The following is a 144,179-nucleotide window of genomic DNA, read 5'->3' as shown; positions in this document are numbered from 1 at the left end:
GGTTCGTAGGGACAATCTTACTTTCGCATGAGCCATAGTTAAGTCTGATAGTTTGTGAGGTGAGTTTTCTTACTATACTTTGTACTGTAGTATGTATTCTTTGCGTGTTAGGATATTGATATGATGTAGTGATTCGTTAGACTGGTAGACCCAAGAGAGTGGTCCAACTAGATGTTGAGCGGTCCATTTAATACTATAAGCTCAGGAGAGCAGTCCAACTATATACTATAGGCTCGGGAGGTTGTTCAACCCTATGCTATAGCCCAGGTGTGCATGCATTGTATGTATATTGTTTATGGGCTATTTTGGGGAACTTACTAAGCTTTGGCTTACAGTTGCATACTATAATGTTTTAGGTACTTTTAGGGATCAGGGCATGGAGAAGGCATGATGTAACGTGCCATTTTTATCAACCAAAATTTTTCATTTTTATTAAGGTAAAGCTTCCCAATTTATAAATCCATTATTAAGAAAAACCGTTTGCTCCAAATTACATTTATTAAAAATCAGAGTATCATAGAAAACACGAAATCCTCAATGCTTCTGATGAGTGTGTACAGTCCTGCCTTCTCCTTCCTATAGACATCGATGATACCTTAAATAATAAACAACTATATAAGCATAAAGCTTAATGAGTTTCCCAAAATACCACACATAACCAAACATATAAATGAGCAACGGGCCCAATCAGTTATCGTACTAGAATGGCCAATTATATTGGGTTTATTGGCCTTACCAACTCAACCCAACCGCTCAACCCGAGCCTCCGTGCCTACGACTTACAGTCAGCCTGCACCACATATCTTGACCTTTAGCACAAAGTAGGACCGCCTCAACCCAACCAACACAACATGTCAACATGTAAACAATCAAGGATCGAGTAGGCACGTAATACAGAGAAACATCAATCATACAACTCAGTACCGCCTACTAGTTCTCTCACAACATATAAGCCTATTGCTAGCTAAACTCCATGAAATGCATAACCATAAGTAACCAGAGGTAAGATAGCCACCTGAACAGATAATCCTAGTCTAGAGCCACAACCAAACAAGGAACATGAAAGAAAGCCTAGATCAAGAGTTCTCATGCTATCCTACATGACTATAGACAGTCCTTAGAGCACTCCACTAAATGATAACAACAAGTACAAATAACATACAGTTCTACATATCACTACAGCAAGGCAACATACTCGATACCAGGATACAGATCTAACAGATCACTACCACAAATCGACATACTCGATACCAGGCTACAGATCTAACAAACCACTATGGCAAAGGAACATACTAAATATCAACAATCCAAGGAATGCATGACCGTATATACTCAGAGGTGAGATAGACACCCATACATGTGATACTATTCTAGAACCATAACCAAACAAGGAACATGTAAGAGAGACTAGATCAAGAGTCCTTAGTCTATTCTACATGACTATATACAGTTCCTAAGGCATCTCCCTACTAACAGATAACCAAAAACTAGTGGGTCGACATTGATGCCTTCGACCCATGGGTATAGTGTTTGTTGCATAAAATGAATAGTTTTCACAAAAACTGACAACAGAAGCTTTAAAATTTTCTTATAAATTTTGAGTGTGACAACAAAAAAAAAAACCATCAAGGATCCTTTTAAAGTGCTTAGAACGACATTATAACAACCATAGGGTGTTTAGAAAATAAAACCTTTGTAGCCTTTGGACCCTCTTGGATTTTGGGTGCTAAAGTAGATGGCAAGAACAAGGAGCTGATCTTCTCTACAAGTAATCCACCAACAAGAATAGGGTACCAAAATTTCTAGATTTCTTCTTGTATAATCCTTTTGTATTTAAGCCTTAAGCACTTAACTAATAAGTTTAAAAGGAAGACACAAAATATGAACTCTAAAAACCCAAGAACTAACTTCAAGTGAGAGAGAGAGGGAGAAGGCAAGAGAACCTACTATTCTATGCATGAAAGAGTAAATGAATTTTTTCCATCTAGTCATTTAGTGATAAAACAACTAGCCTTATATAATATGATCATGTTGTGTATTACATGCAAGGTAATGAACAAACATGGGACATAATCTAAGCATGGGGGATAAGAATGTTGGAGGTTGACTTTCAACCTCCTAGCATTGATAACCCACGGTTTTAAGGACTAAAATGGTCAATTGGATTTTCTAGTTTGTTTTTTAGTCACTTAGTTAACTAGCTAGTTTGTCAATATTTGATGAAAGTGTACAAAACTTTGTACATGACTTATATATCATACCATATGATATATATATATATATATATATATATATATATATATATATATATATATAACAGCTAGTTAGCCTTCATTTATTATTATTTTCATAAAACAATAAATTTACTCTAATTAAATACAAGAGTTGATTTTTTTTATTAATTACCAAATACTTAATAAATATTAAATAAGTACTAACTTGATTAAGGTGTTACCCTAAAGGATCATATGTTATTAGCAACGCCACTCAGCAATGATTCTTGGGCATATAGATCTAACAATCTCCCACTTGCACAAGATTCAATTAAAGACTGACATAGACAATAACTGATGTTTAGCAATGGGCTACTGCCCCTAATAACATACGAAGGGGTGCCATCAATCAACATCTAATTCTAGGAGCTCACCAGCTACAATTGAAGTATAAGGTAAGTGTATCAATATTCTTTTTGTTATATGCATCATGTTGGATATGAGACATGGAACGTGATCATTCTCATTTGCCATTCAACATTAAAGAAATATGCCTTAAATGTCTAAATCTCAACACATAAGAGGAACAAATCTCATCTTGACTACAAACACACTCTCATATAGTTCATGTTATACCCAATGAAGGCTTTTATAACTGCACGGTTACGAACAGTGTTTAACCATGTCAAAGTATAATAATCCCCATACTTGAGTTCTTCAATATGCATCTCAGGTCGAAATACATAAATATATTTTCCTGTGATCAAGATTCAATTATGATATCGATCCATGAAGTAACTCTTGATGCAAGTCATTTCCAATAGTTGTTCTCAAACAAGTACATATGAATTTGGACGCAACACTTTGCTATTTCACCTCTTGAAATCAACCAAGCCGATTCATATTAGTCTTAATTCACAGTTGCTCTCGCAACAATGACTGGGTATGGACAAATTTTGAATAATTACATTATTCAAGGATTGAATAACATGCTAATATAGAACACAATAATATTCAACACAAAAGTGATGTCTCATATTCAGAGGAGATTACATATCATTGCTACATAGTTCTGAATATCCAAATATTAGTCAAGTACAGATTTAAATCCAATCGCTAGCTAATCGTAGACCGATTCCTTTTGCATGAATCTGAAACTTGATTTGAGGTAGAGCCTTTATGAACGGATCTGCTATATTATCATCTGTATGAATCTTTTCAATGCATACATTTCCCAATTCTAATTCCTAAAAAATGAAATTTAATTTTCATTGAATGTGTCTAGTCTTTTTACTAACCATCGAGTCTCTTGCGATAGCGATGGCACCATTGTTGTCACAAAGCATATCAATGGCACTTTTGATGCTTGGAACAACACCTAGATCACCGATGAATTTCTTCATTCATTTAACTTTTTGAGCCGCTTCACATGTAACTATGTACTCTGATTTTGTTGTGGAGAGAGCAACCACTTCTTGCTTTGAACTCTTCCTAGCAATGGCTCCTCCATTAAATGTGAACACATATCCCGACTGTGATCGTAAGTTATCTCGATCAGTGTTAAAACCGGCATCAGTGTAACATCTTATAGTGAGCTCCTTTTCAACTCCTCCATAGACTATAAACATATCTTTAGTTCTTCTTAAGTACTTAAGTATGTTCTTAACAGCCACCCAATGCTTTTCTCCAGGATTAACTTGATATCTACTAGTTATATTAATACCATAAGCTACATTTGGCCTTGTACATGTCATAGAATACATAATTGAACCCACTGTTCAAGCATACGGTATGTGCTTCATTATTTTGATCTCATCTTCAGTACTAAGGTTGTTAGCCTTAGAAAGAATGGTACCAGACAGTACGAGAATAATTCCTCGTTTCAAGTTATCCATTGAAAAACGTTTCAAGATTTTGTCAATGTAGGTACTCTAGCTCAAACCAATGAGTCTTTGGTATCTATCGCTATAGATTCTAATATCGAGTATGAATGCAGCATCCCCTAGATCTTTCATTTGAAAGGACTTACTAAGGTAGGCCTTAGTCTCCTTCAATGTCGGAAGATCTTTCCAGATCAGTAATATGTCATCAACATATAGAAGAGAAAAAGAATATGGCTCCCACTTGCTTTGATGTATATACATGGTTCATCGGGACTTTCTGAAAAACCAAACCTTTTGATGTTTTTGTTGGATTAGTGTCTAAGTCCATAAATATAATTGGTATATACTTGGCCCGACCCGACATGGTCCATTTGGGGTGCATGGCATCATGCATTTGGATAGACTAAAATGAGAGAAATAACACTTAAGGTTTATTAATATATTATAAGTTCTAATATATTAATAAGATTATTTAACTTGTATTGATCAAGAATTAATCTAGAATTAATTAAGTGATCAAAAGAAGACTAATTAAATATATGGGTTGATTGTGTAAATCATACATACTTGTATAGTGGGCTAAGACTCCAAGGATTGTTAAGTTGGGCTAAAACCCATAGGATACTCCATGGATGCTCTATGGTGTATTTGAACCCACGGATCCAAAATTAGGGTTTACTCTAATTGTAACAACTATATAAGCATCATATTCTTGTGCAAAATCGGCCACTATGTGTGTATGTGGAGGGCAAGCCGATTTCATGAAGTGATGATTTCTCTCTAAGTTATTTCAAGTGCATATGATGTTGTGTGAACCATTTGAGGTGTCACATTTTGTGACAATCCGAAAATTTTTCTGTCACAATATCCCGTTCCCGTCAGTAAAACCGTTTGTTTTGCCAATTTTTCCGTTAACATTTTGGATTAGGTAATTTAATTTAAGACTTTTATTATGACTTATGGGTGTCCAAACATGTTAAAAACACGTGAAAACACTTTCGATATTTAATTGGAAAATTTTAGTTTCGACCACGTCGGGTTACAAACACTTAATCGGGTACGACCAAAAGCCTCGTTTAACGTCAGTATCGTGTAGAATTCCAACGGGCCCCAAAATTAAACCATATATAAAGTTGAAAGAACTTCATTTGAAGCTTTTTCACCCTCTCTCTACTCTCTCTCAACAAATCCAAGCTTTTGATCCAAAAACCACCCAATTCAAGCTCCAAATTGGTAAGATATCCATCCTAGCTCATAGATTAACATGTTTAGCTTTCAAATTCATGTAAAAATCATGAAATAGGACCAAGAACATGTGTTTACGGCCCTGGAACACTCCAAAACTGTAAAAACACATAAATGGGGTTTTGGAGCCCCAAAACCCTCCCAAATCACTTCCAGAGCTTGGATATGACCTAAGGACTTACAAGATTGGAATTAGAACATCAAAACCTTAACATTTGAGGAGTAAACATGAGTTTACGGCCCAAGAACATGCTTGGACCGTAAACACCCTTTCATAGGTCGTAAACACCTTTTAAGGTGTTAAGATGCCCCTTAAACACCTCTTAAGCGTTGGAATAATGTCTAGAATCATCCACCAATGTGTTAAGGGCCTTAAACTTGAAAGAAACCATCCCCTTAGTAGTTCATAGCCGTAAACCCCCCAAGGAATGGTTCCTGGGCCGTAAACTCCTATAAGGTGGTCAAATGGTGCCCTAACTTCCTTCCATGGCTTGTATATTGAACTAGAATCACATGTGATTAACCTAGGACAATCAAAACACATAAGGAGAGAGTACTTGAGAGTTTACGTACGTAAACTCCTATTTTACTACCGTAAACTCCTTAAAGTGTTCCCCTTTGATGGTCAAACCCCCTTTCCAATGCCCTAGAACTAAACCTAGAATCATACCTCAAGTGTTATAAGACCATTTAGCAACCAAGAACCCACCACCCATGAGTTTATGGTCGTAAACTCATGGGGATATGGTCTTAGGTCCGTAATCTCCATTAGGAGTTTACTCTTGAAGAGCAAACTCCATGTCTAGGCCATACACCCCCCTTAGATGCTACCCGGATCACTCCTAACACTTAAAATGAAGTGTTTTCGTGCCTCGGAGTGTATATTCTATTCTAAATATTAGTTCAAAGTCTAATTAGATAGAATTATGTATCTCTTCATATTACATAGGATCCTCACGCGTTTTCAAGCCCTGAACTGACACTTAGCATCCTAGCCGACACATTTCTCGACTGGTGAGTTCATACCCCTACACCTTTTTCCGTGTGTTTCAATGTTTTCAGGGGGGAATACAATCAAAAGTACAAGGAAATCTTGTATTCAAACTTATTATTTCATTTTAAATGTTTTCATATTCCTTATGGTTTTAACACTGAAACCGTATTGACCAACCGTTTAACTTGCAGAGTTAGCTTTCAGATTGATTGTAGATCTCTTTATAAAACGTTATAATCTATGTTACATTTTATTATTTACGAAGGATTCATGCTAATAATAAATTAGGATTATTACTAATAAAATACGCCTTTGGATAGTACCAGAACTTCGAAAATGCAGCTAGTGCACGCCTTTGGATGGCACCAGAACTTCGAAAATACAGCTAGAGTACGTCTTTGAGTGTCACCAGAGTTTCAGAAATAATTCGAAACTACGCCTTTGGATACCGACAGAGTTTCGAAAATACGTCTAATATACGCCTTTAGATATCGACAGAGCTTCGGAAATACGTCTAAAACACGCCTTTGGATGTCACCAGAACTTCGAATATACAGCTAGTGTACGTCTCTGAGTGTCTCCAAAGATTCGAAATTTCAGATAGGTATAGTAGATATTCGACATTCGTGTATAGGATGACCAGGCTTTCAGAATACTTATCTAATACTACAAGTATGGTAGATTCTAGTACATTGCATTTCGAACCAAGAACTAACCACGACTTTTAGGAAAATAAGGGTTTTTCCTGGGAGAATATAACTGCTCTTAACGACACTGTGTAACAAACGGATAACGAAACTTTCCTTATAAGAAAATATGGGATTTTCTTGGATAACGACTTTTTCAGAAAACCAAAGGAAACTTGTTATTTTACGAAAACAAACCGTTTATGAACTCACCAGCTTTATGCTGATTTTCAAACTGCTTGTATTCTCAGGTCCACATTAGACAGGTACCCTGCGATCTTTTGGAGAAGACGGAGCGTATAGAAGACTCGTCTTAGTTTTTGTTCATATGATATATATATATATATATATATATATATATATATATATATGTATAACACTTGTAACACCTTGTTTTCAGACAATGTAAATATTTCTATGTGATGTAATGGTTGTGTTTACTACGCTTACTGTGTACATTGGTTGCGATACTACATGACGTAATCGGTTTCGGGGTGTGACAGATTGGTATCAGAGCCATTGTTTATAGTGAGCTAGTATACCAAACCTTACATGGTATAAGACTATAAACACTAAGGGGCCGAAATGCTCTAAACTAAAAGTATACTTTAAAATATAAGTATTTTCAAAAGTATACAAGTATACCTAACCACCGGAATCCGTAACCTCGAGTAGAACAAAACATAAGTAATTGGGTGTTGTGTGATGCGGTTAAACCTGGGTAGTTATGTAGTTGTGTCTAGAGTCAATATAGCCTGATCAACTATATTCATTTGAGACACGGCCAACATTTGCTTGGGAGTGACTGTGGTGTGCAGCATGCCTAAAACTTACCTAATATCCAGAAAATGAGTCATCGTCGCAGCGAAACGTAAAATACTATGGTAGTATTTTAGCCAAAGCCGAATACGTTGTAGAACTTCATTCCAAGTATTGCTACTCGTTCCTTCTTTAGCGATAGTTTATCTGCTTTGATAACTCTTTCCTGCTTATCGCTTATAGAACCATATGTCTGCCATAACGAGATAGCTCTTGTTCCATATCTCTTGATTCAATTCAGAGGACTTATGATCCTCTCTTTCCTGGCTATTTTAGATCAAGATGCCTCCAAGGAAAAGACCCATCTCAAAGAATAACAATCCTCCTCTGCCACCACCTCCACCTCAATTTGATCCCGGCATGTTCCAAGCAGCTGTTGCTGCAGCTATGGCAGCTATCATGTCGCAAATGAACCCCAGTGGTTCAGGCGGGCAAGGAGGTGGTACTCAGCCCCAAAACCAGGAAGGTAGCCAGGGACACCGGAAAGAGTGTTCCTATAAGGACTTTATGAACGCAAAACCCACATCTTTCGACGGCACTGGAGGTGTCATAACCCTAACTCGGTGGTTAGAGAAAATCGAATCTATTTTCGAAATCTGTGCCTGTTCAGAATCCGACAAGGTGAACTTCGCCGCCTGCACGTTCACCGATAAAGCTCTGACTTGGTGGAATGGCCGAGTCAAATCCATAACCCTACCTGTAGCCAATGCTATGGGTTGGGAGATCATGAAGGAACTCCTGCTTGCGGAGTACTGCCCTCGGGGCGAAATGTAAAAGTTGGAGCATAAACTCTGGAACCTAAAGATGAAGGGTTCCGATATCGCCACTTACACTTCCAGATTCGATGACTTGGCGCTTCTCTGCCCGGTTATGGTTACCCCGGAAAGAAAAAAGATTGAGAGGTTCATCTGGGGGTTGACCCAGCCAACCAAGGAAAATGTCTTGGCTGTGAAGCCAGACACCTACTACAGCACCAAATGCCTAGCGTAAACCCTGATTGACCATAGTGATGACCTAGAGGAAGCAGCCACCACTCCTGAACTGACAAAGAGAAGTGGTGAGAAAAGAAAATTTTGGAAGAAGAAGAAGAGTCAGCCTTCGCAGGAGTCCTCGAAGAACAGCAAACAGTGGCAGTTCACGCTGCTACTACCCCTGCTGCTGTTTCTGTCGTCGGTTCCTCAGCTCAAGCACCTGCCACTGGATATGCTAGTATTCTCCCGTGGTGCAACAGGTGCAGTTACCACCATCGTATCCCTGGCCCATGTCGTGAGAAGTTTTGTAAAAACTGTGGCCAGGAGGGTCACCTTCCGTGAAGCTGCAGAACACCAACCCAATCAACCAATCAAACTTCCTGAGCGGGTATCAGTCAGGCCTGCTACGGTTGTGGTGAAGTTAGGAATTTCTAGCGAAACTGCCCCAGGACATCAACAACTGGCAATACTGGAAGAGTCCTAGCTATGGGACGAGATGAGGCAGCCGCCGATCCCACTGTTGCCACAGGTATGATCCTCCTCGACAGCTCTTATGCTTTCAATTCTTTTTCTATTCTAGTGCTGAAAGAAAATCTATTATCCATTCATTCAAACAACTTTTAATCATAGTCCTCAATTAGTAACCGAATCATTTAACGTCGAGATAGCTAACGGTGAGAAAGAGAACATTAGCGATATATTCATAGGTTGTACCCTTACCCTCGGCGATCATTCTTCTCCCATCGATCTTATGCCGGTTTTCAATAAAGAGCTTTGTATCATTGGCATGGATTGGTTGAGCCTCAATTGTGCTAATATCCTTTTGATACGAGAAATCTATCCACCTCAACCTTTCCTCTGGTCAAACCCTCAAAATCTACGACGATAAGCTTAGTTTCAGCCTTCACATCATTTCGTGCTTCAAAACTCAAAAAGCTTCCCCGAAAGGAGTGCCATGAATTCCTAGCCTATGTGATCAACGAGAAACAGGTAGTTAAAGACCTCAAGAGCATCCCCGAAGTCTGCAATTTTCCTGATGTCTTTTCCGAAGAGCTCCCGGGAATCCCTCCCGAACGTCAAGCCGAGTTTCACATCGACCTAATCCCTGGAGCTACCCCTATAGCCAAGTCTCCGTATCGATTAGCGCCAGCAAAAATGCTGGAGTTATCTAGTCAGCTCAATGAACTGCTCGACAAAGGGTTCATCAGATCGAGTTCCTCACCCTGAGGAGCCCCGGTATTGTTTGTTCCTTTCGAATGTGTATCGACTACCGCGAGTTGAACAAATTGACCGTCAAGAACCGACATCCTCTTCCTCGAATAGATGACCTTTTCGATCAACTTCAGGGAGCCAAATACTTCGCGAAGATAGACCTTAGGTCAGAGTACCATCAGATACGAGTTCACAAGAATGATGTTTCCAAGACAGCATTCAGGACTCGATATGGTCACTACGAGATCGTAATGATGCGCTTCGGTCTAGCCACTTTCCTTGGTCAAGTGGTAAGTGAGGAAGGCATGATACACTTTGGAAAGTGCGTAAAAATTAACCCGAGGTACTTAGGACCTTTCGAAATCCTCGTTAGGATCAATCCCGTAGCCTACAAACTCCGACTACCTTCAGAACTTAGCAACATCCATCCTGTCTTCCACATCTCTAATCTTAAGAAGTACCTATCCGATGAAACCCTATTAATCCCTCTTAGTGAGATCGAAATCAACGAAAGTCAGAACCTCATGGAAGAACCAATCGAAATCATAGATCGATAGATTAAACGTACGAAACCAAGTCACATCCCGATAGTGAAGGTTCGCTGGAATGCCATGCGAGGACCCGAGTTCACTTGGGAGCACAAAGACTCGATAAAACAGAAATATCCACGTCTCTTTCCAAACCCATGATTATGTCTTAATTCTAAATTTTGGGACGAAATTCCCTCTAACGGGGGGATAATGTGACAATCCGAAAATTTTTCCGTCACGGTATCCCGTTCCCATCGGTAAAACTGTTTGTTTTGGCAATTTTTCCGTTAACATTTTGGATTAGGTCATTTAATTTAAAATTTTATTATGAATTATGGGTGTCCAAACATGTTAGAAACACGTGAAAATACTTTCAATATTTAATTGGTAAATTTTAGTTTCGACCACATCGGGTTACAAACACTTAATCGGGAACGACCAAAAGCCTCGTTTAACGTCAGTATCGGGTAGAATTCCACCGGGCCACAAACTTAAACCATATATAAAGTTGAAAGAACTTCATTTGAAGCTTTTTCACCCTCTCTCTACTCTCTCTCTACAAATCCAAGCTTTTGATCCAAAACCACCCAATTCAAGCTCCAAATCTGTAAGATATCCATCCTAGCTCATAGATTAACATGTTTAGCTTTCAAATTCGTGGCAAAATCATGAAATAGGACCAAGAACATGTGTTTACGGCCCTGGAACACTCCAAAACCGTAAACAAACATAAATGGGGTTTTGGAGCCTCAAAACCCTCCCAAATCACTTCTAGAGCTTAGATATGACCTAAGGACTTACAAGATTGGACTTAGAACATCAAAACCTTAACATTTGAGGGGTAAACATGATTTTACAGCCCAAGAACATGCTTGGACCGTACACACCCTTTCATAGGCCGTAAACACCTTTTAAGGTGTTAAGATGCCCCTTAAACACCTCTTAAGCCTTGGAATAATGTCTAGAACCATCCACCAATGTGTTAAGGGCCTTAAACTTGAAATAAAACATCCCCTTAGGAGTTCACGGCCGTAAACCCCCCAAGGAATGGTTCCTGGGCCGTAAACTCCTATAAGGTGGTCAAATGGTGCCCTAACTTCCTTCCATGGCTTGTATATTGAACTAGAATCACATGTGATTAACCTAGGACCATCAAAACACATAAGGATAGAGTACTTGAGAGTTTACGGACGTAAACTCCTAGTTTACTACCGTAAACTCCTTAAAGTGTTCCCTTTGATGGTCAAACCCCCTTCCAATGCCATAGAACTAAACCTAGCATCATCCCTCAAGTGTTATAAGACCACTTAGCAACCAAGAACCCACCAGCCATGATTTTATGGCCGTAAACTCATGGGGATATGGTCTTAGGGCTATAATCTCCATTAGGATTTTACTCTTGAAGAGCAAACTCCATGTCTAGGCCATATACCCCCTCTTAGATGCTACCCGGATCACTCCTAACACTTGAAATGAAGTGTTTTCGTGCCTCGGAGTGTATACTCTATTCTAAATAGTAGTTCAAAGTCTAATTAGATACAATTATGTATCTCTTCATATTACATAGAGGAACCTCGCGCGTTTTCAAGCCCCGAACTGACACTTAGCATCCTAGCCGACACATTTCTCGACTGGTGAGTTCATACCCCTACACCTTTTTCCGTGTGTTTCAATGTTTTCAGGGGGGAATACAATCAAAAGTACAAGGAAATCTTGTATTCAAACTTATTATTTCATTTGTGGCACTGGGATCTTGAGCTCCATGGAATCAAGCACCAACAAAGAGGTATGTATTTCTACTAGTTTCTATAATACTTGTACTTCATAATATGCTAGTTAGGATAAATACCTTGGAAATTGATATTTGCATGTATAATAGAGAAAACATAGGTCCAAGGTATTTAGGGTTGCATGTACACCATAGGAGTGGTAGAATGCTCAAAACCCAACAGTGGTATCAGAGACTGGTTTTGTTTTCTTGTTATACTTGCTTAAATTGCTGTAAAAACGAAGATTTGTGTTGTTTGGGCAGGGGATCGACTCGATGAGTCCGTAAAGGGAGTCGACGAGTCCAAGTGCAAACTCATCCAACTCGTCGATCTGGCTCATGCACTCGACGAGTTGTAACCCCAAACAACATATCTTCGAGTTTTGGTGTTGGAATTGGTCTAGAATCATTACCTTTGACTGTTTTGGACTTATAAAACCTATTTTTAAGTGGTAATGATTATGCTAAACCAATTTCAATGATGTAATCAAAGTTTCAAGTTTTATATGTGTTTATGTAATTCTTGAAAAATGTTGATTATGAATGTTCATGCTTATGAGTTTTGGTAGATCATAGGAATTATGTGCAAATTGTTTGTTAGTATAATTCTTGATCTCAATGAAATTGTATGGAGTCCATAACTTGTCCTCAAATTATGGATTACCAAGAGTTTTATGTTTCCTTGATTTATAAGTTAGTTTAGATTAATGAAAAAAAAAATGGTTTTAGTTGTTTCCAATCCAAAGGTCACGTTTATGTATCTTAAAACTCATAAATATGCTATAGGTTACAAAATGAAAGGTTTCTTTTCATAAATGTTTTCTTTATGGACTTCATAACTTCTCCTCAAGTTATGGATTTCCAAGAGACACTTCTTTAAAATTGTCATTAAAGAATGAGAGGTTACATAAAATGAAGAGTTTTCATTTTAATGAACCATTAAACTCATAAGTTATGAATTGAAGAGTCTTGAAATAGTTTCAAAACTTGCCCTCAATTTTTGGAATTTGTAAAGTCTTATACTCTAATACTTTAATTCCAAATTAAAACCTTAGAATTTTAAAAGTTTAAAATTCAACCCTTATAATATTATTATAATTTAATTATATAGATATGTATAAGATAAAGTCAATCTTAGCATTTGTAGGCCTCATTCACGGAACCGATCTATAAGGGGGGGTATAAGGTTACAACATATAAAATGGCAGTTAAATGGGTGTCCACTCTCACCCACCGCTTCCTTGACTGGTGGATGGTCGTTAGCTGAACAGGTAGGAAATGACTATAATTCTCCCTTCATTAAAAGTATAATGATAAATACTAAGTAACTAAACACTTATAAATTCCCAATCTTAGTTACTTAGGAAAATGTGAAATAAGTGTTAACCCTTGAAATTACACTTTGTACCTTACCAAGTCGTTAGTGGAGCGTGCGTGGTTAACCGGCACACTAATAAGGACTAGTAAGAGTAGCAAAGGGTAACTTGACTTTATTATAGATCGGTGGAGCATGTGTGGTTAACCGGCACATCGATTAGGTGATAAAGTTAAGGGTACCAAGTCAATTTTCATGGTTATTCACACCTTGTTTGTGATCCTCGGCATCCCAGTCACAAACTTGAGAGGGCACAATCGAGATTCAAACATGCCATTGAAAGTTCAATTTATCTCAAAGGATCTAGGAGTTTCAAATCCAATTAAAACTTAATTATATTTCGTTGTTCATGGTGGAAATTGGTAAATCGTCATTTACCTACATTCAACTATTTTATAATTTGGATTACGGCATCCCTCTTCCGGTTATAAATCGGTTGTTGGATCCTAGCCTTAATATTTCATATTGGGTGTTATGTTAAGGATTTTAAATCAACTAAACTTGAATTTCTCCCATTATAGATGTCTTTTTAAGACATATATGGTCTTCCCAAATCCTTAGGAACAAGATTTCCTAATGAAGATGATATCCCAAATGGCAATCAAGGTGAAAGATCAATCCCTTTGTTGTGCATTAATGGGACTGGAAAATCATGCTTCACTTCCTCCACCTCCTCTTATTATTCTCCTTATCCCACAAGTTTCAAGACTTGAAAAGTTCTAAGTCACTCAATCACATATTGACAAGCCGGGAGAGTTTGGTGTCGAAGTCTCGAGGTAGCTGGCTGTTGACTTGGTTCTTCAGTCACTCCCTAATGACAGATCACGACATGACCCTTAATGATCTTACCTATTTGCTTAATGATGTTGAATCAACAATGATTTGGAGCATTGGTAAAGCAAATTAGATTGGAAGATCTACTTCTCAAACCTATTTGGACATTTACAATTGTAACATTGGAAGTCCAGAAAACTTTCTCTTCCCAATTGAAAGGGATCGGTCATGGTCAAGTCGTTTGACCTAATGGTAAGGAGAAAGTATAAGTCTATGATAGTCCCGTATACCATTTTCAAAGAGTCCATATATTTCTTTTGCAAATAAAAGTGACATTGGTTGCCAAGCTGCTCAATTTACCTGAAATTTCATAAGGAAGGTAAAGTCAAAAGGTTTGACTTTGCTTCGGGTAAACTTCATTATCTAACTCTATTAAGTCTCTTTTTGAGATTCTTAATACATGATGTAATGTAATTACATTTTGATGTTTTGGAAGAATCAAAGGAAGCTTATAGTATGATTATGCTGATTCTGATCGCGAAGATGGATTTCGATCGCATGGTCCGATGATCAGAATTTTGTGCTACTGCATAAGAGTTATGATATATATTGCTTAGGAATAGACAACAAAATGTTTTTCATATGTATTTGCATTGTAAGTATATGTTTTTCCGCAAGTTTTTAAGATAAAAAAATTGTTTTATTTATTTTAAGTATCCTTACAATGGCATTTATGAAAAAAAAATTGTTATTTATATGTTTCCATTGATAAGCAATATTGGTAAATGGATTTGATTCTTTCATTTGTGGTAATGTCGTAATTTACCAAATAAGGAAAGATTCTCATCACCCAAGTTTCGATTGGATAGAAACTTGGAATCATGCAAGTTGTATTGTGTGATGAATGATTTCATCTTTGGGAAATTAAAACTAAGACCTTGTTCACATTTATGTGTGAGTCAAGTGAAGGACTAAAGGATTAGGTACACTTGGTTGTGTGCTGGTCAGGTCCACCACAAAGGTTGATAAGATTATTCGTTATGATTTACTAAAGTTTAGTAAATATGGTTATGCTTAGAAGTTTAAGTGTAATTCTGAAACATTAGAAAAGTTTCAATGTATGGCAGAACGGATAAGAAGAATCAAATAAGGCAGAAAGATAAAAGTTTCTCCAATCTAAAGAGATGGGAGAGTACTTGAGTATCTTTTTTTATGACTATCTTAGTGATTATGAAACCATATCACAATTGATTCTCTAAGGACACCTTAGTGCATTTGTTTGACTAAGGAGAGGAATCATGAATTGTTGAAATGGTTAAATCAAAAGATAAATCATACTCCGTTCCAAATCAAATCTTAGAGTCATACTCCAAGATAGAGCCTTGAGTGACGTAATCTTAAGAAAGGTTTAAAATACTTGTCAAATGTAGAGTAAAATGTTTTCTTACTCTGGTACATTTGAAATTGGTAAGTTGTGATGTTTTGGATAAAATAAAGACCAACTAAGGCCAATTGTGTGAAGTGTTTGTCTTGATAAGAATCCAACACTAACTATTGAATATTTGTTTTGTCAAGGAATGGTTCTTGACAAGAAAGTCTTATATGTCAAGAGGACAGTGGGAGTCTACAAGATCCTAAAATAATTTCAAGAACTAATCAAGAGTATTTTTAATCACTAGCCTACGACCTTCAGTCCATATGTGTTTAGATTTGCCACTAACCTTGTGTGACAACCCGATATTTAGAGACAATGTAATGTAAAACCAGTCAAATTTAGGTCAAAATATAACTTTCCTAAAATCTTATTTGGGTTAAATAAAGTAGTAGGAATCGTATCAAGGTTTTCGTACATATAAAGAACCCTAAAATCCGAGTTATAACGAAGAAGTTATGACCAACCGAAGATTCGCGGCAAAACCGGCAACACCGATTAAACGAAAAACACGAAGTTTCAATACAATAGTTTTTAGCCTTAAGTACCTAAATGAAAGTTGTATATAACATTAAACCGTGAGCGTACATAAAAAGAACGTCCAAATCTGACTTCGTATGAGGAAGTTATGATTTTTCCAAGATCCGGATATAGCAGTAGACAGCTAAAAACTCGAAATAGAGCTCGAGAGACTTTTGACCGAAACAACCTAAATGAGAATCGAAGGTCTCAAAAATAGTAGCGCAACGGCGAAAAGTCTGACGAAAACGGACATCGGATGAAGAAGTTATGGAATTTTAACGTAATTTTCGTGTCCCGGCCCGTTAAAAATAAATAATAAAAAATAAAGTCAAAATTAGCCAATAAAGTCTAAACGAGAGTTGTAGAGCTTATTTTCAGCTATGCGTTCATATAAAGAACGTCAAAAATGGAGCTCGTACGCAAAAGCTATGGGTTTTACAAATTCGACGTCCGAAATCCGAGGCTGTCAGGCTTGCCACGACGTGGCACAAGCTTGCCGCGACTCGACAAGTGACTGAGGGCGTCCAATCAATGGAAGAGGATAAGTTTGACTCCCCACAACGTGTCCATCCCTTTCCATGACGTGGCACACCTCAAAAATGCCCCTATAAATAGATTTCAAGGGCTCCGAGTTCTATTGCTCAGTTCCCTTCTTTCTCGTGCCGAAACTCTGCATTTAAGCCCCCGAGACCTCCCAAAGCCCCGGTTTTCACCTTCAAGTCCCGAAGGAAGGTTTTGTGTTCCCGAGATTCCCGAGTTTCCTGAGAATCCCGAGATTTCCCGCGTTTTCAACTCTTCCTATCGAAGTTCTGCTCGATTCTTTTCTCGACTACTTCAAATCAACCACTTCAATCAAGTGAGTTCATACCCCTACAAACAACACTTTCAAATGTTTTATAAATACATTTTATACACTTTAAAGGGTGGGGGGGGGGGGGAATACAAGTAAACACACGATTATCATCGTGTGAAAAACATAAATCTGTTGTTATACTCTTTGTTATATAATCAATCATATGTGATTTATAACTGTGTTTTCAAACAAGGGATTTCTTTTATTTTACACTGTCTTATCAAACAAACTACTTTTAAATCGTTGTATACACTTTTAAAGGGGGGGAATACAAGTAAACACACGGTTGTTATCGTGTGTAGCATAAAGTTTCACCATATACTCTTTTTATCGAGTGAATCATATGTGATTCATAACTACTTCATAGGAACTTTCGTATGATATATATATTCACGATAACATCTTGTCTTTTGGAAATAAAACATGTTTATATATATATATATATATATATATATATATATATATATATGTGAATCAAACCCTTTATTTATACTTTAAGTATATGTGATCATTTATGTCATTTTAGATGTTATACTTTACATAACAAGTGAACATTACACTAGGATTTGCTATACGAACGAAACACACACTTTGAATAACTATAATCGGTATAGTTTACGAGGAAATCATGAACATTTACATACTAGAAATACTATATCAAAGAGATACTTTCATATTCAAGAACAAATGGACATTTTCATACGTAAATATGTTTTATACTAAGTTTTGTGAGACATTTCACGTACTTTCGAGTATGCATTTTAAGTCCTGTATTACATACCATAATCCCTTGTAGGGGGAGCGTGATACTTGTGTATAGATCTATACGGGATTGACAATCCCGCACCTAAGTTGTTAGCTACAGCTAGGCCCGCAGGCTTGGGGTGACAAATGTCATAACATTTCAACGCCTGAAGAACGTTGTTACAGGCAGTCTGGGTCATTAGTATGGTTATAAAACTCACATGGAGTATTAGAAACACATTGGTTTATGGGGTTATCAAATGCCTTAGTGATTTTATATTTACACAAAACTATTATTTAGGCATGAAAAACATCATTTTGTTATAGTTTTGGAGTTTTTAAACTACACACACACTTATGAACAGATATTGGACTTCTAAAGGTAAACATACAAAATAGTCGAGTCTTGGTAGAAGACTACTTTTATACTAGTAGAAAATATCGGATTTTCTAGAAACTTTCAAACATGTACAAACTATTTTATTCAGTTTTATACAAATGTAGAACAATTTCAAACGTTTTCTTCAAACTTATACGAAAAATTACATTGATTAATTCCAAATGTTTTCTTCAAACTTATACGAACAATTACATTGATTAATTCCAAACGTTTTCTTCAAACTTATACGAACAATTACATTGATTAATTCCAAACGTTTTCTTCAAACTTATATGAAAAATTACATTGATTAATTCCAAACATTTTCTTCAAACTTATACAAACAATTACATTGAATAATTCCAAATGTTTTCTTCATACTTATACAAACGATGACATTAAATACTTATGAACTCATCAGCTTAAATGCTGACCTACACTTTCAAAATAACTTGTATTCTCAGGTTACCAGTAGACAGGTACGATGACCAGGTTTTGCGAAGACAGAGCAGTCAAGACTTGTCTTTTATTTTGATTACTTGTTGTAATGTCTTATTACTATGAAAGAACACACATGTATTAAACTTTTACTATTAATGCAATGGACGATGTTGTTGCTTGTTTACTACTTTACATTTATTGTGATACATTACATGACATCCTTTGCCCCAGAACGTTTCCGCCGTTCTCGGTTTTGGGGTGTGACAGATTGGTATCAGAGCATTGTTTATAGTGAATTGAGTATATCAACCCATAAAAGATATACTAACTATAAATACAATGGGATTAAAAATACTTTGATTTAGAGTTTATACTTTTAAATAATAAAATATTTAAGTGAGTATACGTGCTTGCATTCATACTAAAATCGGTGTCACAACGACAAGAACAAAAGTATTACGATTGTTGAATATCACAAGTAAGCTTGGGGATGTATAGTCAGTCTTGGGAGTGGCATAGCCTGATCAACTATGCTGGTCTGAGGAGTGATTAGCATATGCCCAAGAATGGTTGTGATATGAAAACAAGTCTAAAAACTTACCAGCATTACCACAATGAGAACATTATAACAGAACCTAAGTCTAAAATACCATTGGGGTGTTTTGGGTTACCATAATTACTTAATTGAGAACTAAAAAGGATCTTAATTTCTAAGTTGATAGTTGTTAAATGGATACACTAAGGCTATATGTAACTAGGATGTTATAGACTTAGAATCGGTGAAATTTTTGCTTTACCCCTATTCCTTGTGAATTTGGAGTTAAGGTCACTTATTCGAAAGCCTATCCTGTGTTGATTACATATGACTGGTATGCACTTTACAAATAGCGATGTAACTAATGAAGATTTTCTAATAATTATCTAGATAGTTCGTCTAATAATTATTTCCTTACCCCAATTCTCGCGTAGATAACATGGCTGGACTCCATCCCCATGCCAACCCGTAATTTCCGAACGAAGTCATTGCTGGATGGGTTGGAGAAGGACCAGAGAATGATCATCCAATCCCTTTGAATGATCACCATGCTGAAAACCTTTCAGATGTTGACAACTCCGAAACCGAGGTTGAGAACCTACCCCCGGTAGCTCCATTTCTAAATCCTAACCCTCGTCCCGCTTTTTATGGCCTGACGCCTCCTTGGGTAGAATGCGTGGAAACATGGAACGAAGAGCAAGATCAACCTATGCCATTTAATGGAGACCGAAGCTTCTACAACGTAAACGAAGGGAGCTCAGCAGACAAAGTTCTACCAATCCTAATCCGTAGAGTTGCCCGAAACGAAATTCAGGGCAGGACGGCTCTCTAACGTATCGAAGAGGTTAATACCAATGCGAGAATGCATACCCTCCGCACCATTCGTCTGGAAGATGCTCGTGAGAGCTCTGAGAGAGACCATGAAGCCCTACTTCAAGCACTGGCTGAATCACGAGCCGAAGTCATAGAACTCCAAGTACGCTAGAGGGTGTACGAAAGATACCTGCTGGATATGGAACGTCAACTAGCCGAACTAAGGGCTCACCATAGGGGTGACCATCGCCAGTGGGAGATACCTTACTTCCTTCTTTGTTTTATAGAACCATGTTCCTGCCTATGATATGTGTAGTACTTTCTATGTAATTACCTTGTACTGTAAGTACTTTTATTTAAGTCCTTATGTTGTCGAAGACTTTTCTTCCCCGAATATGATGTAAGACTTACAACAAGGTCAATTTCCCCAAACCTATTAAATCTTAAACATCAATGATATCGACAGTCGGCTAACTTCCGTGTCAATCTTTGTTCAAATGCTTTCATCATGATTTCATTGGAGTCTATCTGAAACCCCATCTAGTCAAGTTATTGGACTATGGTAGTTTAACTCCGGAATCATTTCCAAGTCTCTTTCAAAAGTTGGATCATGTTATTTACCAACCAATAATACCCTGGTTTGGACGATAAACGTCATGAGACCATTCTACGAGCTTACTTCTACTCCATACTAGGACGGCATCATAGGGATGTAGGTCAAACCTTAGAGAACATACTTCTATTCTTTACATGAACGATCGAACTACGTCTAGTTCAACCATACTCGCTCACAAATTCATTTTTCTTTCTGTGTAACAGAATCATGTCGCCGAAGAAAAACGATCAACCCATCAACCAAACACCAACTCTTCAGATTAATGCGACTACCTTTCAAGCTGCAGTCTCGGCTGCCGTGTCAGCTATTCTGATCCACCTTAATGCTAACAACGCGAATGTTAGCGGGATTGTTAACAATAATTCCAATCCAAGTAACGATCAAGTACCTCGACGAACAACAAACTACCACGACACCCCGAATCTCAAGCGCAAGAATAACAAACGAAAGTTCTGGGCTAAGGCTAAAGGCAAATCACCCCAAGGGGCAAGCAAAAGACAACAACATGTGGCAACCTTCACAACCACGACTTCTGTACCTCCTACTACCATCTCTTCTAGTATCCCAGTTATCCCCAACCCGGCCAGACAGTATGCTGGCAATCTCCCAAAGTGCAACAAATGCAACTACCACCATCATGGACTTTGTTGGAAAATGCAGTGCTTAAACTGCAATAAAAAGGGACACACCGTCCATTACTGCAAGACTCGGATCCAACACATTACTTCAACCACCAATGTCGAAATCTCTCGAATATGCCATCTATGTGGCGTAATGGGACACTTTAAGAGGGACTGTCCAATAGAGGAGAACGACGGCGAATCCGGAGGAGTTTGACCTCATAATGGAAAGAGGCAATGAAGGACCCTACTATAGTATAGGTTCACTTCCAATCGTCAGTATTATGTATGTTTTTAAAACATGTTTAGAACTAGTGCAACTCGAGTCTTATCTCTTGCGAGATCTCGTCAGTTAAGGGACCCTCGTGCTGCGTATACTTGCCTTTTATAGTATACTTCGTTTGCAGCAGTATTCCTGTAGTTACTCTAAAGTACTGTAACTCTATTAAAAAAGTTGCAATGTTGTGTTTTGTCTGTAACGCCTTTATGATCGAATCTAGTGTCTTTATTTCCAAGTGATTCCGATTTCATCATACGATCAGAGTCTATTTGATCCTCACAATACCAATTTCGTGCGTAAATCTCTTTCTCCAAAATCATCTTTCTAACGAAACTATCACTTCAGAACTCCTAAGTACTCATGCGTAGAGTATGTCATGTTTCTTACCCTTTCCAAAGAAACCTCAACAAACCTCCCAGAAGTACCACTCGTGCAGTACGTCAAGTTCAATCCGAGACCCACAGTTTCAATCTTAATTATATACGACTCGTATACCCAAGATTGTGATTAATGAACCAGGTATGAGTTCTACTATGAACTTCTGGACAGAGACTGCCCAAGACTGAGAGTGATCGTGCTTCCGTGAGAATAAACTTAGAAATACCTATCCTTTTCCCTAATTCATGAGTAGTCATACTTTCTTTTAGATCTTCACGACATCTAATCCACCCCAAGGTTTTGAAATCATAATCAGTAGGAGTTGGTTAAGTCTACATCGAGCCGAAATCAGGTGCTTTGATAAAGCAGTTCATCTTAACCTCCCTATCACAGAACCTCTTGTTATTTACGAAGACAAATCAGGTACGAACCTTCGCATCATTTCATGTATTTAATCTCAAAAGCGCTTACGAAGGGAATATCACACATTCCTTACACACATCGTCGATACGAGCCAAGAAGCGAAGGACATTCAGAACATCCCAAAAGTACGCGACTTTCCCAACACCTTTCCAGAAGAACTACCGGGATTACCACCACAACGTCAATTCGAGTTCAGAATCGACTTAGTTACAAGGGCTACCCCAGTAGCCAAGTCACCTTATCATCTAACTCCAACTAAGATACTGGAACTTCCCAGACAGCTTAACGAACTCCTCAGAAGAGGATTCCTTCGGCCAAGTTTCTCACTTGGAGGAGCACCAGACTTGTCTATAAACAAGAAAGAGCGTTCCAAACGCTAAAGTAAGCCTGACGCATCACACCAATATTATCCCTCCCAAAATGGATAGAATATTTCATGGTGTAATGCAATGCATCCAACCAACGGCTTGGTTGTGTTCTTATGCAAGAGGAAAGGTCACTGCATATACCTCAAGATAGCTTAAGACGCAAGAAGTTAACTATACAACACATGATCTTGAGTCAGGAGCAATGGTAATTGCTCTGAAGATCTGGAGACACTACTTGTAAGGTACAAGGTGTACTACTCTCACAGACGACAAAAACACTCAACACACGTTCGACAAAGAGGAGTTATCATACCAGGGAAGTCAAACGAAAGAAGCAAAGTTGTATCCCGATAGTGAAAGGTTCGCTGGAATGCCAAGCGAGGACCTGAGTTCACTTAAGAACACGAGGAGCAAATAAAACTTTTATCCGTAGCATATTTATCAATTCTGCTTAAAACTCTAATTTCGGGACGAAATAGTCTCTAACGGGGGGATGATGTGACAACCCGATATTTAGAGACAATGTAATGTAAAACCAGTCAAATTTAGGTCAAAATATAAATTTCCTAAAATCATATTTGGGTTAAATAAAGTAGTACAAATCGTATCAAGGTTTTCGTACATATAAAGAACCCTAAAATCCGAGTTATAACGAAGAAGTTATGACCAACCGAAAGTTCGCGGCAAAACCGGCAACACGGATTAAACGAAAAACATGAAGTTTCAATACAATAGTTTTTAGCCTTAAGTATCTAAATGAAAGTTGTAGATAACATTAAACCGTGAGCGTACATAAAAAGAACGTCCAAATCTGACTTCGTATGAGGAAGTTATGATTTTTCCAAGATCTGGATATAGCAGTAGACAACTAAAAACTCGAAATAGAGCTCGATAGACTTTTGACCGAAACAACCTAAATGAGAATCGAAGGTCTCAAAAATAGTAGCGCAACGGCGAAAAGTCTGACGAAAACGGACATCGGATGAAGAAGTTATGGAATTTTAACGGAATTTTCGTGTCCCGGCCCGTTAAAAATAAATAATTAAAAATAAAGTCAAAATTAGCCAATGAAGTCTAAACGAGAGTTGTAGAGCTTATTTTCAGCTATGCGTTCATATAAAGAACGTCAAAAATGGAGCTCGTACGCAAAAGCTATGGGTTTTACAAATTCGACATCCGAAATCCGAGGCTGTCAGGCTTGCCACGACGTGGCACAAGCTTGCCGCGACCCGACAAGTGACTGAGGGCGTCCAATCAATGGAAGAGGATAAGTTTGACTCCCCACGACGTGTCCATCCCTTGCCATGACGTGGCACACCTCAAAAATTCCCCTATAAATATATTTCAAGGGCTCCGAGTTCCATTGCTCAGTTCCCTTCTTTCTCGCGCCGAAACTCTGCGTTTAAGCCCCCGAGACCCTCCCAAAGCCCCGACTTTGACCTTCAAGTCCCGAAGGAAGGTTTTGTGTTCCCGAGATTCCCGAGTTTCCCTAGAATCCCGAGATTTCCCGCATTTTCAACTCTTCCTGTCGAAGTTCTGCTCGATTCTTTTCTCGACTACTTCAAATCAACCACTTCAATCAAGTGAGTTCATACCCCTACAAACAACACTTTCAAATGTTTTATAAATACATTTTATACACTTTAAAGGGTGGGGGGGGGGAATACAAGTAAACACACGATTATCATCGTGTGAAAAACATAAATCTGTTGTTATACTCTTTGTTATATAATCAATCATATGTGATTTATAACTGTGTTTTCAAACAAGGGATTTCTTTTACTTTACATTGTCTTATCAAACAAACTACTTTTAAATCGTTGTATACACTTTTAAAGGGGGGAATACAAGTAAACACATGGTTATTATCGTGTGTAACATAAAGTTTCACCATATACTGTTTTTTTATCGAGTGAATCATATGTGATTCATAACTCCTTCATAGGAACTTTCGTATGCAATATATATTCACGATAACATCTTGTCTTTTGGAAATAAAACATGTTTATATATATATATATATATATATATATATATATGTATATATATATGCGAATCAAACCCTTTATTTATACTTTAAGTATATGTGATCATTTATGTCATTTTAGATGTTATACTTTACATAACAAGTGAACATTACACTAGGATTTGCTATACGAACGAAACACACACTTTGAATAACTATAATCGGTATAGTTGATGAGGAAATCATGAACATTTACATACTAGAAATACTATATCAAAGAGATACTTTCATATTCAAGAACAAATGGACATTTTCATACGTAAATCTGTTTGATACTAAGTTTTGTGAGACATTTCACATACTTTCAAGTATGCATTTTAAGGCCTGTATTACATACCATAATCCCTTGTAGGGGGAGCTTGATACTTGTGTATAGATCTATACGGGATTGACAATCCCGCACCTAAGCTATTAGCTACAGCTAGGCCCGTAGGCCTGGGGTGACAAATGTCATAACATTTCAACGCCTGAAGAACATTGTTACAGGAAGTCTGGGTCATTAGTATGGTTATAAAACTCACATGGAGTATTAGAAACACACTGGTTTATGGGGTTATCAAATGCCTTAGTGATTTTATATTTACACAAATCTATTATTTAGGCATGAAAAACATCATTTTGTTATAGTTTTGGAAGTTTTAAACTACACACACACACTTATGAACAGATATTGGACTTCTAAAGGTAAACATACAAAATATTCGAGTCTTGGTAGAAGACTACTTTTATACTAGTAGAAAATATCGGATTTTCTAGAAACTTTCAAACATGTACAAACTATTTTATTCAGTTTTATACAAATGTAGAACAATTTTAAACATTTTCTTCAAACTTATACGAAAAATTACATTGATTAATTCCAAACGTTTTCTTCAAACATATACGAACAACTACATTGATTAATTCCAAACGTTTTCTTCAAACTTATACAAACAAATACATTGATTAATTCCAAACGTTTTCTTCAAATTTATACGAACAATTACATTGATTAATTCCAAACGTTTTCTTCAAACTTATACGAAAAATTACATTGATTAATTCCAAACGTTTTCTTCAAACTTATACAAACAATTACATTGAATAATTCCAAATGTTTTCTTCATACTTATACAAACGATGACATTAAATACTTATGAACACACCAGCTTAAATGCTGACCTACACTTTCAAAATAACTTGTATTCTCAGGTCACCAGTAGACAGGTACGATGACCAGGTTTTGCGAAGACAGAGCAGTCAAGACTCGTCTTTTATTTTGATTACTTGTTGTAATGTCTTATTACTATGAAAGAACACACATGTATTAAACTTTTACTATTAATGCAATGGACGATGTTGTTGCTTGTTTACTACTTTACATTTATTGTGATACATTACATGACGTCCTCCGCCCCAGAACGTTTCCGCCGTTCTCGGTTTTGGGGTGTGACACCTTGTCTTGTGATTATGGTTATGACAAATTCACATGGATAGGAACACTTACACCACATAATATCTTATATTCTTCAAACCTAGAGATATGAGTTGTTGACTACGAGTTGGTTATACATTGATTGCACGAAAACGCATTGGTAACTCGATGTTATAAACGTGAATTTATGTATGATTCAAATAGTAGTCAGTACAAGCATATGAGTTGGAGTTTATCCATTCCTTTTACCCTTAATGGGATAAAAGACATATCTGTGGGCCCCTAGATGATTTAGTGATGGCACCCCTAAGTGCTTGGCTAAGCCTGGACTGATTTGATTTGTTCAATTAGTCGATCATCTTAAATCAGACATCGGGAAATAACAAATGGCAGAGAGAATGATTATAATCCATGTCTCAGTACATATGATATCTAGAATGGAGGAATATATGATCATTTATCTAATGGACGCGTCATTGATTTGTTCAGAGATCGGCAACAACTTTTAAGAGCTATAATTGCTGGTCGGGTTGTGAAGCCGTACTTGCAATGATAGTTATTAGACTTATCCAAGTGGGAGATTGTTGGATTAGTGTCTAAGTCCATAACTATAATTGGTATATACTTGACCCGACCCGACACAGTCCATTTGGGTTGCATGGCATCATGCATTTGGATAGACTAAAATGAGAGAAATAACACTTAAGGTTTATTAATATATTATAAGTTATAATATATTAATAAGATTATTTAATTAGTATTGATCAAGAATTAATCTAGAATTAATTAAGTGATCAAAAGAAGACTAATTAAATATATGGGTTGATTGTGTATATCATACATACCTGTATAGTGGGCTAAGACTCCATGGATTGTTAAGTTGGGCTAAAACCCATAGGATACTCCATGGATGCTCCATGGTGTATTTGAACCCATGGATCTAAGGAAATGGAAAGCCATGACAATTAGGGTTTACCCTAATTGTAACAACTATATAAGCATCATATTCTTGTGAAAAATCGGCCACTATGTGTGTATATGGAGGGCAAGTCGATTTCATGAAGTGATGATTTCTCTCTAAGTTATTCCAAGTGCATATGATGTTGTGTGAACCATTTGAGGTGTCACATTTGGGGCACTAGGCTCTTGAGCTCCATGGAATCAAGCACCAACAAAGAGGTATGTATTTCTACTAGTTTCTATATTACTTGTACTTCACAATATGCTAGTTAGGATAAATACCTTGGAAATTGATATTTCATGTATAATAGAGAAAACATAGATCCAAGGTATTTAGGGTTGCATGTACACCATAGGAGTGTTAGAATGCTCAAAACCCAACACTTTTCATTAAAACGATGATACCACACCCCAGATGCTTGTTTTTAATCCATAAATGGACTTCTTTAGTTTACGCACCTTCTTTAGGTTATCCGGCTTGACAATACCTTCAGATTGTTCCATATAAACATCTTCCTCAAGATATCCATTAAGGAAAGTGGTTTTGACATCCATTTGCCAAATCTCATAGTCATAATATGCAGCTATTTACATGATAATTCTAATAGATTCAATCTTAGCAAATGGCGAGAATGTATCTTCATAGTCAACACCTTGAATTTGAGTACATTTCCGTCCATGTAGATCTTCTTCTTGAAGATCCACTTGCTTCCAACAGCTCTACTGTTAGGAGGTAAATCAACTAAGTCCCATACTTGATTGTCATTCATGGATTGGATTTCAGTTCTCATGGCTTCAAGCCATTTGTTAGACTTTGGGTCTGTAGTAGCATCCTTTTAGTTGATGGGCTCACATTGATCCATTAAGAAGACTTCCTATTCAGGAATGACAAATCCAAATCTGTCAGGTTCATGAGGAGTTCTACTGGAACATCGTACAATTGGTGTGGTTTCCGGCATCTGAATAATAAGTTCATGTTCAACAATGCTTTGTTGATTATCGTTTTCAACTAAAGGTTGTTTCTCTCGAATTTCTTCGAGGTCAATGGGGCTCCCACTTACTTTATGCGAGATAAAGTCAGTTACATGAAACATTGTTTTACGAGCTATGAACACCCGGTTTCTTTTGGGTATCCAACAAAGATACACTTATGAAATCTAGGGTCAAGCTTGTCAGAAGTTTCTCTTTTAACATATGCTTCACAACCCCATATATTTTAGAAAGACACTGATAGATCCTTTCCATGCCATAACATGTAGGGAGTCTTACTAACCTTTTTAGTTGGGACCATGTTTACAGTTCGAACTGTGGTTTCAAGGGCATAACCCCAAAATAAATGAGGAAGGGAAGTATCACTCATCATTGATCGCACCATATCAAGTAGAGTATGATTTCTTATTTCTGAGACACCATTATGCTGAGGTGTTCCCGGTGGAGTGAGTTGTGACACTATGTCGCAATTCTTCATATGTTCATCAAACTCATATCTCAGATATTCACCACCACGATCTGATCGTATGGGTTTAATATTTTTACCAAGTTGATTCTGTACTTCAGTTTGGAAAACCTTGAAGACATTGAATGTTCATATTTGTGTTTCATGAGATACATATATCCAAATCTACTATAATCATCAATAAGTGTAATGAAGTATCTTTCACCGCTTATGGTCATTGTTCTAAAAGGTCCACATAAATCAGTATGTATGAGTCCTAATAGATCCGAAGCTCTTTCACCAACACCGGTAAACAGAGCTTTGGTCATCTTTCCACATATACATGATTCACATACATCAAAAGACTTTGAGCCTGTTGACTCTAATATCCCATCCTTTTGGAGCTTAGTAATGCTAGTTTTACTTATGTGCCCAAGTCGACAATGCCAAAAAAAAGTTTTATTTGAGTCTAACTTTGTTTTCTTATTTAAGTTGAATATTGAATTATCCTTTGTGTATGAACCATTTAAATCGTTTTCGTATATTCCATTTGTGGGACTAGTCTCAAAATAGAACACATTATCTTTAAACACGAAAATGTTTTCAAAATCAAAGTCAAACTTATAACGAAAACCTTGTTCATACAAGCGAGAAGTAGATATAATATTCCTAGTTATACTAGGTACATAACAACAATTGTTAAAAATAAGATTAAGGACATTTGGAAGAAAAAGATGATATTGTCCTATGGCTTTGATAGCTACTCGATTGCCATTGCCAACATGAAGTTCCAAATCGCCATCTCTTAGTTCTATAACATTCCTTAGTCCCTGCAAATCATTCCAGATGTTAGTACCACTTCCACTATAGAATACCCAAGAATTAGTACGGAATGCATGTAATTCAATCACATATTACCTGAGGTGCCAAACTAGTTGGCTTTGATCTTCTTAAGTTCCTATAGGTATTTGGGACAGTTGCGCTTCCAATGTTCATTTTCATTACATTTAAAGCAATCAACATCAGCAGTAGGCTTGGGTTTAGGAGTTGGGTTAGTGGAAGGAGGCTTCCCTTTACCCTTTCCCTTGCCTTTGCCTTTCTTGGCAGCTTTTCCTTTCCCCTAACCGATATTAGTACTAGTTTTCTTCTTGGAGATTAGACCCTCATGAATCATCAGCACTTGATTGTTCCCAGACTTCTTGACGTTTTTCACAACAATTTTGAGCAAGTTATGAAGCTCATTAATGCTCATCTCCTAATCATTCATTGTGAAGTTCATCAAAAATTGGTTGAATGACTTAGGCAGTGAGGCCAGGATCACATCGGTCTCTAGCTCATCCCCAAATTAGAATCTGAGGCGGGCAAGTTGGTCAACATAAGCTTTTATTTTTAGTACATGTGACCTCACAAAAGATCCTTTGTCCATCTTGCAACCAATGAAAGCATTCAAGGTCTCAAACCTATCTTGCTTAGCCTGAACTTGAAACATGACTCAGTTGTTCAATCATTTCAAATGCTTCATGAAACTCAAAAGTTTTTTGAAGTTCAGGAGTCATAGTTGCAAGCATGATGCAAGCCACTTCGGTCGAATCATTAACATGATGCAAGCTAAAAAGAAATCCATGCTTGTTTCCCAAAAACCAAAGATTATCATAACATAAAAATCATTCTAACATTTAAAAGATGGTTTTGATACAACTGATGTACCATCCCGCTCCCATATATAACATTTAATAAAATTGCATTTATGATGTCAGAGCAACTCGACGAGTTGGATGCCCCAACTCGCCGAGTAGAGGAGTTAAAGGTTGCATGATTTTTAGAGTCTACTCGACGAGTTGGAGGACCCCAACTCGACGAGTAGGAGCAGAGTGAGAAAACCCTAATTTTCAGGGTTTGTGTCCTATTTAAAGGACCTTAAGCCTTCATTTCAGCCTCCCTTATCATCCTAAAACTCTGAGAGAAACCCTAATCGAGCTATATCTATGTGTGAGAGAAGGAGAGGATAATATTGTGTATTTTGGTGCATTTTTGGAGAAAGATTGAGGAACAAAAGGCTTGGGACGAGAGGGAGCTCTTGGATCCGGTGCTTATTCATTTCTAGCTTCTGTTTGAAGGTAAAAAGTTACCACCTTGATCATTATTTGGTTAGATCTCTTTTCTAAGGAGTTTTAGGGCCTTTTTCCATCCTTCTTTGAGTACTTGAGTTGTTTGAGCCTGCCATGAATTTGAGACTTCAGATATGGACAATATGAGGTCCCTTGAGCCCAAAGGTCCAAGCTTTATCAAGCTAGTGGCAAGATTTTATGCATTAAACCCTATATAGAGCTTGTTTTAGCATTTTGAGCCCTAGATTCCATGCATGGACGTAAAGCTTGCAGCTTTACGTGGTATTTCAGCCTTGGGAGGCTAGATCTAGAGTTTGGGACCTTATTCCTGCTTAGAATCGTCTAAATGAGAATTTGTATAGAGGGACTCGACGAGTGCATGAGACAACTCGACGAGTCAACTAGGGTTTTCCCCGATAGTCTAAACGCGTTACAACTCAACGAGTTGATGAGACAACTCGACGAGTTGAGTTGGATTTTCCCGATACTTCAGAGAAAACGACGGTACTCAACGAGTCGCATGGATGCATTCGACGAGTTTAGTCAACATGGACTGTTGACTTGAGCGTTGACTTACGTTGAGTTTTAGGGTTTGGTCAACTGTGGACCTTAGAGACCATGGAGGGGTAAAATGGTATTTTCACCATTTTTGAGATTTAGTGGGGGAGCTAGCTTAACATCTCGGAATGGTTATTACAAATTTCTTATTAGAGATAATTATATTATGTAGGTGGAGTCTAAACTGTTCATGGGGTACTAGATCTATTTGCTTACTTCCGAGACGAGTCTTATCATTATACTTACCTGAGTGGTAATACTATGTGACCAGAGGGTCTTATTTGAGTTATCGACCGGATGGTCCTATGTGCTTATACTGAGTTATGTGATATTATGCATTTTGTCTTTCTGATATATGCTATATTATTTTGTGCCTTACTGAGTTAGGACCGGAGGGTCCAAACCGAGTTGTGAGACCGGAGGGTCTTCACTGAGATACAGGACTGGAGGGTCCAACTCGAGCTGTGAAACCTGAGGGTCTTCACTGAGACACATGATCGGAGGGTCCACACCGAGCCGTGAGACCGGAGGGTCCTCACCGAGACGCATGACTAGAAGGTCCATGCCGAGCTATAGCTATGAGTGGCTTATTATTTGTGTATGTGGTATTTTGGGGAACTCACTAAGCTTTATTTTTACTATGTTGTGTGTTATGTGTTTCAGGTACTTCTCAGAATCGCGGTAAGGCGCCGACTTGATTGTACACACCTGTTCGAGATTATGTTTGAGGGTTCTGGGATATTCTTACAATTGATACATTTGTGATTTTTGAGAAATGTGATTTTAAGATTTGCGTGTTTTAAAAATGGAAATTTTGTTTGAAAAATTATAGTGTTACAACTGAAGGGGTTTGTTGCATAAAATAAATAGTTTTTCACAAAAACTGGCAACGGAAGCTTTAAAAATTTCTTATAAATTTGAAAACAAAACAAACCATCAAGGATCCTTTTAAAGTGCTTAGAATGATATTATAACAACCATAAGGTGTTTATAAAATACAACCTTCGTAGACTTTGGACCCTCTTTGATTTGGGGTGTTGAAGTAGATGGCAAGAACAACAAGTCTGATCTTCTCTACCAGTAATCCACCAACAAGAATAAGGTACCAAAATTGCTAGATTTCTTCTTGTATAATATTTTTCTCTTTAAGCCTTAAGCACTTAGATAATAAGTGTAAAAGGAAGACACAAAAGACGAACTCTAAAAAACCAAGAACTAACTTCAAGTGAGAGATAGGGAGAAGCCAAGAGAACCTACAATTCTATGGATGAAAGTGTAAATGATTTTTTTCTTCTAGTCATATAGTGATAAAACAACTAGCCTTATATAATATGATCATGGTGTGTATTACATGCAAGGTAATAAACAAACATGGGGGACAAGAATGTTGGAGGTTGACTTTCAACCTCCTCGCCTTGATAACCCATGGTTTTAAGGACTAAAATGGTCCATTGGATTTTCTAGTTTATTGTTTAGTCACTTAATTAACTAGCTAGTTTGTCAATATTTGGTGAAAGTGTCAAAAACTTTGTACATGACTTATATATATATATATATATATATATATATATATATATATATATATATATATATATATATATATATATATATATATATATATATGTAAGCTGGTTAGTCTTTCATTTATTATTATTTTCACAAAACAATAAATTTTCTTTAATTAAATACATGAGTTGAACTTTTATTATTAATTATAAAATACTTAATAAATATTCAATAAGTACCAACTTGATTAAAGTGTGACCTTATAGGATCATATGTTATTAGCAATGTCACTGAATAATGATTCTTGTGCATATAGATCTAACACAGTGAGGTGAAACTCAGCTCGATATGCTCGTAGGTAACCACCGTAGTAACGAAGAACTCTACCAGCTTCAACTCACTTCCAATCACCTACAGGAAGATACTTGATTCAATACTCGATCACAAGTCATCGTCAATTGCAGCAGTGACTACCTCACATGAAATAGCGATTAGGGTTCCACATAAAATGACGATTAGGGTTAAGTAAGGACACTTAACCCATTAAGGACTTAATCAAATAAAAGTAGGAGTGATTAAGGTTTGACATATTCATTCTCGGGTATAATAATAATCCAAGGAATATCCCAAATATGTGCTCTGATCATTGCCGAAAATAAGGCTTCTTGATTTTTAGGGTTTCCACATAAAATGATAACTAGGGTTAGTGCTCCACACATAACCCCTTAAGGACTTAATTCATTAAGTTCAATACTGCATTAAGTTAATCGTAGGGCCTTATCGAGTATAATTAAAGTTCAATTAACACTTCAACGCGGGTCCCGACAAAACTCCAAAACTAGGGTTTTCTTGACCTTAGGATTTTCTAAAGCCTAGTAAGGGTTTCCAACCCAAACATGTACCACTCGGTCTAAGGTTAGATGTTTAGGTTATTTAATGTTTAGTAAGTCAGACACCACCCACTGCCACCTCGGGCATTGGTGGTCGGCGGCGGTCCATGGCGGCAGGAGGCGACAGCCACCACTTTTTAATGGTGGTAGTTATAATTTTAGGCCAAAACACTATCAAAAGCATCCTGGTACAGAAGAAATGTCAATCCAACACACACATACACACACAGCCACCCAGGGTGGTGGCTAGTGGCTCCAGAACGATGAAAACCACCATGGTTGGTTGCCATGGTGATTCTCTTCGTTTTTCTGGCCAACAAAAGACACACACACCTCTCCAACTTGCCACAACAGCAACACACACACCTACACTCACAAAACACAAACACAACCACCCTCACATGGAGCGATGACGATGACAACGTAGCAACAAAAGGAAACGGAGAAGAGAAAGGTTGTGCGACCCCTAACCGAGAATAATAGCAATAACAACCACGAGCTTCCTTTCTTCCTACTTCCCCACTGTCACGGTGTCCAAACGTTGATCTTCGTTTTCATCGGCAGTGGCAGCAGCGGCAGTGGTGCTCAGTGGTTCATGACGGCGACACAGGTGATGGCAGCGACTGGAGATATGGAGGGATAAGGTGGCGGCTGAGAAGATATTAGGGTTAGGGTTTATATGGGTGCAACCGAGTAGCAAGAGGGTGGAGGGGGAATGGGTTTAAGTCATGCCTATCTCTTCAAACATTAGTCCCTTTCTTATATTTTCAGTCCCTCCATCTCAATTCCTTTACAAATTAAATCTGTAATTTACTCTATACCTGTTTCCAATAATCCTTTCAATTCAAGTCCAAATTACCAAACAATCCCCAGCTTCCACAAATCTATTCTTAACTAGTTCGAAATTTACATTTTAAACCCCTATTTCCAAAATTAATAACATTTAACTTATTATGCTAATACTCTGATAATTATTATGGATTTAAGGCTAACATAAAAATATAAAATTCATCTTGAGGTTTTAGGGTTTATTATTTATTTACTTATTTTATCTAATTTATTTACTTATTTTATTTTATTTATCTAATTTTAAACGGGATGTTACACGTGACTCAACACATCATCCATTGATTGTTATGGTTTAGAGAGATAATATGTTTTGAAACTCTCATTTTATGTTATGGTTACTATGGTTTTGAGATGTTATATATATATATATATATATATATATATATATATATATATATATATATATATATATATATATATAACTTATTACACAATCGTGTAATCGTCAAACATACACATTTAAACATTAAAATTTGTACTTCCAACTTATATTGACTGTAACTTCTTCATACAAATTTGAATTTTCATAGAATTTATATCCACACAAATATATCGAGGTGTAATGCGACTTTCCTACAGTATTATCTTTTGCTGAAATGTCCTATATTTTCGACTATAACATGATAAATGTAAGGATATACAATGAAATTTACTAACAAATTGATTATTGCATCATTAATGTTCATTTTTCAACAAAATGATACAAAGTAATTAAACACATAATTTAAGATTTTAGGGTCGTTACATTAAGGTTAACACAAGTTTCATCAACTTGACAATTTTAGTCCTTTTGTCCTAATTTTTTCCAATAAGGGTTTCTAACAACATTTCCAACTGAAAAACTCCCTCTTAAGCTTATAAGTATCATTTCGTTACATTTTTAACTCTTTACAAATAAACTGTCTAGTTAGATCTAAATTAAACAAGTTTTCCAAAGTTGCCACCACTGACCCTTCCTTATTTATTTCCTATTTTAAGTATAAATTCGCTATTTTCTTTAAACATTTTATCTAAACCTTTTATTAGCTCATGTATTCATTCATTCATTCTTTTTATTTTTATTTTTCCTTTTTTATTTTTTTATTAAAAAAAATTATTTTCACTATAAATGACCAAAATTTCTAAGCCTAAAAATAGGATGTTATATGTACCTTAAAAATATATATAAACCCATGGAGGCTGTTGTTATGACCAAAATTTCCCTGGCATACTCCATTGAGATATGTAGTGCCAAAACATCCATGAATTAGATCACATAAACTGTAATCGAAGATTAATAGAAATTAAATTAAATTCTAAATTACATGATATAAATATAAAAGTCGTAAGGATCGAGTACTAGAGAAAGAATATTATCATTGACAGCTAATGATGCTCTTTTCCTATTGAAACCGCTAACTAACATGTGTAGTGGGCACACTAGTACGACATGCTTGTTCGATAACTGATCATGTGAGTTTTTGAAAATTGCCTTTATGTCTTTGAACTTTATCAAGTTAGCCGCTCGTACAAACTGAAGCACCCATTTCAAGAACTTTACTTGTGTCAAACGAACATGAAAATATTCCTAAACCATATGTCCACGATCATATTTTTTTCCTCTTTCCGAAATTTATTAGTAATTCCTCTCAATAAAATGGGCATACCTAAAGTCGAGATCCTCCAAGCTCGACTGTAACCCCAAAAAATAATGACATAAAAAAATTGTTTTTAGATTAATAAATCATTAATATATTTCATTCTCATGTGGGATGATAATTGAATATTAACATTTAATCAATGCCAATGTTATTATATTAAAACGCATATTTAAACTCCCCTTATTGTGACGAAGAGTTTGCAAACAATTCGAACAAGAATTTTACAACGCGTGTCCGATCTTGATATTTTAATACTAAAAAAAAAAAAGGCATTCTGCACACTTAGGGGTAAATGGTGGATCCTCCCTACGGCTCTCGGCATAGCGGTAAATCGCGGATTATTAACTACTCCTGTTATAATTTTTTGTGTTAGTCTCTCGGTCACATTAACTTTTATAACCAAAAGTTTTGCCTGGTTAGTATATATTTGTAATAATAGGTCAGTTATAAACTTAGACGATTGGATGGTTACAAGCTTACAGCATATTATAAAAAACCACCACTAAGAGTAGTGAGTGAAAGCCAGTCATTGGCTCAATAAACCAGAGCCACGAATATCCTGCCCCTTCAAAATATCTCAGGGGGGCCAGAGAACTCACACCACAGATTACGGACCCACAAGAATCTCTGTAGCCAATCAAATTGAAGCTAAAGATTGTATCAAGATAAGCATTGATCACCTATCTGATCCAAAAACTACCCTATAAATCTACTTCCAGTTCTACCCATCTTCATAAGTATAACCATCACAACATCTTCAAAATAAATCTCACAAAAATGGCAACTTCCACCATGGCTCTATCTTCTTCTTTCGTCGGACAGGCAGTGAAAGCAGCACCATCTGGTTCAGAAATAATCGGAAATGGAAGGGTTTCCATGAGGAAGACAGCAGTCAAGAAAGTCGCACCATCAGGAAGCCCATGGTACGGCCCCGACCGTGTTAAGTACCTTGGCCCATTCTCCGGCGAAGCCCCATCTTACCTGACCGGTGAGTTCCCCGGTGACTATGGTTGGGACACTGCTGGGCTCTCTGCTGATCCTGAAACATTCGCCAAGAACCGTGAGCTTGAGGTCATCCACAGCAGATGGGCCATGCTCGGAGCTCTTGGGTGCGTCTTCCCCGAACTCTTGGCGCGTAATGGTGTCAAGTTTGGTGAGGCTGTATGGTTCAAGGCTGGATCCCAGATCTTTAGTGAGGGTGGTCTTGACTACTTGGGGAACCCAAGTTTGATCCATGCACAAAGCATTTTAGCCATCTGGGCTACCCAAGTGATCTTGATGGGTGCAGTTGAAGGTTACAGAATTGCTGGTGGACCTCTTGGTGAGGTAGTTGACCCACTTTACCCTGGTGGTAGCTTCGACCCATTGGGTCTGGCTGATGACCCAGAGGCATTTGCTGAGCTGAAAGTGAAGGAGCTCAAGAACGGTAGACTAGCCATGTTCTCTATGTTTGGCTTCTTTGTTCAAGCCATTGTTACCGGAAAGGGACCATTGGAGAACCTCGCTGACCACCTTGCTGACCCTGTTGCAAACAATGCATGGTCATATGCTACAAACTTTGTACCTGGAAAGTGAGTTTTATGAGTATGGGTTTGTGACATGAATTTTTTTTTTTTGATGGCGTATGTTTGTGAATTAATTTAGTAATATATGGTTTAAAGCTTTGGCATTAATTTGGTGTTGATTTTTAGTTTATTTTTTTAATTTATTAGTGGCATTTAATCTTTGAGAAATTAAATTGCATTCCTAACCCCAATCAAATTAAGTGAAGTGTACTCACAATATTTCAACCAACATTTGAGTTTGAACTCCTTTTATAGGGACTTCCATAAAAGAATTCTCAAACACACAAAAGATAATCTCAACAAATCAAACTATCAACCTCACGTAATACAATACCCGATGCATCAACCAGCAGCTTATATTTGATTTTGCTACACACCGTCTTCAACATGCCATTTACATTTAGGTTAGGCGGATTAACATCATTTTTTTAACATCAGTACTTTTTTTAGCAATTAATTTTTTAAAAACTAAATTTTATATTAAATCAAAATAAAAATTACACAACAAGAAACTAAACCATAACAACTCAAAAAATTAAAAACTTAAAACTTAAGAACATGATGGATCAAAAAAAAATTTGTTCCAAAATTGAGCTTCAAAATCATTAACCGTCCAAATATGTTCCGTTAAATCGCAACGAAGATCATAATGGATTTATACACCATTTGTTATCGCTCTTAATGCCATGAACTTGTCGCCACCAATTTCTAGTGGTTGGTGTGTTTAAATTGGTGTTTAGGTTTAACATTTATCACTACAACAATATAGGACTTCAGTGGCGAATCCTTTAGTTGCGACAACCACCATTACAAGCGATACCCAACATTTAGATTAGGTCTCTTTGTAATGGTGGTTGTCACCGCTAAAGGCGAAACTCATCAACCCCGATCCGCGTCAAAATCTGAGGTTAAACCCTATTCGTCGATTTTGTCATAATCCAACACTTGAAAAATGATTTCGTACATAACAATAACGACGAAACTAATACTAGGGGTGAGCATAATAACCGAAAAGCCGAACCAAAACCAAATTAACCGTTGGTTCGGTTTCTAATTTTTGTTAACCAATAACTAACGGTTCGGTTATGGTTTTATAGGTTAACCGAACCATTATTAACCGAACCGCTAACTTTATATTTTATATATATATATATATATATATATATATATATATATATATATATATATATATATATATAATATAATATAAATTATATATAAAATAATATAGTTAAACTTATTTAAGATCCATTAAAATTTTGAAAATATAATCTATTAATCTTCACTTACCAGGAGACGAACGAGCAATCAAATCATCAAAGACTGATCACTCAGACACACATAATCTTCCAATCATACATTGAGTTAGATTATTAATTAATGTTGTAATTCATAATCGGCTAATTCTACAATTTGTAAACATTATTCACAATTAGTTTAATCTTCACACTCATAATCTTAATCGAAGGCTTCTCACACCGTTAATCATAATCAAAGATTGTTTGGACTTTATAGTCCTATTCGAAGGATTTTTTGACTTTATAATCAAGACTTCTAGGTAAGTTAAGTTTTTGGTTCTTTTTAACTATGTGATATATTAAGAATGTATTTTTTTTTTTAATTTTTTGAATTTTTTTAGTGTTTTTTACTTAATCACATTGAATGTAGATGAGTGATTGACTTTTTTTTTATATCTAATAACACAGAATATGAATGTTTGGCTTTTTTATTTAATAGTTTTAATTTAATTGTATTGAACGTGTATGAATGTTTGACTTTATTTTAATATTAATATCAATTATCAATATATGAAATTATTAATGTCAATTTTTTTAATGTTTTATATTTTTATTAAATATTTTTGATTTTAAATGTGACTATGTGTTATCTCACTCTAAGTATTACAGATACACATTTTATTATATTACTATAAGTTAGGTTACAAACATCGGCGTCGAGGACTTTTTGCTATTTTATTTTCATTTTTCATGCCAAAATACTTTCGTCGTTTATATTATTTTGAACATTATGGTTAACCAATATTAACCATTAACCAAAACCGTTAACCGATAAAAACTACTAGCCATAACCAATATTAACCATACCCAATGGCTACCAAAATGCATTAACCAATCATAATCGTTATGGTTCGGTTTTAACCAATAACCGAATCAAACCGCCCCATACACACCACTAACTAATACCAGCAACGGTGTCACCGCTAATACTCGAACCCTCTGCCAATTATTCCCTCAAAAGTGTGTCGCGACTATTACGTTTCGAGTTGCCACAAATGTCTTTCGACACCACTAAATGGTATCGTTGCTAAAGTGTGACACGAATAATACCCTTAGCGACTTCGTTCTTCCCTCTTCCGTGTTACTCTTTTTCTCTCTATCAACTCCGATGAAAAGCTTCACTCATGTCGTTTTTCACCGAAAATGCCTCTGGTAACGAGGTAACCTTATCACCGGTAATGTCCATGACGTTACCGACGGGAATAGTGATATCAGTGAGAAGTTCTCGTGAAACCTTCATGTTTTCCGTTTCTCTTTTTCTTTCTCTTCTCCCTAGTAACATACTCGTTCTAATGCCCTTGTTTTTGGGCTAAACATTAGTATGATGATGTAATAGTCAAAGTCAACTATTGTAACCTATTTTAAAGTAATAAAGATGAATTACTTGAATATTATGTGAATTACGTGATTTTATGTGATTATATACTTATTTATAATGATATAATAAATTAAGAATGAAAATAAGCATAAAAAATAAAATGTTATATAAATCCGATATCTATGAAGAAAGTTGTAGTGGTCGTGACAAGGATTTCGGACATATAAAGAATGCCGAAATCCAAGTTATCACGAAAAAGTTATGACCTGTTAAAGTTTCACGACAAAACTAGCACGATATTGCGTGACGTAAAAAGTGAGTTTACGATAAAGTGCATTTTAGCCTTAGCGATCTAAATGAAAATCCTAGTATACGTTAAATCAAGAGCGTGCATAAAAAGAAGGTCCAAATCTGACTTGGTATGAGGAAGTTATGAATTTTCTAAGATTTAGCATAGCAGTGTGCAGCCCGTAGCTCGAATTATAGATCGAGGGATTTTTATCCGACACAACCTAAACAAGAATCGAAGATCTCGTCAATAGTAGTTCAACGATTAAAAGACAAACGAAAACGGACGTCGGATGAAGAAGTTATGAATTTTTAATAGACTTTTCCTGTCCCGGCCTGTTAAAAATATAACTTTAAAAATAAAGTCAAATTTAGCCAACTGAGTCTAAACAAAAGTTGTAGAGTACGGTCCTGCCTACGCGTGGATATAAATAACGTCGAAAACGGAGCTCGTATGCAAAATATATGAATTTTTGAAGTAAGAGGTACATATTTCGAGGCTATCCGAAGAGAACACCCCGCGTTCGCAAAGGCTAGGTCCGGAATTGGCCACATAGCTCCATCTGAAGGGTGACAAATCCGAGCCTCGCAAACCGTACCGCGTACGAGGGTACGCCCTGCGTACCGAGGAACACCCCATGTAGACCGAGGAACGCCCAACGTAAGGCGAGACCTCCTGACTATAAATAGGATGCGAGGCCAGCCATGTTTTCTCACATATTTCACACTTCTTTCACTCTCTACTCTACTATCTCTCTCTCTCTCTCTCTCTCTCTCTCTCTCTCTCTATCCACCCTAAACACCCCCGAAGCCTAGGGGACCTCCTTAGCACTAGAAGAAAGCCCCGGAGCGCCCGAAGTCTCCGAGAAAAAGAGTTTTTCGGTTTAGAAACTTTGCCCCCGCAGAGCCCGGTTTTCAACCAAACTTCCCGGTTTCATCAATGGAGATTATTTTAAGAAGCAAAGCGTTGTCCGAATCGCCACCTTATCAAGTGAGTGTGTATTTACTTTCTTCTTACACATAAATATGAAATATTTTATATAAATTACGTGTTATGTGTATATATATTATCTGTTTACCTGAGATCTATGTTGGAAGAAAGATCTAAACCTTTTTCTTTTTAGATATGAACTTTTCTTTCAAATCTAAACTCTTTCTTTCAGATCTGAACTGTTTCCTTCAAATCCAAACTTTCTCATTTCAGATCTACACTTTTCTTTTCAGATCTAAACTATATATATATATATATATATATATATATATAATACTTTGAGATCTATGTTGTATGAAAGATTTAAATTTTGTTTTTTAGATCTGAATTGTATATGTAATTTATGTCTACAAATATGTTGGGTAAAACATGGGTAGATGAAATAGTTGGCGTGTGATGAAATAAAATGATGAGAGGCCTCGATATTGACGATGATCTAGTCATCTAGCGGAGTATAGATGACGACCATAGACTTTTCTAGACAGTCCAATGGGACGCTAGCAGGCTCGCAACCTGTAGGTGTTTATTTGGACTCAGTGTTCACCAGGTGTACTCCATCCCCCTCATGGTTGCCTTATTTGACATAAAATGTTGAGCTATCTGTAACGCCTGTGTTTCCGGGCTTACCATTTTTAGCAATGTAATAGTCTAGGTTAACCTTTGTAACCCGTTTTGAAATAATATGATTGTATTATTTGAGTATTATGTGTTTTGTGCTTAATTGCTTAATTATGTGGTTTGATTAATTAAGAATAAAAATAAGCGTCAAAATTAAAGTGTAAAATAAACTTGATATCTTTGGTTGATGTTGTAGTAGTTGAAACGAGGTTTCCGAATGTATATATAGAACGCCCAAATCTGACTTCGTATGAGGAAGTTATGATTTATCGAAGTTTCGGTTTAGCGGTGTGCAGCCCGAAATACTCGATTTGAGATCGAGCGGTTTTGAGCCGAAGCAACCTAAACGAGGATCGAAGGTCTCGTTGTTGGTCTCGAAGCGATAAAAAGTTAGGCGAGAACGGACGTCAAACGAAGAAGTTATGAATTTATAACGAAGTTTTTCTGTCCCGGCCTATTAAGAATAAATAATAAAAATAAAGTTAAAATTAGCCGACGGAGTCTAAAAGAAAGTTGTAGAGTGTAGTCTCACCTTCGCGTGGATATAAAGAACGTCGAAAACGGAGTTCGTATGAAGAAGGTATGAATTTCCGAAGTTTATTAAATAATTTGTATTTAATTTTAATTAGAAAATCCGGTATTATCCGAAGGGGAGTCAGCAATCCGATCCGAAGTACGCCCCGCGTACACCGAGGGATGTCGACATTCGCACTCGAGTCTTCGGATACGTAAGCAGTGACGTTTTTCGGACCAATACACCCCGCGTACTCCGAGGCTCCAGCCTCCTATAAATAGGATCCGAAGGCAGCCGATTCTTTTGTTCATTTTCTCTCTTCTCTCTCCCGTTTTGTATCGTTTTGCGTGCCAGAAATACCCCGAAGCCCCGGTATTATTCTCAAGCCCCGAGGCAAGTCCCGAGATCCCGAAGATCCCAAGAAGTGCGGTTCCTGAGCCGAAGCTCTGTCCGCGAGAAGTTCGATTTTTGTGAAGATCTTCCAGATCTGCTGAGGATTACTACTTCTGCAAGTCGTAGTGCTGTCCGATCATCTTCTGATCAAGTGAGTGTGTGGTTACTTTCTTCTAACGCATAATTATGAAGTATTTTATACGAAATACATGTTATGTTTATAATTTTGTGGTTATGTGTGTGAATGTGTATTCACTTTCTTTTATCTCATAGTTATGATTCATTCTCTATGAAATACGTGTTATGTGTGTGTGCCTCATCTGTTATGTGGAATATGTATTGATTAAAGCATGCTATACAGGTTTTTAAACTATGTATAAAAATGTATATTTTATCTACTAATATGTTGGGTAGAACATGGGTAGATAGTTGGTGTGTAATAAACAGATGAGAGGCCTCGTTGTTGTTTGATTTAGTCATCTAGCGGAGTTTAGATGACGACCACGGACTTTTCTAGATAGTCTTGTGGAAACATTAGCAGGTTCGCCACTTGTAGGTGTTAATAAACTTGGGTGTTCATTCGCTCTACTCCATCCCACTCATGGTTGCCTTATTTGACTTATATTGCTGAGGAACCCCCGAAGCATGTGTTGTCGCCCCGATGAAATATTCTTAGACTAGCTCCCTTGTGTTAGTTGTTTTAGGGACATAAAGTGAGAATAAAGGGAATGGGTAATTGGGTTATTGTTGGTTGGTGAAAATTAAATATGATTATTTATTGTGGGTTGAAAACCCTATATGCTCACCAGGCTCCCAAGCCTGACCCACTCAGTTTTAATTGTATTACAGGAAGTGGCGCGAGGGCATAAGATGGATGAACCATCAAGTTATTTTGTTTACAAGTCCGTATATGTATATATTTGTTGAATGACTTGTAATGTTATCGTTTATGCTTATTGGTCTGTATCGGAACATGACACCCCGAGTTTTGAATATATAATGAAAATACATTTCTTTTATAAAATGCTTTGGTAAACATTGTTTTATCATGTTTTGTTTTTGGGAACAAATTCCGCAACTCTTTCAAATCAAAAGGATTTACTCTGAAAATATTTTAAAAGCATAAATGAAAATCGGTCTTTTCTGGCCGAGATTTTGGGGATGTCATAGTATCCCCTAAGCAATGTTGTTACCCCGATGATAATTGCAACGACCCAATTTTCACGCCCAAAAATTTCACTTAAAATAAGTGGTTTGTAAAACATTTGCAGTAAAACATCATCCGATCATATCATGTCATAAAACAAATCTCGTGTCTGAAAACCCAAAACATGAAAATAATAATAATGTCAGAGTACAATCCCAGGACATCTCATAATGCGAAAATCCAATGTGTGTGTATGATGTACCGCTACCGCGCCAGCTCCTTCCCCTTCGCTGAAGAGGTACCTGACACCAGAACTGAAAACTGCAAGCACAAAGCTTAGTGAGTCCCCCCCCCCCCATCGTACGACATACCATACAATCATATCACATACATACTGCTAGGCATTTCTGGGGTGCCGACCTACCCGTATGACCATTCTGGGGTGCCGACCTACCCATGTCAAGCCATTCTGGGGTGCTGACTACCCGTCGGTCCTAACAACTGAACCTCGGGGACTATTTCACCCCCTACGACCTCTATCGCATATAACATAACAAGCCAACATGCAAACATATCATCACATATTGTCAGACGTATCTGGGGTATCTGACTACCCTTCGGTCCTAACAACCGAACTCTACTACTATAACACATCAAGCTAGCATATAACATATCAGGTAGTAACAAACCTAGATGATATCACAAAGACACTCATCTATCATACGTCTCCTACTGGTGGGCCGGCATTGTGGCCTTAGACCCACCGCTACTGGAAGGTAACTCACCTCGAAAAGTAGCTGCTGAAAATCTGCTTGCTAAGCGCCTGACTGCTGAATCGGTAATGCTCCGGTTGAATGGAAGCCTCTTGTAGTGTAGATTCCGGATCTACTTCCCCTCTTTGCACACTACAACCTCTTTCTTCTTCTTCTAAGCTCCAAACCTTCTTCACAAAGCCAAAAATCACTCTCAAGAACAAAATGGGGGCTAGGGTTTCGCTCTTCAGCTCTCTGGGAGTGTTCGGGACAAAGGAGGCCAAGTTAGAGCGTTTAAATAGGGTGCAAACACTTTGGTTAGGGTTTTTGCCCAAACAGGGTCTACTCGCCGAGTCCAAAGCTCAGACCCCACTTCTCATCCCGCTTCTACTCGACGAGTCGGTCCTTCAACTCGCCAAGTCCAAGGCAAAAATGCAAAATTAAGAAATATTAATTACAAGGATTACATACTAGGAACCAGGTGCTACAATAATCCTTAGGCTATGTCCCTTATATTAGATGTTTTAGGGACGTAATGTGAGGATAAATATAAACGGGTAATCTGGTTTATTTCATTTGTTGAAATTAACAAAATTATTTATTGTGGGTTGAAAACCCTATGTGCTCACCAGGCTCCCAGCCTGACCGGCTCAGTTTCTTGTATTATAGGTAGTGGCAAGAGCATAGTTGGATGACTTGACGAGAGGATTATGGTTTATAGGCTAGTAGATTTAAATAAATGTTGTAAAGCCTATGTTGTATTGTTTATGTTTCTGATCTGTATTAATAATGACATCCTAAGGTTTTAATACAATGAAATACATTTCTTTGGAAATGTTTTGATAAATCTTTATCATATTTTATTTTAGGAACAAATTCCACAACACTTTTCTTTAAAAAGGTTACTCTGATTTTATTATAAAGCATAAACAAAATCAGTCTTTTCTGACCGTGAAAATGGTGGATGTCACACTCATCAATTTAAAAGAAGTACTTCTTCGAAAATTGGCCATGAAAAGCATAATCGTCCAAATATGTTTCGTCAAATCACAACGAAGATCATGACGAAATAGAGATGGTATTTAAAAGCTGCAACTATAGCGACAAACAAAAAATTGTCTTTGCGGTCAGACAACTAAAGACCAAAGTTTTAAGCTGGTCGAAGTTATTAACGGATACGATGCCACGAGGAAAAGCTCTGAAAATGTCTAAGGAAGAGTTCATAATGCAGTTGAAAATGCAGTACTGCTCCGAAATAGATCTGATAGATCTAAACAATGAGTTCCAGAAATTGAAGAACGGAGAATGAGCATTGATTATTATGCTACTGCATTCACTGAGAAGATGAAGTTATTTCCATACTTGGTGTCGACTGAACTCGCCAAGATAGAGAAATTTGCTAACGGATTGCCATCAGACTTTGGCCCAATAGTCAAAATGGTAAGCACGTTGAAGGCAGTCGTTAGAGCTATGAAGATTGTTGAGACACGGATAAGGGAGAAGGGTCTGGAGAGGGCAGAGGTTGGTAAGAAAAGGAAGTTTGATGGATCTTCGAAATCCAACAAGAAAAGTAATTTCTCGAAGTCTGGTTCGAAAGGAGGAGGAGTTGAAGCGAAATGGTGTGAAAAGTACAAAAAGAAGCACCATGGGAAATGTGACGGGAGGTCACTTGTTTTAAGTGTGAAAATCCTGGGCACTACGCCAATGAGTGTACATCCCGCAAGAGGGTGTGCTATGAATGCAATGAAGGATGGCATATTTCGAAGAACCGCCCAATGAAGAATAAAGCGGCAAGGCCAAACGCACCGCCCCAGCCAAGGGCATTCCAAATGATCCTTAACGAAGCAGCTGACAATGCAAGGAAGCAGGAGTGAGGACTGATATCCGAAGATCAAGTTATGAAGTGGCCATGTGGATAGCATCATGTAGTGCAACTTATTAGAGGCATAGTATAGGACGAAGTTGAACATTTCTGTAATCATTTCAAGAAATAATATAAAACCTTGATTTTGTTATCTGATGTGTTAAATGATTATGTGAAACTCTTGAATGATGACTTGGAAAACTGTGAGATAGCACCTTGAACGAGTATGAGTAGGTGTGAATGGTAGTAGAGGCCTATACTACCGGAAGCACAGGACTTGCACTTGGATCAGTGAAAGTCGCAAGGTTACTAAGAAGCTAGTAATTGATTCTGTTTTGTTCATGTTCTTCATTACCATCGTTTTGGTAATGACTAAGAAGATGATTCTGATTCTGACCCTAGTGGTCGTATCATATCGAGTCCGACTAAGATGAGTATGTTACATGGTTCAGAGAACCAATTTTCATGTAGCATCTGAGTTAGGCCAGAAGATTGAAGAGAAATATAATCAAAACAATCAATAGAGGTTGTCACAATGATTGTGGAAAGCATCAACAAAGCTTGGGAGGAAGCTTTAGAGGAGAATGACCAAAAGGAAGAATGTTTAAGCAAAAACTTGGTTTTCGGTACAAATAATCAAGGATTAAAGGTATTCCAAGATGGGCGAAGTAAGAGATCTTCTAATGGAAGAAGCTCACAAGACCATGTACTCGATTCATCTCGGCAGCACAAAAATGTATAGGGATCTGAAACCCTACTACTAGTGGCCGACGATGAAGCTCAACATTGCAAAGTATGTGGCCGAGTGTGTGACCTATGTGAGACTTAAGGCACAACATCAGAAACCATATAGGATTTTAGAACCTTTATGTGTAACCATGGGTAAGTGGTAAGACATTACCATGGATTTTGTCACTAAACTGCCCAGAACGAAGGACGGTCACGACATGATTTGGGTGGTCATTGATCGGTTTACTAAGAGTGCACACTTCATAGTAGCCAATGAAAGATGTGATGGGTTTTGGTCATACGACATCCTATGTGCTCATACAAACCCTAATGCTTGGATCTAGGTTTCTCTATTGTACATGCTTTGAATCCAAGACTATAAACCCTAATTCTAGCATATGGAAATCGATATTAACATATAATTAGGTTTAAGATGTTACCTTGATTGTTATGTAGTAATAACAATCCCAATTCTCCATGAATTGACTTTGGAAGGCTTAGAGTCACAAGTGTCACTCCTCTAATGGCACACAAACACCAAGATCAAATGGAGAAGGTATAAAGAGAGAGGATAGAGGTAAGAATTCGTCCTTAGGACTTCTTGGTAAGGCTTAGACGAATTCATGAGCCTTAGGGGGTTTATATAGGTGTAAAGATTAGGGTTTTAGTCCTTATCCTTATCTAGTTGCTTGCCCACCAAGCAACCATAAGATAAGTCTTAGAAACCCTTATCCTAGTCGAATTCTAAGGCATTATCTCCTTAAATTCGTTCACCCTATATTTAAGATAATGCTTACCTTATTTTGTAACTATCACATAATTACAATTCAGCCCCTCTAGTTTAATTAATTACACTTGATCACAAATTAATTCTTAATTAATTATTGACCAATATTAATTAAACAAATATGATTTCTCCTTTAATATATTATTCTTATAACATATTAATAAATCATAATAACCTCTCTCTCTCTCTATTTATTTCTCCAATCAAGTTGCTTTGGTGAAGGCAACCCAAAAGGACCATGCACCATCGGGTCAAGTACATACCAAAATAGTTATGGACTTAGACACTAATCCAACAGTCTCCCACTTGGATAAGTCTAACAACTATTCTGCGTATGACTTCGGATCCCGATCTGCAATCGTAGCTTTCCAAAGCCGCTGTCAACTCTGATCATATCAAATACGTGTGTCCTTAGATAAGGGATCATATATTCCTCCATTCTAGATATCATATGAGATATGATTTCAAATCATTCTCATTGTACTACTTTTCGATTTCTGATTTATGACGACAGACTAATTGAACAAATCAAATTAGCCCTAGCCCGGCCGAACATTAACGTTTGTCATCACTAAACCATCGAGGGGCCCAAAGATATCGCTTTTATCCTACTTTGGATAAAAGGAACGGATAAACTTTGATACAATGCTTGCTTGCACTTACTAACCAAATCACACACAACAATATGTTTTATAACACCAAGTTACTAGTGCGTTTACATATTATCAATGTGCAACCGATTTGCAAGATCCAACTCACACATATCGGTTTCAAGAATATAAGATGTTATCGTCTCACCAATCACTCGTGATACAATCCATGGAGTGATCCAAGTGAGCGTGGGTTTAATCTAATGCTCAAATCATATTCATAAGCACTCATGAACGTTGCAGCAAACATTTGCTTATGTCTAATACTCTTTTAGACAATCCACACACCAATTCACGACAGTCTTCATTCATATCTACTTCCAACATATGAACGACTGTGGCCCGTTTGAATAATTCGATTATTCTTAATAAACTCAATTATTCTGGAAGTCAAAACATGCAAATGTGAAACACAAGAATAATACTAATCCCATATGGCCTCAAACCTTTGAGTATAAATAAAACTCATTTTATTTATCACCATATCGATTACTCATTATTTGTCGTTTCGGGTAATCAACTTCTTACTTGAATTATTACACTTGTCCCATGCTCTTAGCATGCACACAATGTTTACCTATGGTTCTTACTTTGTGAAATAGATCACATTGAACACATTTCCAATCATTCTCATTTCACAACTCCAAATCCTTTTTCCATAAGTGAAAGAATATCAAATTCTTGCTACTTATAGAATATGCTAGATTCTAACGTTCTATGCAACTTATCCTTTCGTAATGTCACTACACCAAAGTCACAAAGACTATTGCCAATGATATTACAAAGTCTTCTATCGGAGATTGTTGCAAGACAATTCCTTAGATATGATGTTTCTCACTCAAAGTACATTCCTTCGAACATCCTTTTGCATAAAAGTTTCTAATCTAGACATAGATTTTCAATATTCAATTCCCCATATGGACACGTTTCCATATTTTCCATATGACAACTCATTCTTAATAGAATCTTTTCTATTCATAATAATGTCGATATTGTCCATCCAATACCATGCTTCCAACTACTCACAAGCAACCAATCCTCGTCGAACTTTGGATTGTCCTTTGATAGTTGTTTAATTATTTTAGCCAAAACCAATTCTTGTCCTTTTTTTCCCTCTAAATGCGCTAGACATTTGGAAAATTTTAGAATGGTCAAACATTAAAGCATTTGCAATCGATCCTATACCCGAAGCGTATGGGACACGACGCATAATGTCTTATTTGCTATGTTCTCAAAATTTGAATTGTGAAGAGGAATGCCGTAATCATAATTGAAATTTTAAGAACACACTTTGTACCTTTGGCTAAATTTATTAACATTTCTCAACCTAGTCCTTTAGATTTGAAATGAAGCATAATATTCTCTCCCTTAATTATAGAAAAACAACTTTACAACCCTTACGACTTTGCAAGGTATAACTCTTGTTTTCTATAATTAATATTGCCAACTTGCAACACTTTCCTTAATAATCATACAATCATAACATTTATGCTCCCACTATCATGATGATTATTATAAAACATAACACTTATGCTCCCACTAGCTTCGACATGTATTCAAAACATCTTAACTTTCAGAAAACAATTCTTATTGAATTTCTTAAGTTCATGTTTCTAATACTTAGTGCTTTGATAATCCTTTATCAAGGCCTCTTGAACTTATACACCTTTGCCTTCGATAGTTCATATGTGTGTCTAAACAATTAAGCCTAATTGCCAAACCTCACAATTCAAATTATGGAAAGGGATACCGTAACCATAATCGAATTCGAGAATGCAATTTTACAATCACTATCTTCTTAAAATCTTTCTTAGTGAAAGCATTTCCTCACAATCATTTTCATGAAGGAGGAAATCTTATGACACTTAGATTTAACGGTGTATTTGTTCCTTTCCATGTGAATTTGTCAAAACCAAAGTTTACGACAAATTCAAACTCATATGGATCGAACTTTCTTGATCTCGATTTCTTGCCTTTATGGTAGCACAGCTGCCCACCATGTCTTCCAAGCAGTTAAGCAGCTCACCATTTCCTATTAATGTACCTTTCATTGATTAAGGTGCTTTGCCTTTTATGCGTTCAAAATGAGAACTCATAGAACTCACATGCATAATTAACTCAATTGGAACAGCACAGAAACAAAATAATGTCAACAAGATAGATTGTAAACCTCAACTCGTGTGCTAGTGAGGATCGATAAGGTTTATTTGATTTGTTCTTGAAACCTTTCAAGACCATTAAGACTCCCACTTACTCCTTGTCATATAAGATTCTCTTGTCAATAAACATTTGTTGACAAACAAATATTCAAGAGTTAGTGTAGCTTTTATCAAACACTTCATAAATTGATCCTAGTTGGTCTTTGTCTTATCCAAGACATCACAACTTTCCTCATTTGATGAATGTTATAAACCTTTAATACTTTTCACTCATTGTCACATTCTTAACTTTAAGACTTGTCATTGGAACGAAGTATGATAGACTTCTTGATTTAACCATTTCTTCAATCCTTGATTCCTCTTTTTAAACATACAATTGTGCTAAGATTTACTTAGAGGATCAATTGAGATATGGTTCTTAATCATTAAGACCTATCATAAAGCATAAAAGCTATTCTCCCTTCTTCTTAGAATGGAGAAACTTTTATCTTTCTGCCTACTTGATTCTTCTTATTCGTTCTACTATTGATTTAAACTTTTTTCAATCAATTCATAATTACACTTAATCTTGTGAGTATAAGCAGATTTACTAAACCTTTAGTAAATCATGACGAATATCATTGTTACTCTTATGGTGGACTCGATCAACACGCAACTTTGTGTGCTCGATCTCCCAGTTCTTTCACTTGACACTTTGTCAATGAATTAGTCTAATTTCCAAATATAAAATTTCTTATTCATCGTGCAACCAAGTTGCATGATTCCAAGTTTCTGTCCAATTAAAACTTGGGCGATGAGAAACTCTCCCTATTTGGTAAACTCTCGACTTTCCATAAATAACATAATAAGAACCAAATCAATTATTGCTAATAATTCAAACATCAATTTTTCATATACGCTATTGCAAGGATAAATAAATAAAATTTAAAATCAAAATTTATTTTATTGCGGAAAAAATTTTGTCCTTACAATGCAATTCATTGAAAACTATGCTAATACATCTTTCTTAGCAATCTAATTCTAACTCTAAGTAGTAGCTCAAGAATATAATCTTCGAGAAATGCGATCGAAATCCATTCCTTCACGGTTAGATTTTGCTCACTTCTTCCCTTAAGCTTCCTTTCTTTTCTTCGGTCCTACAAAACATCAATTGTAATCTTATCACATTATGTTTTAAGAATCTAGAATAGAAACTTAAAAGAGTTAGTCAATGGATATTACCTAAAGCAGAGCCATACGTTTTGACTCTCCCATCTCTTAGATCTCTTAGGTAAATAGGGCAGTTTCGTCTCCAATGCCCCCTTTCTTGGCAATAAAAGCAAATTGACTCTTTTGGAACAGCACATGGAACTACTTCAGACATCGCCTTTATCTTATGATCAAACTTTTCGATCATTGCATGTCTTTCGTCGCCATTGTCTACATCCATAGAGCTCTCGAAGGCAGATTCACTAATCAACATTGCTTTTCTATTGCGCCAAACCATTGCTGATTCAACAGCAATAAGCATATAGGTGAGATCTCTAAGGGTCACGTCGCAGTTCATCATATAGTACTCTCTTACGAATTCACTATATGAGTTAGGAAGTGACTGAAGAACCCAATCAACAGCCATTTCCTCACAGACAACGGATCCCAACATTCTTAACCTATCAATGTGTGACTTCATCCCTAGGACGTGTGCACACACCGACTCTCCTTCTTTATGTTTACTTGCCAAAAGGGCTTGAGTAATCTTGAACTTTTCAAGCCTTTGAACTTGTGGGTTAGGGAGAATAATTGGAGGAGGAGGAGGGAGTGAAGCATGATTTCTTGTTCCTTGATCGAATCGTGGAATATCATCTTCATGTGGAATGCTTGTTCCACGGGATTTGGGAAGACCATAGTTGTCGAACTTTGACATCTACAATACGGGAGAAAATGAATTCAAGTTAGTTGATTGATCGAGTCCTTAGCAAATCACCCAAATGAGATACTAAGGCTAGGACCCAACACAATATTCTACAACTCGGGAGAGGGATGCAGTAACCCTAATTGCAGAATATTTGAAGGTAAGTGAATGACGATTCACTAATTTCCACCACGAAAAACGAAAAAGAAATTTAAGTTTTAAATCTATGAAAACTCCTAGATCCTTTGAGATTCATTGAACTTTCAATGGCATGTTTAAATCTCGATATGCCCCTCTTGTTTGTGACTGGGATGCCGAGGATCACAAAGCGGGTGTGAATAACCATGAAAACTTACATGCTGCCCTCACATGTTACAGTCACCTATTCGATGTGCCGGTACACCACACACGCTCCACCGAACTATGATAAACATTGAGTCACCCTTTGCTACCTTTGCTTAGAACCATTTAGTGTGCCGGTAAACCACACACGCTCCACTAACGTCTTCACAAGGGCACAAAGTGTAATTTCATGGAATTGCATCAATTCACTTTTGCCTAAGTAACTAAGATTGGGAATTTTATAAAACATTTAGTTACTTTAATAATTCATTATACTTATAATGGAAGGTTTCGTCTTATCCTACCCGTTCGGCTAACGACCCTCCACTAGTCAAGAGTGCGGTGGGTAAGAGTGGATACCCATTCAATCGCCATTTTATAGGCAATTTCCTTAAACACCCCTTATAGACCAGCTTCGTGAATGAGGCCTACTAACGGTAAGACTGACTTTTACTCATACATATATATAATGTTAGACTTTTAATGTTATATATAGTATAGGGTGTATTTTATACTTTCAAAATACTAGGTGGTCTAATTTAACAATTATACTTTTAATTCAATTGTAAACCTAAACTTTTATGGATTTATTAAACCTCCTTTAATTATACACCTTAATTAATTAATAAAACCATAAGGATGTGATTTAAACGTTTTCAAAACTATACTAGAGTTTTAGAATTTAACATTCCTAATTAAACTTTTAATCAACTTTTAGATTCCAAAACTTGAGCGCAAGTTTTGAAACATTTCAACACATTAGGGTTTAGAATTTAAATATACATCAAAATTAAACCATTTAATCAAAATTTGAATTCCAAAACTTGAGGGCAAGTTTTGGAACCTTTTTCAAAACATTAGGGTTTTAACTATTTAAATTTCAAAATAACAAAACTTTTGGGGTCAAATTTAAACTATAAAACCTTAAGGGCAAAATATGAAACCTTTCATAACAACAAGGATCAAATAACAAATAATTCAAATTAACATTTAATCACATAATTATCCATATTTGATTTATTTAATGATTTCTTGCAAAACAATTTATCAATTTAATCAAAATAATTTAAACAATTATCACATAAGGAAACAATTATCTTATTAATTGATAAATATTTTCAATTAGATCAAAAATATAGTCAAATATATCATATAATCGGATTAATATTGATCTAACATGATAAGGTAACCATCCATAATAAAAAACAGCAAGAAATCCCGAATATACCTCTGTCTGACGCACCGACTCGCCGAGTCACCCTCTGGAACTCGCCGAGTAGGGACAACTCGCCGAGTCCACAGTGGGACTCGCCGAGTCCATCAAGCAGAACACCAAAAATCGAATTTTTTCAAACATCTCAAGCATCAATACAATAGAAACCAATCAAGGCTCTGATACCACTGATGGGTTTTGGTCATAAGACATCCTATGTGCTCATACAAACCCTAATGCTTGGATCTAGGTTTCTCTATTGTACATGCTTTGAATCCAAGACTATAAACCCTAATTCTAGCATATGGAAATCGATATTAACATATAATTAGGTTTAAGATGTTACCTTGATTGTTATGTAGTAATAACAATCCCAATTCTCCATGAATTGACTTTGGAAGGCTTAGAGTCACAAGTGTCACTCCTCTAATGGCTCACAAACACCAAGAGCGAATGGAGAAGGTATAAAGAGAGAGGATAGAGGTAGGAATTCGTCCTTAGGACTTCTTGGTAAGGCTTAGACGAATTCATGAGCCTTAGGGGGTTTATATAGGTGTAAAGATTAGGGTTTTAGTCCTTATCCTTATCTAGTTGCTTGCCCACCAAGCAACCATAAGATAAGTCTTAGAAACCCTTATCCTAGTCGAATTCTAAGGCATTATCTCCTTAAATTCGTTCACCCTATATTTAAGATAATCCTTACCTTATTTTGTAACTATCACATAATTACAATTCAGCCCCTCTAGTTTAATTAATTACACTTGATCACAAATTAATTCTTAATTAATTATTGACCAATATTAATTAAACAAATATGATTTCTCCTTTAATATATTATTCTTATAACATATTAATAAATCATAATAACCTCTCTCTCTCTCTCTATTTATTTCTCCAATCAAGTTGCTTTGGTGATGGCAACCCAAAAGGACCATGCACCATCGGGTCAAGTACATACCAAAATAGTTATGGACTTAGACACTAATCCAACAAGATGGTCTACAGATAAGCTTGCAAATGCTTACGTGAAGGAGGTAGTAAGACTTCATGGTGTTCCTTTAAAGATAGTATCAGACCATGTGTGAAATCCCCAAAATCACGGCCATAAAAGGCCGGTTTCATTTATGCTTTTAAAATAATTTCAGAGTAAATCCATTGATTTAAAAGAGTTGCAAAATTTGTCCCTAAAACAAAACATGATAAAATAAAGTTTATCAAAACATTTCTTAAAGAAATGTATTTTCATTATATATCAAAACTCAGGATGTCATGTTCCGATACAGACACAAAAGCATAAACAGTAAAACATAGACCTTACACTGTTATATACAACTACTGGTCTATAAACAAAAACATCTTCATAAGTTCTCCAGCTTATGCCCTCGCACCACTACCTGTAATACAAAAAAACTGAGTGGGTCAAGCTTGGGAGCCTGGTGAGCATATAGGGTTTTCAACCCACAATAACTAATTATATTTAATTTCACCAACCAACAATAACCTGATTACCCATTCCTGTTATCCTCACTTTACGTCACTATGACAATAACTATTACAAGGGACCTAATCTAGGATTTTCATCGGGACGGACACTACTGCAGAGGGGTTTTCTCAACAATGAATGTCCTAAGGCAACCATGAGGGGGATAGAATACAGCAAATGAACACCCAAGTTCACCAACACCTACAGGTTATGAGCCTGCCAGCATTCCACGGGACAGTCTAGAAAGAGTCCGTGGTCGTCACCCATATTCTGTTGAATGACTAGATCATAATCACATCGAGGCATCTCATCAGTTTATCACACATCAACTATCTACCCAAGTTCTACCCAACATTTTGTAGATAACAACATACATATGCATTCATATGTAACTTCAAAACTAATAAGATACTCATTCCAAATAAACAGATAACATATATATACACGTATATTTATACACATGTAACACATATTCTAAAGTAGATACTTCATATCTATGTGTTAGAAGAAAGGGAATATACACTCACTTGATAAGAAGATGATCGGACATCACCTCGTATATTAAAATAATATTTTCCGATAAAACCGGGACGTTTTCTCCAAAACCGGGCTTTACACGGGCAGAGTTTCGGCTCAGAAACTTTACTTCTCGGGATCCCCGGGGCTTCGGGATTTGCTTCGGGTCTCGGGAATGATACCGGGGCTTCGGGGGTAAAGCTTGCACGTAAAACGAGGTAAAACGGGAGAGAGAGGAAGAAATGAGCAACAAAACTCGGCTGCCCACGACTTCTATTTATAGGGGATGAAACCTCGATTTACGTTGGGCGTAAATCCTGATTATGCTGGGCGTAATGCCTCTACAAGCAGTGCGTTGGGCGTAATCTTCGGATCAGATCGGTTGAGTCATGGATTCGGATATTATCCGAATATATAATAAAATTTATATATTTTAATTATTTAAAAACTTCATAATATCATATCTTCCTCATACGAGCTCCATTTTTTATGTTCTTTATATCCACACATAGGTGAGACTATGCTCTACAACTTTCGTTTAGACTGCGTCGGCTAATTTTGAACTTATTTTTATTATATTATTTTTAGTAGGTCGGGACAGGAAAACTCCGTTAGAAATTCATAACTTCTTCATCCGACGTCCGTTTTCGTATGTCTTTTCACTTTTGGACTACTATCGACGAGATCTTCGATTCCCGTTTAGATTGTTTCGGCCAAGTATCACTCGATCTGTAATTCGAGATTTGGGTTGCATACTGCTAAATCGAAACTTCGAAAAATCATAACTTCCTCATACGAAGTCAAATTTAGACGTTCTTCTTATGCATGCTCTCGGTTAAACTTATTCTACGACTTCTGTTTAGATCACTAAGACTAAATATCGTTCTATCGTCAATTCACTATTTACGTCACGCAGTGCCATTCCGGTTCTGTAACGAAACTTCGACAGATCATAACTTCTTCGTTATAACTCAGATTTTGGCATTCTTTATATATTTGGAAACCTTGCCACGACCACTACCACATCCTTCATAGATATCGAGTTTATCTAACATTTCATTTTGATGCTTATTTTTATCCTTAATTCATTTAAGTCACACAATTAAGCACAAAACACATAATACTCAAATAATACATTTTTATTATTTCAAGACGGGTTACAAAGGTTAACCTAGACTATTACATTATCATTAATGCCTAGCCTAGAAACATGGGCGTTACACCATGATAGCCGTTTCACGTCAAGGTTTTGGAGGAGTCTACAAGAAGAATTGGGTACGAAGCTGTGTTTAAGTATAGCCTACCATCTGCAGACCGATGGTTAGAGAAAAAGGACGATTCAAACACTATAGTAATGCTAAGAGTGTGTACCCTAGAATTCCAAGGTAACTGGGATGAACACTTACCTCTGGTAGAGTTTTCCTACAATAATAGTTTCCACTTAAGCATCAAGATGGCACCTTATTAAGCTTTGTACGGACAAAAGTGTCGTACGCCGTCATGTTGGCTTGAAGTTGAACAAAGGCAGTTTATGGGCCCCGAGATAGTCCATCAGACTGCTGAAAAGTTAAGAGTTATTAGGGAAAGGATGTTAGCAGCTCAGGATTGTAAAAAGAGCTATGCTGACAAGAAAAGACGACTGATGGCATTCGAAGTTGGAGATTCGGTTTTGCTTAAAGTCTTACCATGGAAGGAATGTAACAACCCAATTTACAAGTCCAAAAATTTCATTTTTAATTAATTGACTTGTAAAAACATTTATAAGAAAACACCATCTAATCATAACTTTTCATAAAACCACATCTCATGTCTGAAAACCATTCACAAAAATAAGAATAATGTCATAGTACAATACCAAGAAACACTAGTGCGGAAAACCATTCATGATGTGCCACTACCGCGCCAGCTCCATCCCCTTTGCTGAAGAGGTACCTGAAACAAAAACTGTAAACTGCAAGCACGAAGCTTAGTGAGTTCCCCCATCGTACCACATAACATACAATCACATAGCATACATACTGCCAGGCAATTCTGGGGTGCCTGACCTACCCGGTATGGCCATTCTGGGGTGCCGACCTACCCGTGCGGCCATTCTAGGGTGCCGACCTACCCATGCAGCCATTCTGGGGTATCGTCCTACCCGTGTCAAGCCTTTCTGGGGTGCTGACCTACCCGTCAGTCCTAAAAACCGACCCTCTTGGACTATTCCACCCCTACCACTACTATCACATATATCATAACATAAACATACTATCAGACATATCTGGGGTATCCGAACTACCCTTCGGCTCTAACAACCAAACTTGGAGATTGTTCCCCTCCTACTACCACTATCCCATATAACGTATCATGCCAGCATATAAACATATCATCACATACTGTCAGACATATATGGGGTGTCTGACCTACCCTTCGGTCTAAACAACCGAACTCTACTACTATCACAAATAACATATCATACCAGCATATAACATATCAGGTAGCAGCAACCTAGATGATATCACAAAGACAATCATCTAATCATACGACTCCTCACTACAAGAAAAGACCCTTTTACAATGCGCAAATCACGACACTTATTGATTTATGTTACGCAAACAAGAGTGACAATAAAAAAGTGTCGTCTCTTCAAAAAATTTGAGGATTTAGGTCACGCATTATTGCATGCCCTTAAATTAGTGTCGAATGTAAAAAAAATAAAAACACGGAGGGCACTTTATCTAAAATATGCGTCCCCTGTGATTGTCGCTTTATAATTTTTACTAAAACGCGCCTTCTTGAAAGGAGGAAATGAAATCCTCTCAAAAATCTTAAATTTTTTAATACCCCACTTGATCCCCTTCATTCTCTTCTTCCCTTTTCTCTGCAAACCCTAATCACGATACCACCTCTGCTGTATACCTCAACAACTCATATATCACAAAATCACTGGGATAGTTTCTAGGGCTTTTTTAAACACTCATTCGACTCTTTTCTCTCCCCCCTCCCCTGTCTCTCTATTTTGTGTTTTGATATCCCCCTTCCATTTATGCCACCGTCTCCGTCGCCATCAAAACGAGGATATGAGACAGTGCTTGATCTAAGATCGTCCAGTCGCTGATGCCCGGTTAATCGGAGTTGAAAACATCGTAACATAAAAATTGTTCTTCACCTTGCCGGATTCAGAAAAGCCAATGTGGCACATCCACGAGTATGAGGTGAAGAGGGACGTCCTTTTCCTTCCCGGCGTCCTTGGTCCGGTTGAGCGGCAAGATCGAGAGAAAGTGACGAAAAGTTACGGGAAGACGATTCACTTTTTTGGCAGGTGGATAGAGGCGATCAACTTCCCCTAGGTCTCCCACAGGTGATGATGGCTCTAACTTGTGATGGCTTTACCCTAATCTCGCTAAAGGTACAATTTACATTTCCTGATTTCCGCCATTTTTGATCACCTGCAACTTATGTAGAAACTTTATCGATCGATTATTATTACATATTTGGAGTCTCGCTATGGTGTTTTGTTCCAAAAGGAAAGGGAGCAGAGCGTATATGGAAGGTTTATCCCAAGGAATTCATTCAAAAGCAAACGCCAATGGAGTTGGACTCAATTGTCTTTGTTATCGTGAATTGTGATACATCATACATTATTATATTTTTACCTATATTACAAATTGGTTACCCAACTTTACATGCATTTGTTGAGTTTATTTCTGGATTTGACATGCCTTCTGACATTCACTCAAAGAAGAAATACAAAATTCTTCTAGAAACTGGGAAACCTTTTCGACCTATCATGTTTGAATCTGTTCTCAACAATTTCTCTCCAGATATGCCAAATAGCTTCTCTGGAAGACCAAGGTTTGTGTTAATGTTATAAAATTAATCAACAAATTTTATATATGTTATGTTTGGAATTTCGGATGCTGAGTTGAAGTTTGTTTTTTAAAAAGGCAAGAAGATGCTCAGGTGTTTTTAAGCTTTGTAATGCACCAAATGCATGATGAACTTCTTAAACTTGAAGGAGAAGTTTGTAATTTTAATGGTGGAAAAGTTTCACTGGTTTCATCTATAAGTGATGAAGATGATGATGATATTTGGGAAACAGTTGGACCAAAGAACAAAACTACAATCACAAGAACACAAAGTTTTATTCCTTCAAAATTAAGTCAGATCTTCGAAGGCCAAATAAAAAGTGTAATGAAAGCAAGAGGTATTTTTTTTAATCTTTTAACATTTTTCACTCATCTCAATAACATGATATCATTAATTCATCATTTATATATTTTTAATGTAAAACAAAAATAGGTAACAAAGCATCTGCAACTATTCAGCCATTTCCTTTTCTCCATTTGAATATATGTCCAGATCCTATGCATACAATAGAAGATGCACTTCATCTTTTTTCAGCTCCAGAGACACTTGAAGGGTATCGTGCTTCATCAGCAGGAAATGTATACTTCTTTTTATTATTATGTGAATTAGTATGTGCAAGTAAACCAGTGAAATATTAGAGCTTCCAGAGATAATAATACTACACTTAATGAGGTTTAGCTATGTAAGTCAAGGAAGCACAAAATTACTCAAACCAATCCACATTCCTCTTCACCTTACTCTGAATCGTGATTTCCTTTTTTTATCATCACCAGAGGTATGTATTTATATTATATATATATATATATATATATATATATATATATATCATTTTCATCTTTTTATTAATTTATAAAAAAAAATTATAATAAATACGGTCGAAGATATGAGCTAGTGGCAACGATAACTCATCATGGAAGAGAGCCATCGAAAAGATTTCCCAGTTTTTAGAAGAATGTTGTCTTTCTTCTTTGAGTGAATGTCAGAAGGCATGTCAAATCCAGAAATAAACTCAACAAATGCATGTAAAGTTGGGTAACCAATCTATAATAAAGGTAAAAATATAATAATATATGATGTATCAAAATTCACAATAACAAAGACATTTGCTTTAATGTGTGGTTTCACTACATAATTTGGTTATGTAATTATTATACGAGAAAATTTTATTTTCGAGTTGATAGGGTTTATGTAGAACTAATGTATTCTTGTATTTTGGCTTAGAATTTGTACATATGAGTTTTTTCATCCATTGAGCACTTGCGTATGAATTTTGTTTTGGTCCTATTTTGGAATCTAAGCACAAAATAGAGTTGTTTTAATGTTTTGGAACTCGAGGGGCAACTATGTGTATTTTAATCAGCATTTAGTAGTGATTAAGGTTTATCTTATTTAAATATTTGTTGATGGACATATAGGGTGGACCAATTGTTATACCTGGGTTATGTCTCCCAAAGGCTCTTCAACCATTGCTTCCCATATATCTTCAGGGCCTAATAAGCAGGTCTGCAGAATTGAGAGAACAGGATGCTCAAGGTCTTGGAGAATTAATTGGAGTAACAAGTGAAAAAGCACTCAAGGAGTTTGTTATCCCTATTACAGGGTATATACCATTTATGCCTAAAAGTCTCTTATTTTATTTTATTCTTGACTTGTGTTTTCTACCTTGACGATTCCAGGCCTCTGATCTGAATCATAGGCGACCAATTCCCATGGCAAGTGATCCTTTATATATATATATATATATATATATATATATATATATATATATATATATATATATATATATATATATTGTCAACCAAAACACTAAAATGATGTTCATTTGGCAATGTGCAAATTGAAAATTGGTCGAGGTGGCTGACTGATTTATTTGATATAGATGCTGATGATTCATCATTCAAATCTTTTCATCTCCTGAATGCATTAAGTGACCTGATGATGCTTCCTAAGGATATGTTGTTAGATAGCACAATCAGAAAAGAGGTCTCTAAAATTGGGCTCTTTTTCTTTTATAGTAGTGTAGTTATCCACAAAGCTAAAGTTATTTAAAATTTTTTGAAGGTATGTTTGAGTTTTGGTGTAGCATTAATAAAAGGGATACTAGATAGTTTTGTTCCAGATGAGTTTTGTCCAGATGCTATTCCTGAAGTTGTGCTTGAAGCCTTAGACTCAGAGGTGAGTTCAGTATAATTAATTAATTAAGTAATTATGTTGATGTGAAGGACACACAAGCCAACCAATTAAAGATATTTTGGTATGTCTAATAACATGCATTTATATATGCTAAGGATTTGGGGGTGGAAGGTGTTGAGTTAATCGGTTTGTTAGTCATAGCTCACGTGCATGGCTGAAACTTTAGATTTGATAATTATTATTGTTTTGTGTTTTATGTTTTATATAATAGTTAATTATTAAGAATTGGTGTTTGGTTTGATCAGATTTTTTGGAGTTGTACGGGTCTTAAGCTAATTAGGTGGAGTCAAGAGCATGGATTGTTTTCATACTTCATCGTGGGTGTCTAAGAAGCTATAAATATAGCTTTATTGATATGGATAATATAAGAGGTTTTTAGTCTTCATTTTTCCAATACAATGCATATTCCTTTCTTCTTTTATGTCGTCATTTTGAGTAGTAAACAAACACAGGTTTCTTTTGGCTTTATATTCTACAGAGGGTGGTGAAGACTGTGTGAGCAGTGTCCCATGTGTAGCTGGTTCGGTTGTTTATGATCTGCCATCAGCATCATCAATAATAAAAACCATTTTGGTTGGAGGAGAGGGAGTGGTTGTATGTATAAAACACTTGGGTCGCACTGGATCATCAGTGTTGAGAAAGTCAAACACAAGTGATGATGAACTTGATGATTTGAGTTCCCCTTTCATTGTTATCAATATCATTGATGCTTCTTCTGCTCCAACAACACCAACACCTAGCCCTACCCCTAGATGGAGATTGAATGATGGTAGCATTTGGTATCAACTACTTAAAGAGGTATGGATGAATAGTGACTGAATACTCATACATACTGAAAAAAAAAACGCTGCAATATTATTGTTTATACTTACTTGCAAATAAAGTGAAACTGAGTGGGTAGATTATATTTTCTTTTGTTATCGGGTGGGTGGGTGGGTGAAAGTTAGTGCTAAGACCATTTTTTGCTAATGTGTATCTTATTTGCAAACATGTAATGTTCAATGCATTATTCCATTATTGGCTTTTGGGTGTAAAACTAAGGTAAGGTGATTAAATAGTGGAAAAGGGCAAGAAACTCATTGTAGATAGTTTGTCCGTTTTTGTGGAAAAAAAAACTATTTGTCAATTTTCAACGTAAATAAGTAAAAGAGAGCTTATCTAAAACATAAATTAATTTGTATTATATCAAAATATAAAAAAAAACATTTAGTATAAATAAAATAAAAAAATAACGTTTTATCCAAGAGAGAAAACTTGCTATGAACCCACATACAGGTAGGTATACTATTAGTTTTTTTTCCTGAAATATAAATTGAATGCATACTATACCTGTTGATTTTGATTCTTTGAATGAAAAAAATATATATGAATTTTTCTTATTTTCCGGAAAATTGTATTTATTTCTTTCTATGTTGGCAATTGGTGGTGATTGTGAAGATGGGAAGCCTCATAATAGTCTAAAGAAGGAAGAGGTTATTTCAATACTTTTAATTCTTCGAAGCATCAAAAGCTCCCAAAATGTTGTAGATACAAACATGTCAAAGGTATTAGCATTTGAATTTTTTATTATAACATCATACTTTCATTTTCTTTTGTTATGTGATCGATAGTTAAGTTTATTTGCATGTCCAGAACCCATATGCAATTTGTGACCTATGCTTCTCAATCACAAAACACTTAGCACAAAAGCAACAAAATCTTCAGGACCCAATACTGGCACATGTCCCGTTACCTCTATTGTTGTACCAACCACTTGAAAAGATACAAGACAAAAAAGAACAAGGGAAAGAGAAAGAAGAAAAGGAGACAAAAGAATAGGTTCAAACTGATGTGGATGACAATGATTCCTTCATGTTTAATGATGTATTTACTGCTCCTCTTTATCGTATAAAGGTGAGATCAATTAATTTTTTATAATGTGAAGTTCATATGAAATTGGAATGGAATGACTCATTCCATTCCTTTGGTTATTTCATTATTCCATTCCATTCCATGTACATGTGAATGCTATCCAGCTGAAGGAAACTATGGAAGAAAACGCAGGCACCACAGAGAGAGTTTCCCAAGATCGTCAATATCAGGTCCAATTATTATTTTTTTTAGAAACTGCTTTATTTTTTTTTTGTAATTATAAATTTATTATCACATTTTTTTATAAATATATTGCAGGTTGATGCAGCTATTGTTAGGATTATGAAAACTAGAAAAGTTATGAATTTTACTTTCATTGATTTATGTAACTTTTTGGGCTCTCAACAAATACTTCCGCTATGTATTACAATTTTTTGACATGATGTTAATGAATGAAATTGATTGTTTTGTTATATATTTATTTCCATATTTTTGTATTTTGCGTAAATGTGTATCGTAAAGACGTGTCGTAAATGCATATCGTAAATGGCTGCTTAAGATTATGACACGCAAATGCGTGTCATCTTCATTTATGACAGGGGCTTTAATGATACGCAATGCGTGTCCTAAACGCGTGTCGTAAGGTTACGACACTCAAATGCGTGTCGTCATCCTTTATGACATGGCCTTCCTTGATACGCATTGCGTGTCGTAAATGAGCGTCGTAAATGCGTGTCGTAAATACGCGTCGTCTCTCGTTATGACAGGGCCTTCCTTGACACGCATTTTCGCGTTGTCTGAGCGTTTTACGACGCGCAATGAGCGTCGTAAAAGGCCTTTTTTCTAGTAGTGCCTATTGGTGGGCCGGCATTGTGGCCGTAGACCCACCGCTATTGGTAGGTAACTCACCTCGAACAAGTAGCTGCTGAAAATCTGTTTGGGAAACCTCTGCCTGCTGCTGCACCGGAAATCCTCCGGCTATAATCCCCACAAAACACTCAGTCAGAAACCGATATCTACTCTTGAGGTAAAATGACTATTTTACCCCCAACCAAGTCCAAGTCAAAGTCAACTTCCAGTTGACCCGACTCACCGAGTTGGGTCATCAACTTGTCGAGTCCCTTTCCTTTACTCGTCCTTATCCACGACTCGACTCGTCGAGTTTGGCAACGAGTCGACGAGTTTCCCTTCTTTACGAACATCAATGAACCTTCATCCGACTCGTCGAGTCGGATGAACACTTGTCGAGTTCACCTTCATCTGATGAACAAGTCCTGACCCCGACTCGCTGAGTTGTATGAACAACTCGTCGAGTTCATCTTCATCCATAAGGAGATTGCATTGGACTCGCCGAGTCTATTCTAGCACTCGACGAGTCCCATGAATTCCGAGTCTAAGGCTAAGTCCAACACGTTGGGTTACTCCCCCGGACCTTCTACAACCCTTCTAACACCCAACTGGGTTCTTTTGACCATCAACAGATAACGGACTCTATGCCTTGGACTCGTCGAGTCCCAAGAACGGAATCGCCGAGTCGATAACGTCCATACCCTAAATCCTCGATTTCTGATGTACAACCATTGACAAAAAGATAGATCCAAGCCCTAAGCTCGATCTAGCACATAAAGTTTCGAACTTTACATGCATGCATGGGACTTTTGACCCAAAAGGCTCTAAAATGGCTCTTATGTTGCATGGGACCTTCCTTGGGTGCAAAAGCAACCCAAATATGCTTTGGGACTCCTTCCAAGACTTAGATCCGAAGTCTTGACCCCCAACCATGTTTGCAATCATGGTTGGCCACCTCATATGACTTAAAAAGCCCTAAATCTTCCCCAAAAAGGGATCTAACAAATGAACAAGCAAGGTACAGACTTTATACCTTTCAAGGACAGAAAATGATGCACCAAACTCGAATTGTTCAGTCTCCTCTTGATCCTTCTATGCTCTTCCTTCTTCCTTGAGGTCAAAACCCACAAAAATCACTCAAAAAGCCTTAGATCTTGCACCAAAACACTTAGGGTTTACTAGGGAGGGTTTCTGGGAGCATTAGGGTAAAGTGGTGGCTGAATGAGATGATTAAATAGGGTGCAAACCCTCAGATTAGCGTTTTTGTCCAGTCAGAGCCTACTCGTCGAGTCCAGGACCCAACTCGATGAGTCCATCACTTAAATCTCGCATCCCATCCCGCGTCTACTTGGTGAGTTGGTCCTTGAACTCGCCGAGTCCAAGGCCAAAAATACAAAATATTTAAATAAATTACATACCAGGAACCAGGTGCTACAAATCTCCCTCACTTATTTTAGACTTTGTCCTCGAAGTCTGCTGTTCGTTCCTGGAACAACTCTGGGTAATGCTCGATCATCTCCTCCCCTAGCTCCCAAGTCCATTCTGAGCCCTTCTGATGTTGCCATTGCACCTTCACTAGTTCAACCCTCTTGTTCCTCAGTTCCTTCGACTTCCGGTTGAGGATCGCTACTGGCCGCTCAATGTAATTCAAGCTGTCATCGACCTGAATATCTTTTAAGGGTACCGCTGCTGAGTCGTCCACCAGAAACTTCTGCAGCTGGGAGACGTGGAAAGTGTTGTGGATCTGGTTGAGTTCGGCTGGCAGATCCAACCTGTATGCTACCTTGCCCACCCGGGCTAAGACTCTGAACGGTCCAATGTACGTGGGGCCCAACTTGTCCTGTTTCCTAAATCGGATGACGCCCTTTTATGGCGACAACTTTAGGAGAACCATATCCTTGAGCTGGAACTCCAGGTCTGATCGGCGCTTATCAGCATTACTTTTATGCCGACTCTGAGCAGTCTGAAGTCTGCTCCGGACCTGCTGAATCCTCTCTGTCATCTTGAGCACAACCTCGATGCTCCTCATGACCCTCTGGCCAACCACACCCCAACATATTGGGGTTCTGCACTTCCTCCCGTATAACATCTTGAAGGGAGGACGGTTAATACTCGTATGATAGCTATTATTATACGGGAATTCTGCCAACGGAAGGTAGGTATCCCAGCTACCTCCGAAGTCTAAAACACATGCTCGCAGCATATCCTCTAATGTCTAGATGGTCCGATCGCTCTGACCATCCGTCTGTGGGTGAAAGGCGGTGCTAAAATACAGACGAGTACCCAGCTCGTCATGAAACTTCCTCCAAAACCTGGAAGTGAACCGCACGTCCCTGTCTGAAATCACCGATATCGGTACCCTGTGCCGCGCCACCACCTCCCTGATATAGATGTTGGCCAACTTTTCGGCCGAAATGCACTCCTGGATCGGAATAAAATGGGTGCTCTTTGGTCAATCGATCGACGATGACCCATATCGAATCCACTCCCCGAGCGGTCTTGGGAAGCTTTATGATAAAATCCATCGTCATGTCTTCCCATTTCCACAGCAGGATATCCAACGGCTGCATCTTTCCGTGTGGCCTCTGGTGCTCGGCCTTGACCTTCCTGTAGGTCAAGCACCGCTCCACGTACCATGCTACATCCAGCTTCATGCAGGGCCAACAATAGTCCAAAAGAAGATCCTTGTACATCTTCGTCACCCCGGGATGAATGGAGAATCGAGATTTGTGCGCCTCCTTCATCAGAACCTGGCGCACACCCCCGTGGTACGGCACCCACACCCTACGGTGTAGTGTCAACAGCTCTCGGCTATCATAATCGAAGGAGGAAACTTACCCCACAATCCGCTCGCTCTTCCGATGTTCCTCCTTCATGGCCTCCCGAATCCGCTCCAACAGCGGGGTCACCACTGTCATCCTCAGACAAATATCCCTGATCGGCGTTGCCTTGCGGCTAAGTGCGTCGGCCACCACATTGGCCTTCCCCGGGTGGTAAAGGATCTCGTAATCGTAATCCTTCACCACGTCCAACCACCGACGCTGCCTCATGTTTAGATTCGGCTGATCCATGAGGTACATCAAACTCTTGTGGTCTATGTAGATAGTACAGCGAACCCTATTGAGGTAATGACGCCAAATCTTAAGGGCGAACACAACAGCCCCCAGCTCCAAATCATGCGTCGGGTAGTTCGCCTCGTGAAGCTTCAGCTGCCTCGAAGCGTAGGCGATGACATGCCCTCTCTGCATCAGTACCGCGCCCAAACCTGAAATGGACGTGTCGTAGTACACAACAAAATTCTCTATGCCCTCCGATAGGGCTAAGATTGGTGCCTCACACAATCTCTGTCTCAATGTCTCGAATGCGGCCTGCTGCTCAGGCCCCCAACGAAAAACCACGGCTTTCCTCGTTAGCCTGGTCAGGGGTATGACTATCTTGGAGAAATCATGGATGAATCTCCGATAGTAGCCGACTAATCCTAGGAAACTCTGAATCTCGGATGGAGACCTCGGAACCTCCCATCTCATCACGGCCTCCACTTTGGCTGGGTCCACCGATATCCCGTTCTGGTTGACAAGGTGTCTGAGAAATTGCACCTCGCGCAACCAGAACTCACATTTGGAGAACTTAACATACAAGTTCTCCCTTCTCAAAGTCTCTAGAACCTCTTGCAGATACTCCTCGTGCTCCTCCTGTGTCTTGGAGTAAACCAAGATATCATCGATGAAAACTATCACGGACCGATCCAACATTGGTCTGCACACGTGGTTCATGAGATCCATGAATGCGGCAAGAGCATTGGTGAGCCCGAAAGGCATCACCACGAACTCATATTGGCCATAGCGCGTCCGGAACGCTATCTTCTGTACATCCCCCTCTCTGACCCTCATCTTATGATACCCTGAACGCAGATCAATCTTGGAGAACCAAGATGCTCCCTGTAGCTGGTCAAAGAGGTCATCAATCCTCAGGAGTGGGTAACGGTTCTTCACCGTTAACTTATTCAGCTCCCGATAATCTATACACATCCGATGCGACCCGTCCTTCTTCTTCACAAACAGAATCAAGGCTCCCCAGGGAGAACTACTAGGTCTAATGAATCACTTGTCTAATAGTTTCTGCGGCTGTGTAGACAACTCCTGCATCTCAGGAGGAGCCAACCGATACGGTGCCTTGGCTATCGGAGCCGCACCAAGGACTAGGTCGATCCTAAACTCCACCTATCGTTCCGGAGGTATCCCAGGCAACTCCTTGGGGAATATGTCCGCAAACTCTCGTACTACGGGCACATCGCCCACTGTCGCCTTTCCCTCCTCCCGGGTATCCATGACATAAGCGACATATCCGGCGCAACCCTGCTGAAGGTAACGCCTTGTCCTCGTTGCCAAACATAAGGTTGGCCCTCGCTGTGGCTCTCGCCCTAAATCACTAAATCTCCCCCTCCTGGGGTCCTGACTCGCACCAACTGTTGTGCGCAATCTATCACCGCCCCATTGGGGCTCAACCAATCCATGTCGATAATAACCTTGTTCCCCCGCAAGGGTATGGGAATCAAGTCTACCATGTAACGCTCCTCGAACAACCTCAAAACACAATCTCGGAAGACCTCTAATGCTCGTACCGGCCTGTCGTCTACAATCTCAACCTCTAAAGGGCAATCCAACATGCCCGACGACTTAGGAAACTTCTTGCCAAGCGCAAGAGAGACAAATGATCGGGTAGCACCCGAATCAAACAATACTTGAACTGGGATACCGTTCACATGGAACGATCTTAAACAGAGCACATACATAACATATCAAAATCACAGCAGCATATCATAAAAGCATAAACAAGAAGTCATACCTGTTACCACATCGGGTGCAGTGCGTGCCTCCTCGGTAGTCAACTGGAAGGCCCGACTCCTCACCACTGGAGCCTCAGCCTTGGCCTTCCAGTCATCAGTAATTCGCAAGGTCGCTGGAGCTGGCGCCTTCACTGGCGCTGCTGCTGCTGTTAACTGGGGGCAGTTGTCCTTCTTGTGGCCCCTCTGGTTGCATTGAAAACACAGCAACTCAGACGTCTGAATAACCGGTGTAGGGGCGGTACAATCTCTGCTGAATTGCCCCGTCTTGTCGAACTTGTAATAGCCCGACGATCCCAATCTACACGCCCCCTCATGTGGCATGCCGCATTTCCTGCAGTGGCCTGGTTCTGACTGGCCTTTCGGCCTACCATCTGATCCCTTAGGCTTCTTCTCCGAAGCCCCAATCGTCTACCCCTCCTCTACCTTCCTCTTCTAGACATGTTCCAGATCGATCTCCCTCTCCCTTGATCTGGAAATCATGGAATCCAGGGTAGGGCAAGCTGAAAAACTAACATGCTCCCGAATTTCGGCTCGCTGCATGTCATGATAGCGGGTCCTCCTCATGTCCTCATCTCCCGCATACTGGGACACAAGCAATGCCCACTCCCAGAAGTTGGCGGTGATCTCCGCCACAGTCTATGTAGTCTGTCTCATATCCAAAAACTCTCTGGCCAGCTGCTGAAGCTCTACAGCTGGCGCAAACTCCGCCCTGAATCTGGTCATAAAGTCTAACCAGGTCATAGCCTCAACAGCCGAGGCTCCCAAGGAGTCACCAACAGACTCCCACCAATCTCTAGCTCTGTCTCTCAAACACCCTGCTGCATATCTCACCTTCGGCCCCTCGGGGCAGAAGCTTGTCAGCTGTGCAGACTCCATGTCCGCAATCCATCGTCTAGCAGAAATGGGGTCCTTTTCCCCGTGGAAGTCCGGCGCGCCACTGCCCCTAAAGTCCTTAAAGGATAGTATGCGGGATCCTGACTGGCTGGTCGCCATGTCACTCCTGAGCGCCCTAAGGCGATCCTCCATCAGCTCAACAATCCCTTCCTTGATCGACCCAAAGATGATCGGGGTCGCATCAAGGATGCCTATAGTGATCTTAGACGCGATGAACTCGCGTAGCCTCTCGTCCACTGGTTCGGAGCCTGAACCCGAACCCGAACCCGATCCCTCTCCTGAGCTACCCACTGCTGGCCTCGGCCTTAGTACCACCATTCCGCAATACATCATGACATCCGTCAGTGATACTAGTACATCTAGAGGGATCACACCCATCACAAGTTCCTTGGTCTTGCCTCAGCCTTCCTTAATTCGAGTACAGATCCTCTGCTTTCTGTAGTACGGGCCCATACTACCTTCCATATCTATCCGTACTTTCCTCAAGGACTACCTCGACTCCACGAAGTCCCTTTTTCCACTGCTGATCTCTGCTACTCTCATCGTAGGCTTACCCTAGGGAAAATCTCTGACTCTACCCAAACCGGTCCTCGGCTGCTGAAGGCCTCCTTGTGATATCAATGAGCCATCACCTAAATACCATCACATGTAACAAGGCTCAGATAATCCTTCAAGTAAAAGACTCATCCCTACAACGGTTAGACTCAAACGAGAGCTGCGCAATAGGGCCAAATCCAGCACTCTGAGATTATTCAATCCTAATGACATGCGACACGACGTACTCACCTAATGGCTAACGGCCATCATTCAGAGTCCTACAAGCACTGAGAAAGCATCATTCGGACACAGGAAACTACTCAAACAACTCTATTCTCCTAACGAGAAGTTGTACCATCATACAATGCTGAGCTCATAATACCAGGCATAACCTAAACAGACTATCCTATTATTGTCTACTTAATACTAGCATGCAATTCTCATAAGCTGGAGCACATAAAGCAGACACATAAGCCATCATTCCTAGATCTTCAGTCCTATTCTAGCATGCTGTTCTAATGAAACTGATAAACATAACATAAACTTGTATGGGTACTTTGGGGAATACTTACTTGAGCTCGGCCGGTCGCGCACATCACACACTTTGTTCTTTCCCAAAACTCTTTTATCTTAGCTTTTAAGAAACCATTTTTCTTGTAAAAGTCTTTTAATCCCTCGATTTGAGTCCAGACACCCCCAAGGTGTGCCCGAATCCCTCAAATCAGGGCTTTGATACCAACTTGTAACGACCCAAGAAACACTAGTGCGGAAAACCAACATGTGTGTATGATGTGCCGCTACCGCGCCAGCTCCTTCCCCTTTGTTGAAGAGGTACCTGAAACCAAAACTGTAAACTGTAAGCACAAAGCTTAGTGAGTTCCCCCATCGTACCACATACCATACAATCACATAGCATACATACTGCCAGGCAATTCTAGGGTGCCCGGCCTACCCGATACGGCCATTCTGGGGTGCCGACCTACCCGTGCGGCCATTCTGGGGTGCCTACCTACCCATGCGACCATTCGGGGGTGCCGTCCTACCCCTGTCAAGTCTTTTTGGGGTGCTGACCTACCCGTCAGTCCTAAAGACCGACCCTCGGGGACTATTCCACCCGTACCACTACTATCACATATATCATAATATAAACATACTATTAGACATATCTGGGGTGTCTGAACTACCCTTCGGTTCTAACAACCGAACTTGGGGACTGTTCCCCTCCTACTACCACTATCCCATATAACGTGTCATGTCGGCATATAAACATATCATCACATACTGTCAGACATATCTAGGGTGTCTGACCTACCCTTCGGTCCTAACAACCGAACTCTACTACTATCACATATAGCATATCATGTCAGCATATAACATATCAAGTAGAAGCAACCTAGATGATATCACAAAGACGATCATATAATTATACAACTCCTATTGGTGGGCCGACATTGTGGCTGTAGACCCACCGCTACTGGTAGGCAACCCACCTCGAACAAGTAGCTGCTGATAATATGTGCAGGAAACCTCTGCCTGTTGTTGCTTCGGAAATCCTCCGGCTATAATCCCACAAAACACTCAGTCAGAAAACTAATATCTACTCTTGGGGTAAAATGACTATTTTACCCCCAACCAAGTCCAAGTCAAAGTCAACTTCCAGTTGACCCGACTCGCCGAGTTGGGCCATCAACTCGTCGAGTCCCTTTCCTTTACTCGTCCTTATCCACGACTCGTCTCGTTGAGTTTGGCAACGAGTCGACGAGTTCCCTTTCTTTACGAACATCAATGAACCTTCATCCGACTCGCCGTGTTGGATGAACACTTGTCGAGTTCACCTTCATCTGATGAACAAGTCCTGACCCCGACTCGCCGAGTTGTATGAACAACTCGTCGAGTTCATCTTCATCGATAAGGAGATTGCCTTGGACTCGCCGAGTTTGTTCTAGCACTCGACGAGTCCCATGAATTCCAAGTCTAAGGCTAAGTCCAACACGTTGGGTCACTCCCTCGGACCTTCTACAACCCTTCTAACACCCAACTGGGTTCTTTTGACCCTCAACAGATAACAGACCCTATGCTTTGGACTCGTCGTGTCCCAAGAACGGACTCGCCGAGTCGATAACATCCACACCCTAAATCCTCGATTTCTGATGTACAACCTTTGATAAAAAGATTGATCCAAGCCCTAAGCTCGATCTAGAACGTAAAGTTTCGAACTTTACGTGCATGCATGGGACTTTTGACCCAAAAAGGCTCTAAAATGGCTCTTATGTTGCATGGGACCTTCCTTGGGTGCAAAAGCAACCCAAATCTGCTTTGGGACTCCTTCCAAGACTTAGATCCGAAGTCTTGACCCCCAACCATGTTTGCAATCATGGTTGGCCGCCTCATATGACTTAAGAAGCCCTAAATCTTCCCCAAAAAGGGATCTAACAAATGAACAAGCAAGGTACATACTTTATACCTTTCAAGGACTGAAAATGATGCACCAAACTCTAATCCTTCAGTCTCCTCTTGATCCTTCTATGCTCTTCCTTATTCCTTGAGGTCAAAACCCACAAAAATCACTCAAAAGCCTTAGATCTTGCACCAAAACACATAGGGTTTACTAGGGAGGGTTTCTGGGAGCATTAAGGGAAAATGAGATGATTAAATAGGGTGCAAACCCTCGGATTAGGGTTTTTCAATCAGAGCCTACTCGTCGAGTCCGGGACCCGACTCGACGTGTCCATCACTTAAATCCCACGTCCCATCCCGCTTCTACTCGGCAAGTTGGTCGTTCAACTTGCCGAGTCCAAGGCCAAAAATGCAAAATATTTAAATAAATTACATACCAGGAACCAGGTGCTACAAGGAACTTATAAGATTCGGGAAAAAGGGAAGTTAAGTCCAAGATTCATTGGACCGTTCAAAGTTCTTCAGAGGATTGGGAACCAAGCCTACAAGCTAGAACTACCAGAAGAACTAGACATTATTCATAACACTTTCCATGTGAGTTATTTGAGGAAATTCATGGGAGAAGTTCCTGACATAATTCTAATTGATGAGCTAAGGATGGATGAAAATAAGAGGCTAGTTGAAGAACCGGAGGTGATTGTTGACCATAAGACGAAGAAGTTGCGACACAAGATGGTCGACTTACTAATTGTGCGACGGAAACATACGAATGAGTCAAATCTCACCTAGGAAACGGAGAGTGACATGATGAGTCGCTATCCACATTAGTTTGCTGATGTATGATTCTGGGGATGGCATCATCCTAAGGAGGAGAGAAGTGTAACGTCCGTGTTTCTGGGCTAAGCATTATGTAATGCCCCATTTTTGGTATGTAATTCAAATAAAGTATTTTCATTTATTAAGGGGTACTCGATGAGCCTGTAGCCCGAATCGTCGAGTAGAGACGGGACAATCACGCGTTTTGAGTTGGCTACTCGACGAGTCCATACGCTGGACTCGGCGAGTCCGCCTGTCTGGATGAAGCCCTAATTTTAAGGGTTTGCACCCTATTTAAACACACTTATGCGCCCCCAACCTCGCCTCTATCACTCTCAGAACATTTCCCCTGTAAACCCTAGCCCCATTGTTGAGTTTGAGGGTATTTGTGATAGCATGGAAGCATTGGGAAGGAAGGAAGGTCCATAAAAGGGAAGGAAGATCCAGGAGTTAGCTTACATCTATTTTTCATTCAGGTAATGAAGTTATGACCTTGTGCATTCCCCCATTATAACCTCCTTTATGCTTGTTATGCCCTCTTTGGAGCCTCTTATGGTTCAAACTTGAGAGATGGACTTCCCCTTTTTATGGAAACATTAGATCTGGACTCTTATTGCATTTTAGAAGAGTAAAGTTTCTGTTATGGTCATGATTGAGGTCCCTCTTGAGCTTGGAACCCCATTAAGAACTTAGGGTTAGCATTTGAAGCCTTTAAAGCCATGCATGCACGTAAAGTTTGCAAATTTACGTGATAAGAATGCCCTAGAAGCTTAGATCTGTGATTTGGAGCCACTGCATGGCCCAAATCAGGCCTGTATGGAAAAAGGGACTGAATGGACTCGGCGAGTCGCATGCGTGACTCGGAGAGTCATATGAAGATAGCCGTAGACTTGACGAGTTGGATGAGCAACTCGGCGAGTCTGATGAAGATCGCCTTAGACTCGACGAGTTGTTCATACAACTCGGCAAGTCGGATGAGTTTTCCCAAGAAAAGTAGTGTTTGAGTGAAATAGCTTCATTCCTTCTTAGTTGCACGTAAAGTTAGAAACTTTACGTTTTTAGATAGTTCCAAGGGCTCAGATCTTCAAGTCAGATGCTCTGGAATAGTTTTGAATTCGTTTGTTTGGAATATGCACGGTAGGACTCGGCGAGTTGTTCTTCAGACTCGACGAGTCGAGTCGTGAGTCCCCTTTTTTCTTCGACCTACGAGTTCAGAGAGAGTCAGTGAGTGGGAAAGGGACTCTGTGAGTTAAAGTCAGAGTTAGTAAAGGAGGGACTCAGCGAGTCTGCGCCTTGACTCGGTGAGTCCGGTCAACTAGAAGTTGACTTTGACCGGGGGCAAAATAGTCATCTTACCCTAAGGGTATATGCAAGTAACTAATCTAGTGTTTTCGGGATTTGTAGTCGGACAGTTCCGGAGCAGCGGTCAGCCACTTTTAGAGTTTGCATCTCAGCAGCCAACATTACGAGGTGAGTTTTCCTTCCAGTAGGAACGGGTCTACGGCCACAATGTCGGCCCGTTTAGTTAGCAGAAGTTCCGGACCTCTGTCCGTTGCAGTAGTTAGAATGCTTGATGTCTTTGTGATTCAAGCATGTATTTGTGTTATGTGTTTTGGACTTCGGTCCGATACGGTATGCAGTTTATGTGTTCATGCTAGTTGAGATGTTTATGATATGTTATGTTCAGACAATTCCGGACTTCGGTCGGATGCAGTTAGTTCCGGACTTCGGTCCGATGCAGAGGGCGAGGCCCTGGTTAGTTTCCGGACTTCGGTCCGATGCAGTTCCGGACTTTGGTCCGATGCAGAGGGCAAGGCCCTGGTTAGTTCCGGACTTCGGTCCGATGCAGTTTCTGGACTTCGGTCCGATGCAGTGGGCAAGGCCCAATATGTGTTTTATATGATTGTATGGTATGTGGTAGTTTGGGGGAGCTCACTAAGCTTTGTGCTTACAGTTTCAGTTTTGGTTTCAGGTACTTCCGCAAGCAAAGGGAAGAGCTCGGGATGACGGCATTGCACACACCACAGTTTCAGCTTTTGTCCTGGGAGTTTATTTTAGATACTATGTTATGTTGATACAACTCTTTTGTCATGACACATCTATTATAACTTTTTGGGGATTTATGACGTACGATTTCATGATATATTATGATGGTTGATATCTTTAGTATTATTTTAACAAAAAAAATTGGGTTGTATTTTGGGTTATTTCAAGTTGGTATCTGAGCCTTGGTTTGAGGGATTCAGACACACTTACGGGTGTAACTGAACTCAAACTGAGGAAATAGAAAAAAGATTTTCGAAAGAAAAACATTTTCAAAAGAATTTTTGAGAAAGAGACTTAAAAAGAAAAGAGTTTTGAAAACGAGAAAAGGGTGTGGTGCATTCGATCAGCCGAGCTCAAGTAAGTACCCCCAAATTACCCATACAAGTTTATGTTATGATTATCAGTTTTAGTTTCAGTAGAACAGCATGCTAGAATAGGACTAAGGATCTAGCAGGATGCCTTATGTGCCTGCTATATGTGCTTCAGCTTTATGAGAACTACATGCTAGTATTTAGTAGACAGCAGTAGGATAGCTTGTTTAGGTTATGCCTGACAGTACGAGCTTAGCATTGTATGCTAGTACAATTTCTTGTTATGAGAATAGAGTGGCTTGATTAGTTTCCTGTGTCCGAATGCTGCTTGCTTTGTGCTTTATGAGACTCCGGGTAATGAGAGTTAACCATTAGGTGAATACGACACATCGCATGAGATCAGGGTTGAATAATCTCAGAGTGCTGGATTTGGCTCTACTGCGCAGCTCTTGTTTGGGTCCATCCGTTGTAGGAATGAGTCTTTTACTCGAAGGATTATCTGAGCCTCGTCACATGTGATGGTATTGAGGTGATGACTAATTGGCATTACAAGGAGGCCTTCAGCAGCTGAGGACTAGTTTTTGTTGAGGATTTGTACTTGAATCAAGGAAGGCAGAGGCGAGACCAGGAAACCTATAGTAGTAGCGATCCCTAGAGATATATCAGTGTTTTTGACGTTTATCATGATGTGTTTTCAGAATGGTGGTTTTACGCCCTAGGCCAGCAGTCGGCAGCTCAGGTGCCGGGGAAGGATCAGGATCAGGCTCGGGGGCCGAGCAGTTAAATGAGCAGACTAGGGATTTTTTCACTTCAGAGGTTACCCGTATCATACTTGAGCAAAGTCCTGTGATCTTCGGTTCAATCAAGGAGGGTATCTTGGAGTTGATGGATGAGAAGTTGAGCACATTTCGTGCTGAGATGGCGGCCATGATGGGGTCGCGCACACTCACCTTCAGGGAGTTTCGGGCTTGTGGAGCTCCAGGCTATCATGGGGTGCGGGACCCCATTGCGAGCACTAGGTGGTTGGCAGATGTTGCCAACGCGTTCCGCACTAGCAGATGTCCCGAAGGGGACAAGGTCAGATTAGCATCCTATCTCCTGAAGGACAGGGCACGTGACTGGTGGGAGGAGGTTGGGCATGGTATCAGGGATGACATAGCACTTGATACTATGACTTAGGCTGATTTTACCACCAGGTTCATAGCCGAGTTCGCACCGGCTATTGAGGTGCAACAGTTAGCTAGAGAGTTTCAAGACCTTACTCAGACTATAGAGACAGTGGCGGAGATTACCGCCAAGTTCAGGGAGAGGGCTCTTCTTGTTCCTCAGTACGTAGCTGACGAGGAAATGAAGAAGGCCCGTTATCATGAGACGCTGCGGAGTGATATCCGCCAGTTTGTGAGCCGATCCAGCTGTAAGATGTTGGATGATATGATTGCAAGGGCGAGAGAGAGAGAGAGAGATTGATCTTGAGATGGAGAAGAAAAGGAAGGCGGAGGCGGCTTCAGGTACAGGGAGTTTGGGCAAGAAGCCCAAGGTTTCGGATCATAGGTCCAGAGGTCAGCAGAGCCACAGTCGGTGTGGCAAGTGTGCGAGATTACACGATGGGGCGTGCAAGGCAGGGAGTTCCGGCTGCTACAAGTACGGTTAGACTGGGCATATGAGCAGAGATTGTACAGTTTCTACCACAGCCACCGCAACATCAGATCTGATTTGCTTCCGTTGCAATCAGAGGGGACATAAAAAGTCCCAGTGCCCGAGCTTAGCAGCAGCAGGGAAGGTGTCGGCACCTGCCCCTGCTACATTGAGGATTACGGACGGTCGTCAGGGGCGGGCCGAGGTGCCAGTGGCGAAGAGTAGAGCTTTTCAGATAACAGCAGAGGAGGCGCGAGCGACTCCTGACATGGTGACGGGTATGTATTTTCCTTTTATCTATGCATTGATTATTGATTGTTTCTAATGTTATATGTTTATGTATAGGGTCGTTCTTAGTGAACGACATTTCAGCTATAGTGTTATTTGATTCGGGGGCTACCCGATCGTTTGTCTCTCTTGCACTTAGCAAGAGGTTTAGCAGAGCTCCTAGGGAGCTGGATTGTCCACTCGAGGTGGAGATAGCCGATGATAGGACCGTCAGGGTCGCGAGGGTGCATAAGGCATGCTCACTGCAGTTATTCAATGAGCAATTTTCGGTGGACATGGTCCCTATTCCTTTGCGAGGGAACAAGGTCATAGTAAGCATGAATTGGTTGAGCCCCAATGGGGCGATGATTGATTGCGAATTGCAGCTAGTGAGGGTTCGCACTCCCAACGGGGGAGAGTTAGTGATTCAGGGCGAGAGCCCACAGCGCGGACCAATTCTTTGTTCAGCAGTGAGAGTGAGGCGCTACTTCCAGCAGGGTTAAGCAGGTTATGTCACATATGAGATGGATACCCGGGATAAGAGTACGATGACAGTAGATGATGTAGCAGTGGTGCGAGAGTACCCGGACTCATTCCCAGAGGAATTACCTGGGATACCTTCGGAGAGACAGGTTGAGTTCAAGATTGACTTGGTTCCTGGTGCGGCTCCGATAGCCAAGGCGCCGTATCGGTTGGCTCCTCCAGAAATGCAGGAGTTGTATACGCAGCTGCAGGAGCTGCTAGACAAGGCTTTCATTAGACTAATTAGTTCTCCATGGGGAGCCCCAATCTTGTTTGTGAAGAAGAAGAAGGATGGGTCGCACCATATGTGCATAGACTATTGGGAGTTGAACAAGGTAACGGTGAATAACCGTTACCCACTTCCGAGGATAGATGCCTTGTTCGATCAGCTTCAAGGAGCGTCTTGGTTTTCCAAGATTGATCTGTGCTCCGATTATCATCAGATGCGGGTCAGGGGTGAGGATGTTCAGAAGACAGCTTTTAGGACCTGTTATGGTCATTATGAGTTTGTGGTGATGTCGTTTGGGCTCACCAACGCTCCATCCGCGTTCATGGAACTCATGAACCGCGTGTGCATGCCGATGTTGGACCGGTCTGTGATTGTATTCATCGATGACATCTTGGTTTATTCCAAGACTCAGGAGCAGCACGAGGAGCACCTAAGGGAGGTGCTAGAGGTCTTGAGGAGGGAGAGACTTTTAGCAAAGTTCTCCAAGTGCGAGTTCTAGTTGCGCGAGGTGCAGTTCCTTGGGCACCTCATTAACCAGAAGGGTATACTGGTAGATCCGGCCAAGATAGAGGCCATGATGCAGTGGGAGGTCCCGAAGTCTCCATCATAGATTCAGAGCTTCCTAGGTTTGGCAGGGTACTACAGGAGATTCATTCAGTATTTCTCCAAGATAGCAGTTCTACTCACCCGACTAACCAAGAAGTCGGTGGTGTTTCGTTGGGGGCCTGAGCAGCAGGCGACTTTCGAGACTCTCAGACAGCGATTGTGCGAGGCACCGATTCTGACCTTGCCGAAGAGAGTGGATGATTTTGTAGTCTACTGTGATGCCTCGATCGTAGGTATGGGGGCAGTGTTGATGCAACGGGGGCATGTGATAGCTTATGCCTCCAGACAGTTGAAGTCTCACGAGGCTAACTATCCGATGCATGATTTGGAGTTGGGGGCAGTGGTGTTCGCCCTCAAGATTTGGAGACACTACCTCTATGGGGTCCGTTGCACCATCTACACGGATCACAAGAGTCTGAAGTACCTCATGGACCAGCCGAATATTAACATGAGGCAGCGTCGGAGGTTAGATGTGGTGAAGGATTACGACTGTGAGATCCTTTATCACCCGGGGAAGGCCAACGTAGTGGCCGACGCCATGAGCCGCAAGGCGGCAGCGGCCCCGATCAGGGATGTATGCCTGAGGATGACAGTGATTACTCCCTTGTTGGAGCAGATCAGGGAGGCACACGTCGAGGGCCTCAAGGAGGAGAGGCAGAAGTGTGAGAGAATCGTGGGCCGAGTAGCTTCCTTTGATTATGACAGTTGGGGATTGTTGACCCTCCATGGGAGGGTTTGGGTACCGTACTGGGGTGGAGTACGGCAGGTATTGATGGACGAGGCTCATAATTCTTGATTTTCCATCCACCCAGGGGCAACGAAGATCTATAGAGATCTTCGACCCAACTATTGGTGGCTGATATGTGCATATTTAGTATGTATTTAGTATAGTTTTTTATTCATATATTGGCTAAATTATCGCATATTATGGACAAAAGGTACTTAAAAGTGTTAAATTATGGTTTTCAGTCCAAAGATGAAGCTCGGAAGTAAAAGGAACAAGAGAAGCGGTTAGAAGATTGAGAGTGGAATGAAGAAGGAAAACACTGAAAAAGAAGCTTCTACTCGTCGAGTCATATATCTACTCGACGAGTCCGGTCGAGGAATCAGAAGGATAATGACTCGGGATCCCAGATAGTTATCGCAATACGTAGAATGTGAGAGGGACTCGACGAGTCACCACTTGACTCGACGAGTCGAACCGCTTATTTAAAGATAATTCCACAGATCGAGAGCAAGAAGTTCTGGGACGATTCAGAAGTGCTTAGCTGCGAATAAGAAACCAGAAGAACCCTAGAAGTCGACCAAGGAAGCTAGAATCCAATTCCGGGAGTAATTAAGGCATAATTCCACCATTCTATTTGTTTCTTTTGTTTTGTCAACATGATTAAGCAACTTGAACTTATTTGTTTGCTGTTAATTACCTTAGTTATGAGCTAAATTCTTTAAACTTCTATTTGGGGATACGAAATTGGTAATATGGTTTGATTCTTGGTAGGATTAATTCTATAATGGTTAATTTAGTTATTTTAGCTTGCTAAAGAACCTTGTGTATGAATGATAATTGATTTTCTGTTAATAGGGAGATAATTAATTAGCATGAACATCTATTAGCTATCAATCTCATATGCTTAGTGAACACTTTTTGTCATATGTCTAGTGTAATGAACATGAAACTAGGATTAATAAGAAAATCAAGTAAATTTATGTGCAAGCTTGTGAGATGACCATTAAACAAGAAGTTAATTAAAAGATAAATTAATTAGCTATTGCAAGTCTAACTTAACCCGAATATTATATCTAGTAAATTTAATTGAAATAGACAACTGGCCATTGTTTAAATTGATTTATTTGCTAAGGATTAATGAAGTGAATACGGAATTAATCAATTGAATCGGTAACTAGCAAAAGAATTAATCCATTGCACTTTTACCTTGAAATCAACCATAGGATCAATTAAGTTGAACTAAATAGAAGTACTTCTCCGTTATTGAATCTAGTCAAGTCTTTGTTTTCTAGTTTAAGTTAGTAATAATTAGTAAGTTTCTAGTCTTGTAAAACTAGAGAAAACCCCTACTTATTAGTTAAATTAGATAAATTAGGTTTTAGTATTTAATTTGCCGTTCCCTGTGTTCGATACCCTACTTGCTTGAACTATACCACAATTGATAGGTTCACTGCCTTTTGTGTGTTATTTGATAATTAAAAGTAGGTTTAAAACTAGTGGGTTTTACACACATCAAGTTTTTGGCGCCGTTGCCGGGGAACGGTTCTAAAATTAATAGCAAAATCTAGTTTAATCGATCCTTTGTGTGGGATTTATCTTACACAAAGTTATTTATAAAGCAAATCAGTAAGTAGATTTAGTTTTAATAAAATTTCGTTTTTAGAATAACTAGAAATATTTATTTTCTGTTTTTGCCTTGAACTCGCCGAGTGCATTCGAGCAGACTCGGCGAGTCCATCGCTGTTTCAGTCTTTATTTTTTATTTCGTTTTTATTCCTTTTACGCGTTTCGTTTCTTTTGTTTCGTTTTTTTTAGCTGTTTCATGACCCGAGGAGCGGACACACCTCTAGTACCACCTTTGGAAGACCCGGAATCCGCACTAAAGAGAAGCAAGGGAAAAGCCGTAGGAGAAACCGCAACTTCAAAGAACTCACCACTCAAGAACTTGAAATCCGTTTTCAGCAAGAAGAAAGGCAGCAAATCAGGAGTATCCAGTGCCTCATTAACAATTGAAGAACCAATTCACGAAGGTAGCGAGTACGAGACCGATTCCGAAGAAGAGTTAGCTATCACTATGGCTAACATCGATGAAGTCCCCATGGGGGAGTGGAAGAAAAGGATGCGTGATGACACCGGGCCGGGACTTGTGCAACCCGCAATTCCCGCAACCGCTACGTTTGAGCTAAAGGGCCATATTCTCGCTCAACTCAAGGAGATCCCTTTTTACGGAAGAGATCATGAAGACGCTTACAAGCATTTGGACGAAGTAAATGATGTGGCCGACTACTTCAACGTGCCTAATGTTCCACGCGAGACCCAGCTTCTTCGAATGCTCCCTGTCACGTTTAAAGGCGCTGCGAAAGATTGGTTAAAATCACTTCCTCCCGGATCGGTCACCACATGGGCCAAGATGAAAGAAGAGTTCATTGACCATTTCTGCCCGCCTTCCAAGATAGCCAAACTAAAGAAAGCCATTGCCAACTTCGAGCAACAACCCGGAGAATCTCTTTATGAAGCTTGGGAAAGGTACAAGAGCCTACTTAGAAATTGCCCACACCATGATCTTAATAGCCAACAGGAGGTCTCCATCTTTTATGATGGAGTTAATGTCACCACAAGGCAACTACTCGATTCACAAGGCCCGCTCACCCGAAAGCCACCTCCGGAAATAAAGGAATTAATTGAAGAATTCTCTAAGCATTCTAGAGAATACCACAATCCGAGGAATGAAGTGAGTCGTGGAGCAGTAAACTCGGTGAACGATGGCATGTCGGCAGTAATAGCTAAACTCGATAGCCTAGACCGAAGAATGACGAAAATGGATCAAACGATCCATGCTATTAGGGTAGGATGCGAAAATTGTGGCGGCCCCCATCTTACCAAGGAATGTGATCGAGAAGGGAATGGAAATAAAAAGGCTCAAGTATTTTATTCCAGTGGCGATAGATACGATGAAGACTGGAGGAAACCAAAGAAGGAATGGCTCCCATACGAAGAGTATAAAAAGGCTAAGGAGGAGAAATACAAACAGAGGGAGAGGGGATTCTATCAAAAGGAAGAGCCGGTGGCGAAAAAGAAAGCAAATTTAGAAGACATACTCACAAGATTCATAACCGCGTCCGAGAAAAGACATAATGATCACGATGTAGCAATGCAAGAAACCAGAAACATGCTGAGGAATCAGCAAGCTTCCATTCTCAACATTGAGAAACAGCTGGGACAGCTTGCACATCAAGTGAATGAAAGAAGACCGGGTCAACTTCCGAGCAACACCGAGCCCAATCCAAGAAAGGAGAACGTGAGCGTAATAACCTCCAGCAGTGAAGAAGAATTTACAAAAACACTAAGAGTCTCCAAGAAGAAGGCAGGGAAGGAAGAAAAACCAGAACCAGAAAAACTCGACCAGACTCGCCGAGTCACTCTCATGAACTCGACGAGTCCAGTCGGGAATAAAGACACTGTCAGTTTCCTAAAACCATACAACCCTCCTTTGCCATACCCAACCAGAGCCATGCCTGCAGAAAAAGTTCAAGCCTATAGAACCTTCATGGAGCATGTTAAAGCCTTACAAGTCAATTTACCATTTGTGGAAACAATGCTCCAAACTCCTAAATACTTTAACTTGCTTAAAGGCCTTTTTGCTGCTAGGAAGGATTTGGCTGAAGTCGCGGAGATATTGATGAGTGAGCTGCCTGAGAAGAAGGGTGATCCGGGTACCATAGTAATTCCTTGCCAATTTGGTAATGAAGTTTCTACACGAGCATTGGCTGATTCAGGTGCAAGCATCAATATGATGCCCTACTCATTCTTTAAGAAGCTAAATTTACCAGCACCAAGGCCGGTAAATATGAGAATCCATTTGGCAAACAAAACGATAATTAATCCACAAGGCATTTGTGAAAACCTCCTTATCAAAGTAGACAAGTTTATTTTTCCAGTAGACTTCATGGTGGTGGAAATGGAAGAAGACCCCGAAATACCAATTATTTTGGGAAGATCATTCTTAAACACCGCGTGTGCCCTAATTGACATATGTGAGTCTACATTGACATTAAGAGTGGGAGATGAGTCGGTGATGTTTAAAGCTATTCCAGAAGTCAAGCAAGAAGAAGAAAAGAGAGAAGAGATCTCATTTATCCAATTGGATGATGAGGTATTACAAAAAGAGCTTGAAATTTTACTAAAAGAAGACCCAAGTAAGTTCACATTACACTTTGAAGAAGTTGAAGATGCTAACAAAGACTTGGAGGAGCTAGAAAAGCTACTGGAAGAAGCCAACTCAGAAAACACTCCAGGAGTGATCGAAGACGATCCGACTCGCCGAGTCGTCATAATGGACTCGACGAGTCCAGTCGATCTGGATAGAAACTTGACCAAAGCTGGTCTGTTTGTGAATAGTCCTTCACATACCCTGGTTTCAGTTACTGTTTATGAAGAACAATTGGCAGAAGAGGAAAAAGGAATGGAGGTGCAACACGCCAATGTGGCATGCATTGATACGATGCCATTTGGAGAAGGGTTAAGCACGGGAAAGGATGCAGGAATAAAAGAAGCTGATCACCAATTCACCACTAAACCTAGAGCACGGACCATCATGAAATATGAAGTCATTAAATTTAAAGAGAAGGATGTTCAAGAGTTGGTGAAAAAGAAGAGGGTAAAGCAGAAAAAGAGAAAAAGGAAAGCCCAAGCAGCTAAAGATGAAGCAATGAAAAAGGAGAAGAGACGAATTGAAGAGGGCTTACAAGAAAAAGATTTATGCCTACAAGACCAAGTATAAACCACAAAAAGTGAGGCGTACATTCCCGATGCTTGAAGATGACAAAACGTAAATGGGAAGGAGTCTAGCTAATGACTCCTCAAAAAGAAGCGCTTGGCGGGAGGCAACCCGTTCAATAGAGTTTGCTTTCTTTTACTTTTTAGTCTTCTTTTTATTTTTCGTTTTATTTTCCATTCGTTTTTATTCTTAAATCTTCTAAATCATCGGGCATGTCTGCTTGAGAGTTGCATAGCCTAAGTGTGGGGTGAAATGATTCATAATAAACAGAAAAATTTTGAAAAATATGCAAATTTTTAAATGACTCGCCGAGTCTGACCACGACTCGACGAGTCCACATGGATTCCAGAAAAGCATTTAACTTCGCGACCAGACTCGGCGAGTCTAACCACAACTCGACGAGTCGGTCTTATTTACAGAAAAAAAAAATTAATTTTGAAATTACTTTTACATCTGGTAAATAGGGTTTTAACCCTAAAAATTCAATTTCCACATCATACTCGCCGAGTTGGTCAGAAGTTTCGCGATTCTGGACGCGCTGACTTGCCGTGCACGGGTTTTAAGTGACGGACTCGCCGAGTAGGTCACTGGACTCGCCGAGTAGCCTCTGTTTTGTGAAAATCTATATAAAGGGACTTTCAGATCGATATCATAGCATGGAGAGAAACCCTAGGAGGCTAAGAAACGATTACAAGTGCTGCTAGGTCGTGAGGAACTAAAGAATCAACCCTACATTCAATTGTGAAGAGAATCAAGACAATTTTGGTTTATTCTTAGTAACTTTTTGATTTGAATTATGTTTATATACTTTGATTTCGTTTTTGAGTTTATGTTTACTGCAATCATGAGCTAAAAACTTATTCTTCTGTTAGGGTAGACAATTTTGTGAACATGGATTGATTATTTGAGTAGGATTAATTTTAATTGGTAATTATGTTTTGTTAAGCTTGTTAAAGAACCTTATGTGTTGACAATAACTATTCTTCTGTTAATAAATCAGTAATTAAGTTGTATGAACATCTCTTAGTTATTAATTTCATATGATTTATTGTGACCACATAGTTGTATGTCTAGGAATAACGAATGAGAAACTAGAATTAACTAGAAGATAGGTAAGTTAATGTGTAAGCTTGTTTGATGAACATCAACAAGAGGTTAATTGGAGGGACAATTTAGTTAACCACTACAAGTCTTACTTAACCCGAATAAATAATCTAGGAAACCCGTTAATTTAGACAACTGGTCATTGCTTGAGTTAATTTGTTTTCTAAGAATTAGGAATAGCGAACGTGAACCTAATTATCTTAATTGGTAGCCAATGAAGAATTAATCCGATACATTAAAATCATCCATGGGAACAAATGAGTCGTACCTAAACAGAAGTCCTCTTTACTATTGAATTTAGTTGGTAATTAATTGTTTTAGTTGCTAGTTAATTAATTTGTGTGTTGGTTATTCTAATTAAGTTTCTAGTCTTGTAAAACTAGAGAAAATCCCCTTTTTGTTATTTGTTTTATTTAGATAATATTAGCATTTATTTTAATTGTTTACCGTTCCCTGTGTTCGATACCCTACTTGCTTGAACTATATTACTAATCGATAGGTACACTGCCTTTCGTGTGTTTATTTTGTGTCTAAGTTAGTAGGATTAAAACTAGTTGGTTTTACACACATCAAGTTTTTGGCGCCGTTGCCGGGGATATTGTTGATTTCTAAAGAAAATGAGAGTATAAACTCAAAAGGTTTAAACTCAAAAGGTAACAACTTTCTTCTTGATTTCTAAAGAAAATGAGAGTATAAGGCCATCTATACCTGCAATTGCATGTAAAAAACCCGTTTTTGAAAAATAATGAAATTCTAGGGTTTCGATTTTTCATGAATATTGTTGTTTTGAATGCTTAGTTTGACCTTATTACTTAGTAGGAAGTCCTTGAACAAAAACCCTTGACAGAAATTTCAAGTTTTAAGGTCCAATTTCATGCGACCCGTCGACTGACTCGTGCAGGTTACGCGACTCGTCGAGTCAGGCATGGACTCGACGAGTCCAGTCGATTTACAGATACCTTCCAGTTTTTAATTATATATTCTGGGTTTTGTGTGTTTATTTTGCAGAAATCATGTTCAGAAGAGGACAATCTTCAACTGGTAGCCAAGGGGAGTTTCCATGGTTAAACTTCCCGCAAATTGAATCCACTTCAACAATGAGGAAGTGGAAGAAGAAGCTCTCCGACATTAAGAAGAAGGAGGTGTATGTACCGAACAGAATTGATTGGGAATGGCTGCAGAGCGTTAGCTATGAAGAAGAACTAGCTCCTTACCTTTTGAAGGAGTTCCAACATGAAGGCAACAGCATGGTGTGTGATGGGTGGAGCCGGGTCTTCCGTATTCAAGAACCGGTTTATTTGGAGCTATGTTTAGAATTCTTTTCCACGGTATCTTTCACCGGGGGAGTGGATGTGTATCACCCGACGAGCTTTACTTTTTGTCTTGGGGGCGAGTATCGTCAATGCTCGGTGGTGGACCTTGCCTGCCGACTAGGGATCTATGATCAACCCTTAGTGACAACAAACATCTTTCGGGCTTTCTTGGCAAACACTCATATGGCGTTCCCCGATGGAGTCACGAGCACGGGTTGGTGGAATACCATAAGAAACAAAGTCTACATCCCAAAGTCTGCACAAGAAGGGAGCATCCGATCCCCGACTCACCGCCTCATTCACCGCCTTATTTCCTCCACCATCAACCAAAGGAAAGACGATGACAAGGTCTCCAACCTTGATGTTTTCTACTTATGGAGCATAATAACACCCGGCGTCTTTTGCAACATTCCATGGTGTATTGCTTCATACCTTTCGGAGGGTGCGGTCAAAGATCGCAAAACATCCCGTATCAATGGAGGAATGTTTGTCACTCGATTGGCGAATTCATTCGGGTTGATGAACCGCGGAGCCTGGAACTTCATGACAATGATCCCGACGCCCCCGTTTAATCCCATTCTTTTCCGACGAGCACGGATAATTGAAGACTATGGTGGTGGCCATTATGCCATTCCAAATGATGACCCCGTTGTTGGTCCCGATGCACCGGGAAGGAGGGTGAGACCGAGAAGAGAACGGGATGTGGAGGACGAGCCGCCAGTGATTCCGGTCGAAAATGAAGATGTACCAATGGATTGGTACAATGTAGAGATGAGGCGGATGCAGGATCAATTGGCAAGGGGGCTGAATTTTAGTAACCAATCCCACATTCGACTTTTTGACCACTTCAATATCCCACATATTGATGGTGGGAATTACCCATTCATTCCATCTTGGGATGAGAGGATTGCTGCGAGACGAAGCGGAGTCGGGGGAAGTGGAGCCGCTAATGATGATGAGGAAGATGAAGATTGATGTTTTTGCGTTTTTAATCAAACAATTTTAATTTGTTTTGTTTTGTTTTATTTTTTTTATTTGGTGTGTATGCTTTAAGATTTTATGATTAATGGTTGTTTGCTTTAGTATTTTTCAGGATTGAATTATGCTTGCTTATTTAGGATGGGTTAGAGATGTAAAGCATGGATGTTTTCTAGAGTAAGAGCGAGTCAAGGAAGCGAGTTTTTAACGTCAAAGTGTCGAGTCCGGTCCTGGGGGGTATGAGCAATTGAGTCCAAATGTGAGGAAGGGTTAAAGAAGTTTTTAGACGCTAAAACAGTTGCAAAATACCAAGATTTTTCGTTCAGTGGGCTACTCGACGAGTGCACTAAACTAACTCGCCGAGTCGCCTTGTATTTCTACATATTCTGAGAAGGCGCGCTGGTACTCGACGAGTCCACTATAAGACTTGACGAGTCGATCATTTTTTATCTCGATGGACTGCTGATTTGATGCTGCTACTGGTCCCACTTGCTCACTTATTCTTCCATTTCCTTTCTTGAAGATCTTACACTGATTTCCGCGTATTTGGAGCGACCCACACGAGTTTTGACACCCAAGGCATGGATGAGATGTTACCATGTCTAAAGTTGATTGAAGTTGGAGCTTAAAATGGTTATGATCAGCCTATCGACTGCTATCCCAGGGAGTTTGTTCTAATTCTCTTCTTATTTTTATTGTTCTTTATCATGCATCATATGCAATGAGGGCATTGCATTACATAAGTGTGGGGTAGGGGGTTGGTTACATAATAGTCAATTTTAAAAAATTTTGCATACCAAAAGTATTATTTAGGATTTAATTAGAAAATTTTGGTAAAAATTAGGATTCCATGTTAGATTGTGTTAATAATTACATGAAGACCCAAATGTTTTGTTGAGCCTATATACGTTCTAGTGCATTTGTGGCTTCCTTATTCCAGTGAAATCATGAGACAAAAACACGACCTTGCTCGGCCTGAGGGATGCAATATGTTTAGCAGCCTAAACCTGAAATGTATCCAGGAAAATTTTTATCATTAGCCAATAAAGGTTGAGATTGAGCGCCCCTGCTTAAGCATGTAGGGATTTGAGTGAAAAAAAAAGTGAGAAATACATGAAAAAAAAAGAGAGAAAAAATTACAAGAAAAGTTATAAGAATTTTGGAGCATCAAAGTTAAGTATGAAGTTCAAAGATCAAAATTCCAAAAATCAAAAAAAAGTTGAAGATACCAAAAGCTAGTACAAGTTGGTGAATTCAAAGATATCAAAGATGAAATGTTCAAAGAAGTGAAGAATTCAAAGAATTCCATAGTGGTATCGAAAAATTGTAATTTTCTAGAATATGTATGCTTGGGTTGCTCGATTAAAAATACCTTGAGGGTAAAGAGGTTTTCTGCGGATGGATTCGGAGGGTTGCATAAAATGAGCATAGTTCGGGGTGAGTGGGTGAATGTTTATGAGGATTGTGAGTATTTGGAATATGGGGGGTTCTTTAGGAAAAATTTTAGACACAAATACATGCGTTGCGGTCTTGGCATAATGGCTGGGTTAGATTGGAGTTGTTATACATAATTCTAATATGATTAAAATTCAGTTTTGCTTGGGGGCAAGCAAAAGACAAGTGTGGGGTATTTTGATATGTGCATATTTAGTGTGTATTTAGTATAGTTTTTTATTCATATATTGGCTAAATTATCGCATATTATGGACAAAAGGTACTTAAAAGTGTTAAATTATGGTTTTCAGTCCAAAGATGAAGCTCGGAAGTAAAAGGAACAAGAGAAGCGGTTAGAAGATTGAGAGTGGAATGAAGAAGGAAAACACTGAAAAAGAAGCTTCTACTCGTCGAGTCATATATCTACTCGACGAGTCCGGTCGAGGAATCAGAAGGATAATGACTCGGGATCCCAGATAGTTATCGCAATACGTAGAATGTGAGAGGGACTCGACGAGTCACCACTTGACTCGACGAGTCGAACCGCTTATTTAAAGATAATTCCACAGATCGAGAGCAAGAAGTTCTGGGACGATTCAGAAGTGCTTAGCTGCGAATAAGAAACCAGAAGAACCCTAGAAGTCGACCAAGGAAGCTAGAATCCAATTCCGGGAGTAATTAAGGCATAATTCCACCATTCTATTTGTTTCTTTTGTTTTGTCAACATGATTAAGCAACTTGAACTTATTTGTTTGCTGTTAATTACCTTAGTTATGAGCTAAATTCTTTAAACTTCTATTTGGGGATACGAAATTGGTAATATGGTTTGATTCTTGGTAGGATTAATTCTATAATGGTTAATTTAGTTATTTTAGCTTGCTAAAGAACCTTGTGTATGAATGATAATTGATTTTCTGTTAATAGGGAGATAATTAATTAGCATGAACATCTATTAGCTATCAATCTCATATGCTTAGTGAACACTTTTTGTCATATGTCTAGTGTAATGAACATGAAACTAGGATTAATAAGAAAATCAAGTAAATTTATGTGCAAGCTTGTGAGATGACCATTAAACAAGAAGTTAATTAAAAGATAAATTAATTAGCTATTGCAAGTCTAACTTAACCCGAATATTATATCTAGTAAATTTAATTGAAATAGACAACTGGCCATTGTTTAAATTGATTTATTTGCTAAGGATTAATGAAGTGAATACGGAATTAATCAATTGAATCGGTAACTAGCAAAAGAATTAATCCATTGCACTTTTACCTTGAAATCAACCATAGGATCAATTAAGTTGAACTAAATAGAAGTACTTCTCTGTTATTGAATCTAGTCAAGTCTTTGTTTTCTAGTTTAAGTTAGTAATAATTAGTAAGTTTCTAGTCTTGTAAAACTAGAGAAAACCCCTACTTATTAGTTAAATTAGATAAATTAGGTTTTAGTATTTAATTTGCCGTTCCCTATGTTCGATACCCTACTTGCTTGAACTATACCACAATTGATAGGTTCACTGCCTTTTGTGTGTTATTTGATAATTAAAAGTAGGTTTAAAACTAGTGGGTTTTACACACATCAGTGGCCCTGCATGAAGTGGGATGTCGCCTGGTATGTGGAGAGATGCCTGACCTGCAGGAAGGTCAAGGCAGAGCACCAGAGACCCCACGGCAAGATGCAGCCGTTAGATATTCCCATATGGAAATGGGAGGACATTACCATAGATTTTGTCACCAAGCTTCCCAGGACCGCATGGGGAGTGGATTCGATTTGGGTCATAATGGATCGGCTGACCAAGAGCGCACATTTTATACCGATCCAGGAGAGCATATCGGCTGAGAAGCTAGCCCACATCTATGTGCGCGAGGTAGTAGCACAGCACAGAGTGCCTGTTTCGGTAGTGTCAGACCGAGACGTCCGTTTTACTTCCAGATTTTGGAAGCAGTTTCATGACGAGATGGGGACTCGTCTTCATTTTAGCACCGCCTTCCACCCCCAGACGGACGGGCAGAGTGAGAGGACGATTCAGACTCTCGAGGACATGCTCCGGGCATGTGTTCTAGACTTCGGTGGTAGTTGGGATACGTATCTCCCACTAGCGGAATTTCGGTATAACAATAGTTACCATGCTAGTATTGAACGTCCTCCTTTCGAGATGCTATACGGAAGGAAGTGCAGGACCCCGATTTGTTGGGGCGAGGTTGGTCAGTGAGTCATTGGGAGCACTGAAATGGTGCTCAAGACCACAGAGTTGATCCAGTAGGTTCGTAGTAGACTGCAGACTGCACAGAGTAGGCAGAAGAGTTACACCGACAGGAGGCGTTCGGACTTGGAGTTTCAGGTGGGCGATATGGTCCTCCTGAAGGTATCACCTTGGAAGGGTGTTATCAGGTTTCGGAAGAGGGGCAAGCTGGGTCCCAGGTTCATTGGCCCTTTTAGGGTTTTGGTCCGGGTGGGTCGGGTTGCTTATCGGTTGGATCTTCCGGCAGAGCTTAGCCAGATCCACAACACTTTCCATGTTTCCCAGTTGCGAAAGTGTTTGGTGGACAAGTCAGCAGTTATACCCTTGGAGGATATTCAGGTTGATAGCAGCCTGAATTATATCAAGAGACCAGTTGCGATCTTAGATCGGAAGACGAATACCTTGAGGAACAAGGTGGTTCAGCTAGTGAAGGTGTTGTGGCAGCACCGAAAGGGTTCAGAGTGGACGTGGGAGTCCGAGTAGGAGATGAGGGAGCATTACCCAGAGTTATTTTCAGCAGCAGCAGCAGCAGACTTCGAGGACAAAGTCTAAGATAAGTGGGGGAGAGTTGTAACGCCCCATTTCTGGTATGTAATTCAAATAAAGTATTTTCATTTTTGAAGGGGTACTCGACGAGTCTATAGCCTGACTCGTCAAGTAGAGACGGGACGATCACGCGTTTGAGATGGCTACTCGACGAGTCCATACGTTGGACTCGGCGAGTCCGCCTGTCTGGATGAAGCCCTAATTTTAAGGGTTTTCACCCTATTTAAACACACTTATGCGCCCCCAACCTCGCCTCTATCACTCTCATAACATTTCCCTTGTAAACCCTAGCCCCATTGTTGAGTTTGAGGGTATTTGTGATAGCTTGGAAGCTTTGGGAAGGAAGGAAGGTCCATAGAAGGGAAGGAAGATCCAGGAGTTAGCTTACATCTGTTTTTCATTCAGGTAATGAAGTTATGACCTTGTGCATTCCCCCATTATAACCTCATATATGCTTGTTATGCCCTCTTTGGAGCCTCTTATGGTTCAAACTTGAGAGATGGACTTCCCCTTTTATGGAAACATCAGATCTGGACTCTCATTGCATTCTAGAAGAGTAAAGTTTCGATTATGGTAGTGATTGAGGTCCCTCTTGAGCTTGGAACCCCATTAAGAGCTTAGGGTTGGCATTTGAAGCCTTTAAAGCCATGCATGCACGTAAAGTTTGCAAATTTACGTGATAAGCATGCCCTAGAATCTTGGATCTGTGATTTGGAGCCGCTGCATGGCCCAAATCAGGTCTGTATGGAAAAAGGGACTGAATGGACTCGGCGGGTCGCATGTGTGACTCGGCGAGTCATATGAAGATAGTCGTAGACTCGATGAGTTTGATGAGCAACTCTGCGAGTCCGATGAAGATCACCTTAGACTCGACGAGTTGTTCATACAACTCGGCGAGTCGGATGAGTTTTCCCAAGAAAAGTAGTGTTTGAGTGAAATAACTTCATTCCTTCTTAGTTGCATGTAAAGTTAGCAACTTTACGTGTTCAGATAGTTCCAGGGGCTCAGATCTTCAAGTCAGATGCTCTGGAATGGTTTAGAATTCGTTTGTTTGGAATCTGCACAACAGGACTCGCCGAGTTGTTCTTCAGACTTGACGAGACGAGTCGTGAGTCCCCATTTTTCTTCGACCTGCGAGTTCAGAGAGAGTCAGTGAGTGGGAAAGGGACTCTGTGAGTTAAAGTCAGAGTTAGTAAAGGAGGGACTCGGCGGTTCTGCGCCCATAGTCGGTGAGTCCGGTCAACTAGAAGTTGACTTTGACCAGGGGCAAAATAGTCATCTTACCCTGAGGGTATATGCAAGTAACTAATCTAGTGTTTTCGGGATTTGTAGCCAGACAGTTCCGGAGCAGCGGTCAGTCACTTTTAGAGTTAGCATCTCAGCAGCCAGCATTACGAGGTGAGTTTTCCTTCCAGTAGGAACGGGTCTACGACCACAATGCCAGCCCGTTTAGTTAGCAGAAGTTTCGGACCTCCGTCCGTTGCAGTACTTAGAATGCTTGATGTCTTTGTGATTCAAGCATGTATTTGTGTTATGTGTTTCGGACTTCGGTCTGATGTGATATGCAGTTTATGTGTTCATACTGGTTGAGATGCTTATGATATGTTATGTTCAGACAATTTCAGACTTCGGTCCGATGCAGTCAGTTCCGGACTTCAGTCCGATGCAGTTAGTTCTGGACTTCGGTCCGATGCAGAGGACGAGGCCCTGGTTAGTTTCCGGACTTCGGTCTGATGTAGTTCCGGACTTCGGTCCGATGCAGAGGGCAAGGCCCTGGTTAGTTCTGGACTTCGGTCCGATGCAATTTCCGGACTTCGGTCCGATGCAGTGGGCAAGGCCCAGTATGTGTTTTATATGCTATTGTATGGTATGTGGTAGTTTGGGGGAGCTCATTAAGCTTTGTGCTTACAGTTTCAGTTTTGGTTTCAGGTATTTCCGCAAGCAAAGGAAAGAGCTCGGGATGATGACATTGCACACACCACAGTTTCAGCTTTTGTCCTGGGAGTTTATTTTAGATACTATGGTATGTTGATACAACTCTTTTGTCATGACATATCTATTATAACTTTTTGGGGATTTATGACGTACGATTTCATGATATATTATGATGGTTGATATCTTTAGTATTATTTTAACAAAAAAAAAAAATTTTGGGTCGTATTTTAGGTTGTTTCACATTAGTATGATGATGTAATAGTCAAGGTCAACCATTGTAACCTATTTTAATGTAATAAAGATGAATTACTTGAGTATTATGTGAATTACGTGATTTTATGTGATTATATACTTGTTTATAATGATATAATTAATTAAAAATAAAAATAAGCGTCAAAAATAAAATGTTATATAAACCCGATATCTATGAAGAAAGTTGTAGTGGTCGTGACAAGGACTCCAGAAATATAAAGAACGCCGAAATCCGAGTTATCCTGAACATGGGGGGCTTAGAAGGGGGCAAAGTGGGCAGCTGCACAGGGCCTAATTTTTTTCATTATATATTTTTATTTAAAATTACAAAATTATAATAAAGATAAGGGTCATTTTTTCTTGCTTGTCTTGGGGCTCCAAGAATATTTCATTTTTCAGGACCGGCCCTGATCACGAAGAAGTTATGACATGTCGAAGTTTCGCGACAAAACCGACACGACATTGGGTGACGTAAAAAGTGAGTTTACGATAAAGTGTTTTTTAGCCTTAGCAATCTAAATGAAAATCGTAGTATACGTTAAACCAAGAGCGTGAATAAAAAAGAACGTCCAAATCTAGCTTCGTATGAGGAAGTTATGAATTTTCTAAGATTTGGCATAACATTGTGCAGCCCGTAGTTCGAATTATAGATCGAGCGATTTTTATCCAACACAATGTAAATGAGAATCGAAAATCTCGTCGATAGTAGTTTAATGGTAAAAAGTCATACGAAAACGAACGTCGGATGAAGAAGTTATGAATTTTTAACGGGCTTTTCCTGTCCCGGCCTGTTAAAAAATATAAATTTAAAAATAAAAATCAAAATTAGCAAACGGATTCTAAATGAAAGTGAATGTCAAAAACGGAGCTCGTATGCCAAAGTTATGAATTTTTAAAGTAAGAGGTACTCATTTCGAGGCTATCCGAAGTGAACGTCCCACGTTCGCAAAAGCTAGGTCCGGAGTTGGCCACGTACTTATTGAACGCATACTGACTTTTAAGTCTGAAAGAGAGATAAAAACATCTAGGATTCTCACAATATTTCTATAGAATTTTAATATATTATAGAAAAATGGTGAAATTGTATAAAAAGTATAATGATAAGACAAATCTAATGAATTGGGATGCATTGTTGGGTAAACTTGGTCAATAAATGGTGTGTTATAAGGCTTTAGGGAGTAGGCCTCGCTATGGAGGTCGCCACCGGTCGCCAAGGGCGCTGAAGGCCGCCCCCTGGCTTGCGCCAAGGAAGTCGCCAGCCATGGCTCGTCAACACCATAGCGAGAAGAAAGAGAAAGAGATTTGTTGGATGTTGGCCTGTGGATACAATAATCTTCCTCTTACAATCGTTCTCTAGAACCTTCATTTCTCCCATCAATGGTGTCGTCTCCATCTCAAACAAGGATTATTTTCAAGAAAAAGCTCAAAGGTCTCGCTTTTGCTTCGTGTTTCACACAATTGGAGGAGTAGTTTTGTGGAATAGTCTACTTTCACAAACTTACGAAATGATAATAGCAAATTGGAACATGTAAGAAGTAATTTTAAGAAAAAAAGGAAATGGAAATGGAGATCGGAAAAGCTCTTTCAAAAAAATAAGGAAGTTGGATGGTTGTTTTGTAAATTCCGTGCTGTGAGTGGTTTTTGTTTCTAGATAGTATTGGTAATTTTTTATAGTATTATTTATTTTTAATAATTATTTGAAGATATATATTAAAGTGTCACTTTATTATTAACATAAATGTTTCTTTACCTTGATAGAGTAGAAAATTGTGTCGTTACAAAATCAATATATTTGTAAAATTTTAAGCATGTCGTTAACCATTTAAATTTTATTTGACCTTTCTATTAATCCTTGTTTAAATAAGGTAAATTTATCTATAAAATGTAGTTAGTTTCTTGATTAATATTGAATTGTTTGTGTTTTATAAAAATATAATTTATTTAAGTTCAAAAAAAAATCAAAAAAAAAAATCTAATGTGTTAGGAATGCTACCACTCCTTATGAAATGGTAACAGATGACGGCGGTGAGGTGCCAACACTCCTTTCAACCTATTCCTCATGAAAACCCCCATACTAAAAGCCCACCTAGACTAGCTAGTGGTAGGCGTGGGCAAAAAAACTGGTTTAGGAACCGAACCGGTTGGTGAACCGGAAACCGGTTTAGCCTTGAACCGGTTCACATAAGAACCGAACCCATAGTGAACCGAACCACCGGATGTTACCAGTTCGCATGTTTTACCCTGGAGACCGGTTTGGAACTGGTTTATTCTGAACCGGTGTGATGAACCAATTTTGAACCAGATTTCGAAAGTGCCGTTGGTGAACCAGTTTTTGTAGTGTTACCGTTTTTTTGTCTTTTCCTAATGGCTATATAGTCGTTTGAGGCTGTTCAAGACTCGATTTTTGCTTCTTTTTTACCATATTAACCATTCCTTATAGTATATATATGTATTACATTTTTAGGTCTCAACTTTACCTTAACCAAACCTCAAAAAACCTCTCTTAGTTCAAAAACCGCAAACCTCTCTTAGTTCAAAAACCACTCTTAATTCAAACAATGGATTCGGCTTCCGTTGGTGTTCGAGATTCATCAAACACTCTTACCGTTGTTAGCATCAAAGAAACAAATAGAAATCCGACTATTTTGTGCAACTACGATTTGTGTGTAATGCCGAACGGTATAAAAAAGCGCAATGCAAGAAATGTGGTGCTTTCTTTTAATGAAGATGGGAATTCGACATTGAAAAATCATATGACCAAAAGATGCCCCACGGTGAAATTTGGGTCGGGACATATTCAAACAAGAATGGCGAATGATGCAACATTGTGGAGTTACGATATGGCTAAAGTTCGGGATAGGATGGCGAAGTTCGTGATTCAAGAATGCTTGCCTTTTGACCACTTCAACAACAAACGATTGACTTCACTCATCCAAGATACTCTCCAACCACGATATTGCCATGTGAGTCGTACTTCTATTAGACGCGATTGTATTGAAATGTGGAAACTTGCAAAAAATGAATTGATTTTAGGATTTTAATCTTTAGAAACCGGTGTGAATTTAACTTGTGATGTTTGGACGGCTCCTGACGGTTCACCGGATGCATACCTTTGTGTTACCGCTCATTGGATTAATCCAACTAATTGGGTAATGATAAAGCATACGATTACGTTTGAATTGTTTGAGTACCCGCACACCGGTAGAAATTTATTTAAAATTTTAGATTGTGTGATCAAAACTTATAAACTTGAAGGAAAGATTTTTTCTATATCTTTTGATAATGCTTCAAACAACACCGTCGCGGTTGGACAACTAAAACTAAAATATAAACCAATTTGTGATGGTGTTTTTTTTCATAGTCGATGTGTTGCACATATGATTAATTTGGTTGTGCAAGATGGACTAACTCACATTGAAACTATAAAAGATGGTTTCAAAGACATGCTAAAAGATATTTTTAGTTCTAGTAACGCTCGATATCATAATTATATGCAATTTTGTGTCGATGCGAATGCCCTCTTTTTAGGTCTGAATTGGGAAAATAATACCCGATGGGACTCCACTTGCAAAATGTTTAAATGTGTCTTATGTCAAAAACATACTTTAAAAATGTTACATGACAACCTTGCGGACCGTAATAAGGTTACGGCTTATCCGGAATCAAGTTGGGATACTATCAAACTTGTTACAGACATGCTTGATGTTTTTAAAAAAAGCAACTACTTTTTTATCGGGGGTTTATTATCCTACAAGTTGTTTAGTTTTAAACCAAATTTTTTTAATGTGTGCGAAAATAAATGAGTTTGAAATGAGGAGCACAATGTTTGCTAATATGATGAAACCGATGAAAGCAAAGTTAAAAAAATATTTTCAAGAAATGCCTCCCATTATTACTTGTTCCGCCACTTTGAATCCAACTCTAAATGTTGGGGGGGGGGGGGGGGGTTGAGACTTTAATTGAAAATATTTGTTACGATTTGGGTTTATTGGATGATGACATTGATTATGCATCAAAGGAAGTTTCAAAATTTAACAAAGTTTTTCAAAATTTATTTGAAGTTTATTTAACAAAATATGGTTCAACAAACATTCATGACATGATGCAAAATATGGGGGCATCCGGATCCACTTCTCACTAAAATAACGAAACCATTAGGCTTTATAATACCTTGAGGAATGAAAATTCCAAACGAGCTCGGTCTAACGCGCCAAGTAGCGAGCTCGGAAGGTACATTGGTTCCGATTTCTTGTCTCAAACACTACTAGAAAAAAGGCCTTTTACGACGCTCATTGCGCGTCGTAAAACGCTCAAACGACACGCATGCGCGTCAAGGAAGGCCCTGTCATAACGAGAGACGACGCGCTTTTGCGTGTCGTCTATAGACGACATGCATTTATGACACGCAATGCGTATCATTAAAGCCACTGTCAAGAAAGGCCATGTCATAAATGAAGATGACACACATTTTTGCGTATCATAATTTTTATTTTTTTAAAAAAAAAAAATTATTTATAGATTTACTAATTTTCAAATTAAATTTGCATTTCATGTCTCATAATAGAAAATAAAAATACCATATACAAAAAATACAATCCATTACACAATCAATTTCATTCAATAACATCATGTCATAAAATTGTAATACATTGATATTAAGGGGATCTAATTGTACGTTGTTATTAAGAGGTTTTCCCTATCTATATAACCTAATACTACATTGCTATAAAGGGGCACCTTTTTGTTTCAATAACTCATCATTAAGCTGCCTAAAGAAGCTCTGAAACGTTTCCTAAAACAAAGAATGATTGCTTTATAGTTTAGCCTAACATCATAAAATCATAATTGTTGTGCTGAGAACTGCATCAAGGATAGCCTGGAAACAACACAAAAATCAATATATCTTTTCAAGTATAGATGAATAAATTTCATAAGCAAGTGATATGAGATGATACCTGAAGGGATTTGATAATTCCATTGATCATTTCAATGTAAATTTGTGGTTCATCTTCTCTGGTATTCTCATTTTCTGTCAAAAAAATGTCAAATAGATAAACATCAAACTGGATACATTTTCAAAAGTTGAATATTGATCATAAATATTCATGATATTTTCTACACTACATGTTGTGTAATCTAATCAATATCGTATTAAGATATTTTTAAACTTACCCGACTTGCTAAAATCCAGTATGTGTCTTCTAATTTCTTCAGTTTTAGCACATCCACATTTTAGGGTTTTATGTGGAGATAAACACCAGAGGGAAAGCAGGGGTAGAGAATGATGATCATGTCTTAAAAACATTTCCTACCCAAAGGGAAAGCATCTAAAGACCTATAACTACTTAACATCTCCCATAATCACCCTGCTCTTCCGATTCAGTGCAACTACACTTCATGGTCAGGTTGAGACACTACAAGAAAAATAGCCTTTTATGACGCTCATTGCGCGTCATAAAAGGCTCAGACGACGCGCAAATGCGCGTCAAGGAAGGCCCTATCATAAAGAGAGACGATGCACTTTTGTGCGTCGTCTATAGACGACGCGCATTTACGACGCTTATTTACGACGCGCAATTACGACGTGCGTTTACGACACGCAATGCGTATCAAGGAAGGCCCTGTCATAAAGGAAGACGACACGCATTCGCGTGTCGTAACATTACAACGCGCGTGTTAATGACACGCAATGCATATCAAGAAAGCCCCTGTCAAGAAAGGCCATGTCATAAATGAAGATGACACACATTTTTGCGTATCATAATTTTAAATGTTAAAAAAAATATTATTTATAGATTTACTTATTTTCAAAATAAATTTGTATTTAATGTTTCATAATAGAAAATAAAATATCATATACAAAAAATAGAATCCATTGCATAAATTTAATGTCATACAAATAATCATTCCATAGAAAGATAAAACAAATCAATAGAAGTTGTAACAAAAATTTAAAAACGAATTAGATACAAAAAATACAATTCATTGCCCCTTTGCTTATTCAAGATCAACCTGCAAGTAGCTAACTAATTTGTACAAATTCACCCTTGTTTATAGTCATTTTCTTAAATACTTTACAAACATAATTCATCCATAGTACCTTAACTATAGTTGCAGCCTTGTTTCTTTTTCTGCTGAACTCATCTCTTGCAACCATTGCTCTAAGTCTAGTCTGAATAGATACAACAGCTCCTTGTCAATTATGTGAAAAATACAGCACCTTGTCAACCTGAACTATAACAAATTACCCTTTGCTTACCTTTTCTTATGGCCACCTCCAAAAGTGAGAATTTGATAAAAGATTTAGGTCACACATTCTCTCATCAAGCACTGTATCCAAAAGTGAGAATTTGATAAAAGATTTAAAAAGTGGGAAAATATCAAGAATATAGAGGATAATGCATTAAGAAAAAAAAATTACCTTCATAAAGAGCAAGTTTCAACCTTCTTCCCCAACAATGTTTGAAAGCAAAAAGCTCATATATATATATATATATATATATATATATATATATATATATATAGATATATCGATCTCTGCTAAAAGTAATAAATGTCTCATTAAGCTAGAAATTAAACTAGGATGTTTTAATAAAAGTAATAAATTAAACATACGATCCTATAATGGAAACAAATTAAACTAGGATGTTTTAATAAAAGTAATAAATAAAAGTGCATTGCTATTTCTTGAATTTAGCAAATCATTGTATTTGTATAAGATTAGAAGTTTACCCTCTGTGGTAATTCAAGAGCTGGCCTTGATGAACTTGATGGATTTCCCTACAAAAGACAACAAAAATTCAAAATTATTTGTTATAAATATCTCATTAAGCTAGAAAAAATCGCATGTCAAACGGTAATATTCAGTACCTATTTCAATTCAACCCTACTCAGCCTACTCTCATGTAAAAATAATTTATCAGACCACATATCCAACTCAGAAAACAATATCAAAGTCACAAGACAAAATGGAAAAGAACCACACCAGGGTGTAAACCACATTATGTATAGATTAAACATCTAGAACAACCTTTATCTTGTCGTACCTCCTCTTTTTTAGTAGCAGTAATTTCTGCAACCTCATCTAAACTACTATCAACACGGTCAATCCTTGTAGATAAATGTCTCTTAGTAGCCTAAACAACATAATAAACAACCGAAATTAATAACAAAAAGATAACAAAGTTTTTAAATAACTTACTGCAAGTGATGAGTAAACAGTGTCAATCTATTTAGCTAAAGCATATGTGGCATCAGATAAACTTCATTTTGTAGCAAACATCATATCAGGAAGTTTCCAACCCTGTTAATGATACCATTTCTGTTAGTTGAAGAAAAACTATGTACAAGTTAACTGTAAAAAGTAATAATATTAATATATGAGCTTATATTTACCTTCCACCAAACATATCCGTATCCAACAACAACAACAACAACAATGATAATGACACCATATTTGTTAGCACCTGCATGCGAAAAATAAGATATCAAGTATTAGGGAGTAACAAAAGAAACCAATTTCAACATGAATCATTTCATATTAAACCAGATAATGCACTTCAAATAAAATAAAATAAAAATCAACAAACCTGATGAACCATTAGTGGTCACAATCAGGTCTATTTGACGCCATTAGAAACATTGCTATTATCCCTTTGGATGTATGCATCATTTATAAATATTCAAGTGTGTTTAGTTCTCAGATATTCAAATGTGTTTAGTTCTCAACAGAAAGTAAATCTGAAGATGCATACCTTACCTACTAACCAATTAAGACCACCAGTTTCCATCACTGATATGACTGCCTTCTGATGCCACTGCAATCTTTTTTTTCAGAAAGAGGATCCCTTGAATCAATGAAAGGTTCTATGGAATTATCTAAATCTAATGGCTCCCAATTCTTGTATATTACAAAAAATTCTTTAAGAAATATATGAAAAGCCTTTTGTATTTCTGCCTGCAAATTAAGACAAGTCAATGTTAGGTAATGTATGAAAAAAGTTCAATTTTAATCGAGAAAATGACTTATAAGGGTAAGAAAGTTTCAAAAACGTTCAAAAAAAACCATTGAAGTTTTAGTTGTTCAAAAATACCATTTAACTATAGGCGTCGTACAAAAAATACGAACGAAGTTTATCTTTTGTTCAAATATGACCCGGTGGTAACCGGATCTCCAGGTGAACGGCTGAGTTGGCAAAAGTAATGATTAGTTGGCATATTTAGGTAGTGTGTTGCACATCTACTCAACATTAAATGAAAAATACATATTATAAATCGATTTAGGGCATCAGGTGGGTGGTCATACATCTCCTCTCCTCTTGACAATTGATTTTCTTCTTCTCCCTGTAAATCGTTCAAATCCAGCTCAAATAAATTGATTTGGGGGCATCAGGTGGTCATATGGCTCCACTCCTCTTTAAATCTGTTTATTATTATGCAAGAAAGAGCAAAGGAAGTACAATCGTTAATGAGAAAAATAATGAAATTACTTGCATGGCTATAAGTTCCTGCTTTCTTTCTTTTTGTCTTGAAAGGAATTGACAGAAAAAGAATTTATGTAAACAAGCTAAGAAAGAATTTATGTAAATAAGTTATGAAATGATCTTTTCATTTAAAACAATGTTACCTTGAATCTAAAGGAATCACAACAGAGGGGCAATTTGGTCACAGTTTAAGGAATCACAACAGAGGGGCTGTTACAATTGAGTGTAGGGGCTGTTTTGGAGGGTTTTGAGTGCAGTTCGAGTTTTGATGCTGTTACAATGGAATGCCATTTAGATTCTTTATTAACCTCTTTCTGTTGGTTGATAAAGTTTGCTGCTAAAAATGACAAAGTTTAGTCCCTGCAATTGAAGATTTGCTGCTGGAAATGCCAGTATTATTTACTGTTACCTTGAATCTTTGTAGACTTTTAGTTATTTTTTGACTATTTATAGCAGCAAAATGTAACAAATTTGACATATTTTCAGCAGTAAATAGTCTTAAAAGCAATAAAATTGTCAAAATGGCATTCAATTTTAAGCTGAATCATAATTCAGATGGGGTCAAACCTGTTAAATAGTATATACGGGCATTTTAGTCAAAAACTATTACATCATTAATTTTTTACCAAAAAAAGAGTATATAAGGGCATTTCGGACAAAATCTCTTAAAATCATTATTTTTTTTATCAAAAATACAGTATGGGTTGTATATTTTACAAAACAAACCATTATTTCATTATATATGATTATTTAGAGAATATTAATATAGTTATATGTACTTTTGTTGCCCAAATTACTTCAGCACCACTTTGCAAAGTACACTAACGAGAATTATGTAAATGTTTGTGGATTAGTTGCACACAACAACAAACGGATTTTTTATATTTTACAAAACAAAGCATTATTTCATTATAGCTTTAAAAAATTGTCAATTTGTGACACTGCAATTCAAATTTTGGTCATTTTAGAGAGTTGGCCCACTTCTTTTCTTATTAGTTGATTTGTAGTGAGAAATTGGTATTAGCTTTTGTATAGAAGTGTCATATTTTTCTAGGACAGGGGGTGTTTTTAGTAATAAAAAATATGTATACAGGGGCAGTTTGGTCACAATCAAGGGCAAATTCGTCTTTGTGCACGAGCATGTAAATGGTCTTGGATACTAACAGTTTCTAAACAACACCTTAATTGACTGGTAAAATCAGTCAATTGTAACAAAAAAAACTATATACAGGGGCAATTTGGTCATAAAAAAGACGTATGTGTGATTAGCCCAAAGCAGGAGCAGATTCGTCAACTGTTAAAATCAGTCAATTTAAACAAAAATAATTGTATATAGGAGCAGAAACTAACCCTAGAGAGGGTTCTGTGTTGACTCCCTCCTGATTTTGAGAAAGAACGCTGAGAAAATGGATCTTCCCTTGCAATTAATCCACGTAAGACTAAAAAAGGATGCCATGTCATTTATAATTTCAGTTTTTAAAATGATCAGGTAATTTTTTTTGACCGACAGATGCAGGTTACCAACCTGTTAGATTTGACAAAATGGTAAACTTGGTTGGTGTTTTTTATACAAACAATACTTTGATAGTCTTTTTTAAAAGTTTTTAAAACTTTCTTACCCATATAAGTTATTTTCCCATTTTAATCCATAAATAGTTTATGCTTTGATATCACAATACCTTTTCAGAGACACTTTGATATCTCTCCCATAGTGCTGATAAACTTGCCTCATCACCAATATCACTGAACAAAAAACAAAACTAGAAGTCTTAAAAAATCTGCACGTATTCAAGAATTATAAGAAAAAGAAAAAAAAAAACAAGCAAACTAGACTGATCAGGTCTTTGTTGTTAGATATCAACTATGAGAGAGCAGCACATGGATAGCAAGTGGTGAGCGAAAAAGATAAATAAATTCTTACATGTATTCATAACAGGGGTTACCTTGAACGAAAGTTAGTAATTACATCTCATTAAATGCTTCAGTTTTCTTTGTTAGCCCTAAATATCATCGAAGATCTGAATGAAATCGAATTATAAAGGTTCTCATTTAATGCTTCAGTTTTCTTTATTTAGCATTTGCATCTCCAACAAAAGTTAGTAATTACATCTCATTAAATGCTTTAGTTTTGTTTAATCTAAGATTTTTGTTTTAGATGTACTTTTATGAACGTACAAAACATCAAACATTCTAACATGATTTCTAATTTCCTACAAATCCATATAATAACATAATATGTGCTAGGAAATCGAAGCCACCAAAGTGAAATTGATTTTGTCTCGATATGAGATGAAAAGGGGAGAGGTCTAAGGAAATGAGAAACAAAAAAATAGAGGTTTACTTACTGCAAAAAATTAGTTGTTCTTAAGAAAAAAGCCCTAACTTCAGAAAAGAAGATTAAGATGAAGATGTAGGTTGAATTAAAACCCCTAGAAATTTCAATAGAGAATCAGGTGAGATGTAGAAGAGAAGAGAGATGACTGAAATTCGAAGTTGTAGATTCGAATTTCAATATATAATCCCTTCAATTTAGGGTTCAAACATGTAGCGAATGAAGTTGTTGCCTCATTCATATCATCCTCCTCCGTTCCCATGGAAGCCACAGAAACGTCCGGAGAGAAATAAGTGTGTAACCGTGCTTTAGTTGGGCAGAAACTGAAGGCGGTTGATGAAGAGATGATTACCGTGGGGAAGGTGTTACGGGTGTAGGAAATCAAGAGACAAGTCTTCCCGGCAGCGCCATCACCGACTGTGATGCACTTTATAAATCTAGAAGCGCTCATATTTCTTCAATTGAGCCTCGGATCTTCTCTTCGCTCAGAAGACCTGATCACGGATTAACACATCAGGTCAAGAAATCCCGTTTGTTCTCTTTTCTTCTTCTTCTTTTTCTTCTATCTTCTATTTTTCCTCTTCCGATCACTCTTGAAAAATTCACGGTTGTTTAGCTACAAACAAGAAGAGGCGCGGGGGTTTTAAAAGAAAATCCCTAAATTTAATAGTAAATATGCATCCAATCGGACAAATAAACAGTTTGAGAGTAGAAATATATATTAGGCAAAATTCGATTACCTGTTGCGGACTAACTCAAACCCTTAACCTTAAACATGATGTGAAGCAATTGATCCATTATCTTCTTCGTCTTGGTCAATTCCTTGGGCTCACATAATCGGACGATGGTGGTAAATGAAGCATTCTTCGAGAAGGAAGGTGCATCGCCGTAGTTTGAGGCTAGAAGAGGAAATGAGGATCGGAGGTAGTGGATGTGGATGAGGGGTGGAGACGAGGGAGAAAAAGGTGGGGGTTTAAAAAATTTGGGGATTTCATTTTCCCTCCGAGACGCGTGTTTCTTAAAAAATATATATATAAAACGACATTCACAGACGACGCACAAGTGCCTTCCGTGTTTTTAATATTTTTACATGAGACACTAATTTAAGGGCACTCAGTCATGCGCGACCTAAATCCTTAAATTTTTTTAAGAGATCACACTTTTTTAATGTCGCTCTCTAATGCGTAACATAAATCAAAGAGCGTCGTGTTTTGCGCGTAGTAAAAGGGTATTTTTCTTGTAGTGAGATTGATGATCATGTCTTATAGGAAGATCATAATTAACCACCAAATTAACCTGATAAAAAAAAGGGGGGAATATAATTATATAACACAAAAGATAAAAGATAAAAGCAGGGGTATAAATGTAAACCTGTGCTTGATCATACCCACGATCAAGTTTATTAACTGATAAGATCCTAAGATATATAATGAGATTGTCATTTGATGATTTTCACCAAACAGAAAAGAAAAATAAACACTTACATTCTTCATTAGAGCGGTGAATGCATTCTTTGGTAGGCCAAAACCAATTGCTGTCATTTCAGCAACAACATGAGGAAATTGAATTTTGAATTACATCTTGTAACATTCAACAAATTATGATGCAAAGTCTATAATGTATTATATATAATATAAATGATAAAATTTTATATAAAAAATGATAATAAACAGTAAGATAAATAAAATCTAACTTAGCATGGAAATAGAAGCAACTTGAGAAGTTCTGATATCAAATACTCAGTCCCTTCATCATCAATTACCAACACCACAGTTTCTGCAGCCTTCTTTGCAAGATTTTGGACCTCCTATATTACAAATAAAAGCCAACTTAGCATGGAAATAGAAGCAACTTTATCAAGATCACTATGGGAATGTGAATGTCACAACCTATAAGAATATAGTCAAACCTGCTGGAGTGTTGTCTGCCATGCAGACTGAACTTGCGGATGCGTATCAGTTAGCACCTAAAATTAGAAATTTGATTATATTAACTAATAAAGATGTAAGCTAACATTGTATTTTTGTCCAAAGTACCTCAGTCAACTTTGGGACAATTTTTTGGCTACATGAAAGGAAAGTAGTGTTTATAAGCATATTATAATATAATTTAAAAGAATATGGGAGAAATTAAATATCACAAAATAAATTGAAAATGTGTTTAGAATGTTTACCTGACCATGCAATTGCAGAACCAACTGTGAGTTGTCTAAGGGTTTTATAAAACGAATCATATTGGTCTACTATTACAGTCCAACAAGGAAAAAGAGGTCCTTACTCTAAACACACACTTTTTCTACATACCAAATCCAACTTGAATTTGACAGTGAAAATTCACTCTCAACAAATGTAGAAGCATCACCAACACTTTTCTGAGCCACAACCTTTTATCCATATTCAACATAACCAATAGATATAAAAAATTAGATCATGTTTCAGCTCCTGTGAAGTTAAATACACAAGAAAACATAGATTTAATTTTACCTTTGTTGTGTTGAAAATTACGTTCTTACAATCTGGAAGAATGCTCACAGACCATAAGTATTTCTGCAAGAGTAAAATATGATCCTATTTCCTGAATTATAGAAAGGAAAACTACAAAGCACCCATTTAGAAGTGGTGAATTGCTCATAGTCACAGTTTTTAACAGACCAACTATTTTGACCATAATGAGGATCCAGTGATAGTTTTAAATAATTAGTGGCCTATATCATTTTAACAGAGGTTCTTGCTGAACTATTTTGACCATAACGTACACAACGATAAGAATATTAAGCATGACAATTGCTCCCAAAGCTATTCCCACCAGCTCACCAACCTATGGTGAAATAAAAATCAGGGCTTAGGCTATGCTGATTTTACATTTGAAGATTTTTTTGCAGTAAGTGATTCTTTCATATTAATTCCTTCTTCTCTAATGATTAATAAATAAATATCTTTAATAAAAATAATCTCTGTCTAGACCATTATACCCTTGAATTGTATTCACACGATTTTACATTATTTTGTTGTTATTGATAAGTATCAAAAGATATTAGACTAATAATTAAAACATATTTGACCATTTGTGCCCCTATGTACACCGGCACCTACCACCAGTTTAATTTAACCATATTTAGTTTTAGGGGATTAATTAATTAATTAATTAGAGGTGTTATTAATTACATGCTTGGATCTTCACTACAAACCGAAAGGGCATTATGGTCACATAAAACTCAGCAATCCCCTGCTGATGGTGGGCTGAATTCATAATCCGAGTATAGATAAACTAATTACCCAAAGATGGTATTCCTTATCTTCACTACAAAGCAATGTTTTTTGTTCTATCAATAGAGAATTATATGTCCATTAATTTAATCATGTAGACTAGATAAACTAATTACCCAAAGATTGTATTCCTTATCTACAGATGACAAAAAAATCATTCAAAGATGGTATTTTTCCAGATTAATTATTCAATTTTCCGATAAATTCAAAATCCGAGTATGGAACATAGCAAATTCCAGCATAGTTGTTGCATAATTGAAGGAAAATCAGGATGAATACCAATCTGAACAAACAACCATATGAAATCTAACCTATTTACTCATCACAATTGAATCAGTTATGAAACCGACCACATACCATTGTGACTTTTATTCCTAACATTGCAACTCTAGAAAAACAGCCTTTTATGTGGTCGGTTTCATAACTGATTCAATTTTGTCTTGATGAGAAAAATTAAAGGTAGAATGCTATATTTGGGTAAGTGTTGTAACTGAATTTTACTTTGTTTTGTTGGCTAAATAGGGGTTCCTTTCATTTTCACATCCCAGATTAGGACTAAAAAGTGCATCTTTTCATATTCAAAAGAAGAGAATTGCAATAAAGGCCTCATTATCTTCTGATTCTGTTGGATCTGATGCGCCAATTGCCCCACTTGAGCTGGAATCCCCAATCGGATAGTTCCTGTCACAAATTCTCATCAGCCACCCTCACCTCGTTCCTGCAGCAGTTGAACAACATCTTGAAATTGGAGATATATATACCTACCTACGGTAGCACCAATTTTCCATGAACTGGAAAGGTAACTCAACAGCATCCCACTCTATGCCACGAATACCAACAACAAGCCCTTCATCTTGTCTTGTTAGCGTGTGCTGAAGAAATGCATGACCAAAATCATGGAACACAGTCTCCACCTAAATTAATAACAAAAAATATATGCCCAAACTCAAATGGATTACTCTGTGACAACTTTAACAGAGATTTGCTGGCGGGAAGATGATATCGAAGCACCTTTTGAACGCCCAATTGACCCTGTTGACTCTCCCGATAGCTGGCTTTCAGAAAGCAGTTCCTCCATATGTATGCGATAATTCATCAAGATATAGCAGGAGAGAGAGAGAGAGAGAGAGAGAGAGAGAAAGAGAGAGATGTTTATATGATATTTGTAAAGTGTAAGATTGAAAACTTACGGTTAAAAGGAGGGATGATTGCTGAAGCGATGACGTATGTGATTTCTCTTGACTCATCAACCAGATGGCGTATCTGATTTCTCTAGTGATGATTAACGAATTGATTTCGACAATGTTCTGATTCCTTCAATTTAAGAGGGCGTGTGAATATCAACTGCTAGGCTCGAGACTCCTCACTTTTTGCCAACTGGTGTGGGAGAAAGGAGAAGTAGCCATGGTTCTCTGATTGAGAGATCTAGCGTTTTTAATTGAGAGAAATAGTGAGAGGGCAAAGAGTAGGTGGAGACATCGGTAGGAGACCTTTTGCTGGTGGGAGATCAGAGATTTGGTGATGGTGCGAGTTTGTTATGGGAGAAAAGAGGAGCGATGAGTATATTAGGGTTTTTTTGGGTATTTTGAGTAAGGGAGAGAAGAACGGTGGAAAGAAGGTAGGAACATGGCGGGCCTTTCAAACTTTTTGGAATTTCGTTTTCCCCAAAAAATGTGACCCGCGTTTCATTTAAAAAATATAAAGCAACATACTTAGTGGACGCGCGTTTTATGTTATGTGCCCTCCGTGTTTTTTTTTTAATGTAACACTTATTTTAGGGCGCGCAAAAATGCGTACCCTAAATCCTTCTAATTTTTGGAGAGCCGACATTATTTTTAGGGCACACACTATTGTGTATCATAAAACAGCGTGTGTCGTTGTTCGCGCGTCGTAAAAGGCTATTTTTCTAGTAGTGAAATGAGTATTCAAGAGTTTGAAAATTTTGATATTTTGGTTTGGTGGAAAGGAAAGGAAACCTAATTTCCAATTCTAGCCGCTATGGCCCGTGATCTACTAAGCTCCCAAGCTTCTATGGTAGCTTCGGAATCGGCTTTTTCTGTTAGTGGCAGGGTAATATCACCAAGAAGAACAAAACTAACCCATTTGTCGGTGGAAGTGTGCATTTGCTTGAAATACTACCTTGATGGCGTGGAAAGGATACAAGACATTGAAGCACTAGAAGGCACATCGTTGCATGTCGAAGTACGAGTACATGAGGAAGAAGTAGCGATGGGAATGTCGGTGTCACTCACCCTAGAAGAGATCGAGTATGAGAGAGAATTACGCAACGACATGGCGGATGACGAATAAATACAATGACTACGGACTTGGAATGAAGACTACGACGACATCAATGTTTTATATTTGAAGATGTATTAGTTTGACAATTTGGATGTTTTGTGTTTTTATGTTTGAAGTTGTATTATGTATTTCCAATATAAAAAACAAAAAAAATGAAAAAAAAAAAAAAAAGTTGAAAATTGCTCCAAAAAATGTGTTGATTCAAGTTGAACAATTTTGTGCATACATTATGTTTTTGTATATATACACAAACATCAAATCTAAAACGAAAAAAAAAAAATTTAATACATCAAAAGATTAAACAAGAAATAAAAAATAATAATAATAAAAACCTTTTGGCATATATATGGACGTGTGTATTTGTGTATTACCAAAAAAAAAAAAAAGGCTTATGCATTCCCAATTCATTCCACCCCCATTTCCAAAAAACCTAGTGTGAAACTTTTTTTTTAAACACAATAAAAGCAATAGAATAAAAAAAATTCCTATTTTTCAGTTATTAACCTAAAAAGAAAATAAAAATTGAAAAAAACCTTTTTTCCGTCAAACCGGTTTTGAACCCTTTTTGAACCGGTTTTTTTTAACGAGTTTACATACGTTTGAATTATTTTGAAGCTGGACCGGTTTGGAACCAAACTGGTTTTGACTAAGTTTACTAGAACCGAACCGGATTTCTGAAGCGGTCCGGTTCAAAAAAAAAACCGGTTTGTACATGCTAGCTAGTGGCTGAGATTTCTAGCCATTATATTCGCTTAATAAGACAGAGCCATGAATATCGCTACCCCTTCAAATATCTCATGTGGGCCAGAGAACTCGAATAGTGGAACCACGCAGATTATGGACCCACTGATAGAACTAAAATCTTGGTAGCCAATCAAAATGAAGTTAAAAATTGCATCAAGATAAACATTTATCAACTACTTGGCCCAAAAACCACCCTATAAATCTATGTTCCAGATCCACACATCTTCATCACTCATAATACTATCATATCATCAAAACATCTTCAAAACAAATCTCACAAAAATGGCAGCTTCCACCATGGCACTATCCTCTTCTTTCGTCGGACAGGCGGTGAAAGTAGCACCATCTGGTTCTGAAATCACCGGAAATGGAAGGGTTTCCATGAGGAAGACAGCAGTCAAGAAAGTCGCACCATCAGGAAGTCCATGGTACGGCCCCGACCGTGTTAAGTACCTTGGCCCATTCTCCGGCGAAGCCCCATCTTACCTGACCGGTGAGTTCCCCGGTGACTATGGTTGGGACACTGCTGGGCTCTCTGCTGATCCTGAAACATTCGCCAAGAACCGTGAGCTTGAGGTCATCCACAGCAGATGGGCCATGCTCGGAGCTCTTGGGTGCGTCTTCCCCGAACTCTTGGCGCGTAATGGTGTCAAGTTTGGTGAGGCTGTATGGTTCAAGGCTGGATCCCAGATCTTTAGTGAGGGTGGTCTTGACTACTTGGGGAACCCAAGTTTGATCCATGCACAAAGCATTTTAGCCATCTGGGCTACCCAAGTGATCTTGATGGGTGCAGTTGAAGGTTACAGAATTGCTGGTGGACCTCTTGGTGAGGTAGTTGACCCACTTTACCCTGGTGGTAGCTTCGACCCATTGGGTCTGGCTGATGACCCAGAGGCATTTGCTGAGCTGAAAGTGAAGGAGCTCAAGAACGGTAGACTAGCCATGTTCTCTATGTTTGGCTTCTTTGTTCAAGCCATTGTTACCGGAAAGGGACCATTGGAGAACCTCGCTGACCACCTTGCTGACCCTGTTGCAAACAATGCATGGTCATATGCTACAAACTTTGTACCCGGAAAGTGAGTTTTGTGAATTCGAGTGCGAGATAATATTTGATTGATGTCGAACTGTTGTGAATTAATTTAGTATAATATATGGTTTAATTTTGGGCAATTTGGTGTTAATTTAGTTTTCCTTTTGTTAAATGTGGGAAAAGCCTCATCAATTTGAGACATATACTACAGAATATATTTATACAATATAAAGTTACAATTGGTCCCTACACTATACATAATATATATAAACTAATATAAACTAAGGCACCCTCTAGTTAGAGCATGAGATTTACAAATATTTAAACCGGTGAAGACCCTTTGTAAATATATCTGCAAATTAGTGAGTCGACGGCACGAGCAATACGTTCGTGTTTTAATGGTTCAGAAGATAAATACATGGCACTCACATTTAGTAAAACATAAATGTTGCTTTAGATAACGTACAAGATTACTCAAGAAGGAGATTACAAAGCCAAGCAGCTTTAGCAACCATATTAGCCATCCCACAATACTCATCCTCAGCTGAGGAGTGAGAAACAACATGTTGACGTTTAGAGGACCAAAAGACGAGATTATTGCCAAGATAAACACAAAACCCAGAAGTAGACCAACGAGTATGAGGACACTCGGTCCAGTTTGCATCATAATAGGAGACCAAGTGATCAATGGAGGAAGGTCGAATAAACATATCATGAGAAAGAGTACCCTGAAGATAGTGAAGGATACGTTTAAGAGCAAGAAGATGAGGTTCACGCAAACATGAAGAGAGATCTGTACAACATATGCAATGTCAGGACGAGTGAAAGTAAGATATTGTAAGGCACCAACAAGACTCCTGTAGAGAGTGGGATCAGAGACAGGAGAGCCGTGAGGAGAAAGTTTAGATTTAGTGTCAGATAGGGTACTGCACGGATTGCAAGAAGACATGTCAGCACGAGCTAAGATGTCATTAAAGGAAGCCTGAGATAAAATTAGACTCTCCTCAGATCGAAAAGCATCGATGCCAATGAATAAGGAAATAGGACCCAATTTGGACATGGAAAACTCAGACGAGAGACATGAGATAATGTGAGTGATGAGAGTGGAGAAGGAGGAGGAGGTGAGGATGATATCATCAACATAAAAATGAAAGAAGATATGGTCGAAACCAGAGTGATAAGTAAATAAGGAACAATCAGACCGACTTCTAGTAAAACCGAGAGAGGTGATGAAAACAGCAAAGCGTTGGTACCTGGCTTGGGAGTCTATTTGAGACCATAAAGAGCTTTGAGAAGTCGGCATACATGATTAGGAAGGGAGGGATGGACATACCCATGAGGTTGTTTCATGTAAACTTCCTCAGATAGGTAACCATGTAGGAAACCATTTTTGATATCTAGTTGATGAATTGGCTAATGCTTGGACATCGCAATAATTAGAACAGTACAAATCGTATCAGGTTTGACAACAGAACTGAAGGTATCATCAAAGTCAAGACCAGGAAGCTGAGAGAATCCCTAAGCAACAAGGCAACCTTTATAGCGATCTAGGTTACCTTTTCTGTCAAACTTATGACAATAAAGCCAGCGACAACCAACAATTTTGGCATGGAGAAAGGGGAACAAGTTCCCATTTGTGATTGGAGTGAAGAGCCTGCATTTCAGAGTCCATGGAAAAATCCAGTTAGGATCACATAGAGCTTGAGATATAGAGCGAGGGATAGGGGAGACATCAGAAGTGGCAAATAGATTAAAAATCTACTTAGGCCTGAGAAAGCCAGTGCGAGAGCAAGTGACCATGGGATGGGTAGGAGGAGGGGGTAGGAATAGTATTAGGAAAGGAGGAGGAGGCAGTGGGTTGAGGGGAACTACTATCAGAAAGAGCGGGAGAAGATTCACTGGGAGAGCGCTCAGTGATGCGAAGAGTAGTGCATACTGTAAGGAGGGGAGGTATATCCTCGGAAAGGAAAGGATCATAGTAATTGGTTGAGCGTTTATCATGAAAGGTAGAGAAATGGAAGTGATCGTCAAAGATGACATGACGAGAGATAATTACTCGTTGGGAGATGAGATTAAGGCAACAAAAGCCACAATGATTAGAGGAGGGATTGAGGTCTACACATGAAGAAGACCTATAAGAGATCTTATGGGGAGTCGTGGATGAGAGATTTGGGTAGCAAAGGCACCCAAATACTCAAAGGTGATCATAGGAGGGAAAAAACACCAAAGAGAAGCTCAAAGGGTGTTTGAAACGCAAGAGTGGAGGTGGGAAGGAGATTAAGGGTATGAACAGTAATGAGGAGAGCTTCAACCCAAAATGTTGGAGGCAGGGAGGCTTGAAACAGGTAAGTTCGAAGGATGTTATTAATGGTTCGTATGACTCTTTCAACCTTATCGTTCTGTTGGGACGTATACGGACAAGAGAAGCCAATTTTGATTTCCTTATGGGCACAGAAAGTGAGAACAGATTTGTTATTGAATTCACAACCATTATCACATTGAAAAATTTTGATGTCAGGTTTAAATTGAGTTTGGACACATCCATGGAAGTTAGATAAAACATCAAAAATATCAGATTTTTCACGAAGATGGAAAACCCATAAGAAATGAGTAAAATCATCCAAAAAATATAATATTTAAAACAACTTAGACTAGCAATAAGAGATATCCATAAATCTAAATGCACCAATTCAAACATACTAGTAGTTTTAATTATAGACGAAGAGAAGGGTAAACGACAATGCATCCCAAGCTAATAAGCATGATAGATGGGTAGTTTAGTAGTAGTATGGGAAATAAACTTGCAAGAATGTAAAAAATTCAAAATAGATGAGCCAAGGTAACCAAGACGCATATGCCAAGTTGGGAGAGAAACAACAACACAACTAGTGTTAGAAAAAGAAGGAGTTGGCATGGGGATAACGGGACAATGATCACTGCCATTATCACATCTTTAAATAAACGCACATGTTTTAAAATCCTTCACAGTGAAACCAAAAGGGTCAAAAGTTACAGAGACCAAGTTATCAACAGTGAACTGACATACATAAATGAGATTTTTAACAATTTTATTTGAGACAAGTATGCTATTTAGAGCTAAACAGTTGTGTGAATGTGGAAAAAAAATTTGACCAGTCTGAGTAATATGAAGTATAGCACCTTTAGCAACTATTAGAGATCTAGAATTACGTAGTGATAGGCAAGGCATGTTAACTGATTTGAAGGACATGTGATAGCTAGCACCGGAGTCCACGTAAACGTTGTTGTCGAGAGGCGGCTGAAGAGACATGGATTGAAAGGCAGAGGCGATATCGATGAATTGTTAAGGAGTAGTCTGAACGTGACAACCAAAAGTAGATCCACCAAAAAATTGATGTTGAGAAAAGTGACCGTGAGGCACCTGACTTGGTTGTTGAGAAACAAGTCTGAGGGGTGTAGTTGATGATGAAGACCCAACAACATGAGTCAGATGCTGATGAAAAGTGAAATGTTGAGAAGAGGGTTGCGGAGGCACTGACAGTTGTCACGTGGGCTGCTGATTCGGCGAGAATGGAACCTCCAGATAGGAGCTGTAAGACAGTAGGATTAAGTGCGAAGCAGCTGGGATAGCAGCAACGTAACCAGAGGCAGCACGCGGAGGTGGCAACAGAGCATTTCCAAGAATTCTAATAAATTGCGGTTGCGAATCAAAATGATTTCCATGTGCATTGTTTTTCAATTTTTCGGGAATTGTTCCAGTTTTTCGACCATCGGTATTTGGATTTCCCAAATTGTTGGAAGAGGAAAATAGAGCCACACTATGAGACATGGATGAATTTGTGAAGGAATCTTAAGCCGTTTCTCGAGACTCATGAAGTAAAAGCATATTCTTGGCCTCAAGGAAAGAGTGAAAAGGCTTCATGTTGGTGATGACATCCGTAATACTATGGTATGAGATGGTAATTGTCTCAAGATTGGCATTACTAGCTCAATTTCGATGATGGTGGAACCAACATCTTTGAGATCATTGGCACGGTTCTTGAGAATGTGATAAAATTCGGTAATGGAGCTTGAACCCTTCTTCGTATTGCGAAATTAATCCTATAATTGCAACATTCGAGATATTTTGTTGTTTCGAAAAATTCATCTAATTTTTTCGAAAGATTTGTGGTGGTGTAATCATCGCTCGAGATGAATTGAAGAAACTCGGGATCATAATACTATAAAAATAAGAATTGATGCCTTGCATCAACCGAATATCATTCCTCATCATCTCTGGTTGGAACCGATTTCTATGAAATATTACCATAGGACAATGTGCCTCGACACATGTTTGAAAAAATCTGATTCCATAGTTTACAGTTTGGCTCATCAACATTTAATTTGAAACTAAAATGATTGTAAACGTTGGTGAGAGTACAAACGAGACTTAACTTCATGGGAGTGGTGGTAGAGGATGAACCAGGAGTGGTCATGGAGGCAATACCTTAAGGAGCAAGAAACGCACACAATAATGATGAGGGCAAAATTATGTGATCACAGCAGGAGATTGTAAAATATTGTTGGAAACATAAAAGAATCAACCACAGCCATATTTTAGGAAGACCCTAATGCACGGAGGAGAGCACGTCGAGAAAAATTAAGAAGCAGTCGACAATTATAGTGGCATGTAAGAGCAGCGACAACGTGATTAATGGCCAGAAAAAAAATGTGAGGCGGTAAAAGGTTTGATCCATACGTATGATTAAAGAGGGTAGAAACCGTAGCTTGATACCATATTAAAGTGGGAAAAAACTCATCATTTGGAGGCGTATATTGCAGAATATATTTATACAATACATTGTTAAAATTGTGTCCCTACACTATACATAATATATAAAATTGATATAGATAACACCTTTCTACATATAAGTGACACTAAGTATGGTGGAAGCGTAGTACTGAGCAGGAACACAATGTCATGTCTCGTTCTACCAACGTCCACCATGATGTCATCTCGGACTTTTACCAATGTAACATCATGAATGTAAGCAATCTAACAACATCGTGAATGTTATCAATCTCATTTTACAGTCTAGTGATGTATCCATAAAGAACATTTGTATCCATTGTAGCAAATTTGTTGAATTTTGAAAGACCCAAACTCACACGAGAAACAACTTGAAGCCTAAGGCTAGAGGTCGTATTTGAGAGAAGACTGTCTTAACTTCACTTTGCCTTTTGACAACAAACTAAAAGTGGCTCTTTTTCCATCATGTAGCGCCATTGACATATATGAGTTTTAGTAGAGCATCGATATTTGCATCATCTTGGATTTTGGATTTTACCAATTTTAGGAACAACATATTGTTTCTATAAGTTCACAATGTGTATGATTTACATCTGAACATTTAGCACCATCAATCAACAATAAATCATGAATGCAATTTATAATTAAGGGAAATAGAGCAATTGTATTTACCTCAAGATCTGAAACAATGGCTTGAGGTACCGTTGTTCGAATCAAAATTGGAAACAAGAATTCAGTGACCGATTCGATTAAATAGTTTTAGGGGGTTATGAAAGGTATGGGTAGAGGAAAGATTTACAATCAAGAAGAAAAAGAATTGAAAAGGGAATATAATCTTCTCTTATTCATCAATAAATATAAAATGAGATTATATATAACTATTATCTTGCACAACATTAGCTAACATGCACCTAACTAACTTAACAACTTATTTACACAAGTAAATGACATAGTTTCACTTTCTAATGACAAATATAAAACGGCATCATAATAGATATTTAATCAACTAAGCGGTCAATATGCTCTAATACCTCCCTCAAGATGTACACTAAAAAATACTTTTAAGTGCCATCTTGGATAAAATCAAAGCAATTCTAGAATAAGCAAGGGGTTTTGTAAATATATCCGCTAGTTGATTTGAAGTATGAATGGGCATGAGTTTGATGGTGTGATCCACAATCATTTCCCTTATGAAATGGAAATCGATTTAGATATGCTTAGTCCTCTAGTGAAATATAGGATTGACAGCTAATTGCATTGCAAAATTATTATCACAAAAAACAAATGTTGGTGGATCCAAATTAATAAAAAAAAATCACGCATAAGTTATCTTAACCAGATCACATCATTTATGACAGATCCAGTGCCCTGTACTCTACTTCTATTGATCTTCTTGGAAAAGTGGTTTTTTTCTTGGATTTCCACAAGATTAAGAAATCTCCAAGAAAAACACAAAAACCTGTAAAAGATCTTCTAGTGTTAATACATCCAACCCAATCAGAATCATTGAATGCTTTGACTTGCAAAGATGGTTTGGATGAAATAAACAAACCTTGTCTAGGGTTATCCTTTAAAAATCATAACACATGATGAGCTACCTGAAGATGTGGTATTTTTAGATCAGAAATATATTGGCTTAATCTGTGTACTACATAAGCTATTTCGGGAGGTGTGATTGTGAGATAAAGAAGACGACCAACTAAATGGCGATAATGAGATGGATCTTATACAGGTTATCCATAAAAAATTAATTTTTTATGACAAGGATCCATTAATTGAGAGGTTGGTTTGGATACCAACATGCTAACATCTTCAAATAGATCTAACACATTTCCTTTGAGAAATGACAATTCCATTTGGGGATCTTCCAATTTCCAAACCCAAAAAATGTTTGAGTTTACCCAAATCTTTGAGATAAAAGGCATCACTTGAACGTTGTTTGATGTTATTAATGGTTGTGAGAGAATAAGCCGTAAGGACAATATCGTCTACATATACTAATAAGGCCATAAAATTATCATCTTTTCCTTTGAAAAATAAGGAATTTTTTTATTGATATTGCTTGAAATATTTAGAAATAAGAAAATTTTGAAAATTTATCATACCATTGCCTTGAAGCTTGTTGTAAACCATATAAATATTTTTCAAAATTGCAGACTAATTTTCCACTGGAATTAGAAACAAAGATGGAGTATATCCTTGTGGTAAGTGCATATAAACCTCTTCATTTAAATCTCCATTTGGGAAAGCTTATTAACATCTAATTGGATTAGTGGCCAAGCTTTGTTAGCAGCAAATGTTTGACTATGACTAAATTTTACACAAGTGAGAAAGTATCCAAAAAAATCCACTCCTTGTTGACTATAGCCCATTGCTACCATTATATCCTTATGGATTTCAATGGATCCATCAACCTTCTTTTTAAGTTTAAAATCCCGTTTTCAGCCCAAAGGTTTTCTATCAAGAGATAGGGGTACAATGGTCCAACTATTATTTAACTCTAAAGCATGACGTTCTTCATCAATTGCTTGCTTTCATTTAGGTTGTTGAATGGCTTCTTTAAAAGAAGTGGGTTTAGTTTGAGTAGATAAGGCATAAGTATATGCTTGGTAAGAAGGAGAAAGATGTAAATAAGATAATACAACAAATAATGGGTATTTGATAGATGTTTCTTCTGGAATTGGATTTATCAAATTACTGAAAATCCTGAAGATATGAAGGAGGAGCTCTTTGTCTTCGTGGTCTAGAAATATTGGTTGTGAATTTGGAATTTCATTTGTAAGGTATCAATTTGGGAATCAAATTGATTGAGATTTTCTGAAGGAGTAAAAGAATGAGTGATTCTAGGTAAAAGTATAGGCAAAACATGAAAGATAAATGGATTTGTATGAGAAGATGGCGAGCATTATTTAAAAGGAAATATCCCCTCATGAAATATGACATCTCTAGAAACAAAACTTTGATTTGTTTCTATATCAAGAAATCTATATGCTTTCATTCCTTGTGGTTATCTAATGAAAACACATGCTCTTGCTCAATGATCAAACTTATGTCTTTGAGAATGAAGTGTGGATGCAAAAGGTAAACAACCAAAATTTCAAAGCTATGAGTAATGAGGCTATTCTTTATAGAGATTTTTATAAGCAGAAATATTTCCAAGAACTTTTGAGGGAGTTCTATTTATCATGTAGGCACTTGTTGAAACACATTCAAGCCAACATATAAAAGGAATGTGAGCTTGATAGAACAATGTCATTGCCACATTTAAGAGATGTTGAAGTTTTCTCTCAACAACAAAGTTTTGTTGTGGTCTATCAACACACGAGAACTGATGTAATACTCCATTTAGTTTAAAAAACACGTTGAGTTGAAGTTCTTTTGCATTATCCGATCTGAAAATATTTATATGAGTATGATATTATTTGAGCACCATTTTTAAAAAAAAATGGGGAATAACAAATTGTGCCTCAGATTTGTGTCTTATCAAATAGTTCCTAGTGAATCTAGTGCAATCATCCACAATAGTAATGATAAACCTATAACCCCGATGTGAATTGATTTGATAAGGACCCCAAATGTCACAATGAATCAATTGAAAAGGTGTATGAGATACATTGTTTGCAGAAACAAATGGTAATCATTTTTGTTTTGCTAATGGACATACACAACATGTATATGTATTACGAACCTTATGTTGGATTAAGGTGTCTAAGATCCAAACTAAATTGATATAATGTTGATAAATAAAAGCAAAGTCCTTTTTGGGTTGCCCTCATAACCAAGAAATTGCTTAGATTGATTTTAGAAGAGAGAGAAATGATTTATTAATATATTATATGATTAATATATTAATTATAAATAGTTATGATTAATTTAGAATTGGTTTGGAATTAATTTATGGTTAATTAAAATTAATTAAAGGTTGAAGGACTAAAGCGAAACTTGTTTTAAGAGTTGAGCAGAGGAGAGATTCCAGAACCTTCCTCCAGTGGACCTTTTTTTTTAGACCCACTAAGGTTTCAGGAAGCCTCCATGCAGATAATCAAGAAACTAAATAATTGACTTATTTGAGATAATTTTATTTTATGTTCAAATTAGGGTTTCTAGATGTTTCCTAATCAGCTATAAATAGGGTCTTGTACCTTGAAATTTTTGGCCACTTCTATTGAGATAGTAGATCCAAAAATTTGAACCTCTCTCCTAATCTTTCTAGGGTTCTTGTCTTGTGAGTGCGAACCATTAGAGGCTCGCTCACAATTGAAGTTTGTTTTCAAAGAGACTTTTGGATTGATCTTGTTGGATTCAAAGGTTTGCTTACAATAACAAATTAGAGGTATGTAATTCTTCTGAAAATTGTGATTTCCATTAGGGTTTAGAAGTTTTTTTATTCAATAGTATGTTGCTTCAATAATGTTATGAATTCCTAGGGATTCAACTTGTAAACCCTAACTCACTTGGGCTTTTAATCCAATAACTCATTAGCGTTTTGGACTAACTCTTCATGGACTCTCACAAAGAATTAGTCCAATCCTAATCAACATTGATCATTAGCCCAAAGGCCCCAAACTATAAATATCACTGATTTACCTAATCAGTCCCTGCAAATTTAATTAGTCTCTTTTGATTACTAAATTAATTCCAAATTAATTTTTGAACAATACTACTTAAATAATATGATTTCTCAATTAATATATTATTCTTATAATATTAGTAAATCACAAATAACCTCTTTCTCAAATATCTATCTCGTCAAATTGCTTTGATGAAGGCAACCTGAAATGGACCATGCTACTCTCGGGTCAAGTATATACCAATTATAGTTATGGGTTTGGACATCTAATCCAAAAATACTATGTGGCGTGACTAGACATACTGCTAACAGTTGCCTGATCAGGACCCACCATTTCTGGTCATCTAGTACGAAGCTACAACAAATCGACACCTAATAGTGTCATGGAACAAAACTTTACTCTCCATTCCTAGGTTACGCACATTCTCCTAATGAGACTATCTAATATCAACTTAATTGAACTAGGTATCTTCCATAAGTCTAAGTTTATTCCTAGAATAGAATATCGTGCCTGAAACTAAATTTTTAATACCAACTCTATTCTTGGGCGACACTAACCTATCTTAGTATATATATATATATATATATATATATATATATATATATATATATATTCCATAAGAGTATTAGGTGTTATTAATCATTTATCTTCTCAACAATTTTGCTTTGAATATTATTATATAATATTATCTATTTATCTTAACATAAAATAGAACCATATCTAGTTCGCACATAGCACCATATATCCTAACATACAATCCAGGCAATAAGTATATAATTCACATACGACTTCCAGCAGATTTTTAATATTTCAATTAATACTTGTATTAAATCGTGTTCATGAAGGGGACTATGTACTCACTTGACTTAGGTGGGTGGCTGGTGATCTGGGCAGAGCTTTGCCTAACACCTCAGATATTTCCGATACCTAAGTATAATTTATATAAAGTTCTAGTCTAATGGTCCTGATGACTAGATTCCTCACTAATTTTGATGTCTAAATCAAGATCTATCAATTAAGGATCATCCAAGCAGGACAGTGGGAGGCAGAATCATTATCTTTTTTGAAATCCAACAACCAAGCCAACGTGACCATTCTAGGCACATCTCCCGTAAGTAGATCAATCAGTATAACGACATAGAATTATTGATAAATCTTATTTATAGGTTCATAATAATGACTTATGACTATAAATATAACTTACATTGAAAAGACTAGAGTATAGCTTAACTTACAAAGGTTCTTCCTAACAAAGTTAGGAAATTGCATTGGCAAAGCTTCTACTCGCTAACTACTACTACTTTAGGGATCGCAGGGCTTCGCCGAAGGCTAAAACTAAGATAAAATGGGCCAGAACCAAAGGAAATCGAAAGAGAATGATAGAAGCGGTGTTGAGGAGTGAATGAGGCTTGACCTCCTATTTATAGCCGATTTTGGGTGCACAGTGTGCAATGGGGGTGTACGTCGTGCATTTTAAGGTGACTTCTCCCTAGCCACATTGTGTCACGTGTCAAGCTCTCATTGGTTCGCGTTTTCACCTTCTTCATACGGACTCTGCTTTTGACGTTCTTTTTTTCCACATGTAGCTCTCAACAATACTACAACTTTCCTTTAGGCTCCATCGGCTAATTCTGAATTTGTTTTTAGCCCTTATTTTTATATGATTTAATGATTTTGCAAAAATCATAACTTTCCCATACGGACTCCGATTTTTTGTGTTTCTTTTACCAAAATTCTTACATTAAAGAGCATTATGATTTTCATTTTGGTGACTTTACCCAAAGGTCAACCATTCTCTTTGTACATTTTGACGTTAATAATTTTTAGTTAGGCTGTTGATTTTTATGTCTTATAAAATTCATATCGTCTTCATATGAACTAAGATTTCTACGAAATTTATATTTTCGGGATCAGGACGACATGTACTTTCTGAATATATAATAATATATACATTTTGGCACACTTATTTTTATGACTTACGGATGACTCGGGTGATTTTTCCTATTTTTCCTTAATAAGAAACTTGTATTATATAGTCCGCAGCGCGCACGGCTATAGATTATCCTATTTTAGGATTTTATTTTAGTAATTATTACTCTCTCCGTCCCAAAATTATAGTCCATCTTTCCTTTTTGGTTTGTCCTAAAATTATAGTCCACTTATAAAAATAAATAACTTTTTTACCAAAATACTCTTTTATTATTACTTAACCAACTAAGCATTTAATCGAACATTAAATGCAAAATAAGGACGTAACTGTCATTTTATTGAATAAAGTTAGTAGTAATTAATGTTTTCTTAATCTGTGTGTTTTTTTTTTGTCTGTGAACAATAATTTTGAGACGGGGAGAGTATTTATTATGACGTTACAAATGAACAAAAAGTAAGTGTTTTATCTTTATTTTATGTTGATTTTTAAGTATTTTGCTAAAACTAGTAAAACCTAGAACTAAAGAGCATATGCACTTAGTTATATCATTTGATTGTTTCCACTACCTTGTTTGTGTGTACTTGATGTTATAGAAACCCAACACTTACTACACCATCGAACATTCAAAATCTAATTGTGGCTTGTCCTAAAATAAGGGAGGAAGTGTCGACGTTGCCTATTAAAACTTGGCATCAGCTATCCTTTTCAATGTGGTGTGACAATAGTATTTGTTTGGACTCATGTGAAAAGCACGCACAAATTCAAGAACCCACCGTTCGTGGTAATCAAATAACCATCGTCAGAAATAATTCTAGAAGCTCGCCATCAAAGACGATCTCGGCCACATCAGCTTCAACAGACACACAATATTTGCACTATATACGTTTCTCTTTGGACTTGGATCTTGACTTGTTAAGGGATTTGGAATCGTTACTTCCCTACATATATCTTCCTCTTACTTGGAGACCTTCGTCCTTTATATCACCATTACTATCACTAATGATAAGTTTCATCCTTTCGTTCAAGTCTAAAGTGGTCATGATCTCATCCAAGACAATGGTGTCTCAGCTATAGATAATAGTATCACAAAAGTCATCATATGAATTTGTTAAAGATGACAATAGGAACAACGGCAAGTCTTCTTTTTCATAAGTGGCATCCAATATTTCTAGATGTTCTACAAGCTGTTAGAAAACAAAAGATGATCAATAAAAGAACTTCCCTCACCCATCTTTAGGTTGAAATGTCCATGCTTCAGATTTGTTGGGGAAGCTTTTTGTCATGTTAGAGATTTGAAATCAACATCACCTTAAGTAGCTGAAATAATCACTTCGAGAATATTACATTTTGAAAATGGCTTCTTTTAAAATTAGTCACCAAATAGTACCTTCGAAAATTGTACATCTTCAAGAATTTTGTTTTTCGAAAATCATGGTTATATGTTATATTTTTTTCGGACATCATGGTTATATGTTATTTTTTAGAATGGTGTGTTACGTTTTTTTATTATTTGGTCAATGTTGTCAATATCTCAAAATATATTCTATTTAATTTTCCTAGAGTTTATATTATGTACGAAAATGATAAATTTGTATAAAAAACAAAATGATAATACAAATCTACTGAACTTCAATGCATGTTTGGACTAAACTTAGTCGATACTATGGTTAAACATGAAAAACCGCACAAAGACTGGCTAAAACCCCACCAAGACTAGCTAGTGGCTGAGAATGCGAGCCATTATATTCGCTCAATAAGCCAGAGCCATGAATATCGCTGCCCCTTCAAATATCTCCCGTGGACCAGAGAACTTGAACCACACAAATTATATACCCTCTGATAGAACTAAAATCTTGGTAGCCAATCAAAATGAAGTTAAAGAGTGTATCAAGATAAGCATTGATCAACTACCTGGCCCAAAAACCACCCTATAAATCTACGTTCCAGATCCACACATCTTCATCACTCATAATACTATCATATCATCAAAACATCTTCAAAACAAATCTCACAAAAATGGCAGCTTCCACCATGGCACTATCCTCTTCTTTCGTCGGACAGGCGGTGAAAGTAGCACCATCTGGTTCTGAAATCACCGGAAATGGAAGGGTTTCCATGAGGAAGACAGCAGTCAAGAAAGTCGCACCATCAGGAAGCCCATGGTACGGCCCCGACCGTGTTAAGTACCTTGGCCCATTCTCCGGCGAAGCCCCATCTTACCTGACCGGTGAGTTCCCCGGTGACTATGGTTGGGACACTGCTGGGCTCTCTGCTGATCCTGAAACATTCGCCAAGAACCGTGAGCTTGAGGTCATCCACAGCAGATGGGCCATGCTCGGAGCTCTTGGGTGCGTCTTCCCCGAACTCTTGGCGCGTAATGGTGTCAAGTTTGGTGAGGCTGTATGGTTCAAGGCTGGATCCCAGATCTTTAGTGAGGGTGGTCTTGACTACTTGGGGAACCCAAGTTTGATCCATGCACAAAGCATTTTAGCCATCTGGGCTACCCAAGTGATCTTGATGGGTGCAGTTGAAGGTTACAGAATTGCTGGTGGACCTCTTGGTGAGGTAGTTGACCCACTTTACCCTGGTGGTAGCTTCGACCCATTGGGTCTGGCTGATGACCCAGAGGCATTTGCTGAGCTGAAAGTGAAGGAGCTCAAGAACGGTAGACTAGCCATGTTCTCTATGTTTGGCTTCTTTGTTCAAGCCATTGTTACCGGAAAGGGACCATTGGAGAACCTCGCTGACCATCTTGCGGACCCGGTTGCAAACAATGCATGGTCATATGCTACAAACTTTGTACCTGGAAAGTGAGTTTTGTGAATTTGAGTGCGAGATAATATTTGAGTGATGTGGAACTCTCTTGTGAATTAATTTAGTATAATACATGGTTTAATTTTGGGCAAATTGGTGTTAATTTAGTTTTCCTTTCTAATACTAGGTTTTAATCTTCAGTTGTTTAAATCAATTTCATAGGTTAAAATTTACTTTTTCATTTGTATAAAATATAAATTACCTATAATTTTTGTTTAAGAGAATATGACAACCTATATAAGTGACACTAAGGGGGGTGGAAGTGTTGCGGGGTGGGAGGGTTGATGTGACCATTCGGTATTTAGCTGGAACACGATGTCATGTCTCACTCTACCAACGGCCACCATGATGTCATGTCTCACTCTACCAACGGCCACCATGATGTCATGTCAGATTTTTACCAATGTAACAATGTCATGAATGTTATCAATCTAACAACGTCGTGAATGTTATCAATCTCATTTGAGAATCTATGATATATCCATAAAGAACTTATGTATCTTTTGCAACACTTTTGTTGAAGTTTGAAAGGCCCAAACCCATATGAGAAACAACTTTTTTTGGAAACGGTGGAAAAAATTTATAAATAAACAAAAGGCCACGGCCTTGGGAGGTAAAAGACCAACAAACTAGGTACTAGTTACATGACATTAAAAGGATAGCAACATCAATCAACCCAATTATAATTTCCAAAATTGCCTATGTGCTTGACCCAACCAAAAACAGTAGAAATAATGTTATTCGCCACTTTAGAACGATGGATACGAACCTTCTTAAAAAACACATCATTCCTACTTTTTCAAACACGCCAAAAATAGCCAAAAAGATTAGTATGCACGATCCTCCTTTTTTTAGGACATCAACCCTAATTGGTAGCAAAGTTCAAGGCATCAGGAACTGTGGAGAAGAAATGAGCGGGAATTGGAATATCGTACCACCGAAAAATCCACCACAGGACCTCCTTTGCGAACGTGCAATCCATAAGCAAATGGTTGGTTCATTCCGTATCAGTAGAACGTATTTGGCACTCGATAAAAGTAACACAAACTCCCCTCCGAGAAAGGGACAAGGAGGATGAGATATGGTCCATACTAGCATGCCCCACAAAGCAAATTACATTGAGAGAGACTAAGTGAAAGCACACCATCAGATTATTACAACAAACAATAATCTTTGAGTCGATGGCCTTCCGAATATCCCCGAAAAGTTTATAAACCTAAGTATCTCGAGTCGACGAAGGGATAAAACCAATAAAGAGCTCACAAAGAGTGGTCAACTCCAGCAGCTCCACAGGAAAACATGGCTTCCTCTTCCAAGCCCAAGAAGCCCCGTGCAAAGACAACCTGTCAAAAATAAAACAATATTTCCTTTTGTCCAGCACATGGAGATTGGGGAATCGATATGAAAGATTATCATCCCATGTCCAATTATCAATCCAAAAGAGAGTCCTGTTACCAGAGCCAATATTATATGAGAAAAGAGAAAAGAAATCAATTACCAACTCATGAAGAGAATCTAATATCGACACTAGATTACACCAAATATCGGGCATGGAACGCTTGGAGAGGTTATTAATAGGTTTGCAAGCAAGGTTATGAATTCCACATATAACTCGTTGCCACAACATGTTGGTCTCTGCCTTTAATCTCCATATCCATTACAGAGCAGAGAAACATTTAAACATTTTAGAGATCCTACTCCAAGACCACCTGAGTCTTTGGCAGCAAGAACATGATTCCACGCCACCCAACAGATTTTAGCTTTTTCTTCATTACCTCCCCAAAGAAAGCTTCGCCAAAGCATCAAGAACGGAAGTCGGAGCCTTAAAAATAGAGAAGTAAAATAAGGGTAAGCTGTCAATCTTCCTACAAAGGATAGAGTCTTTGATTTCCAAGAAGAGAGTTTACTTTGGACTTTCTCAATAATCGGCCTCCAATTTCTCTTAAACTTCATATTTTCACCAACGGGCACCCCGAGATAAGTGAAAGGAAGGACAGCCGCCTCACAACCCATAATGTATGCACAATTAGTAATATTAGAGTTGGAAACCCCAATCCCATAAACCATGGATTTATGGAAATTAACTTTTAAACCCGAGACGGCGTGAAAACATTTGAGGATCCAGGAAAGATTCATGAAATTTGAATGAGTCCAATCACCAAAAATAAAGCATTATTCGCATAAAAAAGGTGGGATATAAAAGGGCAATTATTAGGTATGTCAACCCAGAGAAGAAAGAGCCTTGTATAACCGATCTCATAGCGACATTTAGACCCTCCATGGTTAGAAAAACAAAAAAGGAATGGATAAAGAGGGTCTCCTTGATGAACGCCTATGGAGATTGGGAATTCTTTTGTTGGGATACCAATAATTAGAACTGAGGCTCTTGAAGCTGCCAAACTACCTCTGATCCAAAATCTTCACTTGTTACCAAAACCCATTTGGAACATCACTGAGTCCAAAATATTCCAATTAATGGAATTAAAGGCCTTGTCAAAGTCAACTTTAAGGAGGAAGGTGCTACGTTTATTCTACTTATCCCAACCTAAAATTTCGTTAATTATCATGGGACAGTCAAGAATGTTCGACCCTCGATGAAACCGTTTTAGACTTCGTCGATCACGAAACCAATAGCTCTTTTGTGGCAGGCAGTTGAGGGTTTGGAAATGATCTTGTGAAGACAACATATAAGGCTAATGGGATGGTAGTCATTAATCGTGAGGGGGTCTTTAACTTTAGGAATAAGCATGATAAAGGAGAAACTACAAAACCTCGCAGCACATCCACTTATATAAGACCCCAAAGCCTCTTTAGAAATTTGAAGGTGAATCCATCAGGCCCTGGGGCTTTTTCAACCCCACAGCTCTAGATAGCATCTTTCCTCCATGGTAAATTCCTGATCCAAGAATGAGGAATCACATTGGCTAAGCTTTCTAAAACTAGAATTAATAAGATGTGGTCGCACAGTGATTGTTTCATGAAACTTGTCCCTAAAGAAATTACATGCTTCCTTCTTGATAACCTTAGCATCAGTGACCCAACAACCATGAAGCTCCAGCACACCAATACTCTATCCAGTTTACTGACCATTATCGCGGAAAAAGTAAATATCTTGTATCCCATATTCAAATCAAGAAGGCCAACATCGTTTATAAAACTATTAAGTTTCTTCCCATAAAAAAATAAATGTTGCCTATTTTTCCCTTATATTGTGTTTGATTTGTGTAATTCCACTTGGTCTTGTTTTGTTTCAGGTGGCAAGGGAATTAAAATTTTCATATGTAAAGCTTCTATCTTTAATTGTTAGTATTACTAATTTTTATTTCATCATATTTCTCTTATTTTGTTATTAGTAATGATCTTTTTCTTTTTACATATAATTTATATATTTTATTTTTAGATAGAGATTTTTTTATATTTATAATATTAACACATTCCCTTGGCATTAAATATTGGACGGGGATGGAGTGAATGTTTAAATTAGACAAATATGGATCACATTTTTTTAAAACTAGATGGTTTATCCCCACGTAATGCAACGGAAATCTTTTGTTTATGTCATTTTATAGCAGCCTACTTACACCGTTATGCAAAGCATTTGGGAAGTTTACAAGGACTTGAAATTACCAAAGAGGACGATGTACACATATGAGTTGTTATAGGAGATGGTTTTTCTAAAGAACACATCAAAGAGGATGTACACATGAAAGACTATGTACCTTCTATAAAAGCTATTTGTGATCGACAAAAGGAAAATTCGATGGCAAGGTTACTATCCACATTTCAATTATTTACTTAGCCTTTATACTTAATCAGGTGCTAATTCTTGTTTCCATTTATACCTCTTATGGTTATTGTTGTTCGAGATATCAAGAAGGAATTAGGTTATCACCAAACCACCTAACATAGAGCTTGGACAAGTGTAGGTTAAATTCTCACCATTTTAGCATAACCTTAAGGCTCATTTCAACATTCAATGTCCTAATAAGAAAAATATTTCATTTTTCAAAGTACATGCTTTGTTAAGAAGAAAATTGAACTTGAACATTAGAATCCAATCTACAAGACACTTACATATTTATTTACATGTGCAGGTTACGTGTTATGAGGCATTGAAAGAAGTAACAGAATACGGGAGGCAAAGTGGTTCCCTAATTCAAGTTTCCATTTTAATAGTTCTTTTGGGGGGGCTTGTATTTGGGGGAATATTTGGGAATCTATTGCATTTTTGTTAAGTAAATTGATCTGAACATGTCTTATTTGAAGATGATGTTTTGTTAGGAGAATTAATATGATATGATGAAAAAGTTAATATATTACATTTACTTAGCATTGGAATGATTATTTGTATTTGACATACTATATATTGAAATGGTCTGTCCTTTTGTGTATGATATGTTATTTTGTATTATGAGACATTAATTGTCATTTAATTTGAAAATTAGTAAATCAATAAATAATTTTTTTAACATTTAAAATCATGACAAGAAAAACTGTGTGTCGTCTTCTTTATGACATAGGCTTCAATGACACACATTGTGTGTCGTAAATGCATGTCGTATGCTTATTACACGCAATGCTTATCATTAAAAGGTTGTTTTATATTAGTGTGGTTTCCTTGTCATGTTTTGAGTGTTTAAGCCTTGAGGAGAGGCTATAGGTGGCTCAGTGTTCGGAGGTTTGTGGGTCGAGCGCTTGGAAAAATGTTGACTTGCTGGAAAAGTCATGGTCGTGCATCAAAAATTCTTTGTTAAGTTTCTGCATTTGTGGATCCCCGTTTGTTTATGAGAGTTGTTTCTTATAAGTTTCGTTACCAGTGAAGGAGTATTGGTTCTAGAAACTATGAACCATGTGGTTCGTAGTAGTTTTCTAGGATGACATATCAGGTGGTTGTGCGCCTGAGCCAGAAAGTGAATTTCGATTCGACATGATGTTATGATTTGTCGATCAGTATGCTCGTGGGAATCTATGGATATGATGATTGTTCAGAAGTCCCTTTTGGGCATGATTTTCCAGATCGAGTATTAGATGAGTTGTTATGGATGGGGTGTTCTAGTTACCCGCTTTGTTGTGAGATAGTAGTATTCCTTGGAGAAGTGACTAGGGGATATGTATATCAGAAGATAATCATTAGGAGGCAAGAAGTAATTAATCGCAATATTTTCATGAATTAGTTTGGAGGCGCAGGGCGCCTATGCTTATTCATAAGCATGACTAATTTGTTCTATTTGGACGTGGAGGCACCCATGCCTATGCTGTTTTCGTATTTTTAGCATTTTTGGGGACTATTTACAGGACATGAACCCCTAGGATTTGTTATTCTTAGCCTTCATCAACTCTAGAACGTCCCTTGAGTGAAACCCTAGCCTCCTTTGAGTGTTATAAGCTAATTCTTCCTCTTTAAACCACTTTTATTCTTATTTGGGTGTTTTGCCCAAGAATCATTATTGAGTAATATTTCTAGGAATATATGATCCTATAGGGTCACACTTTTATCAAGTTGGCACATTTTTTATATTTATTATTAATGTGTTTATTAATAAATAATATCAGTTCTTGTATTTAATTAGGGAATAAGTATTGGTTTGTGAAAATAATAATTATAAGAGAGTATAACTAGTTATAATTTCATGTGATATGAATTAATAAGTCATGAAAAACCTTTTGGACTAGTTGAATCCTTTTGTCTTTTACCTAAAGGCAAAGTTTATATTTTATAAACTTTGAGTTTATAAATTTTAAACAGTTCTTCTCCTTTGTAGCATGATGGCCAAAAGTTATATACGGTGTGGGAGGTTGCTTTTCAACCTCCCTCCCTTGCCCCCCCCCCCCCCCCCATGCCTCTAAAGTAAGGTGATTACTTTACATTATAATATCAGGTTTCTTTTGCTTTTGCATGAGTATATAATAGAGTTTCTTGCATGAGTTTTGGCTAGTTTTTCACTAGTTTTCTACTCTTTCTACCTCATGGCCGAAACATCATTTCTCTCTAACTTCTTCTTGTGTTTTGAAGATTGTTGCAAGAGTTAAATGCTCAAAAGTACTTCTCACTTAGTGATTATTTGAGTTAAGCACTAAAGGCTTAATAAGTACTTTATACAAGAAGGAACTAGCATTCCAAGGTCCTTAATCTTGATGGTAGATACTTGTAGAGAATATCATCTTTTTTTATCTTTCTATCCTCATCAACACCCCAAAACCAAGTGGGTTCAAAGGCTTCAAAGGTTGTCATTCTAAAACACCCTTTGGTTGTTTTAATATCATTCTAACCTTTATAAATGGATCCTAGATGGTTTGTTTTTGTTATAAACTTAAAAATAAACTTGTTATTTTTATAAGACTTCATTTGCTGTTTTTATGAAAAACACACTTATATTTTGTATCAAAACCAATCAAAAGGTGTTATCTTAAACTTAGAGTTTGGTTGTGTGTTCATCTTGGCCATGTAAAGGGATAAAGTCAAACACTTTATCCATTAGGACATTCAGTTAGATCAGATATGGGAGTTTGAGAGTTTGGCTTGTTGTATTAAGAGTTTAATAGAATTTTTAGGATCGGGGCTCTATGTAGGGTGTTGCCTCTTTATGCAGGGCGTAGCTTTACGCTGGGAATAGATCAGTTACGCAAGATGTAAATCAACTAAGTGTTGACCATTGACTTTCTGACCGGTTTAAATTTTGGTCAACCATGTTGGGACTTAGCATGGGAAGGGCAAAATGGTCTTTTGTCCAAAGGAGGTTTAATTGTGAGCCTAGAACTTTTGTTGGCCAGTCGTTTCCTTAATTGTTAATTAGGGTTTTATTATGGATATGTTTATCAAGAGGAGGCATGATATCGTCAAGTCGAGTGGGTGGTTTATCTTATCTTTAGGGTTGAGGTGAGTCTTCTCACTATACTCATGAGTCGAAGGCACCAATATCGAAAAACCGGATTGTGTTATGTAGGGTGCTAGTTTTCTTTGTGACTCTTGCATGTGTATGTTAGGTTGGGCCCATTTACTTGTATGTTGGGTTGGGCTCATTTCCATGTTGGGTTTGACCCATAATTATATATGTTGGGTTGGGCCAATTTACATGTTGGGCTAGACCATTTATATATGTTATGCTTGGATCTTTTATTTATATGGTGGGTTGGGCCCATTTATTTATATGTTGGGTTGGGCCCATTTATTTGTATGTTGGGTTGGGCCTATTTGCATGTTGGGGTAGGCCTATTTATATGGTATGTGGTATTTTAAGAACTCACAAGCTTTGTGCTTACGGATTATGGATTAACATTTTTTAGGTACTTCCAGTTTCAATGGGAAGGGTTCGACTTGACTACACTGCATCCCCTGATGGCTTTTTCCGTATTGGTTACTTTTGAGATACTCTGATGTTTGAAAAATACATTTGTACTTTATTTGGTTTTGGAACAATTTGTTGTATGACTCGATGTTTAGAATGAAATTTTTATTAACATTTTGGGACGTTACAAGTTGGTATCAGAGTCTTGCTATGATTGATTCAGGTACACTCTCGGGTGTGCCTGAACTCAAACTGAAGAATTGGTAAACTTTTTGAAAGAAAATATTTTTTCCAGACCGATTTTACAAAGAAAGAGGTGTGATACATGCAATCAGCCAAGCTCAAGTAAGTAATTCCCAAAAATACCCATACATGTTGATATGTTATAGAAGTTAGAATAAGGATCTGCTTAGGTTTGCATGATGAAGTGCCTACTTAGGAGAGATGTCTTTTATGCCTGAATTGCAAACTGGTAGATATCCCTGATAGTGAGTAGGTTGTGGATCTATAGGAATTATGTGGGAGGATTGCATGATCTTTATGATGCCTTAGTTCTTATAGATTTATACTGCTCAAATGTTGCATGCTTTGAGCTTTGTAGGGCTCATATTAATGTGAGTTGACTATTAAATGAATATGTTAGGTTACATGCTACAAAGGTTAATTAATCTTAGAGTGGTTGATTTGGCCCTATTGCGCAACTCATGTTTGAGTCCAACCTTTGTAGGGTTGAGTCTTTTAGTCAAAGGATTATTTAAGTTTTGTTGCATGTAATTGTATCCATGAAGTATTTAGCTGACATTAGTAGGAGTTTTCTAGCAGCTGATGGTAAGGTAGGGTGGGGGATCCTAGGAGAGCCTAGGAAGTGCGGTAGTGTGATTGGTGTATTGTTAGCGGATATTGGGAATATCAGTATGAGAAGGTGACTTAGAGGATTCAGGATGATTCTTAAGGAAAGTATGGATAGGTTTGGAAGGTAGTATTTGGCTCGTACTACTGAAAGCACATGACATGTACTCGAATCAGGGAAAGTTACAAGGATTCTAAGAAGCGTGGGGATTGAGGATTATTTGGGTATGTTCTGATCATTGTGCGGTTGCCTTTCAGTATGGTGTTGAGCACTCGTGGAGGAGGTTCTGGTTCTCGATATCTGGTCCTGAGCCGACTGATGAAAAGATATGTGAGTTTGTTTTTTTTTTTAGATCACTCGCAGTATTATGGATGCGACTCATGTGATGTTTGGTACCATCAAGGAGGGAATCATGGAGCTACTGGATGGGCGGATTAGGGATTTTCATGCATAGATTGTGGCTTGTTAGATTGGAGAACAAACTCTCTTTCTCTCTCTCTCTCTCTCTCTCTCTCTCTCTCTTTCTATCTATCTCTCTCTCTCTCTTCGGGAGTTCAAGGCTTGCGGATCCCCAAAGTTCTTCGGGAAGAATGACCCTATTGCTAGTAGGCAATCGATAGCTATAATGGAGAATGCTTAGCGGACGATATTCTGCCCTGAGGGATCGAAGGTGGGATTTGCATCTTGCCTGCTTATGGATAGAACCCACGACTAGTTAGAGGAGGTTAGTCATTCTCTTGGAGTTGAGGTCCTGGCAACCATGTCTTGGGAAGATTTTGTGTCGAGATTCAAGGCGGAGTTTTCACCGACCATTGAGGTGTAACAGTTGGCAAGGGAGTTTCATGACCTTCTCCAGACAATAGAGATTATGGCAGAGATCACCGCTAAGTTCAGGGAGAGGACTTTATTGGTTCCGCAGTACGCTGCAGATGAGGAGATGAAGAAAATGAGGTTCCATGATATGTTGTGGGATGATATTCGTGAGTTTCTGAGCTTGTCGAGTTGCAAGACTTCGGATGATATGATTTCTAGAGCTCGAGAGCGGGAGATTGACCTGCAGCTTTGGTCGAAGCGCAGGCCAAAGCAGATTCAGACCGTAGTGCGCCAGGAAAAGAGGCCAAGACTCAGGATCCATGATCGGGAGGCCATCAGAAGGCCGACTGTCCGAGGTTGGCGAGCGGATCAGTGAGGGCACCTACTCTAGCTACGTTGAGGATCACAAATGGCCATGAGGACAGAGTGGAGGCCGCAGTGGAGAGGAATCAATCATTTCAATTGCAGGCTGAAGAGACATGAGTTCCATCTGATGTAGTTGCAGTTAAGTCCCCACCAAAGGATCGTAGTTTCCTTATGGTTATCTTTTTATTATCATGTGACATTTTGCATACCGAGATTCGTGCTTAGAAGGTATTTAGATGAGCCGGTTTTAGGCTTCGATGTGGGAGACATCGACCAACGGCAGAGTAAGCCTTAAGTGGAGGATGACTGAGTGTTCTTCTTGAAGGATCGATAGTCGAATTAATTGTATGGTTTCAGTGCATTGACTCCGAGGAAGTTACAGTGTGAGCATATTGGATTTGAATGTGGGATTCGTAAGGATCGTTCTTGGTTCCGAGGCAATAAAGGATTGGTTAGATAGTAGGTGTAAGGATAGTTGTTGCCAGATTCATACCTTCAGGACATGATTGATGCATGTTCACTTAGGTTTCATCCAGTAGCAAGTGACTTGTTGGATTGGTTATTTATTTGTTCCAATAGTGGGTTTATTCATTCTTTTTCATCAGTCTAGGTTGTTCAAGGATTTTGAATTTTATCAGTGGAAGGTGCTTGGGATGCAGAAAAATTTTGTAAAGAGCAGCAAAGTGTTTTACCTGCTTCTGGGGCAGGTGTACCCTGGATTGTTTGGTCTTGGAATCTAAGTTCTTGTAAGCTCAGGATGATAGTGGTTGAATAATGAGGTTATGAGATGGTTCGGAAATCCAATGTTTATGAGGTTAGCAGAGTGAATGTGGATCCAAGTGGGGGAGAACCATTTAGATTAATGGGAATATTTCCCACTAAGAATTAATGTGGAATTTCATATTCTAAGGCATGTGTAGAGCTAGTTCTAGTTGTGGCATGAGTCGGAGTTTATGCCTGGAATAATGTTCATTGTTTGGTTGTAATCTAGGAGGAAAATGCTGAAGGTTCAGGATATCTTGTTTAAGGACATGAAGCATTGGTAATGGTGTATTATGGGTCTGTGACTAGGTTTGGGTTGAGGGTTGTGTTAGAACCACTCTGCTTGTTATTGTTTGATGAAGGATTTGGGGTTCGAAGCATGACCCGAACACATACTTGGGGTTTAGCAAGTTGGGGTTTCAGCTCATATTGATTTTTGGCTTGGTATTGTGGATAATCGGCAAGACCATGAGCTGGGCGCATGGGTATTATGGAAGTATGGAAAGACTGTGGGTTGTATGTAGTATCTGCTAGGATGAGTTTGGCTGTTGTAGGAAAGGGTTGTAAGACTGTGAGGGGATCAGAGCCTTTGTCCAGGTTGATTTGGGCCGTTATTATTATTTAGTTGCTTTGTGTTCAGGCAAGAGGACTGTTAGAGTCGTATTGGTGATTAGACTTATATAGATTCCAATTGAGGATGAGGCCCGTTTGGTTATGCTAGTTTGGTTGAAACCCGTAGACAAGGCCCATTTGGTTATGCTAGCTTGGGAGAGACTCATGGCCGAGGCTCGATTGATTATCTTATCTTGGATGAGCGGACCATTTAAACGTTTGAGTTCATGCTTAGGGAATGTGGTTTTGGTTGTAAATTCTCAGGCTAGTGATGGAAGGTTGGCAAGATCATGGTGATATGTAATCTAAATGTTCAAGTGGAATAAATGGTGTCATAGTATATCATGAATCAGTAAGTGTATGACTCATAAGGGTGGAACCTAGCAGTGTCTAGCATGGGTGGGTCATTAGATCAAGTGTGGAGTAGGGAAGCTTAGTGATCAATGGGTTGGATCCGTGTGGTAGATAGGCTAGGGTAGCCTTTATCAATTAGACTCTTAGGCGGAGCCTCGTTATACGACCATGAGTGAGATCATAAGTCTCGGTGATCGGTTAAGGATTATGTATCCTAGTTTATTAAAATGTCATCATGGTACCAGAAGATCTTGGATAGATCTAATATGTGAATTTTTGGTTATCAGAACGTGAGTTATGTATTCATTTGGCACCAATGGTTGAGAATCACGTTGGGAGTTGCCTTGTGTTCGGATGCAAGGTTTCAGAAACGATAAATGGTAAGGGATTCTATTTTTTCCAAGTTATCAGCAAGATAATTCAGGGGCAAATGGGTTCGTTTGTTTCGGGTTGCGAAGCGCAGTCCTTATGAATGTTTTATGGGATAGTTCTGTTTGACGAGAAGTCAAACATGATTTAGGTTTGTTCATTTTTAGGCAGAGCAGTTGAGTTTTCTTTCATTGGCTGAGGTCAGAATGTTAAGATTCGTTCTTCGTTAGGGTATGTGATTTATGCTAAGATTGGGCTTCAATAACAGTGTTGGTAAGCGGTCATCGGTGTAAGATGACTTCTCGCTCTTAATTGAAATTCAGGAAGTTCTGTCAGGATCGACTGGTGTGGCAGAGGAAGTAGTAAGGAATGATTTTGATGACGAAATCTAATTTAAGTGGGGGAGATTTGTAACACCCTGTTTTGGGATATTCCTTAAATCAGGGTTCGTGGACCGTAATTCAATCATGTAAAGGCTTTGGGATTTGAGGAAGTAAATTTTAGACCTTATTTAAGGTTGATAATATTAGTTATGAGATCTAAGCCCTTGATTCGTGTGTTGGAACCAAAGGGTAAAATGGAAAAAGTTATATGTTGGGCTTCATGCATGGATTATGCTTTTAGTGTGGCATATGTTAAAGAACGTCAAAAACGGAGTTGAGACAAAGAAGTTATGGGGCTCTTCAATACCTTTTGGTACATATAAAGAATGTCGATAATGGAGTTGAATCGAAGAAGTTGTGACTGTTTGAAGTTGATTTAGAGTTAGGGATTTTTCCCTACGCACTGTGTAGGAGAGCTACACATAGCGTAGATGCTGAAATCAGATTGCGATTTTAATGATCTATACATAGCCTAGATTTTGCTATGCGGTGAGTAGCCACTGCTGACCAAAACCCTAACCCTAAGGTTTTGAGCCCTATTTAAGGTTTCTAACTTCTTGGAAACCTTCCCATAACCAACCTCCATCACTTTATATTGTTCCTTTGAAACCCTAGCCACCAATTGTGAGTTTGGGAAGCATTAGTGTGATTTTTGTGTGCATTCTTAAAGAAGGAGTCCATTAGAGAAGCAAGTATGAGCTCCAAGCTTTGTAGATCCAGACTTTTCACTTCATCACCTATCTCCAGAAGGTATAAAGCTTGCATCTTAATGTTCCTTTTGTTAGATCTACTTAGCTCATGGGTTTTTATGCTTTTTGTCTCATAACCTTGGTCCTTGTGAGTATGGGTTACTCCAGACCATTTGAATGCCTCATTCTGATGTTTTAAGGTTTTAGAGTAATAAAAATGAGAGCTTGCCCACTCTCATCCATCCATTCATGAGTTGTTGAGCAAAAGATATCATCTTGGATTTAGAGTTTGGTTGTGTGTTCATCTTGGCCATGCAAAGGGATAAAGTCAGAGACTTTATCCATTAAGACATTCATTTGGATCAGATCTAGGAGTTTGAGAGTTTGGCTTGATGTATTAAGAGCTTAATAGAAGTTTTTGGGATCAGGGCTCTATGCAGGGTGTAGCTCTACTGTGGGTGTAGATTAGTTCCGCAGGTTGTAAGTCAATTGAGTGTTAACCATTGACTTTTTGACCGGTTTGACTTTTGGTCAACCATATTGGGATTTAGTTTGGCAATGGCAAAATGGTCTTTTGCCCAAATGAGGTTTAATTGTGAGCCTAGACCTTTCGTGGGCCAGTAATTTCCTTAATTGTTAATTAGGGTTTTATTATGGATATGTTTAGCAAGGGGAGGCTTGAGATCGTCGGCTAGAGTGGGTGGTTTATCTTGTCTTCATTGTTGAGTTGAGTCTTCTCACTATACCCATGGGTTGAAGGTACCAATGTCAGCCCATTGGATTATGTTATGTAGGGTGCTAGTTGTATTTATGACTCTTGCATGTGTATGTTAGGTTGGTCCCATTTACTTGTATGTTGGGCTGGGCCCATTTACTTGTATGTTAGGTCGGGGCCATTTACTTGTATATTGGGTTGGGCCCATTATTATGTATGTTAGGTTGGGTCCATTTGCATGTTGGTCTGGGCCCATTTATATATGTGGGTTGGACTCATTTATATATATATATATATATATATATATATATATATATATATATATATATATATATATATATATATATATGTTGGGTTAGGCCCATTTATATGGTATGTGGTATTTTGGGGAACTCACTAAGGGCCTGTTTGATTTGGTGTTGACCGGGTCCGGTCAGACTGTTTGATTTAAATCTGACCCGATCCACATATCTGACTCGGTCCATAAAAAAGTGTTGATTCGGTCCACAATAAAAAAAGAGCTGACTGATTCTTTTCCCTTCTCCCAAAATACGCATACTTCACACCTCTTCTTCATCGCCAAATTTATGAACAAACGCAAAGCTACAGTCCCATCTCGTCCCCTTAAACGTCGGCCTCCTCTTCCAGCGTTGCCCTCCTCCATCCCCGTCATCACCGTCGCCGCCCTCCTTCATCTTTCATCTCTCCTCTCCTCTTTATCTCTGCAAGACGATTTCAATGGAAGATCTGATCTTCCCATTTGTAATGGAAATATCAATCATCTATGCAAACTATAGGTACTACTCAAACATTTTGGAATATTACTCAGGTAACAATTTTTTCAATTAAACAGAACTGGGCAGTCGGCAGAACCACACCTTCAATGTTTTTGTGTTTAGGTGAAAACAAAAATTCAATCTTTTTTATTCAATTATGCTAATTTGAATTGGTTATTTGATGGGTTTTCCTTGTTGATGAAGTTGTTTCATTGGTTTATGATTTCTTTATTCGTTGTTTGATCATCACTAGAGCTATAGATGTTGATTCATCTTAATCATTACAAAGGGTACGCATGTAATTATACTATTATCTTGTATATGCTAGTGTCAATTGCAGTTTCTTTATGACTCTTTTGATTGGTTTTTTCCTTTAGGGAATATTTTTGATGAACTTGAATAGGTGATGTTTATGTTATGCAGGTTGTGATTATCTCTTTAGTTGAGTTAGGATTTTAGATCAATCAAACTATGATACTGATATCATTTGTAGTGAAAGTGATGTCTTTTGTTTTTAACATCACTTGTGGGTTGCCTTCATTACTGTATTCAACAAGAATATGTTATTTATTTATTTTTTGCAAAAAAGATTATGTGTTGGAAAAACAGTGCATTAAGACAATATTCATCAAGATTTAAGCAGAGAAAAGCCTGTTTTTATTAATAGTGTTCTGAAAATCCATTTTGTTTTCTTGATAATAGTGTTTGATCTTGCTGTCGGGGTAGGGCTCTAGAGTGTGTAATTGTAAAACTATATCGATGATCTGTCACTTTAAACATGTATATGCAAGAACTCAATTGTGTAATTTAATTTTTGTTTGTCATAAGATTGTATTCAGTTTTATTTTTTTTATAAAAAATGTAATGTTACAAATTAAATGGTAAATGATAAATGAATTATTAAAAAAAATGTTGTTTGAGGGTAATATAGTCATTTTGCAAAGTCAGTTAAATGCCAAATCAAACAGCAAGTTTCAGTAAGAAGTTAACTCAGTCAGAACTTCAAACCTAGTCAGCTTCTAACTCAGTCAGTTCTAACCGAGTTGGCAACTATCAAACGACCCCTAAGCTTTTTGCTTATGGTTTGTGGTTTAACATTTTTTAGGTCCTTCCAGTTTCAAAGGGTAGGGCCCGGCTTGACTGCATCGCATCCACTAATAGCTTTTTCCGTATCGGTTACATTGAAATACTCTGATGTTTCAAAAATACCACTTTATTTGTTTTTGGAACAACTGGTTGTATGACTCGATGTTTAAAAAGAAAATTTTTATTGGCATTTTGGGAGGTTATAAAAAAACCCAAAAAATGAATACGAAATTGTTTGTTCTTCAAAATTGATTTTGGAAATAAAAAAACTCAAAAAAAAGTTTGGAATATGATTTGTAAGTGTGGTTTTTGTTTCTAGGAATAGACTTGTGTGTGTATATTCATCCCTGAGGAAGAACGAATAGATCATGGTTTAATACATGCTTTCAGAGCCTCCGTGTAGCACCTGGTTCTTGGTACATAAAATTATCTAAGTATTTTATATTTTTAGCCTTGGACTCGGCGATTTGTAGGCCCAACTCGCCCAGTGGAGACGGGTTTGGGAGCACGTTTAAGTTGGCGACTCGGCGAGTCCACATTCTGGACTCGGCGAGTCCCAACTGTCTGATGAAACCCTAAATTCCAAGGGTTTGCACCCTATTTAAACCCTCTTATCCACCCCCAAGCTCGCCCCCTTCACCCTCAGAGCTCTCTTCTCCGTTCAAGCCCTGTTCCTTATGAGTTTGAAGCATTTTGGTGTGTTTTCTTAAAGATTTGGAGAGAGAAGGAGAGTAGATCAAGAAGAGAAGAAGGAGGCTAGGCATCCTTGTGTTATCTTAGTGATTTCCTTGAGGTATAACTCAGTTTCCCTCTATTTTCATACTTATTGTCCCTTGTAGCTCCATGAAAGTCCTTCTTGAGCCTTTCCCCAAGCTTGTTTGTGTATTAGGGTTTGTAATAAGTTGCTTAGCCTCTAGATCTAAGCATGATTGAGCTCCA

At 38.1% G+C, this 144,179-nt stretch overlaps 3 protein-coding genes, 1 non-coding gene and 1 pseudogene across 4 annotated transcripts; 4 read left to right on the top strand and 1 right to left on the bottom strand.

Annotated features, from left to right (window-relative positions):
• Positions 1–36,985: 36,985 nt before the first annotated feature.
• On the top strand, positions 36,986–37,933 carry LOC145101469 (chlorophyll a-b binding protein 3C, chloroplastic-like). The gene has a single exon (XM_079038671.1). It carries the CDS (start codon positions 37,038–37,040, stop codon positions 37,833–37,835), a length of 798 nt encoding a protein of 265 aa, XP_078894797.1. The 5' UTR covers positions 36,986–37,037; the 3' UTR covers positions 37,836–37,933.
• A 22,416-nt stretch (positions 37,934–60,349) lies between these two features.
• Positions 60,350–61,578, top strand: LOC145098314 (ubiquitin carboxyl-terminal hydrolase 24-like; annotated as a pseudogene).
• Positions 61,579–83,814: 22,236 nt separating this feature from the next.
• Positions 83,815–83,921, bottom strand: LOC145049101 (small nucleolar RNA R71). Its single transcript, XR_013683216.1, has one exon. It is a non-coding gene; the product is annotated as a small nucleolar RNA R71 (small nucleolar RNA).
• A 29,356-nt stretch (positions 83,922–113,277) lies between these two features.
• LOC145101468 (chlorophyll a-b binding protein 3C, chloroplastic-like) lies at positions 113,278–114,236 on the top strand. The gene has a single exon (XM_079038670.1). The coding sequence runs from the start codon at positions 113,349–113,351 to the stop codon at positions 114,144–114,146; it is 798 nt and encodes a 265-aa protein (XP_078894796.1). The 5' UTR covers positions 113,278–113,348; the 3' UTR covers positions 114,147–114,236.
• Positions 114,237–127,310: 13,074 nt separating this feature from the next.
• LOC145101466 (chlorophyll a-b binding protein 3C, chloroplastic-like) lies at positions 127,311–128,272 on the top strand. The gene has a single exon (XM_079038669.1). The coding sequence runs from the start codon at positions 127,382–127,384 to the stop codon at positions 128,177–128,179; it is 798 nt and encodes a 265-aa protein (XP_078894795.1). The 5' UTR covers positions 127,311–127,381; the 3' UTR covers positions 128,180–128,272.
• The last annotated feature ends 15,907 nt before the right edge of the window (positions 128,273–144,179 follow it).

The sequence above is a fragment of the Lactuca serriola genome, chromosome 4 (assembly GCF_051521515.1).
Source record: "Lactuca serriola cultivar US96UC23 chromosome 4, Lser_US96UC23_V15, whole genome shotgun sequence".
NCBI lineage: Eukaryota > Viridiplantae > Streptophyta > Magnoliopsida > Asterales > Asteraceae > Lactuca > Lactuca serriola.
Note: the sequence above shows the minus strand (reverse complement) of the source record. Positions and strands in the feature narration are given on the sequence as shown.

What these genes read in the sequence shown, in the direction of transcription:
- LOC145101469 (XM_079038671.1), top strand. Translation starts at nt 37,038, where the DNA reads ATGGCAACTTCCACCATGGCTCTATCTTCTTCTTTCGTCGGACAGGCA.
- LOC145101468 (XM_079038670.1), top strand. Translation starts at nt 113,349, where the DNA reads ATGGCAGCTTCCACCATGGCACTATCCTCTTCTTTCGTCGGACAGGCG.
- LOC145101466 (XM_079038669.1), top strand. Translation starts at nt 127,382, where the DNA reads ATGGCAGCTTCCACCATGGCACTATCCTCTTCTTTCGTCGGACAGGCG.